General features: G+C 45.8%; 3 protein-coding genes, 2 long non-coding RNA genes and 1 other non-coding gene across 8 annotated transcripts; 2 read left to right on the top strand and 4 right to left on the bottom strand.

Moving 5' to 3' along the window:
• Positions 1-2,884: 2,884 nt before the first annotated feature.
• Positions 2,885-10,490, bottom strand: CMTR2 (cap methyltransferase 2). 2 transcript variants are annotated; one of them, XM_039223627.1, is made up of 2 exons: positions 10,226-10,490; positions 2,885-6,426 (listed from the first exon to the last, which is right to left on the bottom strand). In XM_039223627.1, exon 2 carries the CDS (start codon positions 6,405-6,407, stop codon positions 4,107-4,109), a length of 2,301 nt encoding a protein of 766 aa, XP_039079558.1. In that variant the 5' UTR covers positions 6,408-6,426; positions 10,226-10,490; the 3' UTR covers positions 2,885-4,106. The 2 variants fall into 2 exon arrangements, with proteins under 2 accessions (XP_039079558.1, XP_039079563.1); XM_039223632.1 differs by having other exon boundaries at positions 10,452-10,483.
• A 61,428-nt stretch (positions 10,491-71,918) lies between these two features.
• CALB2 (calbindin 2) lies at positions 71,919-100,526 on the top strand. Its single transcript, XM_039223609.1, has 11 exons — positions 71,919-72,063; positions 82,882-82,958; positions 85,488-85,577; positions 88,899-88,979; positions 92,720-92,776; positions 93,353-93,430; positions 93,918-93,973; positions 94,212-94,251; positions 95,133-95,186; positions 95,766-95,837; positions 99,823-100,526. The coding sequence occupies exons 1-11, from the start codon at positions 71,970-71,972 to the stop codon at positions 99,937-99,939; spliced, it is 816 nt and encodes a 271-aa protein (XP_039079540.1). The 5' UTR covers positions 71,919-71,969; the 3' UTR covers positions 99,940-100,526.
• Positions 83,532-96,794, bottom strand: LOC120225413. The gene is made up of 3 exons (XR_005526799.1): positions 96,664-96,794; positions 84,922-85,001; positions 83,532-84,332 (listed from the first exon to the last, which is right to left on the bottom strand). It is a non-coding gene; the product is annotated as an uncharacterized LOC120225413 (long non-coding RNA).
• LOC120225401 lies at positions 96,841-118,553 on the bottom strand. 2 transcript variants are annotated; one of them, XR_005526796.1, is made up of 5 exons: positions 118,449-118,553; positions 117,702-117,840; positions 114,055-114,205; positions 97,920-98,016; positions 96,841-97,827 (listed from the first exon to the last, which is right to left on the bottom strand). It is a non-coding gene; the product is annotated as an uncharacterized LOC120225401 (long non-coding RNA). The 2 variants fall into 2 exon arrangements; XR_005526798.1 differs by having other exon boundaries at positions 96,841-97,253.
• Positions 118,554-125,383: 6,830 nt separating this feature from the next.
• TRNAM-CAU lies at positions 125,384-125,456 on the top strand. Its single transcript has one exon. It is a non-coding gene; the product is annotated as a tRNA-Met (tRNA).
• Positions 125,457-130,577: 5,121 nt separating this feature from the next.
• Positions 130,578-134,346, bottom strand: TLE7 (TLE family member 7). The gene is made up of 9 exons (XM_039223292.1): positions 133,962-134,346; positions 133,839-133,861; positions 133,627-133,685; positions 132,897-133,109; positions 132,549-132,790; positions 132,208-132,349; positions 131,699-131,852; positions 131,073-131,146; positions 130,578-130,757 (listed from the first exon to the last, which is right to left on the bottom strand). Exons 1-9 carry the CDS (start codon positions 134,267-134,269, stop codon positions 130,653-130,655), a joined length of 1,320 nt encoding a protein of 439 aa, XP_039079223.1. The 5' UTR covers positions 134,270-134,346; the 3' UTR covers positions 130,578-130,652.
• Between the last annotated feature and the right edge of the window lie 9,833 nt (positions 134,347-144,179).

Below are 144,179 nucleotides of genomic sequence, written 5' to 3'. Positions count from 1 at the left end.
TGCTACTTTTTATAAAGAAAGAATTGATTAGAAGCACAAAATAAGAATCCATTATAAATGTTAAGGATTACATACCATTAAACATAGCTATATATTATGACTAGTACTATACGTTGTATCAAGCTTTTAGTTTACTTGCTACATAGCCATTAGGCCAGCTCTAAAAAATGTTTACCATCCAAATAGAAATTCATTAGGGAATATCGAAATGTTTGTTTTATGGTTAGTTCTGCTCCTAAGATCAGCCTGAAGAGTTTTAATCGTTTGAAGGAAGGAAGGAAGGAAGGAAGAAAAAGAAGGTGAGCAGGACTATTCTCAAATAACTGAGTCTCCATTTTCAATAGTAACTATTCAAAAAACAAAGTTTCTGTCAGGCCTTGCATATCTATGTATAATAATTTTCATCATTTTAATAAAAAGAAATAAAATAAAAAAATAAAATAATGTATTAAACAGGTGGGCCGCCTGGGTGACTCAGTTGGTTAAGTGTCGACTTTGGCTCAGGTCATGATCTCACAATTCGAGGGTTCGAGCCCCGTGTCAGGCTCTGTGCAGACAGCTAGCTTGGAGCCTGGAGCCTGTTTCAGATTCTCTATCTCCCCCTCTCTCTGACCCTCCCCTGCTCACGCTGTCTGTCTGTCTCTCTCTCTGAAATAAATAAAAACATTAAAAATAATGTATTAAACAGATAACTAAAGACATTTAAATAAGGACTAATTGTACCAGTTTAATAAATGTTTTTTAGAACATAAAAATTAAAAATCTCTTATGCTTTAAAATCTTTGTATGTACTGCTTTTATAAAATGTGATAACCATTTATTGTTTAAAATAATTTTTAAAATTAAAACTAAAACTGTCCTATTTCTGGGACATCTGGGTGGCTCAGTTGTTAAGCATCCTTGGATTTTGGCTGGGGTCATGATCTCATGGTTCATAGATTTAAGCCCCGTGTCCAGCTCCAGCTCCACGCTGGCAATGCAGATCCTACTTGGGATTCTCCATCTACCTTTCTCTGCCCTTCCCCTATTTGAGCTCTCATACAAAATAAATAAACACTTTTTAAATTAAAAAAATGTCCTGTTTCTTATTTTCATTTTAGAAAGCAAAAGTGCACTAAATATCAGTGTTATCCTTTTGTTTTCAAATCAATTTAAATATGGAAAAGTATTTAAACACAGAAAAAAAGATTTTGGTTGGGTTTATAAACATTTTCATTTCTAAAAGTGTGGAAATATAAGGGATTAACTGATTTCATTTGCCCATCCCACAGCAATACAATTATAATGAGCTCAACTGCAAATGAAAAATAAGGCCTATATATTTTTAAATATCTGGTATATTTTCATCAAAAATAAGTAAAACAACAAGGGGCACCTGGGTGGTTCAGTTGGTTGAGCTTCCAACTTCGGCTCGGGTCATGATCTTGAGCTCCACATCGACTTGCTGCTATCAAGGCAGAGCCTGCTTCAGATCCTGTCCCTTGCTCCCTCTCCCCAACTTGTGCTCTCTCAGAAAAACATAAAACATTTTCTTTAAAAAGTTAAAAGAAAATAAAAAATAAAAAAATTAGTAAAACAAAAGCATCATCAATATTTTTTTTCACCTCTCCCTCATATTTTAAACTTGCTTCTTTCATTCCGCTCCAAGACCTTTGGAGTAGAAAGAAATTTTAATACAAATGTTTTTAAACAAAAGAACAATTTTAAAGATGGAATAAAGTCCACAAATTCAGATTTTCAATTTATTCCAGAAAAGATATTTTCAATGCATTTAAATATTTAAGTAGTATTAGGATAATATATAAAAGCTCTCACTAGAATATAAAACTGACTTTTTTCTTAGGGAGGACAAAAATTAATAGTGAAGAAATTATGTTTTTAAGACCTCTTTCTCATCTAAGTTTTTTAAGAAACACATTTTGTGAAGTTTAAATTTCTGGTTGTTTAGACCTACAAAAAAATTTTTTTAAAGAACAGTAACTACCTTGATATATAAACCATTCCTCACCTCATGACAGTAGTCTTCTTGTCATTCATTTTTTATACAGTATTTTTTCCTCCACTTTTTCTCAAAGAGAAATTCCTCTAAGTCACTGGTACCTGTCACCCACATTCAGTTCAGTTTGAACCTTCGAGCCCTATCTCATCTATATGGAGCAAATCTGAATCTAACAAATCAGATGAACAGCAACTGATTCCAAAAGCCAAGTTAAATACCAAAAAATTTCTAATAAACACCAGTATGCTATATATCCTAACAGAGTGATTAGTGTTAACACACACACTCACACACACACACACACACACACACCCCAACAACAACTAAGCATTTAATACTTATTTGAGATGCTTAAAAGAAAGTTTAATACCAGAACCTGGACCTAGGCTTTCAACTTCATTCAAATGAACTGGTTAAAAAAAACAAAAATAAACTGTCATTAAATTAGACCAAACCAACCAAGCCATAAAGACTATTAGGTACAAAATGGTTTTCCAAGAGTGGCTTTTTAATTCTCTTCTAGTAACCAAGTTTCTGTCAGATTTGTATCATTATACAACTAGAACTGTTTCCATAAAGTCACCCACCATTAAGAAATTACAATTCTTTTGGAAATCTCCCTGCAGACCACCATTCCTCCCTGGCAAAAACTCAATCTACCCCCTTCTCCTCCCTCCCTTAAGTATTGAGTTTCTTTCCCGAAGTAGAATTTCCATAAATATTACAATATTAAGGACTAAATTTTAATGAATACATATCAGAGGAAATGAAGGAACATTAACTCCCATTCAAACCTTCCTTAAAAAAAATGTTTCCAAGTTATATTTTTAACTTCCCCCATGATTCTCTTTAAAAAAGACGAACACAAAATCTCTCTGCTAATGACTTTATTCATGAATCTATAATGTAACTCAAAATAGCAAAGAACATTCTAAAAATTCAGATTAATATTTATCAACCAAATACATCACAGAATACGTCTATTTTTTATATAACTAACAAAAATGTCTAAAATGCACATGTGAGAGTATAAACACTCTCCACTTTGTGGAATTTCAAAGTAATGAAGATTTGCTTAATACAGTTTGGTGGAAAGCTCATTTACACAGTTGAATACATATAATTTAAAAGAAGTCAGACATAACTGATAAAATAACCATCTTATGGTTAACTTTTAGTAAAGTGCTACTTTCACACTGAAAAAAGAAAATTAAACATTTTTAAATGCTGAACCACCATTCTGAAGTGTTAAAATTTTTCTTTAGGATTCACTATGTTCATCATATTCAAACGTCTCCAATATGAGACCATACAATTTTGCAATCTAAAAAACTCCTTTAGTTCACAGATTATTTCCTGGAAATTAAAAATTCCTACACGATTGCTTAAATGAAGCTTTTCATGATACAGGTTGTATATTAGCCACAGTGATTTTTCATTGTTTAAAACATAATCTTTGGTTTGAAGTTGTCCTGGATAGACTAGCTGGATGGCTGTGGTTAGTGAAATATTCATAAAACAGCACACTAGCTTCTTTTAAACCACACCAGTAACTGGGTCAGTGGCCTAAAGGCAGGGAATGGCACATTTTGAACATCTGGCAAAATGAGTTCCCCGAATCCATAACTGACGTGGTCAGGAATAAAGAAAACCGGTGCAGCTGAGGTTTTCACCTCCTTTCATCAAAGACGTCTATCAATTTATTAAGAGCATTCTCCATTTCTTTCTGAGGAAATTATTTGGGAAACAAATCTAATTTGAATGAAGGCACATGGGTACAAATCTTAAATAGATAAGGAAGACCAACAAAACTGCTCAAATAGTATGGCTGTGTCCATCCCAACCACCCACGCACATCTCATGTCTGAGGCTGAATATCATCACTGCATAGACAGCACCACATGGAAAACTCTATGCCTGTGAGCATATATATCCGATCAGAAAAAGCTGGTGGTGGTTTTCCAGAAATAATAATGAGACTTTCAATGATGCAAAAATTGTCCTTTTCCCCAAATGAAAGGTTTTAAATTAACAGCAAAGGACTATAATAACAATGGAAACCGTAAGAAGCCATAAAGTTAAATCTCAAAAAGGACAAGTTTCAATTTCATAGCTGAAGGCTGCTGATGATTTCTTCTCTCTCTCCTTGAATAATCACATGCAAATGCCTTTTAGCAATGGCAGCATTCAAATCCCACAAAAAATCAAGCAGTGTCCCCGTAAGGAGCACCTCCATTGGCACAAACTGTAAAACCTGTTGGGGTGCGTCAGAGTTCAGCAAAGACCTCAACAATTCATTCACATTCTGCAGATACTGGAAAACTGGATTCGGAAGTTCCTGGTAACCCACACACAGCAGGACTGCACAGGTCTTCAGGGTCTCAGAGGAAGTGGGACAAGAAAACGTGATGACTCTAAAACAGTTGTGGAGCACAAAGATCAAACCAGCCATAAATCTTGTAAAACAAGAAAGTACAGGCAAAATCATAGCATCTCCTGTCTGAAGCTGCTGCAATGCGTGTATAAGGCAGTCCAAAAACAGCTGCTGGTAAATGGGGTCTCCATCATGAAGCAATGAACAGCTGAAGGCCATGAGTTCAGCTGATTCCAAGCGCTGAACTTCCAATGGTATATGTGCTTTGATATCGCTGAGGGGTGGAAAGCCCACAAGCAGGCACTTTATTTGGTTGTTGGGTTCTACCACCTGCTCATCCTGAAGGCACTTGGTGAGGCTAAACAACTCAGAAAATATCAGTTCTTCAGTAAAAATGTGACAAGAACAGTAATACTGCTGTTTGGGCCAGAATTTGGAATCCAAATTCATGGCTCCTCCTAATGACTTTTCAATTGCTTCATTAAGAGCCTTTAAAATTTCACCATCACAGAAAGGAGAACACTTTACCTTTGGCAGTTTCTTTCCCTCTAAAATATGCCATAAGTGACACTCAAGATTGAAAGCTGTCCCTTCTAAGAGAGAACTTTGCCCAGAATGATACACAGCATGCTCTTCTGCCCAACTATTAAAGTATCCTTTGGCCACCTTATCTTTCCATGAAAGGGTTTCCAGCATTTTCCTTTCATTATAGGTTTTAAAATATCTGTTCCTCTGCCCAAACCGTTTTGTATTTGTACTACAACCGATATTAGATTTTTTCACTAGCCAATTACTTCTGGAGAGAGGCTTTAACTGAAACTTTTCCATAAAATATTGAACAGCATAGTCCCTTAAATTATTCAGTTTTGTTTGTTCCCCTTTTCCCATGCACTGAAACAGCCGAATGTTCTCAGAAATAGTCTCTAGCTGGTATTTATGAAAGAACATACAACATTCTTCGTGCCTTTTAAGAAAAGATTCGGGAATCACGTGATGGGGAAAGAGAGCTTTTTGGGTCATTTCAGTCCCAAAATTCAGCACCATCTTAGATAATAGAGGATGGATCGCCTCTCTTCCCTTATAGTGGAGACATACCACATAGACTTCTGAGTTTCCTGCCTTGCTAGTAGCAGGTTTGAAAACATGGACTTGGTCAAAGGAACAGTTTAGCAGGTACATCAGATTTATGGAACAATGTTCAAACAAAGTAAACATCTTCAGAACAAAAGAGCCACCATTTCCAAGAGTCGTCAGAGCAGTGACAACTTCACAGTAATGCAAAGAAGAGACTAAAGCTTCTTGTTCACCTGGGTTTCCTTGGCAATCAAAACTCCCATCTGCAGTGATCAAGTGAATGGTAGCCATGTTGCTTATGAAATTCTGAAGTCCAGTCAGATATTTCAAGTTCATGATATCACCGGTGTTATCTGGACCAAAGTACCACCAATGCAAGGTATTTGCAATAAGTCGGTCATCCATAATCATCATAAGATTGTCATTTGCTTCATGGTATGGATTCAAAGTATTAGCTACCCAACTCCATTCACAGGGGAACCGATGGGATTTTAAGTAGTGATTGAGACTAGCTATAAAAGCTCCAGGAGCTTCACAAAGGTGTAGAGAATTCAGTTTTCCATTCTGAAAAGCGTCCTGTGGAATAAGTGGAAAGCTGCACAAAATTTCATGAAACTTACACCATGCTTGAGTACAAAGTTCAGCGTTCACAGATTTTTTCACATGAGAAATTATTTTTCCAGCTTTATTAGTAAAAGCAGTGTGTTCATGCCACTCATCCAATTTCTTGTCACTCAGTAGGTTTTTTACTTCATTTAGGGAGTTCTTCAAATCAAGCAATGCATTAAATTCCATGTGGTCACAAGTGAAAATCTCATTGGGATCTGGTAACTGCCACTCATTATGAAGTGGCTTGCCATAAGAAAAGTTCTTGGCAAAGAGTTCAAAAATGTCAGCAACAACATCTGGGCTGAATGTCTCAGGACTTGAACCCAGTGGTGGTTTTCTGCACTTACTCATTTTCAAATTAAATTAAAATCTAGAAAAAGAAAACACATAATTAAATGAATCAAATTTATTAGTGAGTGAAATCTCATCCACAGCAAATCGGAACACACTCATGACAAACTGCATAAAATGGGAAGGCTAATATCAGCACACGCTGTTACATAATGAGACAATTTGGAATAAAGTAAAAGTCAAGGCTTTCATACCCAACAGAACTGAGCTCAATTTCCAGCTCTGCAACTCACAGCTAAAAAGGAGTCTTGGGAAAATTATATTTTTGAGCCTATTTCTTATTTAAAAATTAGGGTATTAATTTTCTAGATGAGGATAAAACATGCTAACATATAAAAGGTATACACCAAAGAATAATCATCAGTGATGGCACCTCATATGACCATATTAATCCATCTAGCTCCTCCCAAAGTTTCCCTCTACCCATAGCTGAGACACCACCCACACGGCCCCCAAACACTGTCAGACTAAGATTCATCCCTGAACATGACCTTTGGTGAAGCTTTAACAAGTGACTTTTAGGGAGTTTCGTTGTTGTTGTTTTACTTTTTTTTTAAGTTTTTATTTATTTATTTTGAGAGAGAGAGAGAGAGAGAGAGAGCAAGCACACGCAAACTGGGGAAGGGCAGAGAGAGGGAGAGGCAGAATTCCAAGCAGGGTCCACGCCATCAAAACAGACCCCAATATAGGTCTCTAACTCACAAACTGTGAAATCATGACTTGAGCCAAGCTGAAGAGTTGAATGGTTAACCAACTGTGCCATCCAGGCACCTCAAGACTTTCAGCTTTTTTTTTAGTTCCCTCCAAATCTCACCTCCTTCCAGGAGAAGTTTCTACACCTAAACCCAGTACTGATATTGCTACCAGACCTCCCTGCCACCACACACTTATTTACCTACAGGGACTGTCAAGTACATCCTTCATCCAGATCTCACACTCTTGCTAAAACATGCACTTTGGTGGTACCAAATCACTTACATAGGCAACTTCCTAACACTCATCACCATACTGCTTGTTGACTGTGGTGTACTTGACTAGTTAGCCTCCATTCAGCTCAATGCTGAAACTGAACTATATAGTTCAACTTGGCATGTCCGTAAACTAGACTCCTGTTTCATCTGTTCAGACAGCTCCATGCTTCTTCCACTATAAAATATTATTTCTTCTTGCCACTAAAACGTAACACACTTTGGGGGTGCCTGGGTGGCTCAGTTGGTTAAGCGTCCAACTTCAGCTCAGGTCACGATCTCATGGTTCATGAGTTGGAGCCCCACATCAGGCCCTGAACTGAGAGTACAGAGCCTGCTTGGGATTCTCTCCCTCTCTTTTTGCCACTCCTCCACTCATGCTTTCTCACTCAAAATAAATACACTTAAAAAAAAAAAAAAAGAAAGAAAGAAAAGTAACATACTTTGACAGAAAACCTTTAAATGGAAGAAATATTCTCACTGAATATACAAATTACAGTCACCCTGACATTCTGTGTTCTAACACTGACTAAGAAATCAAACCTATCTGTCCACTGGAGAGGGATAAGAGAAAGAAGCATGGCCTAATGGCATAGTGTTGGGTAAGTCCCAAATTCCAGCAGACATAGCTGTAAGTATTACCTAGTACTTGTTAGTTCAATGTTAATCAATAGGTGTTTTAGTTCATAACTTCCTAGTTTATGTAGTATATTCGATTCATTCTACACTAGTTTTTTCAAAAAGAATCTAAATTTGTCAAACAAAAAATTGATAAACACTATCCCACAAAAAGCCAACAGATGATGATTAAATTGGAAAATAAAGATGAGCTAGTGCCACAATAAATACAATAATATCCAGAAGACTGTAATCTATTAGCATTTACTTTGTACTGGTCTTTTGGCAGTTCTTTTATATTTTGTTTATATTATTTACAATCCTGTCTATTCTACTAGCTTGCAAGCTTTGTGAAGTAACAAGTATCTTCTTAGTCATTTGTCTGCCACAGTATATTTAGCATATACATAAGTTATAGCTATTAGCCACATTTGCCCATCAATATCTTTTTCTTATTGTTCACTGTTAGAACCTATATCCAGACAAATTCTGAAAGAAAGCAAAAAGGAGGCATTGACACATTCACTAAAATCCTAAATAAAAGCAAATGAAAGTTTATTACAAGTTGTTCTGCCTTAATTCACACTGTGCTTACTGGAAACTAAAACCATGTTTAGGTCACAACTATACTCTACTTTGGAAAAAGTATGATTTTAGTCATTAACTTCACATACTAATTAACAGCTGTAAGGAAGTTCTGAAATCTTACCTACTACATAATACTTTCACATGAGAAAAGTGAGTCAAACATTCCAATGTTCTTCCTGACTACACCTGTTGTACACAAATCAAGATATATATCTTATATCTTGAATATATATATCAATACATATATCTTCACTATATATATCTTAAATATATATCTATCTTCAATATATATAACTTGAACAAATATATACATATATAGAATGTTCAGGTCTATAATCCAACCTTTGTTTCCTTCTATCGAATTCCCAGAGTCCAACCACTTCTCACCTCCACCTCCAGCTACCAGCCTCCTGATTGCGGACGCTGCCAACTCTCCGCTGTATTACTGCCATAGCCTTCTAACTGGTTTCTTCTCTTTGCCTCCTTTGGTTTCCCATTTCACTCAAAATAAATGCCACAGTCCTTAGAGTAGCCTACAAGGCTCTTGAAGATTTCTGTCCTCCAGCCCCAACCTATCTCTAATCTGTCTTTTATCCCTCTTATTTATTCTGCTCCAGCCACATAAACTTTCTTGCTGTTAACTGAAACACCAGGCCGACTGCAACCTGAACTCCTTTGCACCGGCCAATCCCTCTGCCTGGAATACCTTCAGATTACCTGCACAGCTAACTTCCTCACCTCCTTCAAGTTATTTACTCAAGTGTAATTTCTCTCTGAGACCTACCCTGACATCCTAATAGCATCTTGCACTACCAACGGTAAAGAAAAGGATCTTGCTGTACTTTTTTTCCCATGACACTCTTTTCCTTCTAACATATAATTTGCTTGTTATGTTTATTATTGTCTTCCCCAAACTAGAATCTTAGCTCCACAGGGCAAGGATCTTTGTTGACTCGTGTATCACCCCGAGGTTAGAACAGTGCTTAAGGTACACAGTAAAAACCATTCTGTGATTATCTAATAAACAGACGTGTATTATACTTAGCACAAACAGCCCTCCTCTAATTAGGTTCTTAATATGAGTCAGAACTTCACTCCAGCACTTCAATGCTTAACCAAAAATTTTTAAAAACAGCAAAGCACGTGGTTTACAAACCTTAAGAAAAAAGTTTCCAGCATGTGTTCCTCTGTCCTTTACATTAAGCATTTCTTAGAGCTTTGTGGCATCATGATTCTGCTAAGAGGGTCAGTATTTCCATTCTTATTTTGCAGATTCGATTAGAAAGTCATGTTCTCCCTGCCCAGGTCCACAAACGAAAATACCCGCAAAATTCGTGGGCCTGACACAAACCCCACCAGATCTTATCAACAGTGCTCTCTCCAATTAACGCTTACAAAGGAGCTTTAGAAACGTTTCTGGTGAAACTCCTCCCAGCAACGGTGAAAATAACAGCTAAAGAGTATCCAGCGCTTTACTCTGGGCCAGGGAAACCCAAGACCTCGTTTCACCTGATGGGACTGAGCCTCAGGCTCCATTCGAGCGGCCCGAGCCCTCCTGACGTGGTGGAAGCTCAGTTCCAGCCCTTGCCTCACCCTCTGGAAAAGTCGAAGGACGACCAGGGCTCGGAAGCCGGGTCTGATTACCTTCGCTCACGCCCACTTCGGCTCCTAGAGTCTAGAGAGGCAGAGCGCTTCACTCACTCTCCCCACTCGAGGAAACCATCCTCCACTTCCGCTCCCGGGGCTGCTTCCCGGAACGGTCGCTCCTAGGGATTTACGGCGCCGCCCACCGCAGTGAAGAGAGGTGGCGCAAGAAAGGCGAGGAAGGAGGCCCGGACCCTCCCTAGCGACACCAGGAGCGGTACCCCACCTTCAGGTCGCGCCGCCGCGCAACGCCGGCCGTCCGCGGCCGGAGGGCCCTGAGAGACACACTGCGCACGCGCCTCACAGCCGAGACGGGCTGGCGTCACGCGCCAACGTTACGTGAGCCGGGGACTCTGGCAGCGCAGAGGCCCTCGTTCTCTATAGGTATTTTTTCTTTCCGGGTACTGGTGAGAAGGCTTCTATGGCAACGGAAACCGCTCGCGGAGGCGGGGCATCCTATGGCCCCGCCCCCTCAGGGAGGTGGGCGGGACAAACCTGTCCGGGACACTCCGGCTCCGCCTACCCAGAAGCTGAGCCGGGAAGGTTTTGTAAAGTTGTTAGGCAGAAGATGGTTCATAGTACAGGTTGAGTTAAAACTGAGGCTCAAAAGACAATAGGAAATTAAAAGCCAAACTAGGCAAACTGCGAGATAACATATATATGTTAGTATATATAGTAATATATATGTTATATATATGTGTATATATAGTAATATGTTATATGTGTGTATATATATAGTAATATATGTTATATATGTGTATATATAGTAATATATGTTATATGTATGTATATATATAGTAATATATGTATGTTTTGTATATATGTGTACCTATATAGTAATATATATATATATTTATAAACCAGAAAGGAAAAGACAATCTCAAAGGAAAATTGGGCAAAAATTTGGACAGGCCATCCAAAACTAGTAAAACAGCCAGGAAGGATGTACAAAAACTTTTAACCTATTATAAAAGAAACACTTGGAAATGAAAATAAGTTTCATTTTTACTTGATTTAGCAAAGAATGATAATGTCCACTGTTGGTGAGATTATGGAGAAACCAGTTGATATACTGTGCACGGGGCTAAAAACTGGTATAAACCTCACAGAAGGCAAACTTTAAAATGGCCTTGCACCTCAGCTGGGCAAGTCCCACTCCTAGCAATTTATCCTTAGGAAACGCAACATAACAGGCACTCACTTTGGACAAAATATTCATTTCATCTCCTTAATATCAACAATAACAAAAACTAGAAACTCTAAATGTCAACTTTAAGGGGATTAATAAAATTCTTTGTGATACAGGGGCGCCTAGATGGATCAGTTGGTTATCAGGTCATGATGTCACAGTTTGTGAATTCCAGCAGGCTCCCTCTCCCCAGAGGGCTCTGTGCTGACAGCGCTAAGCCTGGAGCCTGCTTCTGATTCTGTGTCTTCTTCCCTCTCTGACCCTCTCCTGCTTGCATTCTGTCTTTGACTCTCTCTAAAAAAAATAAATGAAAGATTTAAAAAAGTTATTTGTGATACATCCACATAACAGGATACCATTCAGGCAATAATAATGTGTGTCAACAGTATTGCATAAAAATGGAATATAGAACTGTGTGCAGAGTTTGTTCAAAAAAAAATTCTTTGTTCTAAGTCCTCCAGGATGTTCACCAATGAAGAAAAAAAAGTCTTTTCAAAAAATAGGGCTAGGATATTTGGATATTCATATGGAAAAAATTTTTATTTGGATCCTTACATCATAAAAATACATTTTATTTGGGCTACCAAACTATATTTTATAAGTCAAATAACTCTCGGGGCACCTGGGTGGCTCAGTCAGATGTGTCCCACTCTTGATTTTAGCTCAGGTCATGATCTCACACTTCATGAAATCAAGCTCCACATTAGCCTCTGCACTGACAGCACAGAACCAGCTTGAGATCTTCTCTCTCCCATTCAAGTGGCCTGAGCCACTACCCCATGCTCTCTCCCTCTCAAAACAACCAAAAATTAAACTTTAAAAAAAGTAAAAGTAAAACAACTATTTTAGCAGAAAACAGCTTGGTGACCTTGAAGTAGGCAAATGTATACAACAAGGCAGAAAAAGTACTAATCATAAAGGAAAATATATAAATTGAACCATATTAAAATTAAGATACCATTGAGAGTTTAAAGACAACCTACAGAGTGGGAGAAGATATTTACAATATATACGTATGACAAAGGACTTGTACCCAAAATATATAACTATTACAAATTAATAAGAAAAGATGCCCTAATGGAAAAATGGACAGTAAAAATACTTCTAAAAGATGATATGATATCCAAAAGTCTAATAAACATGAAAAGATGCTCAACTTCATTAGTTTTTGGAGAAATGCAAACTAACCCCATAATGAGATATAATTATACCTTACACTGGCTAAGATGAAAAAGATGAAATATTAGTGTTAGAAAATATGAGGGACAACTAATGGAAAGCTGTCTGGAAGGAAAAGATCTTCCAAGATATTCCAAATTCACAGGTTGGTTACCCTTTAGAAAAAAAAAAAAGCTATTTATATATAGTCAACTGCTGAGATCCTATGGGTACTATTCAACCACTTTTGCCAAATGTCTATGAAACATTCCATAAAGCTCTGTTAAGCCCCTTCTCAATCAATCTCCCACTCCCAAGAAGCAACCACTAATCTCTATTATATCATAGTTTAGTTTTGCCTATTTTAGAATTTTATATAAATTCAGTCACCATAGTTGTTTGTTTGCATCCCATTTCTGACTGGAAATCCTGAGGATGGATGGATGGATAGATGGATGGATGGATGGATGGATGGATGGATGGATGGATGGATGGATGGATACATAGATAGATATCAATTGATCAATAGATATAGTAGGGGAGAAAAAATATCTTTTCCTTCTACCCTCCTAGGTTCTTTGCTGGGGCTCTGTAATAAAAGATAGACAAGAGAAAAGCACGTTAAGTTTACTAATATTTTATGTGAGCCGGGAGCCTCCACAAGGAAATGAAGATCTAAAGAAACCATTAAATCTGAGTGTTTTCATACTAAGTTTGATGAGAAGTGGAAAGTTGTGGGGAAATGTGACAAAGGAGCATAAGCTAATGGTAGCACACTGGGGGAAATTTAGGCAAGGCATGTTCATCTAGATTCCTCTTGGAGTCCTTCCATCTTCAGAAATAAGGATATTCCTTTCCTACAAGTATAGGGAGGGCATATCTCACATGAGGATCTTGTGAGCTGCTTCAGGGCAAGGTCAGAGAGTCCTTCCTACACCTGCCATTTCTCAAATTCCTTTAGCTTAAAATATTTAATATGCCAATCACCATATTTTGGGGTAGTATGTTCTGAACCCTGTCAATATTCACCCATGCTGTTTTATGTATCTGTGGTTCATTCCTTTTTATTGCTAAGTAGTATGCCATTGTATGGATGAACCACAATTTAGTTATCTATCCTCTTATTGATGGACATTTGAGTTCTATTTCCAGATTGAGGCTATTGTGAATAAACTTGCTATGAATATTCTAGTACAAGACATTTTTGTAAGTGTATGTTTTCTTTACCCTTAGGTAAATACCTGGGCATGGAATCAATGGCTGGGTCATAGGGTGGATCAGGGTTTCTTAGCTCAGCATTAATGTCATTTTGAGAATCACAGAGGCAGATCTATGTGTAACTTTAAAGTAATCTCCCAACAATTTTCCCAGAGTGCTTGAACAATTTTACATCCCTACCTACAATACCTAAGAATTCTGGGCCTTGCAAACATGGCCCAGCCACGGTCTGAGCTGTTGGCAGACAAAGCTCCATAGACAGCAGAATATTTTCATGCTCTGAGCACTGGGGAGAAAGGATTTGGTTATAAAGTTTCCTGCCTGGACAGTATTATTCTGGGATTTATGTGCCATGGTAGTGCCTTAACACCATAATGGCACTGGCAACAAGTTCATCTATGGGGAGAAATTTGATGAGAATTTCATCCTGGAGCATATCGATCCTGGCATCTTGTCCTTGGCAAATGCTGGACCCAACACAAATGGTTCCCAGTGTTTCATCTATGCTGCCAAAACTGAGTGAGTGGATACCAAGCATGGGGTCTTTGGCAAGGAGAAAGACGGCATGACTATTGTGGAAAACATGTGGAACACCCTGGATCCAAGAATGGCAAGACCAGCAAGAAGACCAACATTGTTGATGAGGACAAATCTAATAAATGTGACTTGTGTCATATCTTAACCACCCTTATTCCTTCTGTAGCTTAGGAGAGTACCCCTTCACCCCTATCTCCTCAAAATATCCCATAATCTTTGTGTTCCTTGGGGCAGTTCAATGGGTCCCATATTTCCCTTATCACCCTCCATATCAAGTTATATTGCAGAGTTAAATCTATGATTATGAAATAAAAACTAAACAACAACAAATTCTTGTTACTTCACATCCTCACCAATTTTTGGTGTTGTGAGTCTTTGTCATTTTAGCTATTGGTGGGAGTTGGTTGCTTTTTACATCTGATTCTTAACAAATATTAATTAAAAATGAAAAGCTGTGGATATTGTTCTTTTATGGGACTAGATACTAGAAGAAGGATATATGATTTCTTAAATACAATTACTATGTTCCCTGAGCTTTATAAATATTATCAGGAATATTCCAAACAACAAAACATACTGAACCAGTCTTTACTAAAGTAATCAGAACATTAACCAACATTTGTTGAGTACATAATATGTGCTAAGCACTGAAAACTTCACCTTTTTTATTCCTTTAATCTTCTCAACAATTCCATGAAGTAGATACATGTATTGTACCTTTTAAACAGAAAAATCAATGACCAAAGTGATTAAGCAATTTGCTAAAGGTCATGGAGTCACAAAGTAGCAGAGTCAGGGTTTGGACCTAGGCCTGCCTAACTCCAAGGCCAATCTGTTCTGCAAAGAATTCCTAGAAATTACCTCCAGTAATTTAAAAACAACTTTATAGCCCACCTTCATGGCCAGAAATGTTTATATGAGGCCAGTGATTTTACTAAAAATGATGAGTTTTAGGGCACCTGGATTGCTCAGTCGATTGAGCGTCTGACTCTTGATTTTGACTCAGGTCATGATCTCACAGTTCATGGGATCAAGCCCCATGTCCCTGCATGGGGTTCTGCACTGACAGTGTGAAGCCTGCTTGGGATATATATATGTATACGTATATATATATATATGTATGTGTGTGTGTGTATATATATATATGCATGAATCTGAGCTACAATTATTCTTTCTAATTTCTGAGCATTCTTTATACTCAACTGGCATGGCAATGAGAATAGAAGTATCATGTAAGAATTAAAACAACCAGCTCTCCATCCTCTGCTCTGATTATGTTTCTCTGCAAAGCAAACAGAAACTAAACTACTTCTGTGGTCATTTATCACCAATCAACTTGCTGAGTCTCTAATTACATCTTTAGACAGATTCTGTGAGGTGACAGTGTATAAATCAATTTTCCAAAATCCCAGAGGGAGTTGTCTGGGATGATGGAAATGTTCTATAGCTTGATAAGGAGGTTTAGGTTAAGAGGTATATGTATCTGTCAAAATTTATCAAGTGGTATAATTAAGATTTGAGCATTTCACAAAACACAAATGTTACCTTTAAAAAAGCCATAAACAAATATTGAATTCTAGTTACCCACTTGGATGCTGAAGTCAAGTCTTTAGAAAGAAGCATACTGACATCTTACTTTGAAGTGCACCACTCATAAGATGGATTGATAAACAGATAGAGGGATGGATCGATGGTGAGGTAAATGTAGTATGATGTTCACAATTGTAGAATCTAGACAGTGGACACATGGATGTGCACTAATTCCTTCAGCTTTTTTCTGTTGAAATTTTTTTCATAATAAAATAGTGGGAGAAATAAACAGATTCACATCATAAAAGGCAAGAATGGCATCTCTTTCTATTAAAAAATACATATATTCATGCATACAGAAGTACCTAGTACTTCCCATTAATACAGGAAACAGAAGTTCTGAATGAACTTTACGTGAACAGCAGTGGATTTGGCCCCAACCAGGCCAGTGTTCTTATGGCTCAGTCATTCAGTCCATTAATCTGATTTGGAGAACACCATTTAGGCTTGGTTTTTGACCAATTTTATGATCTTAAATTGTTCCTATACTTTGTCACATACTGTTCCATTTTAATCTCTTCTTGCCACCTGGAACAGACCATTGTTTAGAGTCAGCACACCAGGGCACCTGGGTGGCTAAGTTGGTTAAGCATTCGACTTTTGATTTCTGCTCAGGTCACAGTTTGTGGGTTGGAGCCCTGCATCTGGCTCCATACTGACAGCATGGAGGCTGCTTGGGATTCTCTGTCTCCCTCTCTCTCTGCCTCTCCCCTGCTCATGCCCTCTTTATCTTTCTCAAAATAAATAAACAAACATTTAAAAAAGTAAAATAAATAAAGGCAGCAAACCAAGGAAGGGAACCCTTGACACTGAAATTCCAGAAGTCAGCAAAGGTTGTAAACCTGATAATTGTCCCAATTTCTCTCATGATGATCTTCACTAAATCTTTAAATTGTAGGGGCGCCTGGGTGGCTTAGTCGGTTAAGCGCCCGACTTTCGCTTAGGTCATGATCTCGCGGTTCGCGGGTTCGCGCCCCACGTCAGGCTCTGTGCTGACTGCCAGCTCGGAGCCCATCCAAATTCTCACACAGCATCTTAAGCTCTGGAAATTCAATGTTAAAAAGAGAAAATATAGTAAAAGTTAAAACCAATTTGTCTATTCAACTATTAAGTAGAGCACCTACATTGTAGTATTTGGGGGAAAGTGCTTGAAAAGAGCCTGAAATCTCTTCTTGCTTACTGTTTCGGAACTAGACAAAAATTATTAAAACAAATCAATTAATTTTTTGGCATAAATGAAAAAACTGTAAACATCAGTTTATGAAAGCAGTTTTTGTCTATTTTTGGTGCTGTAACATGTAGTTAAACCTCATTCTGCATTTTAATAAACATTCAGGACTACAATGCAGTATGAAACACCTTTCTCAAAACTTATTTTTTAGCAATTCATTTATTTCCTTACATAGTTAAAATTAACATACTGAGTCACTTACTAAAATGGGGAAAAGTAAAAATGTGTTTTTACATTATGAAATCATTAAAGATTATATTTTAGATGAACTTTACTATTCATAATACAATCTTTAATAATATGCTGACCTAAAATACTTATTTACTTAAAATCACTTGTTTATTTTCTTCATGAAAAAATGACCAAAATGACTTTTTAAAAAATTCTCAAGGGTTTAAGAAATAACATATATTACTGTGAGATGGGCACAGTTTTAAAGAAAAGTAAACACTAGTATATGGAATAGAACACGAGATGTGGCCCACCCTTGAAGCCTTAATCATTTCACTGCAGATACAACATGTTTAAAAATAAACAACATTATACAACTAAGTGCTCCATTGTATGGTACAGATTAAGTGTTGTGGGAGTCTAAAGCAGGGAGACTTGGCAGGGAAAAGATGGAGAAAAGAGACTCTAATTTTTGTCTTAAAAGATTGCTGTTATTTGGGGACAGGGAATACCAGCCAATCTTAGGAAAATAATGTGGGTTAAAAAAAAACAGACAAGAAGAAGGGTAATTAGAGAAAAGGAATGGTAGGTTAAGATTGAAATGCTGTATAGGTAGTGTCTCAGTCAGTTTAGGCTGCTACAAGAAAGCACTGTAGATGGGGTGACTTAAAGAACAGAAACTTGTTTCTCACAGCTCTAGATGCTGGGAAGTCCAAGATTAAAGTGCTGGAAGATTTGGTTCCAGTGAGGACTCTTAATGGGTTGCAGATCCACTTTCTCACTGTGTTCCCACATGACAGAAAGAGAGCAAGTGCTCTGGTCTCTTCTTACAAGGACACTAACCCTATCATGAGGACCCCACCCTTGTGAGCTCATCTAAACCTAATTACCTCCCAAAGGCAAAGTCTGCATCTCCAAATACCATCACACTGGGGGCTAGAGTTTCAATATATGAATTCTGTGGGGTCACTACTCAGTCCATAGCAAGTAGTGAAGAGCCAGAATATAGAGGACCACGGAAGCCAGACTAAGGTGCCAGAATCTGCTGCAACAGGAAATGGTTAAGAGGGAAAGAAATGACTAAGTTTGGTTCATACAGAGATAAGGATGATAGTGGAACAGTCAAGCAGAAATATCCAGGAGGGAGTTAGAAATCAATGGGTAGCTGAAGTTCAGGTAAGAAAACTAAAGTAACAATCAAGGGTGCCTGGGTGGCTCAGTCCATTAAGCGTCCAACTTCAGCTCAGGTCATGATATTGTACTTCATGAGTTTGAGCCCCATGTTGGGCTCTGTGCTGACAGCTCAGAGCCTAGAGCCTGCTTAGATTCTGTGTCTCCCTCTTTTTCTGTCCTTCCCCAACTTGTGCTCTGTCTTCCTCTCTCTCTCAAAAATAAACACTTACGGGGCCCCTGGGTGGCTTAGTCGGTTAAGCGTCCGACTTTCACTTAGGTCATGATCTCGCAGTTCGTGGGTTCAAGCCCCGCATCGGGCTCTGTGCCGACTGCCAGCTCAGAACCTGGAGCCTGATTCCCAGTCTGTGTCTCCCTCTCTCTCTGACCCTCCCCTGCTCACACTGTCTCTCTCTCTCCTAGAAATAAATTTAAAAATATTAAAAATAAAAAAATTAAAAAAAACACTTGAAGAAATCTAAAGTAACATTCAACTCTGTGAGTTTTTTAAGTACCTGCTTTATTATTATTTATTACTAACAATGATTATACTTAATTTGGAAATGGAATCAATACCAAAAATTGTTAAAGCACTAGCCCTGGGGGACTCTCTACTGTTAATAGCTCACCTAGCATTGTCCCTCCTGGGGATCAATATGGCTTCTCATTTTGAATAGTTAAGCACAACAGTGCTAACTACTGAGTACCTGGGTTAGAACATCCACCTACCAGCTACATGGCCTTGGGCAAGGAACACCTCCAAGGGTCACACTGAGGATTACCAAACGAATGTAAAATGCTTAGCACTGGCTCTTGCACTTAGCCAGCATCTGATAGAGGTTAGTTGTTCCTGAACAATGTCTGTTCTTTCCTGGAAGATGGGGTGCTAAATTCAGACTCTCCTTGCAAGGTTCTCCTTTGGCTGTTTCTTCTTATATTCCAAACCCTTAATTGAGTAGGAGGAAAAAAAAGGGGGTGAGGGGGAAGACTAAGGAGAAGAAAGGGAAAAAAGAGAAGACAATTGAGACCAAATTATTTCATAGCTGTCATTGAGAAGCTGTCAGCTTCTGTTTTCAACAATTTGGGCAGGTTTCAAAGAGCAGAAAGAAGACTGGCTGTAAAATGAATGAACACATGACTCAACACGGATGCATTTCCAAAACATAATGTGGAAAGATAAAGGCACGCCGCAGAACAGTTTTTACATTGCCTACCATTTATGTAATGTTTGAAAACAAATAAAACAATTCTGTTTCATGTTTATTGATACAAACATAGTCAAAATAGAAAAACACAGATGATAAAAACACACTGACTTCCAGAGAATGGTAACCTCTGGGAAGTAAGAGGGGATGGGAAAGAAGCACAAAATGGGCATCAAAGATACCTCTAACATTAATTCTCTTTGCTAATGTCTGAAGCTATGGCAAGATCTTGGCACCTTCAAAATCTAGGTAGTGGCTACATGGGTGTTATGTTATTCTCTTCACTTTTCTGAATGTTTGAAATATTTCCTAAAAATTTTAAACACGGAAAAGAAAACTATTGGCCTCATTTCTAAATCCACTCAAACTCCCATGCACTTTAGAAATCCATCTGTTCAGCTAAATCACACGTATGCATGATTTTCAGGAATGAGTATGCTTCTCAGATTCAATTAGAGAAGAGTATAATGAATCTATTAAAAATGGGTCATGTTTTGTGTTAGGTTCACGTTAGCAAAATATATTCCAAATTCTGATATCTGGGTTGAAATACACATATTATCCTATTATTAGATTTTAATGTCATTAACACCACATTACATCTTGGGGGTGTTTTGTGGTTAACAAATCGCTTATGTATACCTTAAGATACCCTGTGGGTTTCATTGCAGGGACAAACCCCAACTGAGTGATGGTGACTGGCCACAGTGCTCTGATGAGACAGGTAAGAAATTGTATCTGGGCTCCACAGGAAGAGTGACAGTCAGTTAGGGAGCTGTCTCAAGAGTAGGTGTCCCAATAATATTCCTGACACTTTCTTGACTCTCCTTCCACCTCTCACTGCTCTGTCCCCATCTCCCATCACTTACCCATTCTAACTTGGGGCTCCTAGAATTCCCCTCCTTGACTCTCAATGATGTTTACTCATACTGCAATAATCCCTACTGGTTTCATTTCACAGCAATCCTACACACTGATGAGCCCCCCCTCTTCTGTTTTTCTGTGAAGCCTTCCCAGCCCCATCCTGGCCAGGTGAGAAACTTCCCCTTCATCTCCATGGCACACACGCAGTGCAGCGTTTATCTCTAGGTATTCCAGCTATTTGATTACCCATCTATCTCTGTTCTGGGCTTTGAAAGGACAAGACTGGATCTTATTGATCTGCACTCCCAGCTTCTGGCACATAGTAAGCAATCAATAAATGTTTGTTAAATGAAAGAATGATTTAATGAATGGTGTCCTTATTCTGCAGAAAAGGAAAACAGACTCAGAGTTGGGATTTTTCTCAAGGTTATACTTCCTTGGGAACCTTTCCACCTTTCCTTCAGGACAGAGATTGACAAATATTTTCTGTAAAAGGACCAGATAGTATATTTTCAGTTTGTTGTCCAGAAGGTCTCTGTCACAGCCACTCCACTCTGACGCTAGCTAAAAAGCAAATGGAGACATAGCCATGTTGCAATAAAACTTTATTACAGAAAAAGGCAGTGAGCTGGATGTAGTCCATGGGTCAAAGCTTGTGACTTTGCTGTAAAAGATGAAAAGAGACCCTCCTACATATCTAGTTCCACCTTCTTTGACTCAACCCAAATTCCAAGGTCCTGATCCCAATGTTTCCACAGTGTTTGTTGGAGGTAGATCAATATCCCCTCATATCTCCGAGTTAAAGATTTTAGCTAGATTCATGAAAGAACTGGCTACAAAGCTGAGACCAGACAGGACAAGAGGAGTTTGTTGACAATGACCTTTAAGAGACCCAGAGGAATTCAAGCCCAACTTACTCACATCCTCCTTGAGCACCCATTTTGAACACTCAACATTTTAAAAAGAAAAGAGGTCCATTTCTTAGGTTTGCTGGACAAAGGAAAAAGGGGAATAAATAACTCTTTTCCATTCTTCACACTCCCTTTTCTGTGTTTCCAAATAGCAAGTCTCTTTTTCTTTCCCAGAGACTATTTTAAACTTCTTCCACTCTCATGTTTCCTATGCTATTGTCCTCTCATTCATTGTCAGAGATGACCTAACCTCGTCCTTCAGAAAGAAATAGAAGTCATCAAAGGAGAACTCCTTCAGAATTCTGCCACTCACCACTAATTTATCTGCACCTATCCCACTATCTTATCCTAGGTGTCTAAGATCACTCTGTTCTCTGTGTCCCAGGTCTTTCTACTTTCTCAGGGAAACTGATTCCATCAATTCTCTCTCCCTCTCTCTCTCCCCTTCTCTTTCCTCTTCCTTCCCTCTCTCCCTATATCCTGTATTTATCACTCTCTCTTCTGTGTCTTCCCTCCTCAACTTCATCTCAAAGACACAGAGGAGCTTCTCCTCCCACAACCACCCCCCATTGAGAAACTCTCCATCAACATTTAGACATGCATGTCCCCACCATCTTGAAATTAAGTTTCTGAAACGTGTATCTCCCTCCAATCATTACCCTATCTCTCCTACCTCCTTTCTTAAAAGAGTTGTTTGAGATTTCTTAAAAGAGTTGTTTCCACTTCACCATCTCCCAGTAAGTTTTCAACTCATGAAAAATTTGTTTCTCCTTCATTACACTTCTGAAAGTCTTTCATTGAAAGACCCCAAATAACCTCCTTTGGTTGCTACATCCAACCTAGAATTTTTTGCCCTCTCTTTACTGAATCTCTGGCACTATTTAACCTGGTGATTTTCCTTCTTTAAACTTTCTCTTCTCATGACTTTGGTGCCAACACAATCACCTGGTCTTGCTGCTATGGTCATTCTTCCTTAGGCTTCTTTGTAGGATCCAATAACTCTGCCTGATTATTACATAATTTCCAGCCAATCTTAAATATGTTTATGATTCTCAAAGTTACTTCTCCACCCCAGAGCTCACTACTGAGGCTAGAACCAGCCAGTCCACTGCTCTAATAGAATTAGAATAGAATAGAATTGCCCCTCTTCCCATTTATTCACTATATCCAGTCTCTTGTGTTTAGAAAACATTATCTTGACCTATCATCCTAGCCAACTACCACCCCTTTTGTCTCATTCACAGCAAAAGTTCTTTAAAATTGTCATTAAAACCCCCCTCCAATCATGCTCTCAACTATACAACTTCACTGAAACAGCTCTTGTCAAGTAACCCATGATAAAGGCAAATAATAATTCTCAAGTCCCATTTTACTTTGATCTTTCAACAAGCAGCATTTGACACAACTGGTCTCCTACTTCTCATGGATACCCATCCTTCCCTTGGCTTTCCAGATCCCACCCTCTTCTGGTTTACCTCCTATATCACTGAGCTATCTTCTCCATATTTGTTTGTTTCTCCTTTCTTCATGATTCTTAATATTGGGGTAAGCCAAGGCTCACTCCTTGACCTCCCTCCTCTACTTTCATCCTTAAATGATCTCACCAATCTCAAGCCTTAAGTGTCATCTCTACATCTGTGATTCCCAAATGTATATCTTTACCTCAGACCTCTCTTTCAACCTCTAGTCTCTTATATAATACTGCCTACTCAACGTCTCCATTGGGATGCCTCACAGTATCTCAGATTGAACTAACATTGAGTTTCAGTCCCAAAGACTTCTTTTACATAAAGATGTCAATAGATGTCATATCAATAGATGGCAACTTATTCCTTGGTGTCATCATATATAAGTTGATTCATCTGGAATCTTTTTACCACTGTTTCTCCACTTAAATCATTTTTTACCATGGTTTTAAGAATTTATTTTCAAGAGGGCTTATAAGTGTCAAGTTTGAGCAAGTTTTAAATTGTCTCGCACAGCCTTTATCCTCAAAGGACATACTTTCTTTTCCTAATAAGCTGGTAGAATTTATTCCATGATCAACTGGAAATGAGTTTTGCACTAATCTTTCTTTTCTTGACCTCTCCATTCATTTTTTAGTTTATTAAATTTCATCACTATAATGAGGTTTTTGTTTTGTTTTGTCTTTTTGGTCTTGTCTTATCGAATCCATGTTCTTATTAATTTCCTCTGTAGCTCAAAGCAATTGCAGGGAACCTTTCCTACATTCCTTGGTGGTTTTTGTTTTTTTTTTTATTTGGATATTTTTTCTTGCAGTCTCTCATCTGTTTTATGCCTGCTATACTCATTTAAATCTTCTCGTCACTTTACTCACCTGCAGAATGCTTACTTAGTTACCATGTTGCTTCTCTGTATCTTGCTTAGGCTCTAGGGACTGCCCTCCCCAGTTCTTCCTTTTGCTTTGAGAGATGAATTTCGAGGCCACCTGGGTGGCCCAATTGGCTAAGCTTCTTTCTGACTCTTTATTTCCGCTCAGGTCATGATCTCACAGTTAGAGAGACTGAGCCCTGTGTTGAGATCCAGCCCCACATCAGGCTCTGTACTGACAGCGTGGAGCCTGCTTGGGATTCTCTCTTACCCTCCCTCTCTCTGCCCTTCTCCTGCTTGTGCTTGCTCGCTCGCTCTCTCTCTCTCAAAATAAATAAAGATTTTAAAGAAGAAGAAGGTGGATGGATTCTCATTGACAACTTCTGAACCTTATCTGGGACCTTTTTCCCTTCCAGCAACATTTTCAGGCCAGGGGATTGCAATCCATCCATTTTAATATAGTCTGAGGGCAGGAACTTGAAAAGAACTTGGGAAATTTCCTGCAGTCTTTGGTATAGACCTAGACCTACCTTCTCTTCTAAGGTTGTTAATATCCAGATTGAGGTACCCCTTCTTCTCACAGGGTTAGTATCCTTAAGCTTCAACTCAATCCCCTGATTTAGCATGGAATCCTGGAAGATAATGACACCTGGAGGCTTTTCCTGGCTCCACTGTGACACTGAGATCATAGGTGGGAATCTCTACTCATGGAAGAGATTTCCTTGACTTGTCTCTACTCCAACTCTATCAGCTTCTGTCCAAATCAGGGGCTACTGGGGAGAATTCTCATCGTTTTACCAGTCCCTTGTATCACTTCTTCCTCCCTTTGTTTCACTTCTCAGAGACAGAGGGATTTAGGAACTTCATGAAGTCACACCAAAATCTTCTTTTTCATCTTGTCATTTTTCAGTTTATAGGAGAATAACCTCTTTCATTGTTTATTGTTGGTAGTAATTATTTTTAACCAGTTTATTTCATTGAGTGACAGGGGATGGTGATTCTGGAAGCCAAAAGGTGTTGTTGTTTTATAATTGTGAGGAGATTGGCCATTTCACCCTACCATCCTCAAGGACAGGATAGGAATGGGAACAAGACCCAACGGGATGATCCCAGCAGACCCCAGGCTCATGGTGGCGGCAGGCTCCACCCAGGGAGCCCGGTATTTTTTTGTGAAGTCTGTCTGGCTATCACACTTCCCATCTACTCTTTCTGCTACCCTTTGTTTTCTTAGGAAGGAGTGGTGTCACCCTTGACACAAAGGGCTTTTTGTTCTGCTTAACTTTAGTGTATTTTTTTTAACATTTATTTTTATTTTTGAGAGAGAGAGACAGAGTATGAGCTGGGGAAGGACAGATAGAGAGGATGACAGAATGCAAAGCAGGCTCCAGGCTCTGATGTTAGCACAGAGCCCAACGCAGGGCTTGGACCCAGGAACCATGAGATCGTGACCTGAACCGAAGTCCGACTCTTAACTGACTGAGCCACCCAGGTGCCCCAAGGTTTTCAAGGAAAGCAAGAAAAGCTCAGGAAGCTACCCCAACTCCACAGCAAGGCTCAGGAAGGAAGCAGCTCAGCCAAGTGAATGAGTGAAGTGGGGCAGGCAGCCTGAGTGCCTGGTGCTGCAAGAAAGTCACACTCTGGCGGGAGACAAGTAGAAAATCCAGGGCTGGCCAGTGGCCTTGGGATGTAGTGGTGTGAAGGGTGAGGTGAGGGAAGCCTGTGTGACTTAGTCGGTTAAGCACTCGACTCTTGGCTTTGGCTCAGGTCATGGTCTCACTGTTTGTGAGCTGACAATGCAGAGTCTGCTAGGGATTCTCTCTCTCCCATTCTTCCCGGCTTCCCTGCTCTCTCTCTCACACACACACACACACACTCTCTCTCTCTCTCTCTCAATATAAACAAACAAATAAATAAATAAATAAACTTTTAAAAAAGTGAGGTGAGACACATGGGAAATCTACAAATGCAGCAACTCCCACCACCATCCAAGCCCCACAGCTCATAGTGGGAGAAAAACAGCATCCTTGAGGAGAAATGAAAACATGAGAACTGAGCATCCAAGCTTGGAATTAATGAGCAAATCCCATCAAACCTCTGACACCACAGGCTTTAGCCTCAGAAGGCAGAAACCTTTTAAGCACCAATGGTCACCTGTGTGCTCTTCATCTTTGGGTTTTGTCTCTGTGATAAACTGCCACCTGCATAGCGCCCTGGCATTTCCACACACAAAATAATTGGCTGCAGACAGTCATTGGACACCTTTGTGCAAAGGAAACTGCAGAAACAAATTCTATTCCATCAACTCCAATATTTCTTGATATTTTAAATCTAAGACCATGTATTCTGTTTTGACTTCTCCGTGACAGGAAATCATTCTTTACTATAAAAACCAAAATAAGGGAAGTAGAAATAGTTCTTTATATTTAGTAGTTAAATCCTCATTTGCTTCAAAGGGATTTCTGGGTATTTCATGTTCCTCTCTATATCATTTCTGCAAGGGGCATAGAATTCTTTAGGTTTCTCTGAAGAAGAAACTGAGGCACCAATAATCCCAGCGTCTAAGGTTAGCAGAGCTGTGAAAGCTCAGTAACAGTAGCTAAGCTTTATTGATATCACTAATATTGATTAATCATTAATATTAGTATAACTCAACTACATGTAAGCTTTGGGTTTATTCATTTAGTTCCCATATAACAGCCACATTATTACTATTATCTCTATTTTACAGAAGTGAACATGACTTGAGTAGACAAAATAACTTGCACAAAACCCCACAGCTGGTACATGATGCAGTCTGGATAAGACATGGCTCATCTGACCTCAGAGCCTCTTTACTCACGCAGTGCCTGTATTTGTTATCTATTGTTATATAACAAACTACCCCAAAATTTAGTGGCTTGGTGAAGATGGGATGAGGGGCCTTCTGGAATGGTGGAACAAAACTTAGTGCCTTTTTTTTTTTAAGGTTTATTTATTTTTGAGAGAGAGAGCATGAGCACATGTGAGTGGGAGAGGGAAAGAGAGCGAGGGAGACAGAGGATCTGAAGTGGGCTCGGTGCTGACAGCAGAAAGCCCGATGCAAGGCTTGAACTCACAATCTGTGAGATCATGACCTGCGCCAAATTTGGACGCTTAACTGAGCCACCCAGATGCCTCAAAACTTAGTGGCTTAAAACACCACTCATTACCTCACAGTTTCTGTGGGTCAGGAATCCTGACACAACTCAGCTGGGTGCCTCTGGCTCTAGATGTCTTACAAGGTAACATACAGGATGTCAGCCAGGGCCACAGTCACCTCAAGGTTCAACTGGGGAAGGATCCACTTCCAAACTCACTCCCATGATTACTGGCAGGATTTAGTTCCTTGCTGGCACTGCCACCCTCCTTGCCTTATCACATGGACCTCTCCATGGGGCACAATATGGCAGCATGCTTTATCAGAATAAGTAAAAGGAAGAACCAGAAAGAAAGAGTTTGATCAAGGTGCAAGTCCCAGTCTTTTGTAACCTAGTTTCAGCACAGTCTGTTCATCATTATCAAGAGTCACTAGGTCCAGCCTACACGCAAAGGGAGAGAATTACCCAAGAGTGTGAATTCCGGGAAGTAGTGATCACTGGGAGCCATTTCAGAAGCTGCCTACCACAAGGCACTTCTGGGGTAACTATCCCCTGCCTCACCACTCTCCTGGGCAGGCTAAATGGTATTACGTGACTGTGGCCCCGAGCCACAGCTGACTGGAGATCGGTACCTGACCCAAACCTGACCAATGAGATTCTTTCCCCCAACAATCCTGAATTGCAACCCAGAGACTGCTTATTTTCTGCTAGAGGCTTGAAATGAAGGGACGTTAGGAACTATGGGTCAGCTATCTTGTGCTGTGCCCAAAGATAAGTAGACAAAGCCAGATAAGAAGACAGAAAAGTACTATACTTCCTTCCCTGGATTTGGAGAAGTATAATAAAAACCATAAATTTCTTTCACTTACACCCAGGGGTGACATTCATAATATTTAACAATCAGTAAGACCCAAACATAGACTGACCCAGAGGGAACTCACCATAAACATCTGGTGCAGCCCCATTCTGGACACTGGGCACACATCAGCTGTTTGCCACGTGGAAGCATACCACCCTCTCACCTTGACCTCTCTGCTACCCTCAAGGAGTGAAGATGAGGGAAGGTCTGACCCAAGAACCTCAGTTTCTCTTCAGTGGGAGTCGAGTGGCAGCCCAGCACAGAAACCTCAGTGTAATCAAAGATTTCTCCTATAGCCCACTGGGGACTCAGTATCTCTGCCAGATGGTTCACAGATGAATTTTTGTAATCATGTCAAATGCATTCACTGTGATCCCTGGAAGAATATACAGAGATGAAATGCCTCCATCTGATCTGTGTGAGAAGGAGCTGGAAAGATCCATCACTGAGTAATGGGACTTGGGGAATTTGCCATTCTCTTTAAAACATCACCATGGAGCTCCCTGAGGTCCTTGAGGGACTGTGAATCCCTTGATTGTATACAGAGTGCTGTGGGTATTCCTACATATATTGCTAATATCCAGGTACCCCAATGACATGACCAAGACAAAACAAAACAAAAAGGCTAAGAGCCAGTATTTAGGGAAAGGGTCAAGTTTATTATTTTTAAAATTAGATCAACTAAGAGTCAATGAAATCAGTGAATGCTCACCCAGTCTAATTCTGCTCAGGACCAAGAAGTTACCACAGCATTCCTCTCTAGTCTGGGAAGAATTTCCACCCCAACTCCTCATCTCCCTCACAACTGTCCTTCTCTACTAGGAATATCAACTACTGCATCTGAAAGCAGGTGAGAAATTGATCACCGAAGAAAGTTTTGCCCTGAACATTAAACCTACATCTGATCTCCTTTTCAGATCTCCTGTCAAGCTAAACCTTTACATGAGAGCTATGTAGTCAGATTATTTTTCCCACCTTAGATAATTGCTCTGTTTCCTTGTTCGACAAAATAGGAGGTAAGTTGTCGCAACTTGCAACAAAGATTTATGCCCCTGTCTCACAATTGAGCATGGTGTGCACATTTCCTTTCTAAGAAAATAAGGTCTACCACGATGCACTGAAGTAGAGTTCAATATTCATAATTATAAGTTATAACTCACAGTATGAATTTTCTTTGAATCAGGAATTTTTCCCTTGAAGAGATTTTGATTAAGGTATACAATATAGGTTACTTTTATAATTTAAGAAAGGAGGAAAAACATGCATGTAACAGTTCTCCTTTTATCAAAGCTTTAGAAGAATTCACTGCAAAATCCTGCAGCAACCACGTGGTTATATGTAGAGATATCCTTTGGAGGTTAGATTCATCATCAGTAGGAATGTGAATTCTGGAAAGTAGATTCAGCACTTGCTACTTGCCAGCCACCACACTAAATACATACATTATCCCATTTTACCCTCACGACCTTCCCAGTAACTATTATTATCCCCATTTTGCAGAAGAGGAATTGAGTTATAGAGAAATTTGACATTTAGTAAGTGGTAGAGCAGGGATTTGGAACCAGGTCTGTTTTATTCCAGTGTTTACTCTGAATCACCAGGAACTATCTCTGAACTAGAGACTCTAAAATTACCATACTGCTTTAAATATTCAGTAGCATAGTTAGTAAATTTCTAAATAGTCCCACCCCACATTATCTTCCTTCAATTAGCCTACATGAAACTGTTAGTGTATGAGTTAGCTATAGCTGCATAGTAAACTCTCCCCAGAATTAAGCAACATTAAACTATAAACACTTATTATTGCTCATAAATCTATATGGGTGAGCTGAGCAATTCTTCTGGTCCCAGCTGGGCTTATTCCTGTGCCTGAGGTCAGCTGTGGGTCCAGCAGGCAGTCCTGCTGATCTTAGTTGGGCTCTCTCACAAGACTGGGGTCTATGGGCTAATGACGCCCACTAGGACACCTGAGCTGTGTGTGTGGTTCTCATGTTCCAGCAGGCTAGCCCATGGTTTTCATGTAGTAGTGGCAGGGTTTCAACAGCCAGAAAGAGATAGCAAAGGAGTACAAGGCTCCTGGAGGCCCAGGCTTGAAACTAACAGATGCCACACTCCACTGGCCAAAGCAAGACACAGGCCAGCTTGAAGTCAGAGAGGGTAGGGTCTAGAAATTATCATGACAAAGGATGTAGATATATCATTAATTAGGCCTTCGATGTAATCAATCTTCCACAGTGAGTAGCTATGAAAATAGTCAATCCCTATTTGACACCAAGAGAAATGTTAGTTGAATTCAGAGTCTATGCAGACTCTATCACGTCTGCTCTATTACAATCGGCCCTTATATGAGAAGCAGCAAGGTTTAAAGAGATGATGAAATTTGCTTACAATCCGATGTTTCTGCACAAAGAATGTGGCCTTAGCTTTCATTGGCTCAGTCCAACCAACTGGGCCCTGAGCCAGGGGGCCCCAGCAACTTCTTTTCTTTAAAAAGCACAAGGACTAGCTACACCCACCTGGTCCCAAGTGTGTATTCAAAGGGTTTAGCCCTTTGGCTTTTCATCCTTTCAGTGGAGGCCCTCATGAAACTGACAGCTCCCCACAGTCCACAGCTCTGAAGAAGCCCCTTCTTAGTTTATTGCTTTGGCAGCTTTTGCTCAAATCCCAAGATGTATATGGTGCACCAGGGTATAATCGCCTTCTTCCAGAATGATCGACAAGATAAACCTTGACCTGGCTTCCGTGTCCTTTAAGTATACTGGAGGGAAGAACAGGGGCTAGGGACCAGGCACCTCTCTAAGCCTCTGTTTCTTCATCTGTAAATGATAAATATTTAACCTGACTCTGCCTCTCTCAAAGAATATTTGGGAGGATGCCAGAAGACAATGGGTATGAGCATGTTTTACAAAGATAAAAGGTGAGACATGGGGATATAAGGCAGAGAAGAGGATGCAGAATAGAACAGGAGACAAGAGGAAAGAGGAAAGAATGGGATCCTGGAGGATAAAGAAGGTGGTATTCTCTACCCAGAACCTGCCCAGACAGGTGCACTTTCAGGCTGCATAAACTCTTTCCTGGACCCCTGTGCTAAAAGCAGACAACCCCCAACTCATAAGTAATACAGTGGCTACACTGCCCCCTGCTGACCATCATATGGAAGAACACAGACACTGAGCAGTCCTGAAAACCATGAACTTGGGTTTCATAGACCATCAGACCACATATGTACCGGGGAACCTATGAGGACTTTCTGCTCTCCCAGCCCCAAGGCTGCCTATTAGGCCTAATACAGAATCTACACACACACACACACACACACACACACACACACACACACTCCACTTCTCCTTTTTCTCCGGAATCTGGAAAATGGGCATCTGTTCCTTTCCCTGAGGCATGGGTACTATCTACTCACTAAGCCATGGCTATAACATGGGACCCAGTCTTCTCAGCTTCTCTGTCTTCTCTGTAAAGACAAAGCACAAGGGTCATATTTCTTTCCAGAGCTTTATTACTAACCATTATGGGAAGCAGTGGGGACAGGGATGCAATATAGCAAAAATTTCAACCATATAACAAAAGCTGAAGTGACTTAACCAAGGTCACAGAGTTAGTAAGCAAGAGAACTAGACTTTGAACAAAGGCAGTTTGGCTCCAACACCCACCTGCCTAACCACTAGGCTGTCCCTCCTCTTGCTACAAGTAATGATCTTTGTGGCATACGGGCTCTGGGAGTTAGTCTGTGTTTTAATCCTTACTCCACTTGTCTTGTCATTTGCTCTCTGTGTGAACTTGGCCACTAAAATTTTTGAAGCTTTAATTTCTCCATTTGTAAAATAATAGAATGAAACCTCCTTTAGATCATTATGATAACTATTAGATAAAATGCTACAATGAAAGCATTTTGCACAAAGTCTAGCAACATTGAGCAGTTAATGAATGGTAGCTACTCTTTTATTTTTATATTTTTTTCAAATGAACTGAATCCATTTGTAATTGGAAGAAACCTGGTATTTTTATCCCTGGCTCTGCCATTAATTCACTGTGTGATTAAGGAGTTATCATTCATCTGGATCACAGCAGAAGCCTCTTCCCTTTCGTCCATGCTTATCCATCACCAGCTCCGATGGACAATTTTCCTTAAACAGCTAGAATAGTCCTGTGAAAAATAATACTAAGTCACCCTGCTTTCCTACTTAAAGCGTCCACCTTCATTTAATAAAATCACCTTATTGCACCAAAGACTTCTTCAAGAATTCTTTCTTGGTCCTCAACTCTGAATAAATATTGTGCTCTACTCACGGCAGTATGTGGTTTCTGTATCCTAAATGGACCCTGAGTGATACATAACCTGCAGAGTTGTGCCTCTATCAACCCCAGTTGTACTACATGGAAACTGGGCTACCTCAAGAAACAAGCCAAAGTACACATGGTAGAGAGTCCCAAATACCACTATGAGTAGGGAAGTAAAATACCAGTGTCTCAACAAGAGAGACCAAGAGACACCATTCAAAGAACACTTCCTGAACGGACAGGCCCTGGAGAGTCAAAGAGCCCTCTTTAATACAGCAGTACTCACAGGTGCAGAGTGCATGACAAGCTTTTAAAACTAACAAGAGACAGGGGCGCCTGGGTGGCTTTCGCGAAAGCGTCCGACTTTCGCTTAGGTCATGATCTCATGGTTCGTGGGTTCGAGCCCCGCGTCGGGCTCTGTGCTGACTGCCAGCTCAGAGCCTGGAGCCTGTTTCAGTCTGTGACTCCCTCTCTCTCTGACCCTCCCCTGCTCACTCTCTCTCTCTAGAAATATAAATAAAAAAAAACCTTAAAAAAAATTAAAAATAAATAAATAAATAAATAAATAAAACTAACAAGAGACAGAAAGCTAGCCAAAATGACGAAACAGAAGAACTCTCCTCTAAAGAAATTCCAGGAAGAAATGACAGCTAAAGAACTGCTCAAAACAGATATAAGAAACATAGTTGAACAAGAATTTAGAACAACAGGGGCGACTGGGCGGCTCAGTCGGTTGAGCATCCGACTTCGGCTCAGGATCTCACGGTTCATGGGTTCAAGCCCCGGGCCAGGCTCTGTGTTGACAGCTAGCTCAGAGCCTGGAGACTGTTTTGGATTCTGTGTCTCCCTCTCCCTCTGACCCTCCCCTGTTCATGCTGTCTCTATTTCTCTCTCAAAAATAAATTTAAAAAAAAACATTAAAAAAAAGAATTTAAAACAATAGTCATAAAATTAATCTCTGAGCTTAAAAAAGGCATGGAAGATATCAGAGAAACTACTGCTACAAAGACTATGGAGCTTAAAAATAGTTATGATGAATTTTAAAATGCTGTAAATGAGACACATTATAAAATGGAGGCATCCAATGCATGGATTGAATAAGCAGAGAGGAGAATAGGTGAATTAGAAGACACAATTATAGAAAAAGAGGAAACCAAGAAAGAAAGATAAATTGATCCGGAGATAAACACAAAAGGAGACTTCAAGAGCTGAGCAATACAAACAGAACAATATCCGTATCATAGGAACCCCAGAAGAGGAAGAGAGGGGGAAAGGCACTGAAGGAGTCCTTGAACAAATTATAGCAGAGAACTTCCCTGATATGGGGAAGGAAACAGACATTGAAATCCAAGAGGCAAAGAGAACTCCCCTCAGATGTAACTTGAATCAATCTTCTTTCTGACATATCATAGTGAAACTGGCCAAATATAAGGACAAAGGGAGAATTCTGAAAACAGCTAGGGAGAAAAGGGCCCTAACATACAAAGGGAAACCTATCAGAGTGGTTATAGACCTACCTACTGAAACTTGGCAGGTCAGAAGGAATGGCAGGAAATCTTCAATGTGATGAACAGAAAAAATATGCAGCCAAGAATTCTCTATCCAGCAAACCTGTCATTCAGAATAGAAGGAGAGATAAAAGTCTTCCCAAATAAATAAACATTGAAAGAATTTGTCACCACTAAACCAGCCCTACAAGAAATCCTGAGGGGGACTCTATGAGGGAAATGTTGCAGGGAATGCAAGGTATCAGAGACACCACCACAGCATCAATCCTACAAAGAACACAATGACTAAACCCATATTTTTGAGGAAGAAAACCAAAACAGGAGGTATCATCATACCAGACTTTAGCTTCTACTACAAAGCTGTCATCATCAAGACAGTATGGTATTGGCACAAAACAGAAAACCCGAAAGACTCCACCAGAAGCCTACTAGAACTGATTCAGGAATTCAGCCAAGTTGCAGGGTACAAAATCAACATACAGAAATCGGTTGCATTCTTATACACCAATAATGAAGCAACGGAAAGAGAAATCAAGAAGCTGATCCCATTCACAATTGCACAAAAAACCATAAAATACCTAGGAATAAACCTAACCAAGGATACAAAAGATCTGTATGATGAAAACTATAGAAAACTTATGAAAGAGATTGAAGAAGACACAAAGAAATGGAAAAACATTCCATGCTCATGGATAGGAAGAATAAATATAGTTAAGATGTCATTACTACCCAAAGCAATCTACACATTCAATGCAATTCCAATCAAAATTGCACCAGCATCCTTCTCAAAACTAGAACAAACTATCCTAAAATTCGTATGGAACCACAAAAGACCCCAAATAGCCAAAGTAATATTGAGGAAGAAAACAAAAACAGGAGGTATCATCATCCCAGACTTTAGCCTCTACTACAAAGCTGTCATCATCAAGACAGTATGGTATTGGCACAAAAACAGACACATAGACCAATGGAACAGAATTGAGAACTCAGAAGTGGACCCAAAAGTGTACAGCCAACTAATCTTTGACAAAGCAGGAAAGAGTATCCAACAGAAAAAAGACAGCCTCTTTAACAGATGGTGCTGGGAGAACTGGACAGCAACATGCAGAAGAATGAAACTAGATCATTTTCTCACACCGTACACAAAAATAAACTCAAAATGGATAAAGGACCTGAACATGAGACAGGAAACCATCAAAACCCTAGAGGAGAAAGCAGGAAACAACCTCCTTGACCTCCACCGCAGCAACTTCTTACTTGACACATCCCCAAAGGCAAGGGAATCAAGGGCAAAAATGAACTACTGGGACCTCATCAAGATCAAAAGCTTCTGCACGGCAAAGGAAACAACCCACAAAACTAATAGGCAACCAACAGAATGGGGAAAGATAGTTGCAAATGACATATCAGATAAAGGGCTAGTATTCAAAATCTATAAGGAACTCACCAAACTCCACACCCAAAAAACAAACAACCCAGGGAAGAAATGGGTAGAAGATAGGAACAGACACTTCTCCAAAGAGGACATCCAGATGGCCCACAGACACATGAAACGATGCTCAGCATCCCTCCTCATCAGGGAAATACAAATCAAAACCACACTGAGATACCACCTCACACTGGTCAGAGTGGTTAAAATGAACAAATCAGTTTACTCTAGATGCTGGCGAGGATGTGGAGAAACGGGCACCCTCCTACACTGTTGGTGGGAATGTAAGCTGGTACAGCCCCTCTGGAAAACAGTGTGGAGGTTCCTCAGGAAATTAACAGTAGAACTCCCCTATGACCCAGCAATAGCACTGCTAGGAATTTACCCAAGGGATACAGAAATGCTGATGCATAGGAGCACATGTACCCTAATGTTCATAGCAGCACTCTCCACAATAGCTAAAGTATGGGAAGAACCTAAGTGTCCATCAACGAACGAATGGATCAAGAAGATGTGGTTTATCTATACTATGGAATACTACATAGCAATGAGAAAGAATGAAATCTGGCCATGTGTAGCAACATGGATGAATCTTGAGGGTGTTATGCTGAGCGAAATAAGTCAGGCAGAGGACAGATACCATATGTTTGCACGTACAGGTGGATTAGGAGGAACTTAATGGAGGACCATGGGGGAAAAGAAAAGAAGGGGAAAATTGTTGGGGAGAGGGAGGGAGGCAACCATGAGAGACTCTTGAATCCTGAGAACAGGGCTAGTGGGGGGGGGGGGGAGTGGAAGGAGGGTGATGGGCATGGAGGAAGGTACTTGCTGGGATGAGCACTGGGTGTTGTATGGAAACCAATCTGACAATAAACTATTTAAGAAAAAAAAAAAAAAAAGCTTCCCATGGCTTCCCACTGCACAAAGAGTGAAATCCAAACTGCATGCCATGACTTACAAAGCCGGGCATGATATGACTGCTGCCCATTTCTCGCCTCCCCCTCCCTCACTGTGATCCAGTCACACTGGCCTTCTTTCTGTTCTTGAAGATAATGACTTATTCTCATCTTGTGGTATTTGCCAGAGAAGCAGCTGGAAATTCTTCACATGGAACTTTGCAAGGCTGACTCCTTCTTGTCATTTAGATTCCAATTCAACTATTCATTGGAGAGATGTGCTCCCTTATTGTCATTCCCAGACCCTCTCTCAGTCACTGTCTCATCACCTTGTTTTATCTCCCTCGCAGGATTCACCACTATCTGAAACCATCATGCTCATTTATTTCTTCAATTGGTTTTCTCTCTGTCTCATCAGAATGTAAGCTACACAAAAGTGAAGAATGTAGTTAGGACTTTCCTGTTTTGTTTATTATTGTGGCCCTGTAGTAACATGTGCTCCATACCTGGCATCTGGTAGATCTTCAAGACACAGAGGTTGAATCAGGGGTGTCTGGGTGGCTTAGTCGGTTAGGTGTTCGACTTTAGCTCAGCTAAAATATCATGGTTCATGAGTTTGAGCCCCACATCAGGCTCTGTGCTGAAAGCTCAGAGCCTGGAGCCTGCTTCAGGTTCTGTGTCTCCCTCTCTTTCTGCCCCTCCACCACCATCCCCCTCTCAAAAATAAGTAAACATTAAAAATGTTTTTTAAAAGACACAGGGATTGAATCAATGAATAAATGAAGGAATTCAATTAGCCTGAGACAGTTATGAAATAAAGTCAATTTGGATCCAGTGACATGAAATGTTCTTTCTAAAATTCTAAGAACCTTGGGGCATCTTGGGGTCCTGAGCCAGTGTGGAGACAAGTAAGAGAGAGCTCTGTCTGAATTGTGGAATTCTAGGAGATGCTATAGATAATTTTCAACTGTGGAAATAAGGCTTTAACCATCTTTCATGTAACTCAAAAAGACATTTTGTGAAAATGTCCCCAAAACTTCTCTCACTGCAATAATTCATGACCACTCCTAGGTTTAGCTTTCTTGTCTCTCCTATGTCCCCCAAATCACATTCCATGACAATCAAATGGGCACTATCAGAAAAGATGGTGGTTAACACTGGCTCATACAATCCCTTCTTCTAATCCAGAGATGTCTGTTGACTCTCAGAGTTTTCATTTTATAGGTATTTTCTCTTAAGAATGTTCTGTATTATACCAGCCAGAAACAATGAAAACCATTTCTCGATGGACCTGGGCTTTATTCAACATCTTGGCACTAAAACCATCACACGATACTTCCCTGTATTATTTTCTAATTAATTCAGTAAACATGTATTCAGCATCTGCCAAATGCAGTTGAAAGGAGACCCAAAATGATGCCAATACCTATGTTTATGGAGTTTCAATTGATCAAACACCAAAATTATGTATGCGCTACTTGTTAACTATGATAAAAATGATGGCAAAATATTCTCAGGAATCCTGTACAGTAGGCGAGAGAATGCAGGTTAAGAGCAGAACGCTTATTGATGAAGAACAAAGGATAGGAAACACACATTCACAACATAAGCAGAGTCCAGAATAGCTTTCCACACTTAGCCTCTTCGAAGCCACCCCCTTCCGAGTCTTCACTTGTTTGTGGGGTTCAAATTACCATATTTGATTAGAAGTCAGGGAACCTATCATGTCTGCACAGGGAAAACTGGCTTTCTTAAAACTTGATGTCACCCTGTGTGAGTCTCCGATGCACACATTAATTTGCGTTCATGTCTGGGGCGAGGAGGAAGGAGTTGGCAAAAACAGAACTGAGGAACTGAAAGAGACAGTTGATGCCTCAGGCAATGCACAAAGCCCTGTAACAGACAGCTGTGGAAGGAAGGAGACTGCCTCACTTCAACAGCACATGAGCCTTGTCTGCTTTTTCTTTGCTCATCTGACCAGGTACTGCATAAATGTCAGACAGAGGATGAGAAGAAGTAAACACGTTATTATGAAAAAAGAAGCGAGGCATGTGGTCCATGTCAGATGTCTGGGCTGTAAAATACTGCAATGCGCAGGTGACCTTGGAGAAGATTGTGTTGGTATTATATCGGCCATTTACATAGGCATATTAAACTCTCTTGTTTGAGCATATTTATGTTTATTTATGTAGACTGCAAACAGAGGTACCCTTTAAACATGTGTGCTCTCCTCCTGCTCTCTTGAGTTGGTTGTGTTCTCTTGGCTGGACTTGCCATTAAGCCAACATACAGGCATGTGGAAGGTATGTTTTGCTGTAGGAGAGCCTGCTGGGTTTAGCAATTCCTCAAAACATAAAAGAAGCATTTCTCCAGATGGCAGGGTGCTTGGAGCTCAGAGGAATGTGTTTTTGGCCATCAGCAAGGCTTAGTCATCAGTTTGGCCAGTCACCCACACGTGCAGTTATGCACTAGAACAATCCACCACGGCTCTGAGGCCCAGGGTGAGCTCTGGACCTTCTGTAAAAAAGTAAATACTAAGCTGTGGAATTGATCTGAATTATTCAGCTCCCATACCTACACCTCTTAAAGAAAAAATGTATTAAAACTCTTTGAAGTCAGAGAGGTCTAGATTTAAATCTCAACTCCACCTCTACGTACCTGTGTAATCCTGAGTAGGTTATAAAATCTCCTTGGGAATCCATTTATTTACTTGAAAACGGGGATAAGAATTATGTCTACTTTTTATGAATGGGGTTATTACAAGGATTAAGAGAGAGACTGTGTGCAAAGTGCTCAGAACAGTGGCTAACTGCTAGCAAGGGCTGTTTTCATTACACACAGTTCTGCACTAATACATTCTGCCCTGTGGTCAGAGAATGTTTTTCAGGGTAGGAAAGAAGAGAAACCAAGCATAAAAGTGCATCTTCTGTTGGCTAACTCAAGAGGTTTTAGGAAGCTTTTTCTTATATAACAAGTCAATTTAGTAGGCAGAAATCAACAATGTGGACAGCTCTACCAAGAGCAAATGGGGCAGACATTGTTGGCTTTCAACTTGGACCATATATATCAGTGTTTTTAAAATAATGGATTGATACTAGAGGGTTTTGGCCAGCATTTTAGAAAGAAAAGAATGGAATAAAAAATGCACTGTATATTGGCACATAGGGTAAGCACCGTTTGATAAATTTTGTGCTTCTCCATGTGTGTGTATATATACTAAAATTTTAAAAATATATATGTGTATGTCAGAAGTCAGAAAACCACTGATCTATTAGATCACTTGTCTCCAAAAAAGCCTACTCTTGAACTATTTCTGGCTTGACTGACTATTGGTATCTCCCTTTGATTAAGTTATACATTCCATTTCCCCTGGCACAGCCACAATGAATAAGGCAGGCCCAATGGCCCAGCAAGCCCTCCCCTTGGGGAACTTAAGGTAGCTCCCTAACTATCAAAAATATGGACTCAAAAATTCAGCCAGACATTTGGGGTTTGATCTACCTGATGACAAATGATTAACTGAACTATTTCTCCCCACAAGGCTGATAAATTGCAGTTTGATCTTAAAGTTGGTTCCTTTTGAGGCACCAGTTAAAGTGCTCCATAGACTCATCTGCCTTAGAACTCCAATCTGGGTAATTTCAACCCAGGAGAAATACCAGGAGATTTGACTTGGCCTCATCAACCCACGAGAGATACTGGGAGGTTTGACTTGGCCTCAGGCCACAGAAAAGTTTCCTAGGAAGTATCTTGCCAAAGAATTCACAGGTTACTCAGCAAAAGGAGCTGGGGCTCAAAGGCAAATACTCTATTCATATATTCATTAAATCCCACATCTCTGGGGGTTTGTTGTTGTTGTTTTACACATATTAGGCTCTAAGGAATGCCAATTCAGTAAATGAATTAATGAACTAATATCTTTCCAGAGATGCAGGAGAATGGTGTACCTAGCCTGTTACCTATGTATAATCCACAGCTAGGCATTCACTTCTTTCCTCACAGAAGGGCTTAATTAACATGAGGATAAACTTTTACAGAACTGTAGCAGCTACGTAACCTAGCACACCTTATTGTTACCCTCTGTTTATGGCAAGCAATCATGGTTTTGGATGAACAGTGGCGAGATACATTTTCCTTACAGGATAAATTATTTAAGCAAAAATATGGGTCAACTGCTTTAAGCTGTATAAATAAGAGCAGAGGTGGTACAAAGATGTGGTAAGAATCAAAGTGATGAAATAGGAACGTCTAGATATTTAGGAAATGCTCTATCACACACCGTAGGCAAATAACCTAAATTCAAGATCACAACTTGAAGCTTGGCTTCTTCTTGGGCTCTCTAAACATAGCAGCCCATCCCCCCTCTAGCTCAGTCTCTACAGCCACTGAGTAGAGAATCAATGCTGGTGGTGGTCACGTATTTGTTATAAAGAGTGGCACCTAAGTACAGCCACAAAGTGGTAGAGAAAACCCAGACACCATGGCAAATTGAGATCCTGAATCTCTCACACACAGTGCACTAGGCAGCTGTTGATGCTTACATGTTTTAGACAGTTTTGCCTTGGGCTGGATGCAGTTCAGTGACCTAGACAGGAAAAGCTGTCTGCGTCCCAGTTGTAGGTTCTGAGTTGTATTGCCCTGTCCCTCTCCTCTTACAACTCATATCAAAGTGGGCTTTAAAAGACAAAGAGTCTGCCTTAAACCACCTTAAATAAGGTGGCTTTTAAAATCATAATAATACCAGGGCATCGGGGTGTCTCAGTCAGTTGAGCTTCTGACTTCAGCTCAAGTTCATGATCTCACAATCTGTGAGTTTAAGCCCAGTGTCAGGCTCTGTGCTGACAGCTCAGAGCCTGGATCCTGCTTCAAATTCTGTCTCCCTCTCTCTCTGCTCCTCCCCACCCCCCTCATTCACTCGCTCTCTCACTCTCTCAAAAATAAACACTAAAAAAAATTTTTTTAATGAAATAAAATCATAATACCCACATAGCTAACCGCATGTTTATGCATGCATCCCCTAGGTACACCTCACTAATCTTACTAGCCAGAAGGCATATTTCAGAGAAATTATTCCTAAGGGGTGACAGTAGTAGGGCTAGAGTCTCAAGCTTGAATTTTTAAAAAGATAAAACAGTAGCAAAGATGAAATAGTATCTATTAAATGGGGATGTAAATACATGCCACTCTTATGTAATCTACTTGGTTGCTATAAAGCAAAAATTGCAAACCAATGGCTCATAGACTGGATCAGACTCATAGGTGAGGGGGCAGGGAGTGTGTCTGGAGAGGGAATGGGGGGAGACAGGAAAAGATTTATTAGAATGAATTGCCCATATCTTAAAATTGGGAGTGCTCTAATTAAAATGTAAATATCCACCTTCCTGTAACAAAATACAAATATCTAACAACACTGGACCTCGGGACCACATTCAGCTGGAATTCAGGACTGGTTGTCCCTTTTAGGTGGACCCTGAACCTTCCAGCTAACCAGAGTCCCCACTTATCTCTATTGTGCTACATCCAACTCCTTTGCCTTCCTTATATTACCTACCTGAGACCAGAGGACAGTATAGGGTCACTCTCACTGCCCATCATAGAATTGACCTTCTCTGTCCAAAGGTAGTCAGAAAGGAGATGGTAAGTTTCATGAGGGCAGGCATTCCATTTTATTTTCTATTGCACCCCTAGCATCTAACCTCTGTTGAACCCTTAACATATTCAGATCATCAGTATGTTTCTGGGATGGATGGGTGGGTGAATGGATGGATGGATGAATGGATGGATGGATGGATGGATGGTTGGATGGATGGATGGATGGATGGATGGATGGATGGATGGATGGGTGAAAAGCTTGGGCCTCATTTGAAAAGAGAAACATGTGGAGCACCTCAAAGCCATCAGAGACTATTGCCTTGTTAATGTGGTTTATGAGAGGTATGGTGGCTCCATCGTCCAACCACAGAAAAGGTTATCACCCTACACTCTACCCATTATTTGAACGACTATTTCTCTGAAGAGGAAAGAGGCAAATGAAGGAAAGAGAACAGAGAATTCCCCCAAAGATTTCCTTTCTAAATACACTGACTACGGGGCGCCTGGGTGGCTTAGCCGGTTAGGCGTCCGACTTTCACTTAGGTCATGATCTCGTGGTTCGTGGGTTCGAGCCCCGTGTCGGGCTCTGTGCTGACTGCCAGCTCAGAGCCTTGAGCCTGTTTCAGTTTTTGTTTCTCTCTCTCTCTGACCCTCCCCTGCTCACGCTGTCTCTCTCTCTCTCCTAGAAATAAATAAAACATTAAAAAATAAATAAATAAATAAATAAATACACTGACTAAGACCATGGACTTTGGTATCAAGAACTTGGATTTGAATCTTGGATTTCTCACTCACTAGGTTTGACTTTGGCTGAGTTGCCTGACCTCCCTAGCCCTCAGTTTCTTAATATTTAAAAGAAGATAATGTTGACCTTGTAAGGATTTTGTGAGTATTTAAAAAGATAATTCAAGTAATTATTTAGCCAATAGTAAGATCTTAATATAAAATTCTAGTTATTATACCCTCTTTTTACTGAATTATCAGGGTTTTTTTCTTTTCCACTGGACTATTTCCATAAGCATAAAACATACTGTAATAGCTCCTAATTTTTTTAATGATAAATTAAAAATTCTTCTCTTCATGCATATCCCTCTCCAGCTACTGCCCCATTTCTTTGTTCCCCTTTCAAGCAAATTTTTAAAAATCTATTGAAAATGGGATACCTGGGTGGCTCAGTCAGTTAAGTTCGACTTCGTCTCAGGTCATGATTTCCTAGTTCCTGGGTTTGCAATCCCACATAGGGTTCTGTGCTGACAGCTCAGAGCCTGGAGCCTGCTTCAGATTCTTTGTATCTCACTCCCTCTGCCTCTCTCCTGCTCATACTCTGTCTCTCAAAAATGAATAAACATTAAAAAAAAAAAAAAAAAAAAAAGCTATCCAAGCACAATGTCTCCAGGTCTTCTCTTCCCAATCTCTGTTGAGACTGTCAGATTTTTATTTCCACCACTTCCCTATAAGAGCCCTGGTTAAGATTCCACAGCTAAATCCATGGATGAATTCTCAGTTCTCATTTCACTCAAACATTTCATCAACACTTGACACAACTGATCCCCATCCTTTCTTGAAAATCTTTCCTCATTTGGCTTATGAATGCCACTTTCTCTCTCACACTGGCTAGTCTTCACCTTTGTTCACTCCTCGTCTCTCCAGTGTTAGCTGTTTTTTGCTTACTAGGAAGTCTCATCCAGCCTTATAACTTTATTACCACTTCCATTATGATGACTCTTGAATGTGCATCTCCAGCCAAGACCCCTCCCTGAACTCCAGACCCTTATATAAAACTGCCATTTGTGTATACGTCTCTACTTGAACGTCCGGTGAGAGGCTGGAACTCAGTATTACTGAAATTGAGACCCTGAACTAGAAGCAACGGCACTCCAGTAACAACAAGCAGACTCAGCTCCTGGATCTTGATAGTGCCATTCTCCAATAAAAGGAACCAGGGCTCCTTGGAGATATAGCTGACTCTGGAATTGGGGCAGAAAATACACAAGACAAGCCTGGAGCATGTCGTAGTCCCAGGAGCTAAGGAAATGCTCAAATAAAAAACACTAATAATGATGGGGATGTGTAAAAACAAACAAACAAACAAACACAGGAGCCAAATAAAAGAGTTTCCAATGGTCAAATATGGAACAACTTAAGCAACAAAATAAAGTAGCACTGGATTATAGCCCAAGTATAAAATACAGATCCATGAGTCCATAAACAGATATAAATGATTGAATAAATAATAAGTAAATGAAGGAGAGTAGCTAAACATAGAAGAATTTCAAACAATTTCTATAGAGACTCTGCCCTCAAGGAAGTGGATGGAGCACAGCATGCCTTAAATGTCGGCTGTGCAAAATGACTTCCTTTTAAAAGAGTACAGCAGGGAAAGAGGGTAAAAGAGTAACTTCAAAGAAATCTAAAAAAACCCACTATCTTATCCAGACTATCAAGTTCAACATCAACATGGTAAGTCATTTGATATGATATGATGAGAAGAGCACTTTATTTCTGAGGTCTTCCTCCAAAAAAAACAAAAACAAACAAAAACCATAGCCCTAATTATGGGGAGCAGGGAGGAACATGCACATCCTAATGGCAAGATATTCTACAAAATATCTGACTTTAACTCTTCAACACTGTCAAGTTCATCAAAATCAAGGAAAGTCTGAAAAACTGTCACAGCCAAGAGGAGCATGAGGAGACATGACGATTAATGTAATATGGTAACCTGGATGGGATCCCAGAACAGAAAAGAACATTAGGTAACAACTAAGGAAGTCTGAATAATGATGTATGGACTTTCATTAACATAATGTATCAATACTGGTTCATTAACTGTGACAAATGTATACTAACATATGTTAAGAATAGGGGAGACTGGATGTGGGGTGTATGGGAACTCTGTATTATTTTCACAATTTTTCTATATATCTAAAACTATTCTAGCATAAAAAGTTTATTAAAAAATTAAATTTCTCCCATAAAAATAGTATTTCTCATCTTAATAAATGGAAACTTCATTCTTCCAGTTGTACAGGCCAAAACTTCCGGAGTCAACATTTACTTTATTCTCTTTTACACAGGCCATACCCAACGTCAAAACACATTCCCATCTCAGGGTCTTTCACTTGCTAATACCTCTGCCTACCACACACTTTCTTCTGCCCACATAACCTCCTCCTTCATATCCCTCCAGTTTCTGCTCAAATGTCAACTTCGTCAGTGATGCCTTCTCTGAAGAGATCCATAAAATGAGAGTATACCTCACCACACTACACCCTATCCCTGCCCACACCACCCCACCATCCCCACCGACTGTCTTACTTTTCTTCACAGAATTTATCCCCCAGAGAAAGAGAACAGCCGTCCTAACAGCCAAGAACTTGCCATTGGGTCAGATATGGTGTTTTCCTACTGAACATGAAAATTTTCAAGAAACAACATCAGACAAAGCCAATCTCTTTCTGTGATGGATCAAGACAAAAAAAAAAAAAAAAAGACTACTCATTAATCACCCTCAGACAAACCAAAAAATATGAGTATTATCCAAAATGCAAAAATATGGGGCTCAAAATCCCCATATTCTGGCTGTGAGTAATAACTATGGCTTTACCAATTATATACTTGGCCTTGCCCCATTCCTCTTTGCCTTCTACCATGAGAATTATTAAGATACTGTGGAAGACTGAACAGTGCCTCCTACAGATGTTCGCATCCTAGTCCCAAGAACTTGTGAAAATGTCACTTTATATGGCAAAAATGGAATTTGCAAATGTGATGAGAGTGAAGATTTTTAGTTGGGAAGATGATCTTGAATTATCCAGGTGGACCCACTATAATTACAATGGTGCCGACAGGAGCGAGGCAGAGGAGATGTGGTAACGCTACAGTGAAGGTGGAATGCAGGAGTGCAGGCAGCCTCTAGAAGCTGGGAAAGGCAGGAAGACAGATTCTCCCCTGAGGCCTCTCCAAGAAACCAGCCCTGCAGACATCTTGACTTTTAACCCAGTGCAAATGATTTCAGACCTATAAATCTGATCTCCAAAACTGTAACAAATTTTTGTTGTGTTAAGCTTAGTTTATAGTGCTCCATTACAGCAGCAATAGGAAACAAATGCAGAGTTATCCCTATTTCTTTATAGCATCGAATATGATCAAAGCCCCACCTCCTTGAACTCGCCTCCAAATTACCCAACACAACCCTAAGTCCTATACTCAGTCCTTTCTAACATCTTCCTGAGAAACTCCCATGGTCCTCTGGTGTACATTCACCCTCACCACCAACAGCCAATAAACCAACTTCACTTAACTACAGGTCTACCCCTGGTGGTCTTGGCTGTACGGCATCAACAACCATCTGATGTTCCATATATTTAAATGTTTATTGCCTATCTAACCCAACATGGTATCCCTGGAGCCAGGATGATAGCAGGCATGCAATAAATACATAAACAACCCATCCACGAATAATAGATTATTTTTAAGGATCCTCAGACAAATATGATGAAAGAGAAGCATTCTAGAGTTGTACATCAGATAAGCAAAGCCAGCCAAACCAATTTTTCGGTAGGCATACATTTATTTGCTTAATTTTTTAAATTTATTTGCTTAATTTTTTTATTTTTAGTCACTAAAATGGTTAATCAACCCTTCTTTTCTTAGTGAAGTTCCACTAGAAAACTTCTGGCCTTGGAAAAAAGGGACAGGGTAAGGTCCATGCTGAAGCCAGAATTTGGCTGGATTAGGGGTGAGGGTGGGCAAGTGAGAGTGACCCAGAGACCTACCATGGTGGTGATGTCACAGTAACCATTACTAGTTTTTGACCCTCTTATAGGTGCCAGGCACTCTTTGAGAACATTTCTTAGGTGATCCTATAAATAGTCCAAGAGTTAGGTACAACGATTGCCCCATTGTACTGATGAGAAGAGTGAATCTCAAAAAGATGATTTGTCTGAGGTCATGTATCTAACAGGTGACAAAGGCTGGATTTAAACCCAAATCTGTTGGATGCTGAAGCTCATGGTCTTAACTGTCATGCTATAGTCACCAGAGTCTAAGAAACCTGCCTGTGATGAGACAAGGAATCAAGTAACAGGTCACTGCTCAGTGAGGAAAGCTTCAGGCACACACTAAAATGCTGGTTTCTTGAGCTCACACTCCTCTTGAGTCCTGTACAGCTAATGACTAACATAAGTCATCCTCAGCATTCCCTGCAGAATTTCCTAGTTCAAAAGTCATTAGTTACAGAGGCAATTTATTCCTATATTCATTCATTCAGTGTTTATTCACTGAGTGCCTAGGATATGTCAGGCATTGAAGCAGGGCACGAGAACATTTACTGAATTATTTCCACCTGGAAAATATTTCCAGGAGGTCTGGTTGGCTACAGTTTGCCCTGGAGATCCAGGAGTAGACAAGATAACTATAGCAATCCCTTCCAGCTTTGGGTATGCTGGTCCAAGTTGCTTTTGAAACTGTTCAGAGTGATTAACAGGACAAAGCAGCAACCTATTCATCCCAAATGCCTGGCTGGCCACAGTGCTCAGCCCTTGAACAAGGTAGGAAGTCTTGAAACAGCCCCAAAGGTACTCCCTGTGGGATCTCCAGGAAGCTTTGCGAGGGTCTAGTTGGCATTTTCTGTAAGGATTTCTTAAATCCAGGCCTTCTTCCTACAGTTAAGGCTCTGGGACAATGCCTGCCAAACAATGGGGAAGAGATGTGGAAGTCACAGCATGGGCTGGAACCAGCAAAAAAAAAAAAAAGAGAGAGAGAGAGAGAAGAAGGAGGAGGAGGAGGAGGAGGAGGAGGAGGACGACGACGACGACGACGAAGAAGAAGAGGAGGAGGAAAAAAAGAAAAGAAAGAAAGAAAGAAACATCCGTTTCGCGCTGGCAGAAGGATAGCACCATCTGATGCCTGCTTTTCTGCAGGGGGTCCGTCCTGAGGGAATCACAATGCTGGAGGACTAGAGACAACAGCACGTTCAAGAGCTACCGCATGCAGCGCATGGCAGGCAAAGGCTTTGGTGGATCTAACCAATTTACTCCTATTGATTTTTTAGATCAAAGAGGTTCAGCTCACAATTCAAAAGATGCTTATTGCTCTCTCCTGCTATGTCTGCAGCTTCTCCCAGACACCTCACAAATCCCCCTTTGGCCTTGATTTGCCTCTGTTGGAAACAGTGAGGAGGGGGCAGGTTTAATTCTGGGCCACACCAGTCCGTTTGGCCTGGGCAGTGCTCAGAGGTCCTGGGCAATGGGACCATGCAGCTCAACGGTGAGAGGGCTGGGAGCTTGGGTCCTGATGTTGGCATTATCACCCACTTGGTTTATAACCTTTTACAAGCCACTTTAACCCTCTTTGGTTTCTTCTGCTCAACTAGCAAACAAGATAAAGAGTTACCCTAGCCTTATGGTTAAGGAACGGGGGCTTGAGACTCAGACAGAACCGGATTCAAACCCCAACTACATCCTCTGTGATCTCAGACAAGTCAGCTCATCTCTCAGGGCCTCCACTGAAAAATGGGCTTCCAGCAGTTCTGGCCCCTCAGGTCATTGTGAGAACGAAGCATGTAAAAGTGCTTAGCATTTCCATGAGTGGCAAGACCCATAAACACCCCCTATTACTACCAAACAAGGCTTTGGTGAAAATAAAGCAGCAGAGCTGTGTATAAAAGACTTTGAAGAGTATAGAGTACTAAAAAACAAACAAACAGCAAACTCTAAATGTTTCTGGAAATCACGCCAGCACACCTCACAGTTGGGGTTGGGTTGGTGAGGATGTCCTTCAAGGAGGGGTCAAAAGAATGACACAGCAGAGCAAGATGTAGGAGTCCCAAGGGAGCCACTGCTGTGCAGGACAGGTGACTTTCTAGGACCCCAGGGCATTCCTATGTGATTGTGACATTAATGCACCCCACCTCAGCCCACTGTCACCCCCAAAAGTGCCTGTTCTGTTGCCAGCCCCCCTTACAGGTAAGAGCCATTCAGGTAACACTGCCTGTTGGCAGAATCTTCCAGCAGAGCCAGAGGCTGCTTGGTGTTTCTCCCAACAAACCATTCTCTTTCCTTCTTTATAACAGGATGCCAGTTATATTTGGGCAGCAGTATTTCCCAGACTCCGTTGAGTCTAGGTATGGCCAGGTGACCAAGTTCTGGCCAATGGAAATGTTGTATGGGACTCATGGAAAAATTCTTTTATAAGGCGGACATGCCCCCCTTTTATTTCCCTTTACAACCTGGCCCTGTGGCCTGGCCTGGATATCTAATGGCTGACGGTGCAGTGGTAGTCATTTCAGATGTTGTGGTGACTTGTGGATGGCTGTGCCCTGGAGATGGCAAAGCAGAGAGACAAGAGCTGGCCTCATGGCACTGTGGCGACTCCAGGTTGACGCCCAGGCCACCCACCTCTGGATTTTTTTCTACATGAGAAAAAGTCTCTCCTTTGTTTGAGTATGCAATCTTTTCCAGCTTTGATGAGGAGTCATGTTAGCTTGAACTGTTTAAAATTCTGTTCAAGGCCCTAGCATCTGGGTAGATTGTTCCTACCCTAAGGCCTGACCTGAGACTTTAGGTAAACACTTTGTAGGTAAAGACTAAGGTTCCACCTGTGCCTTGAAGGTAGGGAGACAGTGTGGGCCTCCAGAGCACAGAATATTCCCAGGTAGAGGACTCTCTTCTGTCCCAATTGGTAGAGCCAAGGAGGGTTTCATAGAGCACCACTTGTGCTTGGTTCCAAAGGAGGAGTCAAATTTCAACCAGCAAAAAAGGAGAACGGATGCCAGACAAACGGACGCTGGAAGCAAAGGCACGGGCAGGTAATCAGTCTTTGGAGAATGATGGAATAGTGCAGGTTATTGACAGCTCTGGGTGTTATATCAGATTATTCAGGCTTTATTGTATAGAATTGTCCCTCTAAGGGACTTCCAGAAGCGATCACTGATTTTTTTTTCTAATTGTCTCAAGTCACAGCTATTAAGAACTGTGATCATAATTTCAAAAAACATATAGACTATATATATACATGTATATATATATGTGTGTGTGTGTGCATATAATATATAAATTAGATATACATTAATATACTTTTAAACAGATAGGAATGAACTAAAAATAACTAACACTGAAACTTCTGTGTATTCTTTGTGCATTATTTAATTCAATCCCCATGACAACCCTCCTAGACAGGTACTGTTATGATCCCTTACTCTGCAGTTGAGAACTTTTGTCATTTGTCCAAGTTCTCACATCTAGCACGTGGCAAGGCCAAGATGTGAACCCTGCTGGGTCAGTTTAATTCCAAAGTGTACTTCTTAACTACCAAGCTCCACTCCTTCTAAAATGATTCACACCACAATGTCAACTTCTAGGTACAGTGAACATCCGTCACTTTTTCTATTTTGTACTTTTTCCCATTTTCCTAATTTTCTAGAGGCAAAGTGTATAGTTTCTATATTTACACTGTGAAACATAACACGTTTAGAGGGACATGCATAAAATATAAATTTGCACTTCATAAACTGGAAGACAAACACCCACATAACCACCACCCATATCGGACCCCAGAAGCACCACCTTCTTGTATCTTTTATCTTTTCTGATCCTAGCTCCTTCCGTCCCCCTAAAGATAACCATTCTCCTCACCGTTTTGTTCACATCCTTCTGTTTCCTTAAAATCACCACCTAATCTTATATCTGTAAACAATGCAATTTAATTCTGCTCTTTTTGAGTTTTATATAAATGAAATAATATAGTCTGTATTCTTTCCTATCTGGTTCCTTTTACACATTATGGTTTCTTGTAATATGTTACTTAATAACATATGTTATTAAGACTATGTTATTTTCATAATCTGAGAACAAGGCATTAGCATTATTAAAACACTTTGTGGAATCATACAAATGCCTCCAGAGCCTGACTCAGTTGCTGCCTTCTCAGTGATCCCTTCTAAGTAGGACTAAACCACCTTAAAAAGTAGGATTTGGGGTGCCTGGGTGGCTCAGTTGGGTAAAGATTCTGCGTGGCTCAATTGGTTGGGTGTCCACCTCCCACTTCGGCTCATGTCATAATCTTGAGGTTTGTGAGTTCAAGCCCCACCTTGTGCTCTGTACTGGCAGCTCAGAGCCTGGAGCCTGCTATGGATTCTGTGTCTCTGTGTCTCTCCCTCTCTCTCTGTCCCTCGCCTTCTCACACTCTGTGTGTGTATGTGTGTGTGTGTGTGTGTGTGCGCGCGCGCGCACGTCTCAAAAATAAATAAACACTTAAAAATTTTTTAAAAAAAGAAGTAGGATTTGTTCCCTTTACATGCCCAGGTCCCCACAGCTCCCCCGTTCTCTCTGCCTGTGCCAGGCTCCCGGCTGCCCTTCCACCAGGCCAGCTCGGCCAGCTGCCTCTAAATGGATTATCCAATTCACTGCCGTGATTTCCAAATCACTGCCTAGGTTGCCAATCATGTGTCTCTCTGCCCAGTAGGCACTGGGACCTTTAGGGCAGAGAGAAGCGGTCATGCCCCCTGGAGGCCTAGGCTTCTTTCTCTCTTTGAGGATAACCTAAAATTCCTTTAACTTGGGACATCAATGGGATATCCCCTACTCTTTCTCCTCCTCCTCTTCCTGCTTCTTCTTTTCTTTTTCCTCTTACTTCAACAAAACTTTTTAATGGGAATTTTCAAACATATACAAAAGTACATATGCCCCATCTTTTTTCTTCTAACCTCCACCCACTTTTCTCCCTCATTCCTACTGGATTATTTTGAAACAAAACCAAGAGCTATCATCTGCAAAAATTTCAGTCTATATCCTAAAAAGGTAAGACCTCTTCTTAAAAACAGAGCCAAAATACAATTATCATAATTCTTTAGTTCCATCAAATATTTCCCAATCCTCTTCCTGATCATTTTATAAATGTTTCTTTACAGTTATTCTGCTCAAATCAGGATCTAAACAGGTTCTACACACTGCCTTTTTTTTTTAATTTAAATATTTATTTATTTTTGAGAGACTAAGACAGAGGACGAGCTGGGGAGGGGCAGAAAGAGAGGATGACACAGAGTCTGAAGCAGACTCCAGGCTCTATGGTGTCAGCACAACCCCGGGGCTCAAGATCACAAACCATGAGATCGTGACCTGAGCCAAAGTCAGACACTTAACTGACTGAGCCACTTAGGCGCCCCTATATGCCGCCTTTTGATGAAATATCCCCCTTCGAGGGGGGAATGGTTTGGGAGACCATGAACTGGGCCCCGGGCTTCTCACTGCTATTGAGTGGGTGGTCATTGGTCTAGGCTTTTAGGGTTCACAGATGTAGGAAATACAAATGTGTGTGTGTGTTTCCAAAAAGAAAGTATATCACACACTTAACATGATATTTAGAATTCAAATTTTAAATTACAGAAGTTTTCCTGAAGCCCTTAATTTTATGTTTGTATCTCTTCTCTCGTGTTGAAAATCTTAGTTTCTAATTACGTCATTACTTATTTGATTTATGTTACTATATGTGTATGAAATTGTTTTGAATAATATTTGAATAATATAAATATTATTTGTAATGACATTTTAACTGAAAGCACTTTAAGATCTATTTTTCAGTTCTTTTGTCCTCAGGATATATTCTACTAAGTATGTACAGTTAAAATAATGTGTTTTAAAAGTTGCATGAAATCATTTTTCTTTGTGTGCCTCCAACCAGACGCACAATTAGGATCACATGGTTTGTGTTTCTTCCCTTGTTCGAAGACTGTTATTTCCATTTTTGAGTTAACTCTGTTTTGTAATCACAGAAACATTTACACTGTTCCAAAGACAAATCTATAGCAAATGTACATCTTGCTCAGTTCAGTTTTGGTCCCTGTCCCCTTCACCTGTTCCCTCTGCTCCTATAACTACCTACTTTTATTATTATCATTTTATCTGTTAATATTAAAGAATGAATTTCTAAGTGACAAAGACTCCCTTTTTAAACAATAATCATGGAATGTTTCTTTTTTTTTTTTTTTTTAATGTCTTTATTTTGAGAGACAGAGAGTGAGCAGGGGAGGGGCAGAGAGAGAGGGAGACACAGAATCCAAAGCAGGCTCCAGGCTCTGAGCTGTCAGCACAGAGCCCAACGCGGGGCTCAAACCCATGGACTATGAGATCATGAACTAAGCCGAAGTCAGACGCTTAACTGAGCCACCGAGGTGCCCCCATTGAATGTTTCTTAATGACTAACACTGCTATTCTTTTAAGATCTGTCTGAAAATTTCTAAGTTTTTGGAGTCACTCACGAACAGGGAATTGGGTCATTTTTTATAAATAAAGAAGCAGATTAAAAAAAAGAAAAAAGGAAGCTTCTCCAAACCACACAGTAAATTCAGCCAAGAAAGGGTCTCACTGGCTAATTTTTAGGCACCGATCTAGCCACCTGAGTACACAGGCCAGCCCCACCTGAAATATTCTGATTCTCTTAGTGGAAGGCCACATTTGTGTGGTTTCACAAGCTCCCCAGGTGAGGCTAAGAAGCAAGCCTGGTGGGTAACCACTATAGAAACCATGATGGAGAGTCAGACTCTTTTGAGACTATCAGAGCAATGTGTCGTGGGAATAATCCAAGACTCAGGACTGACTGCAAGAAACAGTACCTTATCTGTCTTTAATGCCACCTCTCCATTCTCACCTCCCAACCCACCAGAAAGCAGACACTAAATCTAGGCCAAATTAAAGACACCCCACACACAATCCCATTGCACCTAGGTTCCCAGGACTACTGAGGGGTTGGGGGGGAAGAGGGAGATCTGATCCTTGCAATCCCCATCCACTGGGGCCTCCTGATTCAGCCACCACCACATCCTCCCTGACCCGTGATCCACACAGAAGGCTGTTCAGTCATGGCCCATCCTGGCCATGGGATCACTCATGTTCAGCAGCTCCCGGGCTGGATCTGATGCCCTAGACACTGAAATGATCCTGCTGTTCTTCACCCCTGGAGGCCCTGTCTGCAGCCCTTTCTTTTCTGGGGCCCCACCTGGGAAATGGGGCACAAGTCTCTGTGAGTCTTGGATTCGGCAAACTGACAAGGTTTTTGCCACTCCCCCTGCCCTGACCAGGACTTGGCCCAGGTTGCAGAGTTCAGGTCCCCTTCTCAATTAACCAGGACCCCCCACACCCACACCCCCACCCCGTGATACTTCCAGGAATCCTTCTTTATTTAGACTGGGGCTGAAGAAAACTTTGTTCTTGGTTATGCAACATTCTCTCCTTTTATCTATACTTACAGTTCATTTCATTCCCGCAAGGCCAAGGCTTTTGAATGCAAAATCCGTGAAGCATCTCCCTTTTCTTGTGTTAACTCCCTTCTCAGGGCTTCCACACTACATAATTCAGGGAGCATCACGCACACAGGCTGGATGGATTTAAACAGTGCACCACCTAAACAGCTGTATGCATATGCGCACCTGTATGTGCTGCTAAATACTGACCACAGAAGTATAGTCTGAATGAGAAGAAAAAATGCTGTGGGAGAAACAATATTAGTTAATGTTTCAAAAACATTGTCCTACCACTTGAAAAAGTTCCAGGAAGAGGAGGTGCCCATGAACCTGGATTATTACTTGCAAGTCTGACTCGAAGAGAATATTAAAGGTGAGCATGACCTTCCTCTCCTTGCTTTACTATGTCCCTCCCCAGTCTTATCACCTCAGTGTACCAAGAAAAATTTCAGCCTGCCTCCCCCGACCCCAGCAACCTGGGATCCACGAGGATCCACGGAAGACACTACACATATGGCCAATAAAGCCCCTAGAGATCCCTCCCCAGACAGAGGGAAGCACTGAGTGGTGGTACTGAGGGGCACGTGGGCAGTCAGCTCTCATTGGTGAGCTTCCACACACCAGCACAAAGAGCCTCCTAAGCGCTACCTGGTCGCTGGTCTGTTCCCGGTCCCCAAGTTCTAAGATTCAGCCAGTTACCATGGCAGCTGCTGCCTGATTGAAATGTTCACATTTATAGAAACTGGCTGAAGCATTTGAATCTGACAGGACTGGGACACCAAGCAGAGAATGTCACTCCCCCAGACACATAAAGACGCTTTCTCCAAAAAAAAAAGAAAAGAAAAAAACGTGGGAGTGGCTGGCCCGAGGCAGACCCTGTGACTCCAGGCCCCCTGGCAAAATTCACCACATGATTGTGAGCAGGTGTCCCACCCAGAAGACGCCCCCCACACCCTGACACTTATATTGTGCCTATTTCACCATTATTAATTCATTCACTCAATAATATCGAGCACCTTCTCTGTGTCAGGCAAGGCACTGAGAATAAACACTGAGTGTTGCAGAGTCCCTGTGTTTACCTGGGCCATTTCGTCGGAGAGGTCAGCGATAAAATAGGGAATTACAACACAGTGTGAGAAAAATAACGTGGGGGCTGCGGAGGCACCAGACCGGGGTGGGGGGTCATGGGCACTTCTCAGGTGAAAGCTGAGCTGAGCCCTTGAAGGCTGGGCAAGAGTTAGTAGGATGCAGTGGAGGGGATGCAGTGGGGGAGGGGGTGGAAAGGGACTCCCTGCAGAGAGAACCACAGCATAAGAAAAGGCCTGGACACCCTCCTACACTGTTGGTGGGAATGTAAACTGGTGCAGCCCCTCTGGAAAACAGTGTGGAGGTTCCTCAGGAAACTAACATTAGAACTCCCCTATGACCCAGCAATATCACTGCTAGGAATTTACCCAAGGGATACAGAAATGCTGAGGCATAGGAGCACATGTACCCCAATGTTCATAGCAGCACTCTCAACAATAGCTAAAGTATGGAAAGAGCCTAAGTGTCCATCAACAGATGAATGGATCAAGAAGATGTGGTTTATCTATACCATGGAATACTACATGGCAATGAGAAACAATGAAATCTGGCCATGTGTAGCAACATGGATGGACCTTGAGGGTGTTATGCTGAGCGAAATAAGTCAGGCAGAGAAGGACAAATATCATATGTTTTCACGTATAGGAGGATTAGGAGGAACTTGACGGAGGACCAAGGGGGAGAAGAAGGGGGGAAATGGTGGGGGAAAGGGAGAGAGGCAAACCATGAGAGACTCTTGAATGCTGACAAAAACTGAGGACTGATGGATGTGGGGGGGAGGGGGGGATGGGCATAGAGGAGGACACTCATGGGGATGAGCACTGAGTGTTATGTGGAAACTAATTTGACAATAAACTATTTGTAAAAAAATAAAAAAATAAAAAAAATAAAAGGAAATAAACAGGAAAAAAAAAAAAAAAAAAAAAGAAAAAAAAAAAAAAAAAAAAAAAAAAAAAAGGCCTGGAGTGGGGGAGAGCGGTCCAAGCAATTCCAGGCCATTGCAGCAAAGAAGGAGAGTAAATGAGAAGGGAAATGCAACCTGAGAGCCAGCTCTGTACAAAGAAGAGTTTTCAGTGCCTGGCTCCCCTTCAAAAGCAAGCAGCCCGGGGCTTCTGGGTGGCTAAGTTGCTTAAGCACCCAACTCTTGGTTTCCATTCAGGTCATGACTGCATGGGTTTGCAAGTTCGAGCCCCTCATTAGGGGCTCCGATTGAGAGCACAGAGCCTGCATGGGATTCTCTCTCCCTTTCTCTCTGCTCCTCTCTCTTTCTCTCTCTCAAAATAGGTAAATAAACAAAACAAAAAATCAAACAGCCCAAGGAAAGATAGATTTGTTGAGAGGAGGCCCTGTGTTTGGGGCAGGAAGGGCAATGTCCCTTAGAAGGGAGCTGAGAGTGGAAAGAGGGGGCACTATTGTCACCCCAGCCCCAACCCCCATTCAACCAAGAGCTAGAGGAGCTGTCAAATAGGACACACCTCCCTACTCTCCCCTCTTGTCCCGTCAGTGCCACCACTGCTGGCAGAAAATACAATTTCAACCTCCCAGCCATTCCATTCCACTCTTCTAGTGAGTGAATAACAATTTATTGTGCACCAGCCTGGGTTTGGTACCATGCTCAGTGCTTCACATGCAAAATTCACCCACGCCAAAATTCATGTTCGAGCACCTTCTATACAACAGGCAATATAATTTAGAACCTGGGGACTTTGCCATGAACAAAAATAACAAACTCCCACCCTCAAGGAACTTATCTCTGGACAGGGAGAAATAGACAAAAGGAAACAGACATGTTATACATCAGGAGGTCATGGTGGTCTAAGAAAAAAAGAACCCAGAGAATGATAGTCAGGAAGGGTCTTAATGAGTTAAGACCAGAGGGAAGTAAGGAAGTGAACCATGTGGAAATGTGGAGAAAGAATGTATCATACTGAAAGGACAGTTAAGTGCAAAGGCCCTGTGTTCCCCCGTGGGGCTGGGGAAGCAGGACCAAGGGCAAAAGCAGGAGGGAACCCTACCAGAGCAGCGGCAGGGACTCAGATCATTATCCCAGCAGCATGACAGAGTTGGACATTATTGTTTTTCCAACATTACAGATAAACTGAGGTTAAGTGATACACTCAGGGTCCCAAACCCTTTTTTATTTATTTTTTATTTTTTTTATAGTTTATTTATTTTTGAGACAGAGGGAGACAGAGCATGAGCGGGGGAGGGGCAGAGAGAGAGGAAGACACAGAATCTGAAACAGGCTCCAGGCTCTGAGCCGTCAGCATAGAGCCTGATGCGGGGCTCGAACCCATGAACTATGAGATCTGACCTGAGCCAAAGTCGGACGCTTAACCAACTGAGCCACCCAGGTGCCCCCCAAACCCTTTTTTAGACAGAGCTGGGATTCAAACCCAGCTGCTCAATCTTTAGAATATGTGCCTTAATTGCTCCCTTAGAATGTCTTGTCAATGGGGCGCTTCAGGGGCTCAGTCTGTTAAGCATTGGACTCTCGATTTCAGCTCAGGTCATGATCTCACAGTTTGAAAATTCCAGTCTCACATTGGACTCTGTGCTGACAGCGCAGAGCCTGCTTGGGATTCTCTGTCTCCCTCTCTCCACCCCTTGCTGGCTTGCTCTCTCTCAAAAATAAATAAACATTAAAAAAAAAAAAGAGTATATTATCAAAAAGCTGTAGATAATTTATAACAGATCAATAAGATTCCAGTCTCCCCAAAGATTACCCCAAGCTTCACTGATTCCACACCTAAAAAATCAAGGACTCGAACAAAGACTTAGCTACTTTCTTTAAAACAGTAAAATGATTGGAAATGGTACCTTTACCCTAATAATATGAAGTAAAGACGCTATGTTTCATGCACGCAAAGAATATATCACACATGGCCATTTCAAACGACATCGTAGAAAAGGATACAACAGCACGGAAAGATGGTCTCAATATGTCACTGACACTAAGCCATACACACAGTAGGAACCCATTTTTGTAATAAATAATTAATATATAAATATAGGCATAGACCAAAGACTGGAAGGCATTAAACCAAAATGTTAATAAATCACTCCCCCAGAATGTGAGATCGTTGGGTGTTTAGCAGCATTTACTACAATGAATATAAATGATTTTTGCACTTCCTGGGTTGGTGAGCCCCTGGGTGGGCCTGACCTGGGCTCTCTTGCCTCACTCTATCCCTGAAGCCAGGCAGAAAGCGGGTTCTGCAGCATCCCTGCTAGAATCCCATTCAGGCTGGAGACCCTTAGAATGAAGCAGCTCCCTGGGCTGAGGCAGAAAATTCAGGGCATACCAATAGCCTCACCTCATTTCTCCACAAAGACTTCACGATTCGGGGTGGCGGGGAGGGCTCCAAGCCTACGCTGTGGCAGCACATCGGCCGGGGTGCCTGAGCATCAGGGTAATTAGCCCTCATCTTGTCAAAGGGCTTGGTGCTATTTTTAAAATCTTTCCAACACATAGATTTCACTAAGGATTCCAGGAGTCCTAAGTCCACCCAGCGCCTTAGGAAGGCAAATGGACTGATTGAAAATTTAGTGGGAATCACCTAGAACTTTCAGGGAGATGCATCCCTACAACCCCACCCCAGGCACACACTTGCCAGTCTTCCTACTGGAAGTGGAGGGGAGTTAAGCCAACCGGAACCTTCTCCCCTGCCGCCCCTTTTTTCTCACCTCCCTGGAAGGCACCTGGAGCCATTCCCTTACTGGACCTCTGTTGCAGGGGCCAGTTTAGCACAGAGGCTTCAGAACCAGTCTACAGGCCCTGCCACACACCTGCATGTGCCTTGAGCAGGCTGCTTAACTTCTCTGTACCTCAGTTTCCTCATCTATAAGAACGAGGATGGGACAGAGCACCAAACTTCTAGGGCTGTTGTCTCTAGCCAAAGGGCAGCAAAAAATGCCCCCAGACTACATCCGGCCCACCTCCTTTTTCTGCAAATAAAGTGTTATTGGAACACAGCCATGCATATTCATTCACATATTGTCCAGGGCTGCTTTCCTGCTACAGTGGCAGAGCTGAGTCATTACAACAGAGACTATATGGCCCACAAAGCCTAAAATATTTATTAAATGTTTATTATCTGGCCCTTTGCAGGAAAAGTTTGCCAATCCCATCTTACATCAGACTCTCCCAGAAGCAGAACTTGAGACGAGGATAGGATTTGGGGCAAGTGATTTATCAAGGAAATGCTGCCAGGAGGAACCAGTAAGGGGGTGGAGGTGACGTCTAAAGTCTCAGCCTCTGCCTGGCCCCCTATGAGCACTTCTGGTCACCTTGCAGGTAAAGTGGCTCAGGCAGTCCCTGAAGAAGGGAGGTGACAGGAGCTGCCACATGCCCATGTCATTGTGCCAAGCACTTTAGGTACATTATAATAGTACTTGCGGCAGAATTAGGAGGTGGAAAATGCATGATGCCCACCTTACAGCTGGGAGGGAAATGAGATGATACAGATGAAGTCTCAGCCCAGCACTGGCCTCAGACAAGGCACCCAGCAAGAGAAGCACACATATCACACGTCTGGCTGTGTGCTGAGTGCCAGGGCCGCACGAATCAGTGAGGCACAGGCTCTGTCCTCAGGAGCAACTGGGCTGGTCATTGGGGAATCCAGTGTGTAACATCCACCAGAGCCCTCGCTGGCATTCCCCTTAGGGAAGTCAGAAGAGGAAGACATGCACTGGGAAGGACTCTTGAGGGAGGATGGGAGTTTCCAGTTTAGGGAAAGAACTTTCCAACAAAGGACACAGCATATGCAAAAGCTTGGCGCTGGGGAACAAGTCTGGAGACTGCAAGGGGTCTGCGGTGGGTGGATGAAGTCAGAGAGCGAGGGGTGATGGGAGATGAGGCCAAGGTGCAGAGGAGTCACACCAAGTGCAGATCTAAGGTGATGGAGAGTCAAAGATTTTAGACAGGGAGTTAACCCAGTGTATGTTTTCTAGGGCTGGCATAAGCCGCATGCTTCAACAACGGAAATTTATTTTCGCACACTCCAGAGGCTGGAAGTCCAACATCAAAGTGTCAGCAGACTTGGCTTCACCCTGACGCCTCTCTTCAGCTTGCGGGTAGTCACCCTCTCACCCCCGGTGTCTCTCCGTGTGCCCACATTTCCTCTTCTCAGCACACCAGATTGGACTACAACTCATCCTAACAGCCTCATTCTAAACTTAATGGCCTCTTTAAAGGGCCTGTCCCCAAACACAGTCCTGCCTGAGGTACTGGGAGTTAGGGCTTCAACATATGAATTTGGTGGTCGGCACAATCCAGCCCATAACAGCTGGCATCTCAGAAAGCTCACCTCGGTTCCAGTAGGGAGGGCAGCTTGGAGAACGGACACCAGGGCGGGCAGGCTGAGTAGAACCCCACTGCAGCATGTCAGCCAATGAGAGTTGCAGTCAGGGGGGTCCGAGGCCACAGTCTATGGGATGGCCAAGCAGCAGTGGCCACGCTGAGCAGGGCCCATTCCCCAGCTGTGACTGACCTTCGGATCCAGGCAGCAAGAAGAGAAGGACAAAGGCACACCAAAGGGCCACAGAGCAAGTGTCCAGGTCAACAAAGGCATAAAATCAGCTATCCTGGGCAGAGCCTTGGGAGTGAGAGGTGATACCCTCATTGTCCTGACTTGTTCACAGATTTCATGTCCTCCCAGGGCCTCTGGCCATCAAAGGAGCCAGGTTTAGAACTCACATTAGAAGAGGTGGCACCTTCTCTAACCTGTTCTCTGAGGTTCCAGGAGCCACTAAGGTGAGCTCATTCTGCTCATTCTTAGGTGGCTCATTCCCAAAGAATCTACTTGTTCATTTCCTTTGGTCCAGGACTCTGCAGTTTCCACCCTTGGTGACTATAAATCTCTCTCCCTTTCTGTCTCTCTCATGCACTTACACACACACACACATACACACACACACACACACACACACACATACACACACATACACGGTCCACAGTTCCTAAAATTCCACCAGTCAAAGATCTATTCCTTTAGTCCGATCTGCTAGGAGAAGGAAGGTGCAATACATTAAGTCACCAACACCTTAATGTGAGTTTATTAATCAGATTCTTCCCTCTGCATTAGACAGGTGTTAAGAAAGTACCAAGCACTGGAAGGGAAATGTTACTGAAGAGAGATGAAACAGCAGAGGAAAAACAAATGTAATCAGGGGAGAAGCAACTTGCTTTCTGCTTTTCTTACTTTCGGACCTTTCTTGGTCACCCTGATGCTCTAAGTCAGGGGCTGGAAAACTTTTTCTGGAAAGGGCCAGAAAGCAAACTTTTTGGCTTTGCAAGCCATAGGGTCTATGCTTGAATCACTCAATTCTGCCATTGTAGTATGAAAACAGCCACAGACAGCCAGGCTGTGTCTTTGTAAGACTACTGTGGACAATGAAACATGAATTTCACGTAATTTTCATTAACACATTATTTTTCTCCTCTCTGTTCCCAACCATTTACAAATGGAAACTCCATCCTTAGCTTGTACGCCATGCAGACACAGGAGGTGGCTGGATGCTCCCGAGAGCCACACTTCACTGACCCCTGCTCCTCACGAAGGGCGGAACTTGCACCTTTCCCATCAAACCAAGGACAAGCCCTTGGTCACTCTCTGCTATTCGCCATCCTTACTTCCCCTGCTCCAGCCCTAGAGAAAAAAGCAGCTCCTTGTTCTGCGTGCTTTGCTCATGATCCCCGGGGATTTGCTTTCAAGTGTGGAGGAGATGACAGGGTGACAAATGGCCTGGCATTCAGGCAAGCCAACGGCAGCAGGCTGCTGCAGAACAGTGGCCTCAGGCCGATGCTGGTTGACTGAGAAGCAAGTCAGGATGGTTTTCGTCTGCCTACCCCTCCCCAGCCCATGCACCAGACCACAAGGGTCTCATCTGCCACACTTCTGGACCACCTTTTAGGCACTCCTCCCAAATTACCAAAGGTATTTATTATCATTATTACCAACTAACTTTAGACAGATACTCATTAACGAAAACAACACTCCCTTCGTACTGAGTACTTAAGTCTGTGCAGGTACCATAGCAACTTTCTACAGCTTGCGTCTACTGGTGGGCCAGGCTTTGTATCCAATGCTATACATGTACGTAATAGTGCCCTCAGGAACCTATCCATAGGTCTCATCTTATGGGTGAGAAAACAGAGACTAGAAAAGCTAACAACACACTCAAGGTCACACAGCTGGGTGGGTCTGTGTGACTCCAAGCCAGGTTCATGGTCACTGGCTCCCCTGGCTCTATCTTGCAGCCACCCTGTGAGACTGTATTATGATCCCAATTCCTCAGTTGCAGAAATAGAAACTCTAAGAAGCTAGGTCCAAGTTCAAACAGCTGATAAGTGGTGGTTCTGGAGCGCTGTGTTAGAACTGCTGCCATGCTGGGATACTGGAAGCCACCTTGCCCTTGTGTGAAAACACACACGTTTCTAGATACCATCAGAACCCAGGGTCCTAGACTGCAGAGCTAGGCTTCCCGGCAAGCGGCAAGCGAGATTTTAGTCTGAGACTAGTTCTTACGTCTGATCTGAAAGCAGAGCCTGAGACAGGGATTCTTGTGCAAGTGAGCTATTGAGGGAGGGGGCCAAGGAGAAATCTAAAAGGATCAGGGGAGAGGGATGGGGCAGAGGAAAAAGGTGCAGGTTCAGCTAAGTCTGGCCTCGGCCTGATCCCACAGGGAGTTCTGGAGTATGAACGGTACCACAGGGTTCTTGCATCTTGAGGTAAGGGGCCAGGCCACGATGCTCTGTATGTGTCAGTTATTGGCTACGGGTTGTCCCATGTGGGGCTGTGGAGAGCATCTCTGGACAAAATGGCAATTCTCCAGAGAATGGTGTGGCTTCAAGCCCTAGCAGTCAACACTCAAAGCAGCAGGGGACTGCTGTCACATTGTTAGAAGGATGTTGGCAGGGCACCACTGGCATCCACTATAAGCAGGTGACTCTGGAGGCCCAGACCTTACTAACTGGCTCGGCAACTCGTGGAAAAACACATTCTCTTCCCTTTTCTACCCTTCTCCCTGTCTTCCTCTCTTCCTTCTGGACCTGTCTTCCTCTCCTCCTTTGTCACCCTCCAGCACTGGCTGGGCCGGGCTTGACCTGAGCTTCTGGCTCTTCTATCAGACCGTCGGCAATCGCAGTTGGAGCTGAAGATTCCAGGAAGTATCCCACCCTGGCCTCTTCCGGCCTAGACCTGCTCCCCCCATCCCCCAGCCCCATCCTATGGCCTGCTTCTGAGGGGATTCCCAGTGACGTGATCAGGAAGGCAGGGCAGGGAAAGAGCCATGAGCCAGGCCTGGGGATTCGTGAATGAGGGGAGAGGCTGAGAGCCAAGCAGCTCCTCCCCACCAGCCGGTACCACAACCCCCAGCAGGGCGAGCAGCTGCCCTCCCGGGGGCAACCCAAATGGGCTGGCACCTGATGGCCCGGAGATGAGCTGGCCAGATCAGTGCCTGGGGTCATTTCTAGAGGCTCCAGAGGGCCCTGATTCTTTCTATACACAGAAACATCCTCTTCCACGCTGCTGCCATCCGTTCATTCATTCAACAATGACAGAGTCCATATGAGAGCTGGTTGAACAAAACAGATGGGTCCCTGCTTCCATTCCAGCGGGGATGACAAAGAAATGTGTGCAGCAGGGTCACAGAGCACACGGACAGATGCACAAAGATATGCAGTTTCTTTGTTTCTCATAATTGATGCAATCATCTTCCAGTGCCCCCACCCCGCTAAGAGGCAGGGACAGGAACGGAGGAACACACTCTAAAATTGCCCATTTATGGCACGACCATGCTGTTTCTCTTGAAGGGCACTTTGGGAAGATTTGGTTTCTTTTTTTATAAATGTTGTCTTTTCCATCTCTTCCTTGCTTCTGTTTCCAGAACAGTATCTGAGTGTGTGGGAGGGATTACCAGATAACTGGTGGAGGGTGAAGGTCACTTGGAGAAACACTGAGTCCTCCCCACGGGCCACCCCAGAAGGGCTGGACTTGTCTCTCCCTGCCTGGACTGCGCAGCTGCACCTGGCCCTATCTGCAGCCGCTACTGCTGGGCGGCCCCCATCCCCCTCCCTGGCCAGGGTTCCCACCTGGCAGCTGCTGCAGGGGTCAGCCACTGACTTGTCACACCTGCATCCTTCTCTAGGGGGTTGCTCTTGGCGGAAGGGAGGTGCCCCTCACTTTGGGAGACGGACCCTGGCCAAGGCCTACCTCTCCAGTGTCACCCCACCAAACACCCCGCCCACTTCATGCTCCAGTCCCACTGACCTTCTTACAGTTGCTCCACCACAGAACCCCTCTAGCCTTTGTGCAGTGGGGTTTAAGTTCCAGGAATGCTCCCTACCTCCCTTCACCTAATTCAGTTTCAGGACGGATTTCCCATAAATGCCAGATATTTGAAGGACTTCTGTTACACGCTCAGTATGCACTTCCGTGTTCAACTGTGTGGTTTGATCAATGTCTGCCTCCCCACCTTGACTTGAAACTCCTGAGGAAAGGGACCGTTTCTATTTTGCTCATCATTGAGTCCCCAGGGACTAAGACAGTGCCTGGAACAAAGCAGATGGTTACTCAATCTTTTTTTGATGGCACAAATGAATTAAATTTTAAATGAATCCATTAATAAATGCAAGGCAGCCCCTGTCTTTGAGCATTTCATTCCACCATTTCTGCTGCATCATGGGAAATCCTGGAAGTAGGACACTCCTCCTTCGGGGACCCTTTTCCCAGCCTTGGTGAAAGGTTCCAAATTCCTGGCCATCAGGAAGTCCCATGCTGGCAGGAAACAGAGTAGGTTTGTTTGCAAATTGAGCCCAGGGCTCCCCGCCAGGTCCCTGAGCAGAGGCCAAGGCAGCCTCACATGGAGGCCACAGGGCATGCAAATTTGGATTCATCTGCAGCTATATTTCCCTTTGCCCTCCTAGCCTGAGTTACTGCCTTTCTCCAGCTCCTCCAACCCTTTCTTTAGTAATCCCATTCCAACTTCTGGAAAGAGGGACTACCAGCTCCTAGCTCAGCTCAGAGACTATGAAGGGACTCTTCCAGATTCACAGAGCAAATTGGTGGATACACAATCCAGTTATTCTGAGATCCCACCCAATGATAAAGAGAATAAAAGCACCCAATATCTGTCACTCTGTGCCAGACACTGTGCTAAGTAATTTACATACATTATTTTACTGACACGTTATGACAGTCCTTCTGCATGGGTTCTATCAGGGTCCCTATTTCATAGAAGAAGAGACTGAGGCTTGGAGAGGTCAGAGAGAGCCAAGAACTCATTCTACTAGATCAGGGGTCAGTAAACTATGTCCCATAGGCCAAATCCAGCTCACCACATGTTTTTGTAAATAAAGTTTTATTGAAACAGAGTCACGTTCATTTGTTTGCATATTGTCTGTGGCTGCTTTCGTGCCATAGTGGCAGAGCTGAGCAGTGGAGACAGAGACCCTGTGGCCTGCAAACCCCCCCAGAATTTACTATATGGCCTTAAAAAAACATTTGCAAAAAACAAAAACGTTGCCAACCCCTGTTCTAGGTGACACCCTTCTCCTCACCCATCCTGCTCTTTGTTTTACATTTGGATTCACTGGTCAGAGTGTTTTTCACTCAAGTGAAACATGTCCCAGTGCCTGTTTGAGTTTTCCACCTTGAGCATCCAATATTAATCAATGCCACCATGCCCCCACCTCTAAGAGAAACATCCCCCTCCCTGTCCTGTCCTCACTTCCTATCCCAACTGAACAGCAGGACAGCAACCTATGATCTGAACAGGCCGACACAAAAAGATGAGCTAGACCAAACACATTCTTCTCTTGAGAATCTGACATAGGGAAACAGACGGGCTATCAGGAGAAATGGTAGCTAGGACTCTTGAGGACAAATTCACACTTGGGTGGCTATGACAGGCAAGGAGGAGGCAAGATTGTGAAGATGCTTGGTGTGGAAGAGAAAATGGAGGAACTGTCCAAATGGAGACAGAATCTACGAAAGAGTGGCCCTGCTACCTAAGGAAACAAGAAAAAGAAGAGCCTTGGTGCTTAAAGTTTTCCCAAGTTCAGCTTCTGTTAGAACAATTGCCCTCTTCTTAGATTAGGAGTTAGAACGTTTTGGTTGCAAATGAAACAAAATTCAAAATTCAACACAAGTGGGCTGAAACATTAATGGGAGGATATCGATTCACGTAACTGAGGAAGTCCAAAGATGCTTCAGGCTCAGCCTGATCCAACAGCCCAAATGATGTCACATGGGACCCTGATGTGGAGAACAAAGGCAAGAGGAATGTAAAAAATAAATAAATAAATAGAAATCTCCTTACAACTTGCAACCCAAAGACAGCCACTTGAGGCAAGCAAAGTGACCTTCCTCCAGGAACTCAACTGCCTTAATGCGAATACTTCGCTAGAGGGAAAAAGCAACGGTAGCTTGACATTAGCCCAACCTCCAGGATCCTGTAAGTCTTCTTTAAAAGCCCCTATGGAAATTTCCTTTATGTCTGCCACCCCCAAGATATATGTTAACAATCATCCTTCAAACATATGGCCCACTGATGTACATCTGAAGGGTCTCATGAACCTTATCTTAACAGCAGCCCCTTAAGATCCTGGAAGCCTTGCTCCAAATTCCTTAGAGACTTATGCTCCCCCTAAACCCCACTAACTAAAACGTATATAATCAGTCACTCCTCACAATCCCTGTGCAACTCTTTCTGCACATAGTTCCTGTCGCCGTGCTTTAATAAAACCATCTTTTTTGTACTGAAAATGCCTCAAGAATTCTTTCTTGGCTGTTCACTCCTGGACCCCAAGATCACATCAACCCAATTTCTTACCCAATCTCTGCCCTGCCCTTTTGCAATACGGGCTTCATCCCCAGTCTCCACTCTGTGCCCTTCCCCATCGTAGGCGACTCTAGACTCTTCACTCATGGTATCAAGATGGTTACAATTCCAGACTTTACAGCTTCACACCAAAACATCTGCAAGTGGAGACGGTATCCTTTCCGTAGCTCCTTCACATTCTGAGATACAATCTCTCATTGCCTATCCCTGAACCAATCACTTTGGCCAGGAGGATCGCTACACTGATTGGATTAGACTTCCCAATTGCCTTCTGTTTTCTCATCTATAATAACATCTGAATGCTTATCGTGTCCCAGGCCCTACATCACCCTTTACATGTGTTACCTACTATGTTTAACACTCACAAAAGCTATAGAAGTAAGTTACTAGAATTATCCTCGTTTTACCAATGAGAAAATGAAAGCTCAGAGAGGGTAGACACCTTGCCCAGGGTCACACAGCCATCACTTGGCAGAACTGTTGATGAACAGCAGAACCAAACAAACAAAAAAGCTGGAAGGGACCTATGGGATTCTGGAGCCTGAGCTCTCAGCCACCATATCCTGCCAGTTGAGGGAGGGTGTCACTCGAGAGCCCCCAGCTCTTTTTATTCCACATCCTGTTGCCATTCTGGTGACCCAAATACCCTCCTCGGAGGAAAATATTTTACCCATAGATTCGCAGGCTTCAGACTGAGTTTACTCAAAAGTCCTGCTCCCACCTCTGGGTTCCTCCGGACTCTATTCTCCTCCACCTGATCCGTTTCCATGGAAACTGCTGGGCTCTTGCATCCCTTTTATCCTCCTTTCTGGGAGGCAAGACCAGCTTTCCGGCACCCAGGTAGCCAGGCCTGACCATTATAAAGACCAAAGAAGCAATATCTGGAAGAAATATTTCCAGGCAGAGGGAGGAACCGGATCAAGCTTGTGGTTTTCTCTTTGATGGTCTCCAAACTAACACCAGGTGCTCTGAGGAGCTCAGCCAATTACCTGGGCCCAGTGGGTGCTGGCTGCGAAGCTGTCATCTGTTCCCCAGCATCTCACCACCTCTCAGTCAGCAGGCCTCGCTCCCTTCGGAAGGTGATTCCGGGGTCTGAGCAGAGGGCAAGTCGGGCAAGTCCTCCAGCCAATCCCTGGCGTCAGCTTGCAGTATTCAGGGTGCAGCTGGTGGGCTGGGGGTGCAAAAGGGAGAATGTTACCAGATTTTCCCCTGCTGGAGAAGGGAGGAGCCAGCCATCACCTTGAACCCTGGAAACAGTGCACACGGCATCACTCCTTGCTGCAGGGAGGCACCCTGTGGTCAGGATCAAGGAAGCACATTGCACACACTACCCAGGGGCTTGACATCTGGTCTCCAAAGAATCCATATACCCTGGAAACAGGAAACTGAAGGAGCCAGAGCTTTTCAGGATCCCACCCCCACTGGATCTTGGTTGGGTGTTAATCTCTCTGAGCTTTGGTTTCCTTATCTGTAAAATGGGCCTAATTCTAGCGCTGCACATCTGCAAGGCTAGTTGCAAGGTCCAAACAAGACACACCAAAGCCCTCTATAAAAGTACCTAAAGTAGTAAAACCTCAGACATCTAAAATGAATTACAAGACTCTCAATTCATTGAGATATAAGCATCATCATTTCTTTCAAGTACGCTCCTCGAATCTCTCTCCCCATCCCTTAGCAATTTCCTGTTGTGAGTTCATGGTTTTCTGCTCAAGTTCAGTTACATAAATTTGGTCCAGTTAGCCTAAGACTCCAGTCTTTTCTCTGAGTCAAAGCTTCCCATCTGCCCCACTGCAGACTGGATGAGGGTCTTGGCCCCACCTGGGCTAAGCATACCATGGTGAGGAGGGGTGTTCTGGGACATCTCCTTCCCCAGAGAAGCAGGGGAGGAGCTCTTCTCACCTCTCTGGTCCCCGTGCACTGGAGCAGCTACTGCTGCTGGTGTCTGGGGAGTCAGAGGGTCCAGCACAGCGGAATGCAGCTTTTCCTATTAAGGACTGACCGGCAAGTATATGCCTTCTGCTCCTTCCTTAAACTTTGTGCACCTTTCTCAGGAGGCACAGCAACCTCTAAAAGCTACTCAAAACAGGAATGGGATGCAATCCTTCTAGGCACAGGACAAGACAGTGCAGGGCTTCAGACAACCCTGAGTCAGAAATGGCACCACTTCTGTCTTCACATGGGGCCCAGGCTCCAGAATTCTGCTCCAGGACCATCTGGCCTTGCCAGGGTCCTCTTACATGCAGATGTCCCCCCATGACCTGCAGAGGTCTTCTGAAGACCCCCCAAAAAATACCTGGCTTTAGAGGAGCCACAAATGCTGCACTCCTCAAAGGCTAAATCTCCCCCCATAGGCTCCCCACCCCATAGCCTTCTCTTCGAATAGCCTGTGGCCTTGGGTGGAAGTAAAGGACAGGCTTAATGAGTCAGAAGACAGGAAATGCCTGGATTCTGTGGGGTAACTTTACAAGTGAGGTACTTAGTCCCTTTTCAGAACAACAAGAAAAATTCCTCCTGATACCTGTGTGAATATAATAACTACCTTTTAATTAAGCACCACCAGGATTCTTGCTAACTAATGTCTTGACTACATTATTTTGGTCTTTACACTGACTTTGAGTGACTAGTATCACCTTTATTACCTCTATTTTCCTAAGGTTCAAAGAAGTCAAATGGCCTGCTCAAGGCCCTCAAAGTAGGTTTTGAACCTGCAGCTTTCTGACCCGGAGCAGAGCTTATAAGTCCTATACATGACCTATACTGCTCCTGCAGTACTTGGCTGGGGACAAAAGACAAAGGGACTTGCTTGGGTTTTGCAGCCCTCTCTGTCTGCGATGGGCCCAGGAACAGACCTCTCAGAAAGACTCCAACCGTGCATCTAAAATGAATGATGCAAGCTGTCCCAATGCAGAGCTGGAGGTCACCGTGGCCACACTAAGGAGACACCCAGGACCTCCTCCAGTCAAGCCAACATCTCCCCCTCACACCCAACCCCCATCTCAGCCGCTCTGGAAAGTACAAAGCTGGAGCTCCACTCTCTCTTCCGCATCAGGAAAACCAAAGCAACAAGGAGGTGCTGGCTTTGGTCTTTAGAGAACCAGGGATGGGCTCTCTGACCCCACACGTCTGGGAAAGGGGAGGCGCCCAAGTGACAGTAACAGAGCTGGAAGGAGCTGAGCCTGGACCCTATGGGGCTGTGCAGCACTGTGGTGAAGAGCTGCTGTTTAGCCTTCCCCCTTGGCCTCCCTCTGGGAGCCGTTCAGGAGCCGTTCACCACCCCAGGACAGGGCTGCTGGCCAAGGAATATCTTGCCAAGCTAATCACAGCTGATTCTGGCTCCATGAAGGGCAGTGGGAACACCAAGTCATTTGAATCTCAGAACAATTCTAAGAACTAAATACTCACATTCCCATTTTGTAGAAGAGAAAATTTGAGAACCAGATAGGTTATGCAGCTTATTCTAGGGTTCAAAACCTGGGCACCCAGATTCTAGAGTGTCTGCTCTTAACCACTTAGCTATCCTGCCTCCCAGAGCCAGTACAAAAGAGACCCAGGGGCTTTGGTGAATTTCTCAGCTCTGTACTCTCCTGTGGCACAAAGGCAAGGGGAATGCGTACAGTCCTCAAAAGCTGGCTTTTTAGGATTCCTCTCTCCCAGTCCGTTCTTGCCAGAACTCTGAACAGATTTGCTCTGAGCAAAATCAAGTGGTTTGGGAACCTTCACTCTGTATTTCTCCTTTAGCCTCGCTCTAGGCTTGTCCCTCCCTCCAAGGGACAAGCTTCCCCCTCTGTCTCCTCCTGGCTTCTCTGCCTCAGCGACCTCCTTTTGATTCTCACTTACTTACCTCCTTCCCTTTCCTTCTCCCTTTGGAAGGCAGTTCAGCTCACACTCATTAGCACGTGTTAATGAGCATCAATCCGTTTCTCAGTCGCTCAGCAGGAGAGGGGAGAAACAGGGACTAGCAGCTGCTCCAGGGGTAATGGGTGCACAGGCCTGGAGGCTCCGGGACCCAGGCTACTGGAGAGAGTGGGGAAGGAGCCCAGGGCCCAGCTTGGGAAGTCCTGTCTTCTGTCCTCAGGACTCTGCCCTCAGCAGCTGCTTCGGTTTTCTCTGAGACCAGCACAGAACATTCCTAGGTCAGCATTGGATATTCTCTGCTCACTGGCCTCGGCAAATTCCCATGATGTCCTTAGGTGGGTGTTGTTAAGACCCGGTTCCAGGAGGTAGTTCTGCCACTCCTTTAACAATTGCCTAATGGAGCGCCTGGATGGCTCAGTCACTTAAAGCGTCCGACTTCAGCTCAGGTCATGATCTCACGGTTTGTGGGTTGGAGCCCCGAGTCGGGCTCTGTGCTGACAGCTCAGAGCTTAGAGCCTGTTTCAGATTCTGTGCCTCCCTCTCTCTCTAACCCTCCCCTGCTCACGCGCGCGCGCTCTCTCTCTCTCAAAAATAAATAAAACATTTAAAAAAAAATTTTTTTTAAGCCCCTGGAGCCTGTCCAGGGTGAAGCAGGTAACCAGGGCACGCGGGGGATGGGGGAGGGGGAGGGCAGCAAACAAGACCTCAGGGGACAGTGGAAGCCCCTCCTCCACTTCATCTGGATCTTCCCTGGGTGTCCCTGACCCCTCCCCCCTTACCTCCAAAGCCTTGAGAATTCGCTTCTCCCCAAGTATGGGCCCCATTTAGGGATCATGAGAGTAGGTGAAAGAGCTGGGTTCAAATTCTAGCTCGGCTCCCTCTTTGCTGAACAAGTCATGTAATCATTTGAAGTCTCAAGTCCCCTCATCAAAAAAGTGGTCCCTGTTGTTCCTGCTGTGGAAGGGTCAGACCAGGACAGGCATGATCGACACACAGTGAACCGCAAAGTGCAAACCCTGTTTGTCAAGCTTACGTTATTATTACTACTAGTGGTGTTGCTGTTACTACCGTTATCACTATTGCTACTGCTAGTAACAATACCTGGTAGCTGTACTCAAGGAGGTCAGAGAGAGACAAGAGCAGCGTCTCCCCGCTCCGGGCGCCAAATGGCCCCTGCTTCCCTGGCCTGGCGGCGTGCGGTTTCAGCGCCCGCGTGCGCGCCCCCGGCGCTCCCGCCTCCGCGCGCCCACTGGCCGAGCCCCTGCGCCGCCGCCGCCCGGCCGAGACCCAGGCTGATTCTCTGAGCGCGCGCGCCCCCTGCTGGCGGCCAGGCGCGGGCGCAGCCTCCGGACTGTATATAAAGGCAGCGTGGCGCGCAGGACCTGGCCGAGTGAGGGAGCGGAGCCGGGCGCAGGGACAGCGCTGTGCGCCTGAGGTCTCCGAGCGGCTCGCCATGGCTAGCCCGCAGCAGCAGCCCCCTTACCTGCACCTGGCCGAGCTGACGGCGTCCCAGTTCCTGGAAATCTGGAAGCACTTTGACGCAGACGGTCAGTAGATCTCTCAACTTCTGTGCCCATTCGCCCCCAGGGAGTCTCCGGTGGAGGGGAAGGGGACTTCGCTGCTGCGAGCAGGTGTACGGATGTCCCAGGGGGTGTTTGGGCCGCAAAACCTGCTGAGGTCAGGGTCTGGAGTTTGGGAAACACCTGGCTGCCCTGGTGACAACTGTCAGCAACTTTTCTTCCCTGACACAGACGGCAGAGAGCCCACTAGCTTTTGCAGCCTCATTCTGGGCAAGTTGGAGCTTTCCCAGAGAGGAGGCCTGGGCCAGCAAGGCTCCCCTTGATTCCCCCTGCCATCTTATCTTCCCCTCCTTTCTCTTCAAGGTAATGGTCTGCCTTTAGCGGCTGCAGCCACAGGTCTCAAAAGCCCACTTCTTTCTTTCTTGAGGTTCCCCTTTTGTTTAATACCAGGTTAGCCCCCGTCACTGTCCTGGAAGCTGGGGTGAGCTGGGGGATACTGAAGGGAAACCCCTGGCCTCCCCAGACTGATTGGGAGCGGGAGTGGAAAGTGACATCGGGGCCCGGAACATCCCGTGGGCTTCGGCCGGGGGGCAGATCAGTCCCATACGCAGCAGCAATGGGTGTGGTGGGGGCAGGGTTGAGGTACAAATACAAACCTGACATATTCCCTCATGGTGATAATCCTGGGTACTTTGGGTGGCACCATCTCTGGGTGGGGGGAGGCACATTCTTAAATGCAAACGAGACATCGATATACCCAGAAATCAAGGGCTGGACTGAATGACCTTTGGAGGTGGCTCCCAGTGCTGGCATTCCAAGAGTCTATGAATGATCTGACTCAGGCATAAAGTGAGCCCCACCCCACCCACCCCCCACTTCGGGAGCTTTTGATATCACTAGAGATGATTTCTCCACCACTCCAAAAAAAATTAAGTGATCTGATTCCCTCCTCTGAGTCCAAAAAAAATTAAGTGATCTGATTCCCTCCTCTGAGGTCCTGGCTGGGGTGGGCATCCAAAACGTTCTGGCATCTCAGACCACTGGCAGGGTGGTGGCTCAAGGTGTTTATCCTGGGATTGACAGCGAGGGGGATGGGAACCAGAGGGAGGATCAGTCCGTGGTTCACTTAATTCTTCCCTCCTCCTTTCCTCACCTCCTCAGGGCATGAAAATGGCAAAACAGAGGTCCTCTGCCCAGAGTGCTTGAAGAGGCAAGGGTTAATATCCAGGGACTCTCATTAATAAAGTTCTGTTCCCTTGGAGCAAACTGAGAAAGCTGGGTAGGGAGCCAAGCAGAGGACTGGGTGAGCAATACCCAGGTTAGGACAGTGATCTGCCTGTGAATTCCTGAAGGAGGTGGGCAGACTGTTAAATCTGTAAAATGGGGCTAAGGAGGGGTGTACTTCCAATCCCCAGGGTGTGCCAGAAAACTCCTTTGGTGAAAAGGGGCTGTAAGGTGCAGCCTCTTAGCATTCCAGATGACGTGCACCTTTCCCAAGGATGTTTCTGCCAGTTAATCTGCACCAGAGACTTTCTTGATTCAAGGAAAGTTACCAAGTGGCCAAGGTTACACCACCTGCCTCCTGCCAGATGAGTCAGCTATAATAAACAGAGAACTCCGTAGATCTACTCCCCCCACCCCCACCCGGCCTCAGGGGGATAACTAAAAACACTCTCAATAATCACGCGAATCCTTACATTTATCTGAGACCTTATACTGTTCAATATATAATCACACCTTCTTGAGTCCCACACTGTGAGGTGCTGGGCAGGTTGTGGTTCTCATTGTGCAGATGAGGAACCAGACACAAGGGGTGAGTCCTCTGAGGCTGGATAGCAAGGTAGTAATGGAGCTGGTTCCCGGCCAGTGTTTATTCCCTACTTTTTGGACATGTGTTTGGGATGGAAGAGGGATTTTTCCATGACGATAGGTACAAGTTGCCTATAGAAGAGCCTCCACCACCCCCAGGCTTGGAGGTGATTGGCAGTTCCTTTAGTCTCAGAAAGGGGTCCTTGTCTTGGCTGCAGCATAGCTAAGCTAGCACTGGACATGACAGTCTTTAGAGGCCTCCAAAGCCATTGTGCCTCTGGCTCCCTCCTGCTCCGATATGAAAAGGGGAGCTAAATGCTTGCTTCTCAGTTCCTTGTCTGCCAGGCACCCCGTTGCCCTCTCTGGCCACAGCCTCAGGAAAGTCCCAACGAGCCGCCACATACCTAACAGAAAAAGAAGACAAAACGGCTTAAAATGCCAGAGATGGTTCAGAGGTGCTTAAGGAAAATGAGGATACAGCCAAGTTGGCATTCCACTAAAGTACCCAGAATTAGGCTGTGGACTGCCTTGCTCCATACCTTCCTTATCCTACCCGTTCCGCATACCCAAAGGCCACTGGGGAGCCCCCCACCCTCCCCTGAGGTGCTCCCTGCTATATCTGGGCCCCCCTTACTAACTCTGGCTTCTATTTTCATCTTGGCGTTTCTTCCTGATACAGAGTCCCCCTGCCACTCACAGACTTAAAGAACTCTGGCAGGACTCTCTTTCGCAGCTCGCAGGTCCCTGGAGCCCAGTTAGGCATAGCCACCAGGGGGAGGGAGCCACCGCCCCACTCCTCCCGGACCCCCAAGAAACAAAGACAAGGAGACCCTAGGAGAAGCTGGATGCCAAAGAGAGTGGAGATGGGGTAAGGGGCTCTGACCCTAACTCAGCCCATTCCTAACCAGGAAGAAGAGTCATCCTGGTGACTTTGCTCTCAGAGTTAGATTCTTTTCAAAGTCATCGTTGGTCTCATGGTAGCGGAAAGTAGGAGTGGGTGTTTGAAGAGAGAGAAATTGGGACTCAGAGAGGCAAAGTTCTTTGTACAAGATCACACAGCAAAGTGTGTGTGTGGGGGGGGGGGGACCAGGAATCCTATACCATCCCTGGACCCTTCCTCCTCAGTCACCCAAGTTCATGCATTTAGGGGTGGGATTTAGATGTCATCTCTCAAAGGCAGACATAGGGAAGACAGTGGCCAAGCACATCATATGGCTCACATGCCACCTCCATGCTCTGAGTGACCCTTCCATGGCCCTATATATCTGAGTCCACTGCCCTGTTGTGACCTGGTCACTTCTTTGTCAGGAACATCCTCACAGCTCAGAGCTCACCCTGGCCCATGTGGTTCTGATCAGATGGGCCACCAGGCTCCTGTTCTGCTGACAGCCAGTGGGAATGTCCATGGAGAGTCAAGGTTTGGCCTTAAAGGGAAACACCTTAGCCTTTAGAAGCAACTGAGATCATAGGGATTAGATGGGTTCTCTCCCAGAGGCCAGCAGACATTCCAGATCCAAGTAGGGACCCTGGCCACTGTTTATTCCCACTCGCCCCAGAAATCAATCTGACATAGATATACTCATACACATGCAAAAAGTTATATGAGAAAGAGTATCTTACCAAGTTCTTTGGAATACTGAAAATTTGAGGGGGAATGTGCTTTATTAGGGAGGAGAAAAACAAATTGTGTCAGTCTCTAGAGCAGAATATTATACAACTAAGCAGAGTGAGGTGGGGCTTTTGTACTGACGTGGGAAAACACCCAAGATGTACTATTAAGATGTTTTTAAATGAGAGCAGGGCTATTATAGTATGACCCCATTTTCCTTGTTCATGAGGCAAATATGCTGTAAGATACTTGACAGAATATAACAGAGAATAGAGAATGATGGTTCTCTCTTCTCAGAGTGACTGAGATCAAATTAAAAGGCAGTTGCTTTTACTAAGTTCATTTCTGTAGTGTTTGAAAATTGTATAAGAGCTCGTGCTTCTCCTGTTCAGATGTAAATAAAATGTTATTTATCTCCAGGTGTGGGAATCTGCCCAGACTCTTCTGGGCATTCGTCTGCCCCCAGATGGCCCTGGTGACATGGGGCGGTGTGGGGGGGGGGGTGTCTCTAAGCCTCTTGCAGGGAGGAAGCCGTGTTCCCTATTTGTGTGGGCCTGGAGACCCTTGAAAATTAGGAAGAGGAAGGCCCTGCCCTGTCTTCCCCACTCTGCCCTCCTACACCCTATGGCAGTAACAGAAACATCCCTAAAACCCACGCACCATGAACACTCAGGCTCTGCCAGAGTGTGGGTCACTGCTAAGTTTGTGACCCTGCAGGGAGCTAAGCCATAGGGCCTCTCCCAGGTGGAAAGAGAGGCCTGGGCAGCTTGCACTGAGATATTAAATGAAGGCTCTTGGTCCAGTGAAAAAAGATACTTTCTTTCCCAAACAAGGTTACAGAATATCCGGTATATATTATTTACACAAACACTACAACACTTGCAATACCATAGAACTGTGCTATTCGTAAGGTGACTATAGGACTCATAAAAACGATCACTGCTTGGCACAAAAAAGTCAGAGGGGTCTTGTGCAGGAGGCCGAGGCCAGAGTTGTCTGAGGGAGGCTTGCCCAGGGCAGCCACCAGCCCAGGGAGCCAGGGTCCCTGCCCGCTCGCCCTGTTTATTCCCCTCTAGACTCCTGTGGTTGCACTAGCTGAGCCCCTGATAAGCATATCTGTCAGGTCCGTGTGTCTCACCTGGGAGAGCAGGGCACGGACTTGGGGTTCGTGATGGCAAGATGTGGGGTTCTTTGGGAGTGGCCTCCTGTCCTATCCAGGGTAAGCCCTAGGAATCAGTCCCCTGCTCTGCTTCGCCCCTAAACCCCCTATGGAGTGTCCACAGCGTGCTGGGTGGCCCTGCGCTGGAGGCCTCTGTGTGTGCCCTGGCCCCTCAGCCTGCCTCAGGGGGTGACTGCACCAGCCAGGGAGACCCTGTGTCTGTGAGGAGCTGGGGCTCCCCAGGGAGGCAGCCTTGGGACACAGTTTCACAAACAAGACAGTTGAGCCCGCCTCACCGGGGCAGCCACCAGCCCAGGGAGCCTGGGTCCCTGCCCGCTCGCCCTATTTATTCCCCTCTAGGCTCCCGTGGTTGCACTAGCTGAGCCCCCGAGGGAGGTTTCCAGGGCTGAGAAGACCCCCCCCGGGAAATCCCTTCTCACACCTGGGGAGCCCGAATTACTAGAGCAGACGTGAGGCTCTTCGAAAACAGGGCCTGTCCCCTGATGGCTCTCTGGGCCAATCTTACCCCATGCCCTCCTTTGCCCAGCCAGGCCCATCTGGGGCCTCTGGCCTCGGCCCTCCCCCACTCCTCCCTGGGTCTCTACTGTCCTCCCTCCTCTCTCGCCCAATCTGCCCACCCTTCTGGCCTCCCCCATTCCGGGGAATCGGCCCAGCATTAGGCTGCCAGATGTCCACAGGTTCAGGGGACCCAGCCCAGCTCCAGAACCACTGTTCCAGAAGCAGCACAGCCCAGAAACACAGATTCAAAGTCGTGTCTGAACATTCATCCAGCAGCTATTTGCACTGTGTTTTTCCACCCCTAGAAGTCACTGAGAGAAGTATGTGCATGTGTGTGAGTACATATGTGTGCATATGACTGACAAAGAGAGAAGCCAAGACAAATACCGGGACAGATGTGGTCCCTGGATGAATAGGACACCAGGCTGTTGAATGTGACTGATCTCTTTCCCCCTCCCTCCCCCTGCTTACCTGGCCGGGTCCTGAAGACCAGCTGGGGTGGGGAGTAGGACACTCTTTGCAAATGGTTCACACCAGGAAAACTAATATTAATATCAGAGCAGAATCTCAGGAAGCCAATTTCTAGCCCCAAAGGGTGGTGTTTGACTTTCTCGAAGGGTGCTTAGGCTGGGAAGTACAGGGCTATTTGCCTTTCCATAAATTTGAACTGCAGACAAACAACCAAGTGGCTTGGACTCATGAACTCTTTCTTAATGAGGAAGTCTGAAACTTCATAACTCCTGTACTTCATTTTCGCTAACCTGTGCATCCCAGAAAGACACAAACTGGTGAGTGCGCCCACATCCAGGCCAGTAGTCCTCAAACTTGAGTGTGTTGGAGGGCTTGTTAAAACACAGATGTCTGGGCCTCACTCCCAATGCTTCTGCCTCAGGGGGGCTTGGGTAGGGCCTAGAATTCTGCATTTCTAACAAGCTCCCAGGCAATTCCAATGCTACTATTCCACAAACCATGATTTGAACAGCAGGCCCTTATACTGCAGACCAACTAAATTAGACTCTCCATTTTAATAAGATCCCCAGGTAATTCTTGCACACCTTAACACTTGAGACTCACTGCTCTAAAGCAGTCCTTAACCCAGACTGCACGTTCGAATCACTGAGAGAGCTTTGAAAACATGCCCAGAAGTCCCCACCCCATCAATTAAATCAGAAGCTCTGGGGTGGGGGCGGGGGGGGGGGGCAGGCATGGTGTTATTTTAAATCTTCCCTGATGACTCTAATATACAGCCTGGACTCAGAACCAGCACTCTAAACTCTTTGAGCTGAAGAGTTTACAGCCAAAGACTGGTTCAGAGGACAGTGCTTTCCATTTGTGTGAGATTTTACATTTTCCAGAATCCTCCCACAACATCACCTTGCGTGGCTTTCACAACAGCTCTATAAAATAGAAAGGGCATAAATAGTTATACCAATTTTAGAGATCAAGAAATTGAGGCTCAGAGAGATTGACTTGCTCAACATCCCATGGATAGTCACAGAGCTGTTGGCTCTTACCTCTTACTCTGGTTTCCCTTACCTGTTCAGGTCTTAGAAAATCCGTATACACAAATCTCAGTGAGAAACAGGTCAGCCTCTTTCCAGAGTGGGGCAGAGCAGCCTTTGGTCAAGGCTTCCCAAGTGTCTGTGATCAGCTTAATTGTAAAGAAGTTTTGTCTTTCAATTTGGGGAAATTGAGGTACAGTGGTGGTGAAGAATGGCAGCAAGAGTGCAATAAGGAAAGATGCAGGGTCCCTGACTCCCACCCAGCCCCTTCTTCCTAACGTTCAAGGGATGTGGTTTGATAGGAAGGTGAGGAGTAGCAGTTGCTATGGTAACCGCATTCTTATCAATTCCTATCCACACGAGATTTGCTTGTGTGGAGGCCGGTCACCCCACGCCCTGATAAGAGGGTCATAGATAAAGCAATTCATTTGTCTAGTGCTAAAGTTCTCCCTGGAAGGATGTCGGCCAGCCCATCCTCCACTACAGATGGACAGTACCTGCTGCCTCGGTGATGGACGGAGGTGGCTCTGAGGGGGACCAAGTAGCGAAGGCCTTTCCCCCCAGGAATGGGGGATGCCCCTTTTGGGCCCCACAGCCCCTGCCTCCCTGTCCCACCTCTGCTCCTCTCCCTCCACCTTCAGCTGGTAGATCCTGGCAATTCTTGTTTGGCTACCTCGCCCCACTGGACCATTAAATGCTCCCAGGGAACAAGCCCACGTCTAGAACTGTCTACAGCTCCCTGAGCACCGGGCACAAAGCTGAATTGTTGTTTACTTCAGACAATATATGTTTGTTGAATTGAAGCACCTTTTGTCCCTTTGCTGGGGGCACAGAGAGGAAGCAAGGATGGGATTTCCAGAAGGTGAGAGGGGCTTGCCAGCCTCTGGGAGCATCCTGCTGCCCATGCTGTGCAAGGCGGACCCAGGGAGGGGACTGCTTTCTACCATGGCACTATCCTGGCTCCTCTCCCTATGTCCGATTTTACGCCTCCCTTTGTCCTCCCTGCCCAGTAGCGGGGGCTTCTCAGGGAGGCTTCCCCGCCCACCCAGCAATCCCGGCAGGTCCACCTCTGTTCTGTTACCTCATCATTCCTTCTCTTTGCTGTCTGTCTGCCCCCGCCTCATCCCCACCCATTTAGAACATGAGCCCCATCATGGCAGACCTTGTCTACCTCACATTTCCACCCCTGGTGCCTAGCATATGGCAGGCACAAAGTGGATGCTCAATAATTGTTGAATGAATGAATGAATGAATGAATGAATGAATGAATGAAACTGAAATCAGGAATTAGGATACTCTAGTTCTGGTCCTGCTTTGCTGTGTGTTCCTGAACAGATTGCTTACCTTCTCTGTGCCTCAAGTTTCTTTGTCACAAGAAGAGGATTCTGTTCTGCCCTGTTGTGATCCTGTGTGTCTGAAAGCGTTGTGACAGCTTGGAAGACCGAACTAGATCTTGTACATCACCATGTCCCCCCATGGTAACCTACACAGGGCCTTACACATAGTAAGGCTTCAAATGATCTGCTGAAGCAAAGAAAGAAGCAAATGTGCTTTGAACAATTAAAAGTGTTGTATCTGTGAGGAATTACTGACATTCACAAGTGTCCATGCTGTCTTGCTGAGCAAGGTGCAGGCTGATTGTCCGGTTCTTAAGGTTGTTAAATTACGTTAAAACTTTTCTAGAACAAGAATAAATGCAGATACACGTATTCTTTGTAAATTTCAGAGAAACCTCACAAGTCTGCACCTTTCTGCTTTTTTTATTAAAACAATTTTTTTTAATGTTTTATTTATTTCTGAGAGAGAGAGAGAAAGGCAGCATGGGCAGGGGAGGGTCAGAGAGAGAGGGAGACACAGAATCTGAAGCAGGCTCCAGGCTCTCAGCTGTCAGCACAGAGCCCAATGTGGGGCTCAAACCCACAAACCGTGAGATCATGACCTGAACCGAAGTCGGACGCTTAACCAACTGAGCCACCCAGGCGCCCTGCACCTTTCTGCTTTTCTTCTTCCCATTCAGATTGCTCAATGGGACATGGCTCAGTGCTGATCTCAACTTCTTTGGCCTCCCTCTGCATCCCAAACTTTACTAGCCGAAAGGAAGCAGCCCAAGGCCAAGGTGTTCCCCAGCCTGGGCAGCCGGCAGAAACACCAGCCATGCTGGTAACGACCACTGACATCTTGGAGGCTCATTGTGGGCCACCACGTTCTGTGTGTTATTATCCCATGAGTCTTCACCCTCATTATTCCCATTTTATAGGTGAGGAAACTGAGATTCGGAGAGGCAACATCCCCGAGTGAAGCAGTGAGTGATAGAGGCGGGAGGAGAACGGGGTGTGGGTGCCTCCACAGGAAGTGCGGGTAAGCCCCCACCTCCACCCCTCCTCAGCAGGTGCAGGAGCTAGCAGAGACCTGACACCAGTTCGAGGCTCCCACCATGTAGAGCCGGCAGCGGTGGTGGTGAAGGGCGCTGTTCAGAGCTGGGTGGCAGCTGCTCCTTCAAACCCCTCCTCCTGCACCTGGGGCTGACCCCCCACGTCCGTGTCAGCCTCCTCCTAACACACTCACGAAACAGACTCACACTCCCTCCTTCACGCATCCATCCCACCCCCACCTCGAGGCCCACCTCCGGGACCTCTGTCTCTTTGAACCCCAACATGTGCTCACAGTGCCGGCTCTGAGCCCACCCACTCCAACCCAGCCCTGGGCTTCTGGAACCTGTGCCTGGGCCCAGAACTGACCTCAGCTTTCTGCCACAGAAATGGGAGAATAGCCAGACCATTTGCAAGGAGTACCAAGGAAGAGAAAAATTGCTTGTTCCTTCAACTCAGGGTTCTCATCAACTAGGCTGCCTTCTTGCCTAGAAAGCAAGCAAACCTTCCCTTGCTCCCCCTCTCCAGCTGGCCTCACAGGCCATGAGACACACGCTCACGAGCTTCCAACTCTCCCAAGAACGATGGCCACTCTATGGTGTGGGAAAGAAGGGAATACAGTCTGCAGTCACAGACCTCATGGCCTCTGCTCCTTGCCTTGCCCTGGTCGTCTCCCCTGCACGTAATCCCTGTGCCTGACTCTCTCAGGTGCCCCCTGATCAAAGGACAGATGCCCTGCCTTTTTCTTCCCACTTTTCCTCTCTGTGTTAGTTTCCTGAAGCTGCTCTAACAAAGTACCACAAACTGGGTGGCTTAAAACAACAGAAATTTTTTTCTCTTACATTTCCAGAGGCTGGGAGTCCAAAATTAAGGTGTTGGCAGGATCGCTTCCTTCCGGAGGCTCTAAGGGACAGTCCCTCTGTGTCTGTCTCCTAGCTCCTGGTGGTCGCCAGCAATCCATGGCATTCCTTAGCCTGGAGATACATCACTCCAGTCTTTGTCTCTGTCTTTACGTAGTCTTCTTCCCTGTGTGTCTCTGTGTCTTCACGTGGCCTCCTTATAAGGACACCAGTCACTGGATTAGGGCCTACCCTAATCTAGTATGACCTCATCTTAACTAGACATGGATTTGTGGGGAAAGGGCGGACACTTTTGTTGAGGGGGGGAGGGTGCAAGTGAATAAGGAGTGGAGAGAGAGAGAGAGAATCCCACAAAGGGCAGAGAGAGACAGAGACAGAGGGAGAGAAAGAAGCAGGGCTCACCCAAAGCAGGACTTGTGTTTCACCCAAAGCGGGGCTCCAGCTCACCCGGAAGCAGGACTTGAATTCACAAACCACGAGATCATGCATGACCTGAGCTGAACTCAGATGCTTAACCAATTGAGCCACCCAGGCGCCCATTGTGGGAACACTCTTCAGTACCCCCTCCTACTCCAGAGACCCAAATTCTGCCTCAGACCTTACTCACCCTTGTGACCGGGGGCCTACCCCCTGCTGACAAAGCCAGAGGCTGATGACCCATTGTCCCCTGTTGGATTCTAGCTCCTGCTGCTTGCCCAGCCAGTTACGGACAGTCCCAGCTCTGCTCCCTTCTACCGGCATGGCCCAGATGCTGGTCCCTCCCGGTGTTCTCTCACTACTGAACGTATGCCCCCAAAGACACTCGGCTATTAATCTTGCAGCTGTACGAGTTGCAAACACCCTGAGAGCAGGCACCACGTCCCTAACACTGCACAGTCCAAGGCTAACCCAGACACCTGCTTGTCGACCAGGGAGAAGTTCTCCATGAAGCCCCTGACTTCCCCATCACCCCCACCCTCATCAGCCTCACTATTTAGCTCTGAGGTCAATTGCTCTTTGTCCTTTGCTTTCTTCACAGGAAATGGGTACATTGAAGGTAAAGAGCTAGAAAACTTTTTCCAAGAGCTGGAGAAGGCAAGAAAAGGCTCTGGAATGGTAAGACCAGTACTCTGCCCCATTGTTTGATTTTTCTATCGTCCTGTCCATGGCTTTCAGCATTGTCTGTCCCAAGTTATGCATAAGCCAGCCTGACATCTGCTCTTGACCTTCCAAATGTTTCTTTTATTTGTAAGAATTTTTTTTTTAACTGGAATCATCCCTTAAAAAGAGAAACTTGCTTCAATATCTTTGGGTGTCTGGGATTGAGGGGTGTTCATGAATGGATGCCAGGGGTTAATGAACCCCCCTCAAAAACAAAGCAAAGCTTTGTATATGTGTATATAAAAACTTTTTCCCCCCAAGGAATAATCCAGAGCCTAAGATTCTCAGAGGGGTCGTGACTCAAGATTGGATGCCTCAGGGGTTTCAAGTGCCTTTATTCTAGACCAGAGTTTCTCAGCCTCAGTACTAGTGACAAGGCTAGGTAATTCTTTGTCTTGGGGATGGTGGGGCTGGCCTGTGCATTGTAGGAGATTTAGAAGTATTACCGACTTTCCCTATGAGATGCCAGTAGCATCGCCTCCAAGCTGTGACAATCAAAAATGTCTTCAGACATCCCAAATGCAGAATAATCCCCACTAAAGAACCACTGTTCTAGACCAACAGAGTCTGGAATCCTCAGCAAGAACCTTGAAGAGGATTGCTTCAAACCAGTATCTGAACCAGATAGTACTGACCAGCCTCGTTCATGGAGGTGTCAGACTGCCTTTCTCAGCCTGCCTGAAGCGACTCCAAATCACGTCCCCACCCCTTAATGGCAGGGTCATTATTTCCCATAGTACCAGGCTGGCACTATTAAATTCACTAAGGCCTTTGGAGGACCATCTGAAATACTGAAAAGCTAAGGTAATTGGAGCTGTTCTGCTGTGATTCCCATGTCTGGTTCTCAAATATACATAATCAGATCCATTCCCTACCTCCAGCTCCCGCTAGTCCTTTGAGGGTCTCTACTTTCCCCTGCTGCGTGTCTGTTGGCCAATCCTCTGCTTATTAGCAAGTCTTCATGGTGCAGTTTGGGAGATGAGTCACAAACCCAGTGAAGAGCTCCTGGTCCAGAACTCAGCAGAGCGCCCAGTCAGGAGGAGGTCCAGGCGCTGGGCTTAGGCGATGGAGGTGATTCATGGGTTTGTTTATCAACTGTTCCCCCATCACCCCGTCATTACTAGGATAATGAAGCCTGATCACAGAAAACACAGGCTTCAAAACAGATTCTTGGATCATGGAGTAGGCAGAGGAATGTGTTTTTATGAAGTGCTTCTAGTCTGAAATCTTAGTCATTCCCTTCCTCAGAAGCCATCAGGGGTGATTCTCAAGTCTGTCAACAACAGTCTCAACTGACACCATCCAGGACTGGCATTCAGAGCAGCTGTTCTGTGGTAGAAGTAAGATTGGCTTTAGAAGCAGGAGTCACAAGTTCCAATTCTAGCTATACCAGCTGATGACCTCGGGTCACTTCACCTTAGCCTCCATTTGTGTGTGAAATGCACAGGCCTCCCACCTCACCGAGGCTGTTGTTAAAACTAAATTGGATGACCACATCTACACTAAGGGCCTAGGATCATTCCGTGCACACTTGTAAAGCAAAACATATTGCTGAATAAATAGTGGTAAATTGAAACCAGTTCCAAAGGTAGAAAGCAATTGAAGGGATAGAGAAAAGACTCTAAACTGAAGAATTAGTAGAATTCTCCTGTGCCCAGTTCAAGGAAGCACAGAGCCCACCCAGAGTCATCAGAGAGGCCAAGAAGAGGCATCAGCTGCCCAGGCAGATTCACCACTGGCTAGGGATGAGGATGAACTTGTTAATGCATAGAATTAATTCCTCAGCACCCAAACCAGGGTAAGATTTGAGAATTTCAAAGAGCCTTAGATTTAAGATAGGCAACAATGGGGTAAAGAAGCTTTTGAAGTTCTCTGCCTTTGTAATGGTCACAATAATCTAACGGATGATTTAAATTACCTTGGCTATCTGAAGACTTTTTCCTCACATTCCTCCTGGGATACAATCCGAGTGAAAAATATCGTGGATTGCCATTAGATCTGAAAGGAAAAAATGTGCAATTCACCTTGCTCTGGTGCAGTGCTTAATACCTACTTGGGGGGGGGGGGGGGCTAGAATAAGTTGAGTTATATTAGAAGCTGTCTTGGTAAAATGTTGGGGGCTTAGTCCTCACACCTGAGGGATGGGAATAAGTCCTCACCCTTCTACTAGAGCTGTGGTTTAATCCCACCTCAAAGGCAGAGGGAGGGGCATGTTTAATTACACAAATTACATGGTACAGGGGCATATGTCCTGTTCCTCTTTGAACATCATGTGACTGAACCTCGACTAAGAGACTACATGGATTTGGAGGGACCTTGGCAAGGAGAAGAGTGCAGTCCTGACCACTCAGGGCGCTGGCCCAGCCTGCTTCTGTGCCTGTGTAGTTGGGGTGCAAAATGATTTGCAACGGTGCCACGCCCAGCAGGTGAGAGATCTGATGATTGTGCCCAGCAGCACATTCAGCCCTATTTGTCTTTCCCCAGATGTCAAAGAGTGACAACTTTGGGGAGAAGATGAAGGAGTTCATGCAGAAGTACGATAAGAACTCGGATGGGAAGATCGAGATGTCAGAGGTGAGTCCTACTGTCCAGGCTAATAGCTGTGTGGGAGGGACCATCGGGGGCCTTGGGCAAGCATCCTTCTAGACTTCCCAGGGAGGTGGTGGTCTGGGAGCCCCCACCCCACCTCCAGCACCGACCAAAGAGAACAGGTGAGACTTTTTCTGTGTCTCACAAGGAAAGAAACAACAAACACTGGTTTAAGACAGGGATGGAGACCTTAAATGCTCTCAAGGTCCCCAGAGCTATTGGAAATATGTGATGAGCCCAGCTAAAGAGAGAAAAGAGAGAGATGACTGGAGAACAAGAGAGTTCATGCCCCACCCAAAGGTATCCAAAGGCAAAATTTTTAATTAATTATTGAAACATAATTTGCATATATAGCATGTATAACATATGTTTATGTATACACACATACATTTATACATGCATAGATATATACATATTGTTAAAATATAAACTGAAGCATATTAAAAATTTAAAGAATGGGGCACCTGGATGGCTCAGTCGGTTAAGCGTGCAACTTTGGCTCAGGTCATGAATCTCATGGTTTGTGGGTTCAAGCCCCACGCTGGGCTCTGTGCTGATAGCTCAGAGCCTGGAGCCTGCTTTGGATTCTGTGTCTCCTCTCTCTGCTCCTCCCCTGCCCACACTCCGTCTCTCTCTCTCTCTTAAAAATAAACATTTAAAAATTTTTTTAATTTTTTTAATTAAAAAAAGAGTTTATTTGAGCAAAAATTGATTCGACTGAGGCAGAAATGGTTAGGAACACTCTACCAACAGTAGCTAGGGGAAATACTTTTATAGAGAAGTGGGAGCAAAGCAAGGAATTTATTTGATTGGCTATAGCTTAAGTGGTTGCACTATTTGGGAAAGCTGAGTCGGCTGTTTTGACTGCTTGTTTCAGCTTTGGATTGCTCACATAGGCCACTGAGGCATTAAAGCCACCTCTGTTTAATGGCTTCCTTGTTTAATTAAACAATTTATATGTATGCACCCACATGCACATACACATACAAATATGCATGTGTGTGTGCACCTAACCAAACACCTGTGGTAATCAGGTGGTGACTTGTGTTCTAGAGGTCATCAAGAATAATGATAGCAGCACATGAACCAGGGCATAGCTCCTCCCAGCGTGGACCATTTGGGAAGCTGCCTTAGGTCAGTGCCCAGGAAGTGGAGACTGAGACAGAGATTCAAGCACATGGGATGTATTGAGAGAGCTCTCTCAAAAGAAGGGAAGAGCACAGCAGAACAGGGCAGAGGAAGGAGCTTAGGAAGGATGTGGTCTCAGCTGGATCCTGGTCTTGGCCTGATCTCACAGGGAGCTCTGGAGTGTGGACTGTGCCACACAGTTGGTCTCACCTTGAGGCAAAGCATGGGGTGGCCCTCTGTACCCCCATTTCAGTTGGTCGTTGGTACAGGCAGCTCCCTTCTGGTTGGGGGGGGGGGTGTGGGGAGGGGCCAGCGGTGGTTTGGTAGAGGGCAGCTCTTCTGCCAGGAGTAGCTATGAGCCATTAGCAGTCATCCTTCACAACATGAGGGACGGCCCACCAGCCTAGCTTAAAGGGGATCTGAGAAACATACCAAGGGCACAGATTCCTAAAGCTGCAAGTCTCAGAACATCTGGACTCAAATGGGTTTAAACCAGGGGTCACCAGAGTTTTTTCTGTTAAGATCTAGCTTATGGTAGGGGCACCTGGGTGGCTTAGTTTGTTGAGCGTCCGACTTTCGCTTAGGTCATGATCTCGCGGTTCGTGGGTTTGAGCCCCGCATCGGGCTCTGTGCTGACTGCCAGCTCAGAGCCTGGAGCCTGTTTCAGTCTGTGACTCCCTCTCTCTGACCCTCCCCTGCTCATGCTGTCTCTCTCTCTCCTAGAAATAAATAAAACATTAAAAAAAAAAGTTAAAAAAAAGATCTAGATTATGGTAAATGTTTTAGGGTTTGTGGGCCATACAATCTCTGTTACAAGTGTTTCAACTCAGCCACTGTAGCACAAAAGCAGCCATAGACAATATGTAAATGCATGGGCGTGGCCATGTTCTAGTATAAGTTCATTTACAGAAACAAGAGTTGGGCCAGATTTGGCTCATGGGCCATTGTTTACAGACTCCTGGCTTAAACTATGAGAGGCTCCTAATGAGAAAATCCATGGGAAGGCTTGGCTCCAGATGAAGGAGTCCACGTCCCCAGCCCTGCTTCTCTGCAGTTTTTTTTTTTTTTAAACAACTAGCCTGTCTGCAGGTTTTACTTATTTTTTTAAAATATTTTAAGTTTATTTATTTTGAGAGAAAGAGAGAGAAAGTTGGGGAGGGGCAGCAAGAAGGAGAGACAGAATCTCAAGCAGGCTCTACACCAGCAGCACAGAGCCTGATGCAGGGCTTGAACTCACGAACTGTGAGATCATGACCTGAGATGATATCGTGTTGGATGCTTAACCAACTGCGCCACCCAGATGTCTCTCTGCCCCTCTTGACTCTGTTCTCTGCCTCCAAAACAGCTTCATCCTCAGGCTGGTAACAAGATGGCTGCAGCAGTTCGAGGCATCACATCCACAAACCATCACAAAGGATCCAGATCATTATGTCACTCATAGAGACAGGGAAACCTTCCCCAGAAGTACCCATAGCAGACCTCCCTCACATTTCATTGGCCAGAACCATCACACGCCAATCACTAGATACCCATAAGCCAACCATTGGCAAGAGAAACAAGAGCACATATAGCTGACTCAGCCCAATCAGAATTTGCCTGTGACCCGGGGCCAGAGTGAGGTAAGTGGGGGGCGGCCAGCAGTGTTTGCTGAACAAGGGTATCTGCGTTTTTAGTATAATTTACATACAATAAACTGCATCGATTTGAAGTGTAGAGTTCCATGAGTTTAGGCAGTTGTGTACAACCATGTAATTACCACCACGATCAAGATACAGCATTTCTATCACAGTCAAAATGTTCCTCCACCTGGTGCAGGTCATCCTATTCCAGGCAACCACTAAGCAAGGATTAGTTTGCATTTTTTAGAATTTTATATAGACGGAATGAATGAAAAGATAGTAAGTATTCTTTTCAGACTGGATACTTACATTGTAAAGTGGCACCACTTTACTATCCCTAAAGCTGCTCATCCTCTAAGATCTGGGGTGACCCAGATGCACTTCTCAGAACATCTTTCTTCCCTTTTGAAGGACTAACCTCAGGAAGAAAGCAAAATGCAGCTCCCACGCCGCCTTGCTACTGGCCATTTAACCATCCTCCCCACAAGAATGTCTCCCCACTCCCCACTCCCCCAGCAGAGCCCTCTGTAATGTCTCTGTTGTTCTCTGGCCCCCACAGCTGGCACAGATCCTGCCAACGGAGGAGAACTTCCTTCTGTGCTTCAGGCAGCACGTGGGTTCCAGCACCGAGTTTATGGAGGTGAGGCTAAGCTGCTGCCTTCCCCCTGCACGCCGGGGTCTGCCTTTCTCCCATGTTCAAAGCCAGGCCAACCAGATGCCAGGAAATGGTCCCTTGGGGGATAGGAAAGCCCTTAGATCTCCACTATTCACCAAGTAGGGTCCATGGACCAGCAGCATCAATAAGCATCACTACCCCCTGGGTGCTTGTGAGCAGTGCAGAGTCCCCGACCCACTGAATTAGAAACTACATTTTAACCAAATCCCCAAATGATACGTGCAAGTCAAAGTGTGGAGAATATGGAGAATTAAGTGTGGGTCAAGTACCTTTGGGAAATGCCATGTACACGCTTATCTCCCCTTCAGGAATTGGTCATTTTTCGGCTTCAAGATCTCACATACTTTGTTCTCAGTAACATTAGTGTCCCTTGAAGTCCCTCGAGCTTCCAAGGAGCATGCATGGGGAGCATGGACTTATGTGCCATCATAAAGCTGGGAAAACCCAAGGAGAATTCCAGCTTGCGGTATCTTCCAGTCCTGATTTTTTTTTACTGTAGTCTGTGCTTCACTACCCCCCTTTAAAATGTCTTTGCAACAGAAATTCTTTGAAATCTTCATGTGAAATAGAATATCCATACTCCTGTCTTTTGAGTAATAGTCAACCAATAGATTGAACCATGTGAAATTGTTGCTATTTGACCATTTTTGATTTACAAAAATTCAAAATTTCATATGGTTCAACCAGATGAATTACTAATCCTGATACCAGCAAACTATCAATATTTCTTGCTCTTTTTCTGGGACTCTGCACCCCTGGCCATTCAATGTATGTGTCCCTCACAGTGACACTCAACCCATACCCCACACACACTGCCTGCTATGGTAATGACTGGCCTTAAACTTGACTCAAGTTGCCATCCTCGTGTTAAATCCCTTTCCAGACACCGGTAATCCCTTCTCCGTGACTTACTGCCCAGAACCTCACATGGCATTGAGTTCCCCACATGGATAGAAAGTTGGTTAGAAATAACTGATTCTCAGGGCAGAAAAGTCATTTTGTAAGTGGCACCTTGCCTAAGCATCTGATATGAATTTCATTTTATGGTGTTTTAAAGGATTTTCTCAAGTTTTTTTTTTTTCAAGATGGCAAGATTCCATAAGCTAGTAATTGACATTCTGGATTTTGTTCTTAGTCCTTCTCTTGCCTATGAGAGGGAGGGTGAGGAGTCTGCATATACTTGTAAGAATGCTGCTTTTGTGGGTGTCCATTTTTCTGTCTGTAGGAAAGGGAGCATTATGCCTGATGGCTCCTTCTCTGATAGGGAGGCAGCCAAAGATTGGCCTCTATTCTACTTCTGATCTGGAAAATGGGGATGACGACAGCTTGCTTAAATGCTTACAGAGAAGCAAAAAATATCTTTCTGTCTCTGTGTGTCAAAACCATTAATGGCTTCTCTCTGTGTAGCTGACATGATTCCATATTCTTAACTGTCTTTATCCTTTAATCCACAGTATAACTGCTGAGCCAACACCCCTACCAAGTTTCCTGGGACCCCACCATCCCACAGTACCACCCCCCTGGCGTTGTTCATTTGCTCCATTTTTATCAGCTGGAAACATGAATTGGTCCCTCTGCTGCCCTGAAAGGCTTGTGCTGTCAGATAGCTCTGTCCCACTGCTAAGCACAACATTGTAATTTCTAATTTTAGTGACGCCTCAGGATTTCTTTGAGATTTTACAAAGCCCGGGTCTCTTGAACTCTTTTCCTTGAATGGGAAGGGAATGACCCACTGATGGACCAGCACAAAATGCTGGTGGGGAGAGGAGTGAGCAGAGAACATGGGGGTGGGGGTGGATCCAGAGAGGGAGGGAGGTCAGACCCAGTGGGATGATCTCTTCCAAAAAAGCGAAAAGCAAAGTGATGCTTTGTTCTGAGTGAGGACTGGGGTCCCTTCAGGTTACCCTCCTTTTAGGCAACTTGGGGGGAGTCTGCCTTTTTTTCCAGTCAAGACTCAGATGAACTAAATTCTAATGTACTAAGTACCTGCAGGTGGCTGGTATAGTCATATTTGTAAACCTGCACATATTTCTTAGTACTTTTCTAGGCATGAGTAAGAATATTTTGATGGTACCAAAGAATTTTTTTCTTCAGAGAAAAGACACTCCCCTATTAGATACCATCTATCCAAGTTGTCTCTGATATAAGTCTGCCCTTCTGTTGGGATTTGCTCGTGTCTCATAACTTTTTAAGAAATCAGGATGAAAAGAATTCTACCAAATTTCTTGAGCCACAACTATACCATGGGAATGACACAGACTTGTTTGCTGGTATGGAAGAAAGATCCCAGGATATTCATAAACTCACACTCCTGGCAATAAAAGGGAGAGATGACATGGAAAAGGGAAGGGAGGCAGGAGATCAAAATTTGGCAAAATAATTTAGTGATTGCTTCCTCTCAGAAAACCGAGTGTCACTGGTGGCCAGTGTGCAGTCTGGAGCTGAGGGAGAAATGAGGAAAAGTCAAGGCAAGAACTCTGGAAAGAAAATATAAGACATATGATCAGGCACCAACATAGATCAAAGATTTGGGGAAGTGGGGTTCTCTGGATTGAACAAGGAGAGGGATGGTTTCCTTAAAAACAGGAAAGGGAATGCTTTTTTATCACACAGATGGGGAGTGGCCTTGGGATACTCCAAACAAGCAGACTGTACGACCAGTTCTGCTCCCATGCAGACATGGCTGCCACGTGCACCATGATGGGAGTACAGGAAGTTCTGTTTCTGCCCCTTCCAGAAAGTTCTTACCCTTGTCCCCAGCCCCCACCCAAAGAATGAGAAGCTTCAAGAGCAATAAAAGGACATGCTGTATACCCACAGCAAAAATTGGATCCACCAGATCCTAGTGCTAGAAGTTGCTTGGTTAGCACCTTAGAAAACCATAACCCTATTCACAAAACAAAACAAAACATAACCCTAGTTACAAAATGATCCAAAGAGACCCAGGCTTGTAGCCAGATAGAGTAAGGAGACCTTGTCCGAGCAGTTTTTTTTTTTCCTTCTCTATGTGACCTTGGCCAAGACACTTTCCCCATTTCTTCATCTTTGACTTGGAAGGGACTGGGCTAGACCATCTCCATGTCCCCATCCTACTGTAATATTCTTGAACATCAAGACTGGTCCATGGAGCACATGTACCCCAATGTTCATAGCAGCACTCTCCACAATAGCTAAAACATGGAAAGAGACTAAGTGTCCATCAACGGACGAATGGATCAAAAAGATGTGGTTTATCTAAACCACGGAATACTACATGGCAATGAGAAACCATGAAATCTGGCCATGTGTAGCAATGTGGATGGACCTTGAGGGTGTTATGCTGAGTGAAATAAGTCAGGCAGAGAAGGACAAATATCATATGTTTGCACGTATAGGAGGATTAGGAGGAACTTTACGGAGGATCATGGGTGAGAAGAAGGGGGGAAATGGTGGGGGAAAGGGAGAGAGTCAAACCATGAGAGACTCTTGAATGCTGACAAAAACTGAGGACTGATAGATGTCGGGGGGAGGAGGGATGGGCATGGAGGAGGGCACTTGTGGGGATGAGCACTGGGTGTTATGTGGAAACTAATTTGACAATAAACTATTTGTAAAAAAAAAAAAAAGACTGGTCCATGGACCCAGCATGGTCCATTAAAAGGAACTGAAAGGAGGTTTATAGATGTTGACAGCTCTTTGCAATTGGGTTGGCATTCCCATTACAGGCTTGGCGGAAGTATGACACAGACAGAAGTGGCTACATTGAAGCTAATGAGCTCAAGGTAGGATGGGCCTTGGGGAGGGCATGGAAGGCATAGAGAAAGGGACTGAGACCACAGTGGTGGTAGGTGTAAGGAACCTGGGGAAGGAGTAGATGTTGGGTGAGGAACATGGGTTTGTGTTCTGCCTGGGAATACTTAAGCCTGGCTCTGAATTGATGGACATGGTCAGGACAGCCCTGTGAAATCAGTAACATGGAGCTGCGGGGCCATGGAGTTCAACCCGACTATACTCCTTTGCACGTCAGTGCCCAGGACAGGCACCTCCAGGGCAACCCTAGCAGACTGGCCTTCTGGCTTGTACATCTACCCTTACATTCCTGTGGAACTAGTGATCCCCAGGCACTGTTTAGACCTGTGTCTGAGACTCTCTGATGAGCCTATCTCATGAAGTGAAGTTGCATCCAGGAGCCACCTCCAGGCCTTCCTGGTCATTCCACAAGCATTAGGGATTAGGGAATTATGAAGGATGGAAACCATACAAATGGTAGACCTGAGAAAACAACGTTAACTAGCAAGTAATGAGGGAAGAACTGACTGCATGAGTCAGGAGCTCTGAAGAGATCTTTTGTATTCTAGGGATTTCTTTCTGACCTGCTGAAGAAAGCGAACCGGCCATATGATGAACCCAAGCTCCAAGAATACACCCAAACCATAGTGAGTGGTCAGACGTGTCCCTGGCCCCTCCAGAGGCACAGGACTGGGCCCCCAAGCCAGCGGGATTTGGGGTTTTCAGGCTGCCTCTTCAGGTCCAAGTGAAGGGACTCCAGTGCAACTGACAAAAGGGATGCTAGTTCGTGGCCCCACACACCCTCTCTCTGAGATCCTCACTGAGCCACTGTGAGACTGGGAGCCTTCGTTTCCATGACAACCTCCAAAACTAAGCTCCAGGAGAGGATGGGCTTGGGGAAGGTGGCCTTTGGTGCTGGCCTCCTGTGCTTCTGTGGCACTCGCCCCGAGAAGGGGAGGGAGGAGCAGTGACCAATTTAGACCATGCTGGTCCCTGACCTCCAGGTGACCTCAGAGGAGGCATAAGCACACCCCACTCATCCTCCTTCCTCCCTGGTAGAAGGGGATAGCAGGTCAAAGTCCCACATGAGAGGTCAAAGCAAATAACCCAGGCACCTCTGTCTATCCCGAACAGCTACGGATGTTTGACTTGAACGGGGATGGCAAATTGGGCCTCTCGGAGATGTCCCGGTAAGTGCCTGACCTCACCCCCATGGTCACTTTGACCAGTCAGCAGGGCGAGTGACCAAGCTAGATTGAGGATCAAGACCTCAGTGTGTCCACCTACCTCCTTGTAGAACTTGCCACCAATTCCTAAGTGCTCAGACACGGTTCCAGAACTATAGGCATTGCTTCCGCATCCCCCCACGTGCAAGTTGTTCTCACCTCTGCCCTGTGTCTTAAGCTCTGCTCTAACACTTTCTTCCAGACTGTTGCCTGTACAGGAAAACTTCCTGCTTAAATTTCAGGTAAAAGAGCCACTCTGTGTTTCTTCACTTCCTCCCTTCCCTCATCCCTGTTCGCTTCACTCTGCCACGCTCCTGTCCACCCCCACATGTGTGCATGCACACATACACGTGCACACTCAGACCCATGTGCTCACTCACTTGTACATGCACGCAAGCACACATACAGGTTCACACCTACACATGCACACAGGTGCTTATTCACTTGTGCTTACATGCATGCAAGCACACATACCCATGCACACTTAAACACATCCTTGCTCACTCGTGCACACATACCCATGCACATTCAGACACATGCACTTGCTCATTCATGCACACATATTCATGTGTGCACACACTCATACACGTGCACACTCACATGTGCTCGCTCATTCATGCACATATGCACACAAACACGCATGTGCATAGACACATGCGCTCGCTCACTCATGCACACACGCATGTGCACACAGACACATGCACACACAGACACATGCACTCACTTGTACACACATATATTCAGACACATGCACTCACTTGTACACACATATACATGCAGACACATGCACTCACTTGTGCGCACATGCGTGCACATACATATAAGTGCAAACACAGACACATGTATTCATTCACTCATGTACACATGCATGTGCACATACTCGTGCACACACACACATGAGCTAGCTCACTTGTGCACACATGCACATGAGCGCACTCATACACACGCAAAAGCAGACCCGTGCTCACTCATGCACATGTGCACCCATACACATGCACACACAGACACATGCATTCATTCATGCACGTGTACACACTCACGTGCACACAAACACATTCCTTCACTCGCATGCACACACTCTCCAGGGCTTTTGCTTCTGTCTTTAATACCTCGTGTCTTATAGGGCATGAAGCTGACCTCTGAGGAGTTCAATGCTATCTTCACATTTTACGACAAGGTAAGAGGGAGGACAGTGTGGGATGGAAAAGTAGGGGCCCCCGTCAGCAAGGGAGCTCCCTGCCAAAGGGCTCGGTCCTGTCCTTCAGAATCAGGAGGTGCTCAGTACTGCTCCCTGGGTGCCAGGTCATAATTGTGCACTGGAGCCAATTGTTTCGCTGGGTGGTTGGGAGTGAGAGGGCCTCCGGACCACCCACCAGCAATTCCTCTGCTGCCCCCACCCCTGTGACTCCAGTAGTCTTCCTCATAACTGAAGGGTGGGGGATAAACTAAATAGCCCCTGCATTCATCCTGACATCGCAAGGAGTTAGCTAAATCCTTCTTGAACCTCATTTATATTTTTTATGCAAATGAAAACACCAGAATTCAAATTTGCCCCAAAACATCCCGTTCCTGCCTTGACTGGTAAGTCAGCAAGTTAGGTGTTCTGGCACCACCTGGTGTGAAAACCTTGGGCACAGAGTAAAGGGAAGGCTAGACTCTGCAGGCTGCCGGGATGAGCTGGGGGAAGAGAGGTCAGGTCAGGGATGGCGGGGCCTGAGTTCTAGAGCTCTGTGCTGCCTCTGCTCCCCATCACCAGGACGGGAGCGGCTACATTGACGAGAACGAGCTGGACGCCCTGCTGAAGGACCTATATGAGAAAAACAAGAAGGTAAACAACTGAGCCTGGACAGCTGGGGTGGGGTAGGGGGAGTGGCTCTGGGGCACGAGAGAGGCTTCTGAGGGAGAGCGGGCAAGGAATGTGGGGTGCATTTTGCTCTTCTTTTTTTTTTTTTTAATTTATTTCTGAGAGAGAGACAGCATGAGCTTGGAAGGGTCAGAGAGAGAGGGAGACAGAATCTGAAACAGGCTCTGAGCTAGCTGTTAGCACAGAGCCTGATGCAGGGCTTGAACCCACGAACCATGAGATCATGGCTGAAGTCAGACACTCAACTGACTGATCCACCCAGGTGCCCCTCATTTTGCTCTTCTGATCACCCATAACTAGGCAATGCCAGTTTTGGAGTTGTTTTGTTTTTCTGGTTGGATGATTGGCTGATTGGTTTATGTTTCTTTTAATTGTAATAAAATAGACTTAACACAAAGCTTACCATATTAACTATTCAGCAGTGTTAAATAATCCACATTGTTGGGCAACCATCACTACCACATGCCCAGAGCCCTCTGCATCTTTTTTAAAACTTTTTTAAACATTTATTTATTTTTGAGAGACACAGTGTGAGTGGGGGAGGGGCAGGGAGAGAGGGAGACAGAATCTGAAACAGGCTCCAGGCTCTGAGCTGTCAGCACAGAGCCCGACGGAGGCTCAAACTCATGAGCCGTGAGATCATGACCTGAGCTAAAGTTGGCCGCTTAATCGACAGAGCCACCCAGGCGCCCCCAGAGCTCTCTGCATCTTTCAAAACTAAAACACTATCCCCATTAAACAACTGCTCTCGGCTCCTCCCTCCCCCTCACCAACACCCGCTGGCACTCACCAATCCACTTTGTCTCAAATTTGACTGCTCTTGGTGCCTCCTAGAAATGGACTCATGCGGTATTTGTCTATGACCGGCTTCCCTCAGCATAATGTCCTCCAGATTCACCCATGTTGGAATTTCCTTCCTTTTTAAGGCTGAGTAATATTCCATTGCACGGCGATACCATCTTTTGTTTTTCTGCTCATCTGTCAACAGCCACTTGGGTTGTTTCCACCTTTTGACAGTTTTGAATGATGCTATGATGGGTCACTGGCAGCTGACTGGCACAGCTCATGGAGTGTCAGCCAAATTGCCATCAAAAAAGTCTTTTTGCACAAGGAGAGATTTGAGAGCAAGGGGGCCAGTGGGAGGTGAAGATATTCCAAGTCAATTAGCTGCATAGTCTGGGGCTGAACAAGAGGCTGATAGGAGACACAGAACCATTTTTTGCCCTCAGAGAAAAGGCGGAGAACTAAACTTTGCTTCCAGGGACAGATGCCAGGTGGCCCTCCACAGACTCATCCCAGTGCCTGGGGAGCGGGAGGGGCCAGGGGTGGCAGGTGGACCAGGATCCGGCAGCTGTTTTTGTAGCTGTCTTCCTTCACCTCCTGGAAAATGCCTTTCTCTGAGCAAATAGTTTTGCTCTTTAATTAGATGATGAACACTCTATACTTGGGTCTAACTGCCTCAGCTGCCAGGCAAGAGCTAAATTTACTGCTCAATTTCAAGGGGAGAAAATCATCGCAGCCTCTGAGTCTGTCTCCCCTTCCAATTTGCTTTCTGACCTCTTCCTCTTTGTCCTGAATATCATTTCTTTCATCCTACATTTGTTTTTGTTATCTTCAAGTGGTTTTTGAAAGAGGCAGAAAATAAATTATCAGTAAGCAAATACTTCTTAGGAAGGAGGACATATTCACCAACTGTTTGAACTCAGCAGACTTTTTCCTGGCATCAAATTCTAGGAGAAAATGATTTATGCACCCTTAGGTGTCCAAGGAGTGTTGGGCATCCTAATGGAAAATATCTTTAACTGTATTAATGAGGCATTATTCTTCTCCATATGGCCCTGCTGTACACCTGAGGTTGATCAGCCTGGAGGCCAAGCGTTAAATCTTGGGAGTGATCCACTTAGGCTCTTTCTTAATTACCACAAATTACACCTCATATGGCTGCACAGGTTCACTTGAGGTGTGGAAACAGAAACAGAGTCAGGGTTTGGGTTTAGGAAGAACCCCTGAAGGTTAGAGAACAAAGATATTAATACAGTTGTTTACCTGGGAGCCTGCCATCTGTACGAAGCTCCAGACGTGGCCCCGGGGGCTGGAGAGGATGAGTCGGTAGAGAGAGCCCCAGGCCTGGAAGCCGCAGCACCTGAGCAGGGAAAGGAGCAGCCCTGCTTTGTGAACTCACCTGACAGACCCACATTCCCTTTTGACAGTGCAAGACTGCACTGTGGTTTCTGAGCAGATGCATGTTTGAGGCTCCTGGGGAGACCCAACCTCAGCATTTCTCACCACTCCTGAGACAACTGCCGCTCACTAAAGTGTTCCTCCGCTCCAAGCAGAACTTCTAGACCTAGAAACTGCGTAGCCCTGTCCCGTCATGCTGCTAAGATTTTTTTTTAATTTTTAATGTTTTTTATTTATTTCTGAGAGAGAGAGAGACAGCATGAGCAGGGGAGGGTCAGAGAGAGACGGAGACACAGAATCTGAAGCAGGCTCCAGGTTCTGAGCTGTCAGCACAGAGCCCGACTCAGGGCTCGAACCCACGAACTGTGAGATCATGACCTGAGCTGAAGTCGGACGCTTAACCGACTAAGCCACCCAAGGGCCCCTATGCTGCTAAGATTCTTGATGCCACAGTGAATCGACAGTGAGGTGGGCGGGTGGGGCAGATCTCAAGTTCCAGGTTGATATATGGGGTCCCTACCTTGGCTCCTAATTTGAATGGTAGATAGTATTATGAACTCAGTGATATTTCCAGGGACTTCAAAACTTCAGGGAAGATGCTTCCCAAAGCTAGATATGCTTGCAAAGTGCCCTTGGGGTGGCACAAAACCGGGAACTGACCACGTGAAGGGATGTCCTGAAACCACATGATAAAAGACCTTTGAGCACCAAAAAAAAGAGGTGACTGAGGACAGGTGAGCCAGGCAAATGATTAGAAAGACTTTGGGACTCAGGAGACTAAGGATATTTATGGCTGTAGAGTTGGTCCAGCCCTTTGGCAAATACCTTAATCTTTATACTAAGTCTTCTCATTAGTTGAATAGGGATAAAGACCATCAGCCTGAAAGGGGAGGTATAAAAAATAGATCTGCCAACATTTTCAAGATAAAAAAGGAGGCGGGGGAGGTGGATTAGGAGAGAGGGTACGTCTGAGCCAGAGAGAGGAAGAGAGAGAGAAAGACAGTATAAGCCATTGATGATCTTGCTATATTTCAGACCTATTGGTTGTGTTCAAATCAATTATTGTAAAGCATGTATTCAGCACAAGGCATATCAGGTGTTGATGTCCTATTTAATGCTGGCCTCCCATTTTACCTGAGACAATGGACATACGTCCATGGGTCACCTTAGTGGGCCTTGAAGGTCACAGAAGCTAGTGAACAAGAAGTAGGCAGGTGAGCTTTGCTGCTGGAGGAGACAGGAGTTAGAATTCCCTGTTTAAATGGGTGAGGTTTAGGAAAGGCCATGGGGCCTTGCAGACAAGACCGGGGCGCTTCCTCCGCATTCTCTTCCTCACATGCAGGGAACCAGATGGAGGGACTGGAGGCCCAGTGTGGTAGAGGACCTGATACAAACTATGCAGAAAAAATGGCTGCTGTCACAATAGCTACCAATTTGGGAGTGCATGCCGTGTGTCAGGTGCTGTGCTACGTGTTCACGTCCATTCCCTCCACTAACCATCCTAACACCTCAATGAGGCAGACACTGTAGTTCACGTACCCATCTTACAGATAAGGCAGCTGAGACTCAGAAAGGTTCAATACTCTCCCTCAAAGCAATGCAGGCAGTGAGTGAGAGGGTTTAACCAGAGCTTTCTGACTCCAAAGCCCATGCTTTGCTGGGACAGGATAAGAGAAAGTCTGTGGCCCAAGTGTTTGTGAATTACTAGGTGAGCCGTTCTGGGGGGCCATCCAGTGAGGGGCTCTTACTCATTCCCTCTGTCTCCTAGGAAATGAATATCCAACAGCTCACCAACTACAGAAAGAGCGTCATGTCCTTGGCTGAGGCGGGGAAGCTCTACCGCAAGGACCTGGAGATTGTCCTCTGCAGCGAGCCCCCCATGTAAAGGGGGTGGGGGGCAGGAGCTGCTTCTCCACCTCCCCCAAACCCTGCCCTGGCTGCCCTGTCACTTCTACCCGGACCCAGAGATCGTGAGCGCCCCTCCTCCGCCCCTGCAACCTGCACACACCAGCCTGCTGAGCAGGAAAGGGGAGCTGGAGGGAGGGTGGCTGACGGGCCCCCCTGGAGCCCCCTCCACCCTCCCCCTGCCTGACCCGGGAAACTGCTCCGCCTGCAGTTGGGCCCCAACAGAACGGAGGTGGGCGGGGCATGGGCGGAGCTTCCCTGCCCCTCACCGCTGCGATGCATGAGCTCCTCCCATGTACGATTTAGGCTTCTGTGTCTCTCTCGCAGTGGACCCTTCCTCCCGCTCTGCTCCCTTCCTTCCCATGCCACCACCCACCCAAACTCCCAAGTTCCACCCACACCTTGCTAATGGCATAGCTGTCTTCTCAGAGTCCCTGTTCGTGGAGGGTGCCGGCCCTTTGTCCTCTTGACTCAGCGTGCTCGTTTTCACTGTGGGTCCCTTGTCTCCTTGTTTACCAAAGAAGAGTTTACAGACAATAAAGTGGAAACGTTCTGCGTGGAAACTCACCTAGTTCTGGTCTAGTGGTTGACTTCTGTCTACAGTTAGCAGCTCTTACTGACAAAGAGGGAGCCAGTGCAGGGTAGAGCTAGGGGGTGGATCCCACAGATTGGATCCACATTCTTTCTAGTAGGGACGCCAAGTGGGTGTGGCAATAGTGGGACTAGGTAGTCTTCCCCAGGCAGGGGGCACCTCCAATCAGGAGTTCTGGACCACCACACATTTAACCTCTCCTCCTCAAAGTGTAATTTACCCCAGACTCACCAGATGCCTCACATGAATCTACAGAGCTGAGATCCTAGAATAGAGAACTAATTTTTTCAAATGCTGTCATTCACCGTCTACAGGATGCATTTGGGCATCATCTCATTTAATGCCACAGCAATCCTACGGGATGGATCACATTTTCAGAAGTAGAACCTGGGGCTGAGACATTAACTTGTTCAGGGTGATGTAATTCCTAGGAATTGCTGACTGAAGCACTATACCAGCAAGGTGGGAGCAGGGAGGGGCATACTGGGATCAGAAGAAGCCTCATTTCTCTCCCAGCCACACCCTGCCTGATACAGCCCAGGAGGTCACCTGACCTCCATCCACCTGCTCACAGCTAACTAGGCCAGTTAGAGTCTCCTGGGACCCGAGATGTACATTCAGGGCCATCAGACAGTGTGTGTGGCATTGAAGCTGGGTGGTGATCGAGCTTTGGGGGTGAGAGGTAGCAATTCCTAACCAAGCCAGAACTAATGCTGGAGAGAGCAGAACTCAGCGTCTAGGAGAGGGTGTCGGCCAGAGGGCAGGAGAACACGTGCAGAGAAAAACACAGGGAAGAAGAAGAGAATAAGAAACAGAGAAACAAAGACTGCAGGGCAGGTGGGCCGTCAGGCAGCTCCCATGAGGCCCTGCTACACTTGCGGATTCCGGTTTCCCTGCCCTCCCTACAGATCCTAAAGGGCACCTCCTGCCCACCAGGCACGTCCCCGTCCTCCCTGGCCCCTGGCCCCGCGTGCCCTGGATGCGGTCTCACAGCTGCTCCACCTGCATTTCCTCTCCGTGTGTCCCAGGCAAGACGGCACAGTTTGTGACCCACGAGCTTGTAGCTCTTAGATGGGGTTTGCTGGAGTCGCCTCTCCCAGGCCCACTTTCTGCTCATGTTCTCCAGGAGACCCTGCCTTCTTAACCGAGCCCAGTTAGTTCATTCTGAACACAGATACCTGACTATCAGGACACAGGGTTGGGGGGGAGGGGGCCGAGGCCATGACAGTGGGTGCCATCGTAAATGCAGTTCTGACTCTTCTGTGTTGGGAGCCTGGGCTAAATGAGCCCCAACAGGGAGTGAGGGGTGGCGTCACAATTCTCTCTACGGCTTCTCTCCAGTCAACACTGGGCCCGGTAGCTGCCTAACTGCCAGGTGCATCAGGAGCCAGCGTGCTCCCAACATGACCCCTCCCTCGGAGGAAGACCCTGGCCCAGCCCCACACCAGGTAAGGGGAATCTCCCATTCCAGACAGGGGCTTCCCAGGCCTGCATGAGGCTGATATATACAAAGATTTCAACCTTGAAGGCATTTGTCTCTGGGGCACATTCTGTCATCACCTTGAACGCATGGTGCATAAACCTGGCTGGCAGCAGTAACAAAGTAACTGTCACTGCCCCTGGGAATCCCTGCTTCCCAGTGTTCAGCTTGGGTGCCACACACGTGGGAATCTTGTATTTATTTGCTCCGTTGTCTTCATTCAATAACAAATATTTATTGAGTACTTCCACGGGAGCTTATCCTCTCAGGTGAAAGCCAATAAACATAAAATATCATGATGTAAAGTGGTGATAAGTGCTCTCAAGAAAAGTTCAACAAGGGAAAAGGACAGAAAGGGCAGAGGTGCTAGTATTATAAGTTCTCTGAAAAGGTGGTTTTCAAGCAGAGACTGAAGTGAGGAAGTGAAACTTGCTGCCATCTTAAGAGAGTCCAGACAGAGGAAAAGCCAAGTGCAAAGGCCCTGAGGTAGAAGAGTTTCTGGCATGCTCAGAAAGGAGTTCCCTGAGGCGAGAGCAGAATGAAGGTTGGGGGTGAACAGATGCGGTGGGGGAATAGGCGAGACCAGGTCAGGTGCTGTGTTGGGAGACCATGAAAAAGGAATTTGGATCTCATTGTGTGAAGGGAAGCCATCGGGGGCTACATCAGAGAAGTTACATAATGTATTTTAAAGGCCACTCTGGCTCCTCTCTGATGACTAAACTACAGGAAGCAAGAGGAAAAGCACCATTTAGGAGGAGGATGAGGTAATACAGCTGAGAAATGCTGATGACTCCGATGAATGAAGTGGCTGGGGGGGCGGGGGAGGGAGGGGATTAAATATCAATCCCTGACCTGCCTCTGAGACTAAAGCAAAGGGGCTTACTGAGGACTGGATAAGTACTATAGGTGAGAAACCATCAAGAATGACTCCGAGGCCGCTGGCTTGAGCAACTGGACACGTGGCAGATGCCAGGAACCCAGGTGGGAGAGGAGCAAGTTGGGGGAAGGGTGCAGAGGAATTAGGATTTAGGACACGCGGCCTGGTATTTAGTGTTTCTGGCGAGATCCCAACAGAAAACAGATGGCACGTTCACAGTGCTGGGTGTTCAACAACTCTGAGATGGATGCTGGATGCAGGAGACATAGTAGTGAATAGGACAGTCCCTGGCTGCCCTGCAGAGAGCTTAAAGATGCCTGGGCCTGAGAGGTGAGGAAGCTGCCCACTCAGCCTGGTAGATGTGGATCCAGGGAAGGCAACCAAAGAGGCCCCTAGCTTAGACTAGGGGGTTGGGGGGGTGGGGGATTCCCATGTGAGCATTCCTACCAGAAAAAGAACAAAAACAAAAAAGCATAAATGATGGTCCAAGGCAGCCAGGCTCATCTGGGGGAAGGAAGCACGGAGAGATGAAGCACAGAGGGCTTATTCACATTTATTTCACAAGTGAGAAATAAAGCTCTAGGGCCAGACAGGACCAGCTCCAGAGGGGCCCTGATGCCTCACTTCCCCAGACTCCACCCTTCCTCTTCTCCTTCTAGTCTCGCTCAAACGTCACCTCCTCAGAGAGGCCCACCCTGGTTAACCTGTAGCCCATCGCACCCCAGCACTCCATAGCTCCTCCCCGGCAGTATCTTTCCCCAGGGCACCATGAGCACCTGACCTGGTATGTGTTCGGCTGTTCCCACAGCCAGAGTGGGAGTGCCTGAGGGTGGCAAGCTCACCCTGCACCGGTCCTGCCCAGGTCTGCTCAACCCACACACCTACGGGCACCATTCCTTCCAGGTTCCTCACCTAGGACCCCTCAACTCCCCAGAGTTTTGCCCCCCACAATATGTCAGGATGTAGTTAATACATCTTACCTGGCAAAGGGGAATTAAGGAGGTAGAAGGAATTAGGGTTGCTAATCACCTGACTTTAGGGAGATTGCCCTCGTGGGCCCAAATTAATAAAAGGGTCCTCAGATGTGAAAGAGGGAGGCAGAAATCAGAGTGATGCAATGCGAGAAAGACTTAGCCAGCCATTGCTGGCTTTAAAGATAGAAGCAGGAGACATCTAAAAACTTGGAAAAGCAGGAAAACAGATTCTCCCTTGGAGCCTCCAGAAGCCCACGATACTTTGATTTTAGCCCATTTCAGACTTCTCACCTCCACAGCCATAAGATAATAAATGTGTGTAGTTTCAAGGCACCGAGTCCGCGGTAACTGGTTGCAGCAGTGATTACACAAGCAAAGACACAGTCCACCTCCTAATTAGTATTTGTGTTCCTGTCACATGATGAAATGTGGGCAAGAATGGATCTTCCTCACTGTACTTGTGAGGACTGGGTAATCCTAGTCGCACACACACCGTGCGCAGTGCCTGGAGCCATAATATCTCTACATGGCGGTTGTGGGGTCATATCTACTGTGGCTTAGGGTCCAAGTGCTCCAGGATTCACATATACTCAGTTGGTTCCAAATTTGGGAAGTCCCACTCACCTTTCAGAGAAGGTGCACTAGATGCACTGCCTCCTCCTTCAGAGATGTGAGTCCTCCGAACCTGGCCGGCTCCTCAAGGGGACAGCTCCGTCTGCCATGGCCGAGAAGCTGACCTGACACAGGCAGGCAAGATGCTGAGAAGTGCATATGAGTGGCAAACACACACACACACACACACACACACACACACACAAGACTGACCTCCAACCTCAAGACTGAGAGGCCACTTATGAGAGCAGCAATCCAGTTAAAAGGGACCTAGATGGATGCTCATGGGATAAAAGATCAAACTTTCAATAAATGTTCATAAACCATCAAAAAATAAAAGAGGGACATCATCAGCCATCAGGGAAATCCAAATGAAAACTGCTACTCAGCAGTGGAAACCGAGTGTCATTTTTAAATGCCTTATTTCCGTTTACAAAAGCAGAGTCTACTAAATTGTGGGGGTTACAGGGAGCCAAGGAAGAGAAAAGGCCTCCTCACAGAACCAGAAAATAGAGCAATAAAACATTACCAATCATTTAAGTAACCACAATAAAATCCCCTCATCATTTCATTCTTGCTCCCCTGGATCTTAGATTAGCAGTCTGCTTCTACCAAGCTGTCTTAGAGCTTCTGGAATGGAAAGAGTCCTGGAAATCCTGACTTGGTCCACCGGGACAGTCTTGAGAGTTGCTCAAGTGACATCAGCTCAGAAGCCTACACCCAAGGGTCTATTCTTTAAAGCCTGGAAGGTTCGGAGTACCTAGTACAGTCATTTATCACGAGGCTGTAAGATTGTCCTTTGTCACTGCAAACACAAACTGCAGCCTGCTGCTTAGAGCAGAGCCTTCAGGGCAGCATTAAACTAAACCATCTGTAAGGTGGCACAGACTGCTTACAGTTTAATTTCTTACTCTAACCAATATTTTCAGAACGGAGGAGAGTAGACGTCTCTATCTGGGTATAGTACAGAACTTGTTCCTAAGACTTTAGTCGGGTGCTTCCCCTGAGGGTAAAATCATATGGGCAGTGACAACACTGACAAACCTCCAGGGACTTCCCATAAAACACAGACACACATTTTCTAAAATACTTACATTAACATTGCATCCACGTAAGCTTAACTTCAGGAAGGCGGAATGTGTCTTCTGATCTGACAACCCTCTTGTGTGAATCTTATAACAGTAACACATCACACAAACCGAATTATTTCTAGCAGCTCTCTTTTTAATAAGGAGCAAAAACAAATCTTTTGTGATTTTCCAGGGCTCCTCTGGGGCATCTCAAAGATCACTATAGGTTGGGGGCACCTGGGTGGCTCAGTTGGCTAAGCATACGACTTCGGCTCAGGTCATGATTCACGTTCATGGGTTCCACCCCCGTGTCGGGCTCTGTGCTGACAGCTAGCTCAGAGCCTGGAGCCTGCTTCCGATTCTGTGTCTCTCCCTCTCTGACCCTCCCCTGCTCACACTGCCTCTCTCCCTCTCTCAGAATAAATTTTTAAAAAAAATTTTAAAAAAGATCATTATAGGTTGGAAAGATACCTGAAAGTACCCTTTCATTTTTCTCCCCCGTGTATTTATTAAATTATTCGGCGAGACAAAATCTAAAGAGTTGTCAGAAGAGATTTGGACACTTGATTAACCTATATCACAGGTGCCTGAGAAAAAACCCTTTGGTTATTCAAGTCATTAAGGGGTAACACTTAAAAGTAAACAGGGGCACCTGGGTGGCTTAGTCGGTTAAGCGTCTGACTTTCATTTAGGTCATGATCTCGCGGTTCGTGGGTTCGAGCCCCACGTCGGGCTCTGTGCTGACTGCCAGCTCAGAGCCTGGAGCCTATTTCAGAGTCTGTGTCTCCCTCTCTCTCTGACCCTCCCCTGCTCACGCTGTCTCTCTCTCCCCTAGAAATAAATTAAAAAAATATATATTTAAAAAAAAAGTAAACAGACCCAAGAGTACAAGAAGACACGTGTTCACACAAAAACTTGCACACAGTGTTCATAGCAGCGTTATTCACAATAGTCAAAGAGTGAAAGCAATTCCAATGTCCATCAACTGGATGAACAAAATACGATTATACCCATACAATGGGATATTAATTGCCCATAAAATACAATGAAGTACTGATAAGCAGTACAGTATGGATGAACCTTGAAAACATTAAGTAAAAGAGGCCAAATGAAAAAGACCACATTTGTGTGACTCCATGTATATTAAGTGTTCATGATAGGCAAATCCATTGAGAACAAAAGTAGATTAATGGTGGCCAGGGGGTGGCAGCAGGGGTGAGAGGGAAGGGGCAGTGACTGCTTAAATTAGGAAATGGGGATTCATTAGGGCCTTAACAATTAGAAATTAATTAATTAGGAATTCTACCTAGAATTGGGCAGAATTAGATGGAGGGGATGGCTGCACAACCTAATAATAAAAACCACTGATCAAGGCTCTTTTAAAAGGTGAATAATACCTTAGTTTTCTTTAAAAAAAAAATAAGCGAAATAAACAGGAAAGTATACCTATGGCAATGTTCATAAATGATGAGTTTTTGTTCTTTGTGTTTTAAAATCACCTATTCTAGGACATGAAAAATTAAACATAAAGCACCAAAAAGTATCCTGGTAAGACACAGAATCTCTGCTATCTAGAATAACCTTCCATATTGCAGGCAATGATCAGTAAGTCAAGGAGCAAGCCTATCAAACCTGAGCAAACTTTGCTGAAATACAATATATTTCATAGTTTCTTTTCCAATGCAGATATTTATAAAGTAATATAAATAAAATTCACTTTCCAAACTCTGTCCTTCATAGTGCCCTTTTTCACATTGTGGAACAAACTGACACTTTACTACAGGATAGGAGTCTGCAGGGTCAAAACTATTTTTATAACAATGCTAAAATATTACCTATGTTAATTTGCAATGCGTTCACCATTGCTATTTGCAAATGAATCGATAACTATTTAATGCAAATGTATGTTTCGATGTCTAATGTGTCAAGAATTGATAGTTTTAACCCACATAAACAAAAGCTCTTTGGGTACTCTCAAAAGGTTTTAAGAATGGAGGGAAAGATTGCATCTTAAAACATAGTGTTGAATGAAAAAGGCAACAGAATGAGAAATGGCATAACAATACCATCTTTTATGTGAATTAAAAGAGCTTATGCACAAGATAGCAATGATGTTTTGTCAGAGCATTAAAAAAGAGAAAAGACAAAAGACACCCATTGGGCATTCCAGAAAGACAGTCTCCCTGGAAGAGGGAGGAATGGCCATGGGAAATCTCATCCAAAGGAATAAAACACCAAGAGAAGGACCTTGCACAGACCACGGATAATGATCTGCCAGGAACTGAGGAGTGTTCCCACACCCCCAACCCAAAGGAAAATACCTGTGGGCTCCCCCACCCAGCTGCAGCTGCGCAGGACGGAGTGGACACCACACAGAGAACCTCTCACAGGCTCCCAGCACCATGTCCCTTCCTGAAGATGCCTCACCTGGAGGATTTTCTCCAGCAAATCCAGGCATGGTAAAGGAGCAAAGGGGCATGGGTGGCCTAGGATAGGGAAGGCAGGTGGAGGTCGGCAGATTGCTCAAGAGCAGTGCAAGTATTTTTATTATGTTCAGATCACCAACAGCGACCAAAGAGTTTGTTCAGTTGCAGGGATGAGGGTGGGAGTGCTGGCGGAGGGTGGGGAGCATGTGCAGGAAGCATCTGTCATCCTGTCCAATGGGCATTTTTGAGGTGCATGAGCTTGAGTGCCATGGTGCCCAGTTGGGGAGGCAGTGGAGGTTAGGAAAAAGGAACCTAGCAGAGACACAAAGAATCCTGACCGGACGGCCAAAGGCTGAGAGAACAAAGTTCTTCAGAAGGCACCCAATGATCCACGAGTTCAGGGCCACAGTCATGTATGTACCAAAGGGCGCATGCTCCATCATGTGAAACCAACAACAGAAATATCAGTGATCAACACCAAGTGAGGGGCTGTCTAACCATCGTGCTGACAGGGAGGAAACTTGCCCCTTGCCAAAGAAGCACATCCCACTGTCATTCAGCTCGGTTATGAAGTCTGCCACTGTTCCCACAACTGTTCTTTGGAGCATTCGGTACGGGTGGTGAGTCATGCTACACCCACACTAGGGGTCATCGAGTGAAGAACCGGAGCAGGTCCATCCCTGCCCGCCTGGGTCTCCCAGTCTGATGAGAAAGCAAATAATCACTTGGCTGTTCTTGCCTTCTTGAGTCCCATAGAGAATGCCTAATCTCATCCTATTCATCCCACTGATTTTAAGATGGCTCCTTCCCTTCCCATCTGCACTCTCGCTTTCCTCAACCCCAGCCTCTTCTTCCCAGTGCTAAAAGAAAACACACAGCTTCCTCCTTCCAAAAATTATGAAGAATTTCAAGACAATGACAGCAGAGCAGTAAACAGAGCAGAGATAGCCCACCCACCCTCCTGGGACATGGAGAGAGAAATGAGCTGGAAGCCACCAGCCCAGGGCAGGGTGGGACAGGCTGGCCATCAGTGCCCAGTTCTGGTCAGTGGGGCAGCAGCCCATCAGCTTGTCTTGCCATGGGGAGGGGGTCGGTTCTCACCATCAACAGCTCCAAACAGGACCCAGAATCTCACCAACTCCCCATGAAAGGGACAACTAAAATGTGTTAGAGCAGAAACTGCAAACAGAACTGAAAGGTTAAAGGAAAAGCAAGGTTTCTGAATGGTAGTTTTAAAACCCAAAGTAAAGTTCTGAAGAGTTCTTCCTGAAGACAAAACTAGGCTCTAAATCACAAAATCCCGAGCAGCCCACCTGGCTTGGTGGCAGCTGGGGACAGGGCCACATGTCTCCCAGGGGAGGGGGGTTACTGTCAGCTCACAGAAAGGGGAAGCTGATGGGGTGCCAGCTGCCCCCTGGAGTCACAGACTAGAGGTGACAGTCTCACTCTGAAGGTGGCCTCTGTGAGTCCTGGGAAGGGGCTGCTGCTCATGACTCCTTTTCCAGGGTCACTCTTCTTGGCCTCTGGTTTCGAAAAAATCATTGACTCCTCAGAAGACAGGATATTTCACTGAAGACTCTGCAGCTGAAGCCATAGTTGGCTTAAAGGGTAAGGAAATGAAGAGCTACAGGCAAAAGAAATTGGCCCAAAAAGGTGAGGAGGCTGGGAAAGTTCTGGAGAGTTAACACCCGCCCAGTACCCCTCCACCAAAGAGACTGGACACAGTCTGTGCATAAACACCAATTCCTCATGCCATTTACCACGACTCCCAACAATACCCCAGCATCCAATGTGCCACAAGTCAGAAAGCAGCTGAATCCCAGGATGAGAAAATACAAAGTCAGATGATCATGTCAGATCACAATCATCGCAGGACAAAATACTGTCCACAATGGTTGGAGAGGGGCAACCTTTTCTGTTCGAAAAGGAGAGGGGGGCATCACTATGCCATAGCACAAAGGACAAAAAAGATGTACGGCCCACACGCTACCAAAAAAATTGAGAAGAACATCACACAAGCCTTCAGAAGGCCACCAGCAGCAAGTCAGGGCTCTGCAAAACAGAGTCAGGAAGAAAGAGAGTGCTTTGAAAGAGATGCAGCCTTCCAATCCCCAGTGAGATCATGTGTCCGGCGGGCAAGAACTGGAAGAAAATGTAAAGCAATGAAGGATGTGCTCCCTGCATTCAGTCGGTGCCCACTTGGAACATGAAGACAACACCACACAGGCCCAAATGAAGGCCATGGGCAACAAGTCACATTCAGGCACAGACAGCTGATCAAGAAGGAGAAAGAGCGGAAGCTGCTTGAGGAAGTGAAAATGAATCAGCAGAAAGTCCAACACCTGGAGGAAAAAAAATTTTAAACAAGAAAGATGCTCTAAAATCTACATTTGTATTGTAAACAAGGAAGCCACGAAACCCTCATTCACAACACAGGATGTTAAAAGAGCTTTTGCCACAGAGAAGAGGGGACATGCCAATTGGAGATATGCTGTAGGACAAACACACCAAGAGAGAGAGACAGACTTCAACAAACAGTATCCCTCAAAACAGCTCCAAGAAGTAAGCAGTCACCAGAAACTTCCTGGAAGGGAAGCACCCTCAACCACCACAGCACTGTCTGGCCCAGCCTCCAAAACAGGTGAGACCCGGCTCCCAGCACCAATAATGAGTCAGCCTGTGCGGTCTTTCTCTTCTTGCTGAAGGAGACCACTGTAGACCTGAAAGCCACGATACCAATTCCTAGGGGTCATGTGGGGCCTCAAGTGCATGGCATGGCTCCTAGCAGGCACTGGTGGGGTCCCACCAATAGAGACAAGGAATCCTTCTCCTCTGAAGAGCTGGATGTCATAGGCCACCTGTTGTTTCCACAATTTCCATAATGTCCAAGACTAAGATGCACAGCCCAGTGGGGAGACCACTGTCCCACCCAAAGGACCTCCTGTCCTTCTACCTTTGGTTCTTAGACCTCCTGAGAAATACAATCCCCACTTTCCCCAAGTAAGAACTTCCTTTTGCCCAAGAGGGTACATGCAGACAACAATCTGAGGTTTGGGGTTTTAAAAAACGGTGTGAGCACTATAAAGACCACTGCTCACACTGTTTCTTCCCAGCACCAACAATGAGCCAAACTGTAAGATCCTTCTTGTCCCTTCTGAGAGCAGCTTAGCCTAGACTAGGGTCAAGGCCTGCTAAGCACACTTCACACCTAGTCCTGGGCTCATCTGAGGCCTCAGCTCCCGAGCCCTATCTGTGTTGCGCCCAAACCCTTCACTTCTACAGGGAAGCAAAGGAAAGCCACCGAGTCCGTCACAGTGTCAAAGAGGAACCAGCTCAGGGTACACAAAAAGGGCCAATCCTGGGCCAACCCAGTCAGCATTGCCCCTCCCCTCCCCCAAGCCTCCTGGCTCTTCCAGATGAGAATGAGGAGATTGCAGCCGCACCCTCACAGGTATGGCCGCACCCTCCTCCAACACCAGCTCTATTGTCCACACAGCAAATGGGAGGACTCCACGCTGTTACGACAATTTGCACCGCAGTCTTCAGTGTAGTTTGCCCAGCCTGAAGAGACTCCTTCTCAGCGGGGCCATCCGCAACTAACTTCAAACCAGATACCCCAGCCCCGTGGCTGCCACACCCATCTGGGAAACAGAATCTCCCACAGCTATGACGATCCACAGCATCAACTTGGTCTACACAATGCAGCATCCTAGTGCATCATTGAGAAACTCTAGGATAATAGCCACATTGGCCCTGAAGAACCGGCTCATTGCCTTTAAAACATTTAATATCAATGCTGTGGTGCACAACCCTTACCAACCCTGGAAACCTCTGTGTGTTACCTTTGTCATGGCACTGCCGTGGTGGTGTCACAAGGGGCTAGCTGGAATCCTTATCATTGAACTCACAGGACAAGCTGTGCAGATGACAGTCCAGGTCCACACAAATGCCAAGGGGACTCATACAGCCACACTCAATGTTACAGACACGCATCTCCAAGAGCCAGATTCTGTATGGATTCTTATACTTGGGGTCAGTGACAAGATCCCCAAACCCCACCAGGCGGAGGAGAGACTCAGGGCAAAAAGCAGCCCCTGGCCTCCTCCATCGGTGGCAATCCATCACCCGGAGCTTGCTGCAAATGCAGCATTTCCAAAGCTTGCTTCTGCAGTCTACGACCAGGCATCACTGTCCCAATGATGAGACCAATGTGCCAGCAAACCCACAATGGAAGGAATGCCCAAAAGCAAGCTCCAGGAGCATTCAGAAAAAGAAAAAAAAAAAAAAAAGCTGCCGAAGTCTGAAGGCACATTCCTCACTCCCGGGCAGTAACACAAGAATTCCTGGGGAGGTGTTAGAGCAGACATACAAGGAGCTAAGCAAGAGGAGAGTTGAACCTTACTCACCTATGAAGGAGGATTAATCATTTAAAAGGTGGGAGGTCAAAGACCCTCATCATAGACTGGATGCCTCCCACCACAAGGGCACCCAGTTTAGGGTACCTTGAGACCACCTGCTAAACAGAGGGGACCTCAAGTGCTTCCAATTCTTCTACCATATCTGCTTCCTACTGGGCCTTCTCCCTAAAACCCTTCTCTGGTCCTTCCCCTGAATGAGGAACTACCAGTTTGAGGTTTGTGGTGTTAAAAAAAATGTATTCACCACAAAAGAAGATTACCTCAAGATCTTGTTCTCCACAGAATGAACTGTTTAATTTTCATCGTAACTCAGGTTTAATCATAAACGACTGAGTGATTTAATGTATTTAATGCTCTAAAAACCCTTTAGGTTTAAGTGAAAAGAAATACAATAAAAATCAAGTTCCAATTGATCCAGCTGCCCAGCCAGGTTAAGGAAGCAGTAATTTATGTCAAACAGGGCTGGGGTTTGGGAAGCCTATGGTCCATCAACTTTGAAAAACCCTCTGTCAAGATGTCATTGGACCCTCCAGACAGCTCACAAAAGTAGCCAGACACACTGAGGTTCAGAAAAGTAATCTTGGTGTATGGACTTCAGCACAGCCAGCCACTCACTGTGGGCTCACAACATAGAAAGCTTTGCAAGGCAGGAGTTCTCCTCCGGAGGCAATTTGTCCCCCTCTCCCCTCCCGGAGGACATTTAGCAATATCTGGTGACATTTTTGTTTGTGACAACCAGCCTCTCCTGGGGAAGAGCTCCAGATGCTGCTGATCATCATACAATGCACAGGATGCCTCCTCCCCTTCTCCTGCGACAAAGAGCTATCCGGCCCCAAATGTCAATAGTGCTGAGTCTGAGAGACTCTGGTCAGGAATAAAGATACTTGAACCCAAGGCATCTAATCTTGAGTCATGACCCTTTGAGCATCTTAGTCATAGATTCTGTGCTTGAGGGGGAAAGCTACTTGTGCATACAGACACAGACACAAGGCTTTGCAGCTTGGGATGCGGTGGTTCACCAGTCCCTGACATCATTGAATACTCCCCCAATATCAGTCACCCAAAGATACTGAGGTCAGGGAGTCTTCTTAGGGAGTATTCCTGTTTTTTGTTTTTTGTTTTTTATCCTTCTAAGTAAAAGAAACCCTGCTCTAAAGAACTTCTGCCATGTATTGGCTCATTTAAACATCACAGCCATCCAATCAGATCAGATCACTATGTGACAGAGAAGGACAGGGCTACAGAGAGGTGACACAGCCAGCAAGTGAGAGCCACAGGCATGGCCGGGGCGCTCCAGGTTCAGGATGGCAGCGGATGCCAGGCGCTCTGACACCAGTCAGGCTTTCCATGGGGTTCACACGCCTTGGCCGCCCTCCACTCACTGGGAGAGAAGTCATCAAAGATGCCTGGCCAGATGCCCTATCATACTGGCCTCAGCAGGGACAGCGGCTCCAGAGGACAGCGTGGATGTGGACACCTGGCATAGAGCAGAGGAGGCACCCTCCCTGTGACCACTGAGTTTTCAGGGAGAGGGACTGTGCTCTGATTCTCCCGAGTTGCAGGTCTGGGCAGCTGCTGCCCTGGGATCGGGCAGGACAGGAAGCCGCGGTCTAGGTCAGATCCTTCTCATGTCCAATCGCGCTCACCTGTGAATGTGACCGCCGCACCAGCAGCCGATTCGTGGAGCCAGCACGTCAGCTCCGAGAAACCTGTGCATCTGCAACCACCAAAGCTGCCCACCCAGACTTGTACCAGGCCCGTCTCAGCACTCCTCAGAGGCCCACAGCCAGCCAATATCTGGAAAATAATAAATGATGGTGAGTCCCCAAGGTTTCCTCATTTTCCCTCCATTAAACCTCTCCTTGGTTCCCTGAATCTGCCTCTGCTTTTGTTTCATAGCAAGAGGTTGCTCAGGGGGCAGTCGGGCTAGTTGCTGTGAGGGACCAACTTTACTCTCCTCCAGCTGCGACTGTGCCTCGGGACTCATCCTCCGTCCTCACTTCCTGGCGGTCACTCTTCAGTCTCACCCTCGGCTTCCTTTGAAAACTGCCCAGCATGGCACCTGCGCATCCCTGGAGGCCTGTGACAGGCAGGAAACTGCATGCAACTGCACATTTTCCTCACAGTTTGCAAATACACATATTCAAATCTAAAGTTTCTGTTTCAGGGGCGCCTGGGTGGCTCAGCTGGTTAAGCGTCTGACTTTGGCTCAGGTCGTGATCTCACAGTTCATGGCTTTGAGCCCCGTGTCAGGCTCTGGGCTGACAGCTCAGAGCCTGGAGCCTGTTTCAGATTCTGTGTCTGCCTCTCCCTTGCTCACACTCTGTCCCTTTCTGTCTCACTCTCAAAAATAAAGATTTTAAAAAAATTTTTAATAAAATTCCTGTGTCAGAAAACAACAGCCAACTCCATTTAGACTTAACCCATTTGCCATGTGTGTACAATACTACCCACATCTGGACCCGGTTTGGGCTCATCTCTTCAGAGGCTCCAGCTCCTTCCCTTGACTGGCTATCTTATCACTCCCAGTCGTGCACAGGTGGCTTCTGGGAAGGGGATGGGAAATGCTCAGTTCAGGACCAGTCCCCACAGCAGGGGAAGGTGGCTTTTCTGGACTCTGGTCCCCTAAAGGCACTGTCTGAGGCCACAAAGGATGGATGGTCTACAGAGCACCACCACATCCCGGCATGATTTGGGGGTTTCTGGATCCTGGAATAGGCTGGAAGCTATGGACCCTGCCATGTGGTGGAGAAGAAATAGGCCCAGAGAGGGGAAGTGAATGTGTCAAGATCACATAGACAGTCAAACGTGTCAAAGTCAGGAATAGACTTGCACCCTTGGCCCCGGGGTCTTAGTGTATTTGTGAGCTGGTGGCATCATCAGAACCTTCTTACTTTTCATCCCAGAGAACAGGCCGTGATGATGAGGGTCTCCTTCCCTCACACTCAGCCCAGCTAAGAGGAGCCAGGCCAAGTGCATCAGTGCTGACTTGTGGGCATCCTGCCACTGAAATCAGTATTTCTGCTCAAGATGGGGAGGATTGGAGCACCAGAAGTGGGGACCTAGGTGGGGCCAGAGTGCCCCCTGCTGTCTAATTGCTAAGCGACCCAAGCCTCAGGTCTGCCTCTCAGATTTCTTGGGGTCCCTGCCCAGGAAAGCTGAGGGCTGGGTTCAGGGCACGCTCCATCCTGGGGATTTTCTCATTTCATTCTTGACAACCCAGGGGAAGTCCCCAGGCTCCCCGTGCTCTACTTTTTCTCCCTTGCTGCACCCATGCATGTGTCCAGTCAGCACCACATACTGAGGGCTTTCTGCGGCCCAGCCACTGGGTCTGGTACTTTAAGAACCAGAAATGACAAGCCACTGTTCCGGGCCCCGTGGAGTCTCCAGAATGAGACAGATGACCAAGGAAACAGTGAAGCAAAGATCTGACAGAGGCTGAGAGCCGCGGGATGGAGGACCGATCAGGTACCAAGGAAATGGATCAGAGGGGCTCTAGTGGCAGACGTGGTGAGCTCTGAAGAGGAAACAAAGGCAGACGGACGTGGAGAGAGGGGAGAGGCATTTCTGGGGGCAGGAACAGACACAGCCAATGCCCCCACTCACTTGTTCCTTGTCCCAACTGCTTCCCCTTCCTCCTGTTCTTCCTCCTAACTCACTATGGGTCATGACGGCTCTCCACTTCAAGAATCCCCCCACCTCTCCTGGCTGGCCTCTCTGGCCAGGTTCGTGTCTGGTGGGATTCCTGTGACTCCCCCAGCACTCTTACCTCGGCCCTGCTGAGGAACACATGGCTTCCTGAACCCTGCACAAAAGCCTGTCTGCCTTGTGGACACTAGAGAATTCAATACGTGGGACAAATTTCTTACGCAGGGGATTCAGAAGAATCTAAACCATCCTTTGCCCCTAAGCAAGGGAAATTGTCCCAGGGAACCAGAAAAGATCCAAAGGAGTCATGCTGAGGGAAGTTTCTCTACAAGTTAGGAGGAAGGAGCAAGTTCACTCTGGGCCAGTGCACGACAAGAGGAAGTGGGGAGGGAGGGATAGGATCCCCATGGAGAGAGGGAGTTAAGAAGCAAAGACATGGAGCCGGAAGGCTCAGGAGGGGTCTGGAGGACAGTGCAAGAAGGAGAATTGCCCAGGAGGCAGCTGAAACGTTGGAAGCAGGAAAGGGACATAGTAAAAAGTGTGCCTACAAGGATTCCCAGGACAAATGATACCCAGTTTCTCTGCCCCAGCTCTGATCAACCTGCACTCCAGGGGCAACTAGATGACTCGGCTGGTTAAGCGTCCAGCTCTTGAACCATGGTCTCATGGTTCGTGGGATCGAGCCCCACATCAGGCTCTGCATGGACAGCACAGAGCCTGCTTGGGATTCTCTCTCTACCCCTCTCTCTCTCTCTGCCTCTCTTGCTCTCTCAAACTAAATAAATAAACATTAAAAAAATTTTTTTCAACCTGCACTCCAGCTGGGAAGGGTGGGGACAGCTTAAGGTCACCAGCATTTAGCAGAGCCTCAGCCCTTGAAAGTATCCTGCAAATGACCATCTCCATGGGATGCCAGTCTCTAACCCAAGGGCCATTTAATACCCAAGGTCCAGATCAGATCAGGAAATAGAAGTCCTACTCTTATGACCCTGAGCTTGTTACAGCACAGAATGGGAACGATAATAAAAGTTCCCTCGTACAGAAATGCTGATGCATAGGAGCACATGTACCCCAATGTTCATAGCAGCACTCTCTACAATAGCCAAAACATGGGAAGAGCCTAAGTGTCCATCCACGGATGAATGGATCAAGAAGATGTGGTTTATCTATACCATGGAATACTACATGGCAATGAGAAACAATGAAATCTGGCCATGTGTAGCCACATGGATGGACCTTGAGGGTGTGATGCTTAGTGAAATAAGTCAGGCAGAGAAGGACAAATACCATATGTTTGCACATATAGGAGGATTAGGAGGAACTTAACGGAGGACCGTGGGGGAGAAGAAGGGGGGAAATAGTGGGGGAGGCGGAGAGAGGCAAACCATGAGAGACTCTTGAATGCTGAGAAACAAACTGAGGACTGATGGGTGTGGGAGAGGGAAGGTGATGGGCATGGAGGAGGGCACTTGTGGGGATGAGCACTGGGTGTTATATGGAAACCAATTTGACAATAAACTATCTGTAAAATTAAAAAAAATAAAAAATTAAAATTAAAAAATAAAAATTTTAAAAATAAATAAATAAATAAAAGTTCCCTCGTAAGGTTACAGTGAGAATTGTCTGTGATAATACACGGTCCTACCTGGCATCTAGTGGCTGCGTGAAATCACGACGACTCGTTCTACTTCTTAAAACCTGCTCTTCTCAGGGCTTCGGGGGCTTTACACCGGCTTGGTAGCCTCTGCAGCCCCATGACTTGCTCCTTCAATCTCCTGTTGCTCCTTAAGGAAATGACAACCTTTGTGAGTACTGTACATACATGAAAACACTTTACATATGCGAGCCATTTAATCCTACAATCGTGCTTTGAAAACAGGTTCTATTCCTTCCGGATTCAAAGGCAGGAAGTTCCAGGACAGAGCTCCCATGTGCACACACTACGGGTCTGAATGGACTGGGATTGCTGGATCAAACGCCCCTCCCCTGAGCACGATTTCATACCACACTGAGACTCCACACGGGCTCCTCCGGGACCCTCGAGTCACACTTTCTCCCTCCACAGCCCCTCCTTCTGGCTGCCGTGGGAACCCATCTCAGTCTGCTTTGAGCCTCCATCTCCTCCTTTGATCAACAGACCCACATTTCCAAAGGCGTGGAATAAATGCATGCAGATATCTGTCTTCCCCTAAAACCCACCCAGCTCCAGGCTCCTGACCCTGTCCTCCAGCCTCAGCCTCCGCACCTCCAAGAGAGCACTGGGTTCCCTCTATCCAGAAGTCTAGTTCTGTGTGGCCAGGCTGGCCTCTCGCCCCCAGGAGGGGTCCTGGAGAGCAGCAACATGTTCTCAGGGGCCACTCACCGACCCTACCACAGCGAATGTCGGACTCACCTATCTCAAACCAGTCAGCCCTCCCAGCTCCCCTACGATGGCTCACAGTGCCACCTCTGCACCCATCCTCTGAGACGGAAGCTGTCCCTTGGACCCATCTTCCCTCTCCAGGAGCCTTCTCACTTCCCCAACGGCCCTCTCGCCTCAGAACTGCCTCCCAACTGCCTCTAGGACTGTTCCATTCCCCAACATTCCAACTGACCACACCCACCACAGCCCCTTGAATCTTGACCACACTCTGGCTTCTGTCAGAGTCAGTTCCCAGGGTGCATCTTACCCAGTGAACCATAAACTTGGGGATAGGAACTGACTCTACTTATTTTCCATCCCCACGAAACTGACTGCCCTGGCACACAAGTAAATTAATTTGGGGGTTTAGTTAAATCAGAAAGTGTCTGATTCAGAGGGAGCATTTGATTAAAAAGTATTAGTCTCGGATGCCTGGGTGGCTCAGTCAGCTAAGCGTCCAACTTCAGGTCATGATCTCACAGCTCTTGAGTTCAGTCCCAAATGTTGGGCTCTGTGCTGACAGCTCAGAGTCTGGAGCCTGCTTCCGATTCTGTCTCCCTCTCTTTCTGCCCCTCTCCTGCTCACACGCTCACACGTGTTCTCACTCTCAAAAATAAACATTAAAAAAATTTTTTAAATTAGCCTGGAAGTTCTGTGTACTTCCTGACACAGAACCATGAAATTGCCCACACCACAGCCCGGCCACCATGTTCCTTGTCATGCAGACATCACGCCTGCCCTGTTTTTATTGATTCATGTGTTTATTCTGTTTGAATACTGACTAGTCACTCAAATATTTCTTGAGCACAATGAGTAAAAGAGATGTTTAAGTTCACCTGATCCGGGGGACTCTACACTGGAATACTAGAAACACCAAGGGAGTTTGTTAAAAATACAACCCCTAGCCCCATGTCTAAGATTTACCGAATCAGGGGGCGCCCTGGTGGCATAGTCGGTTAAGCGTCCGACTTTCGTTCAGGTCATGATCTCGCGGTTCGTGGGTTCGAGCCCCACGTCGGGCTCTTTGCTGACTGCCAGCTCAGAGCCTGGAGCCTGTTTCAGTCTGTGACTCCCTCTCTCTCTGACCCTCCCCTGCTCACGCTGTCTCTCTCTCTCTCCTAGAAATAAATAAAAAGCATTAAAAAATTAAAAAAAAAAAAAAAAAGATTTACCGAATCAGAATCTCTGGAGGAAGACCCAAGGGTTTCCACTTTTATTCATTTTTAATTTTTCACTTTTTCTTTTAATTTTCAGACTTACAAAATAGTTTGAAAATAATAAAGTTCCCACATGCCCTTCACCCATCTTCTCCAGATGTTAACATTTATGTAACTGTTAACACAATGATCGAAACCAGGAAATTAACATGGATATGTTTAATCTACAGACTTCATTCAGATTTAGCCAGCTGCTCATTCATGGTGTTTTTACATGTTCCAGGAGCCAATTCAGGTTACCATCCAGCACTCGGTGGTTTTAATTTACATGTCTCTGCTTATGATTTCATGCTTTTATATGTTTTCATATGTTTGAGGACCCTTTTAACTTGTGCACTGTGTGTGAATTGTCTGTTCAAGTCTTTTCTCATTTTTCTTTTGGATCATTCATCCTCTGTGCTTCAACTTTTAAGAGTTCTCTACTATTAGGGATTTTAGCTCTTCGTAGCGAAGCCCTTAGTTGTGAGTGTTGCAAATCATTTCTCCCAATTTCTTTGTTGTCTTTTTACTTTGTATATGGTGCGTTTTGCCATGTTCAAATGACTCGTTTAATTGCCTCTGGATTCAGAGTCATGGTTTGAAATCCCTTCCTAACACTGAGGTCAAGTGGAATTCACCCATACTTTTTGTCCTCCCCACTAGTACTTACTATGGTTTCCTTTTTTACATTTAAATTCATGATCCACTTGAGCATATTCTTCTGCATGATTGTGTTATGGATTTAACTTTATCTATTGAAATGACTCCCCAGTTTTGCAGCACCATTTATTAAAAAGCCTATCGTTGCCTCTGAGATTGGGGATCCACCTTTGCCATACATGAAGTTTCCATTTGTACTTAGGTTTATTTCTGTACTTTCTATTCTCTTCCACTGGTCTGTCTATTCATGTGCCACAGCCTCACTGCTTTCATTACAGGGGCTTTATGATTTGTGTTAATGTCCTGTGAACAAGACATTAAAAGCCCGTCTTTCTTTTCAATGTTTCGGGGTTTCCCTGGATATTCTAGCAGATCTATTTTTCATATGAACTTCACTATCAACAAACCATGTCCCTAAAACAGCTCCAAGAAGTAAGAAGTCACCAAAAACTTCCTAAAAGACACCCTCAGTGACCAGAGAGCTCCTCTGGCCCAACCATCAAAATGGGCGAAATCTGGCTCCCAGCACCAACCTGCAGGGTCTTATTCTTCTCGCTGAAGCAGCTCCACCTGGACTGGAGGCCCCAAAACCAATTCCTAGGGGTCATCCGGGGCCTCAAGTGCATGGCACGCCTCCTAGCAGGCACAGCTGGGGACTCACCAAGGGATGCAAGGAATCCTTCTCCTCTAAAGAGCTGGATGTCACAGACTGCCTGTCATCTCCGTGATTTCCATGATCACGCCAAAACAAATGTGCCCACTCCACTGAGACGCCCACAGACGCTCCCAGGAGGACCTCCTGTACCCCTCACCCCCATGCTTCCACATATAGTTCCCTTAGACCCACTTAGAAGACACAATCTGTGCCTCCCCTGAGTAAGAACTTCCTTTTGCCCAAGAGGGTACATGCAGACAACAATCTGAGGTTTGGGTTTTAAGAAACTATCTGACCACTATAAAGACCATTGCCTAGGGGCACCTAGGGGCACCTAGGGGTGGCTCAGTAGGTTAAGTATCCGACTTCGGCTCAGGTCATGATCTCGCAGTTTGTGGGTTCGAGCCCTGCGTCTGGCTCTGTGCTGACAGCCAGCTCAGAGCCTGGAGCCTGTTTCGCATTCTGAGTCTCCCTCTCTCTCTGACCCTCCCCTGCTCACGCTGTCTCTCACTCAGAAATACATAAAACATTAAAATTTTAAAAATTAAAAAAAAAAAATAAAGACCATTGTCTACACTATTTCCTCCTATAAAATGACCTTTTTAGTTCAGCTCCTCCCAGTTCTAGAAGTAACTTCGAAATTTACAATGAATTGAACACTGTAAAGAAGTGCTTTTCGTAGACGAAGAGCCAGCACTCCACAGTTATTCTGATGCGCAGCCGGGTTTGGGAACCAGGGGAACATAACCAACAGGATCAGGGTGCGGTGGCTCTGGGGCCTGCTGCTACCCTCACAGGGGCGCTCGAGAATTGCTGGACCCTCCACACCAGCAGTGAGGAAGGAAGCTCAGCGAAGCCAGGAAAGGTCCTCCAGCTCACAGTGGTCAAACGAGCAGAGATGAGTAACAGTCCTCACAGCTGCCGCTCCATGCTAGGCGGATACGGCACATTCTAGAACAATGTCTTCCTTCAATCTGCCAGCAGCCCAGCAAGGTAGATTCGGGTATGATCGCCATTTTACGGGAACAGAGAGATTAAGACAATCAACCACGGCAGACCTGGAGATGAACAGAGGCATGTGACTCTGGAAGGCACGCACAGTTGTTTCTAAGACCTGGTCTTCTAAAGGCGTTATGAGAAGTAGAATGGCGCCAGCCCTGGAGATTTATGGCATGTTAGTGTCCCAGAATAAGCTGGAAGGGGATTGATCCTGTTGCTTCACAGAGGAGAAACAAACCCTGAAAGCGAGGAGACTTTCTTCAGCTCACGCAGCCAGTCAATGTCAAAACGGAAACCGGAGTCCAAGTCTCACAGGCAAGATGCTTGGCATCCACTGCAAAGCATTTAGGTGTCAGAGGCAATGCAAGGCTGCCTCCTGGAGGAAGGGCTGGAAAACTGCAGGTGCCCCTTCCCGAGACCCTTGGCAGCTTCACTTTGCATACTGGTAGACTTCATGACTCTGCCCCTCCCAGACGCTTGCGGGGGGGGGGGGGGGGGGGGGGGAGGGTCTCCTTTCTTTACCAGTGCACCCCCGCAGAATCCCAGGACCCGGTCAATGAAGTCCCATCAGGGGTCCAGGACACACAAAGCAGTTTTTTCCTCTCACTCTGCCCCTGAAATCATGGACTCGAGAAACACCTTGAAGGAATGGATTTTATGTAAGAGGCACGGCGGTGGGGACAGTGGGGACAGAATCTGAGAAGATAAACCTGTCAGCCTCCTCAGAGGTTATGACCTGTTGGGTGTCCCAAGCATAACCTGTGATGAGCAGAGCTGGAGTGGAACAGAGGGGAAGATCAAATACCAACTGAAGAATCAAGGGAGGGGGTCGGGGCAGGCATCATGTCTCAACGAAGAGTGAAGAGGCCAAGATTTCAGTAATGAAGAAGACAGTGGGAAGGTCCCGGGGAAACAGAGAAGGCAGGGCCTCGCCACACATTCCCTGGTGCTTGCTTTCCCCCTCAGCCCCTCACTCCCCGCCCGCACCCCCAAGTCCTGGGGCAGCTCCAACACTGACTCCTTCCGGTGCGCCCCCACCCCCTGCTGCACCTGCCTCTGCTCTCAGGCTCTCCCCTCTCAGGCCCCATCAATAAACTAAAATAGTTCTTTTGTACCTGCTGCAGAGGACCCAGAAAAATTCCAAACCAACCTCTGCCCCCAAAGAAAGAAAAATCGCCTCAGGGAAATAGCAAAGGTTGGGGAGAAGTGACGAAGAGACAGAAACATCTTTGTTAGTTCCAGGCCACCGTGCAAGAAAGTCCCGGAATGGGATTAGGATGAGCACACAGAAAGGGAGGAAGGCAGGAAGGACCTGGTTCTGCGGGACAGCCTGTCGCGTCCGGCCAGGCGGCCGAGGGTCAGCCTTATCACTGCAGGGCCCCGACGGCTATTTCCCCCAATGGGCAGTGAGGAACCGCTCAAGCCTCAGTAACAGGATGCCCCGCAAAATGTGTTTAGAGAGACTGCTAGAACAAATCGTGTCCTGCCCTCTGCAGCTACTCACGGCGAAAGCTTGGGCTTCACAGCTCTGACAGTGCCTGAGAATCCCTGCGGCTGGGGGGTTGCCTGTCTTGCAGCCAAGTTTTCACCTCCAATTCTGGGGGCAGAACTTGTGCCACCCCAGGATGAAAGGGAGGAGAAGCCACAAAGCCAAGGTTGGGGAGGGACTGAGAGAAAACCAAAGCGAAGCCGCTGACTCTCCATGCAGTGCTCTTTGCTCAGTGCACACTCTCCCTCCAGCTCAGAGTCTGGGCAGCAGATGGCGGCTGAAGGTGGCTTGGGGTGGGGCCTACGGCCCCCACCAACCATCCTTCTGAATGTGGTGTACTTAGGGTGGCTCAGATCCTGTCCCTGGATCACAGAACACCCAGTCAACGGAGGAGGCAGGACAAACATACAAGGAGCAACTGAGAACAACCTCGAACCCCAGGCTGTGCTACAGGCACTGAGCGCCCTAGGAAATCTGGGCAGTAAGGGAGGGAATCAGTGGGAACTGTGATACCAGAGGCAGCCTGAAACCTGTTTCCAACTGAGCACCAAAACCCTTAAAGACACAAATAGGAGGAAGGGGCTAGTCCTACCAGATACGAAAACATATTATTTATCACTCTGGCGAACGCAAGAATTCCTCAAGAGCTGGGGAACCAATAAGCTGGCAAGTCTAACCCAATGCTCTTACCACGTAATAATCGCTGGGTAAATGGGATGGGAGATGAGTCTTTGGAAGCCATCCCTTCTGGGAATCCACAGCAGAAAGTCCCCTGCAGGAATAAAGAAGTCGGGGCAGGAATAAGGAAGGAAGGCCTTCTTGGAAATGGTTGTATGTTCTGCCCACCCATCCAATCACCCACCCACCCCGCATTTTTATCACAATGGAATGTGAAACCCTGCTTGGTGGAAATGATGCCTCTTCTGCCCTTCACGAGAGATGCCCCGGGGCGCCTGGGTGGCTCAGTCGGTTGAGCCTCCGACTTCCGCTCAGGTCATGATCTCACGGTTTGTGGGTTCGAGCCCCGCATCGGGCTCTGTGCTGACAGCTAGCTCAGAGCCTGGAGCTGTCTTCGGATTCTGTGTCTCCCTCTCTCTTTGACCCTCCCCTGCTCACGCTGCCTCTCTCTCTCTCTCTCTCAAAAATAAATAAAACATTAAAAAGAGAGAGAGAGAGATGCCCCTATTTGATTAAGGAGTATATTATTGTTAAGAGGTTACTAAAACACAGAGTTTAATAAACTGGCAGGTCCAAGGTAACCATAATTTCTTCCCTGTGTTTTCCTACTGAATTCATCTCCCAAGAGTCTTCTAGAATCTTCTCTCGCTTCCACTACGTCACTCCCACCCCATTCCAGAACCTGGGCCAGGAGACCTCACACCCCCAAACACCCTCAGCCCCACTCTCCTCCTCATCCCGCTCAGTCCCCGCCCCCAGGGCACTACCCGCCCCTGGCTCAGGGGCGCCCCCTGCCGCCTACCCGCAGCCGGTTCCAGCCCCTCCGGCCTCGGTTCCCGCCGTCAGCACCGCGAGCCTCAGGTCCGCCCGCCCACGCGCCAGCCGGTCGCTGTCAGGACTGAACACCTCGGCTCGGACAGCCTCTGGCACCTGCCCTCCGCCGGAGCCAGGCGCGTGCCCTCCGAGGGTCCGAGCGCGCCGGCGGGGTCATCCTCGGAGGCTGTGCACCTGACGGGCGCGCGGCTGCTCGGGGCCGGCTCCGCGCAGGGCTGCCGGGGCCCGGGGCGCATTCCGTCCGCCAAGGCCGCTCCTCTCCTGGCAAAGCGACCCTCCAACCCCGTGTGTCCGCACGTAGCGGCGGGGACTCCCGGGTCTCTGCCGGGAGAGATGGACGCGCGTAGGCAGCTCGGGCGGCGGAAGGGGCTGTAGACACTTCTCTTTAGTGATAAAGAAGCCCCTGACTTCAGCGGCCCTCTTGGCGCAGTGGGCAGCGCGTCAGTCTCATAATCTGAAGGTCCTGAGTTCGAGCCTCAGAGAGGGCATAGCAATTTTGCTGTGTCCCAATGGGGGCGTCTGTAGAAAGACTTTAAGCCGAAGGTGCTTAGAAGCACCACAGGAAGAAGTGGGGATAGAGGAACGGATGTCCCTGGCAGCAGCGTACTGCCCCAGGCCCCTGCGGAACTAACTCCTGGGTCCACACTCAGATCACCCAGCTCAGCTTGACTCAAACGAGAGTGCAAGCCGCAGGCCGCAGGAAGGACCGCAGCCCCACTCCGCCAAGAATGAAAAACCTGTAAGTGAGAAAACATGCCTTGTTGACTCGACTGCGGGGAAGTGGACATGGCGGTGCCGAGGTCGTGCGACCCCTTTCGCAACACCTGTGGAAAGCAGTCTCCTAGACCACTTCCGATCTCCCTTTTCCCCGCAGCTTTCTCTACTTGAGGCGAGGCCGTGTCCCTCCACGTTCTTTTTCGACTTGTCTCCAGAGACTGTACCCTGGCTCCATTCCAGAGCGGGCTTCTGAGAGCCGGGGAACCGGGGTAGTCAGCGCTGGTCCTCCGCGTGGCCCGGGTGCGCAAGGTGGGGCGTGGCACTGACCGCCCAGGCGAGGCCAAGCTCCACCCACGGCTCTTGCTGAATCCTTCAACTTTTGATTATGCGGTTTAGCTTCCCGATTACTTTTGATTAATTGGTAGCTTCCTATTTGTGATTTAGTCTCTAGCAATTATTTAGAAGTATATTTATTTTCCAAAATAAGGGAGAGATCTAGGTTTCTTATTACTCATTTCTATCTTAATTGGTTGCGTTGTGGATATAGGATATATACAATGTGATATCATGTATATTTATTTCTTTTTAAAGTAAGTTTTATACCCACTGGGAGGCTTGAACTCACCACCCAGAGATCGAGTCACTTGCTCTACTAACTGAACTAGCCAAGGGCCTGAGTCATAGAATATATTCTTTAAGAATTAAAGCCTCTGAAATTATAAATAGCTCAATGTATGGTCATTTTGTAAATGCATTTTGTATATGTGGGGGAAAATATGTATTCTGTACTGGTTGTATGCATTGTACTAAAATTTCTAATCACATTAATCTTCTATATTATTTTTTTAATTCTGTTATTTTTTGTATGTTTGAACTATTGGTTGATAGATTTTTCGATGTTGTCAATTTGTATATATTTTGAGGCTACATTAATAAATGCATAAAGCATAGATTTCTTATATCTTCCTTGTGAACTGAACCTGAATTGAATACTTAGGAAGTGTTCATCTTTATTGTAAGTATTGCTTTTCATTTTAGACTACATGTGGTCTAATATTAATGTAATATCACCTTGTTTTGATTTCGTGTGTACAAGTAACATCTTTTTCTATTAGTTTCATACTCTGTTATCCTTATGTTTTAATGCCTTTTTTATTTTATTATTATTTTTTAAATTTTTTTTTATTTATTTCTAGGAGAGAGAGAGAGACAGCGTGAGCAGGGGAGGGTCAGAGAGAGAGGGAGTCACAGACTCTGAAATAGGCTCCAGGCTCTGAGCTGGCAGTCAGCACAGAGCCCGACGCGGGGCTCGAACCCACGAACCGCAAGATCATGACCTAAGCGAAAGTCGGACGCTTAACCGACTAAGCCACCCAGGCGCCCCTATTTATTATTTTTTAATGTCTCTCTTGAATGCATACATTTGATGGGGTGCCTGGCTGTTCAGTCAGTTAAGCGTCCAACTCTTAATTTCAGCTCAGGTCATGATCTCTCAGTTTGTGAGATACAGTCCTGTGGCAGGCTCTGTGGTGAGCCTACTTGGGGTTCTCTCTCTCAAAAATCAGTAAACACATACATTTGAGATATTTGTAATCCAGTCAAATAAGCTCTACAGATGCATAGGAATATTTACTCTATTTACTTTTAATATAATTACTGATCTATTTGGATTTAAATCTACCTTTTTAATAAGGTTTCCCTTTTTGTTCTGCCTGTTCTTTGTTGTGCTTCTTCCTTTTCTTTTTGGTTGCTTTATTTTATTCCTACTAATAATAAATAAATATATTAATGAGTTAATAGATTATATTAATTATAAAGATAAATAATAACATTAGTGTTATTATTATATTCTATTATGCCAGTTATTTTCCCTCTATTTGGAAACTGTACGCTTGTTTCATATTCTTTTAGTAACTGACCTTGAAATTCCAATGCTACTACTTGACTAAATGAAGACTGCTATTAATTGGGACTTTTACCTTTTTTTTTTTTTTTTGAGTAATGTCTGCACCCAACATGGGGCTTGAACTCACGACCCCCTGAGATCAAGAGCACCCTCTAGAGACTGAGCCAGCCAGAGGCCCCAGCACTTTTTACCTTTTGTCCCCCCAAAATTTTTTAATTCTTTTCCTTTATCACTATGGTTACGACCCTCTCAACTTACGTACTTTTTCTTTTTCCAATTCTCTTGGACATAGATTCCTAACAGTGGAACTGCTGGTTCATAAGCATTTTGAACTACCAAACTGTTTTTCAAAGCAGCTGCACCTTTTTACAATCCCAACAGCAGTGCATGGGGGCTCCAGTTTCTCCATATCCTTACCAACACTTGCTGTTGTCTGTCTTTTTTATTCTACTCATCCTTGCAGGTGTGAAGTGGTATTTCATTGTGGCCTGAATGTGCATTTCCCTAATGGCCTTGTTGAGCATCTTTTCCCGTGCTTACTGGCCATGTGTATACCTTCTCTGGAGAAATGTCCATTCAAATCCTTTGCCCTTTTTTAAATTGGCTTAGTTGCCTTTTTATGGTTGAGTTATAAGACTTCTTTATATATTTTGGATATGGACATAATTCCCTACCAGAAATTGGATTTGCTAATGTTTTCTCCCCTGCTATGTGTTGCCTGCCTTCTTTCCTGTCTCCCTTGAAGAACTTTTTATTTTGATGAACTTTATATTTGAAGAAACAAACATTGTAGAGAGTTGAAGCTCCTGTCTATGACCTAATTTCTCTGCCTCCCTCCCCAGAGATGACCACTATTCTAAACTTGATCTTTATAATTCTCCAGTTTTGTTTTTTAATTATGTAAAATACATATAGAATTTAACATCTTTACCACTTCGAGGTGTATGGGGCAGTGGCATTAAGTATATTCACACTGTTGTGCCACCATCACCACATCCAGCTCTAGAGTTTTTTTCATCATGCACAATTGAAACTCTGTCCCAATTAAACCCTAACTTTTCATTTCTCTCTCAGGCCCTGTAACCACCATCCTGCTCTCCATGAATGTTTTCAGTACCTCCTATGAATAGAATCACAGTATGTCTTTGTGTGATTGGCTTACGTCAACTTAGCCTAAGGTCTTCAAATTTCGTCCATGTTGTAGCACGTGTCACAATCTCCTGCCTTTTAAGGGCTGAATAACATTCTATTGTGTGTGTACACTACATGTACATCCCATTTGGCTAATCCATTCATCTATCATTGGACACTTATTATTATAAATTCGTGTCTATTTGTCTATAGCCCAGTGGGGCCCAGTAGATCTACTGTTGACCTCTACCCTCTGTAGCCTGTTTAATGGATTTCAGTTATGTATATTATTTAGAGGCACTCTGGCTCTAGCTAGGGGTTGGCAGACTTTGACCAGCAGACTCAATCTGTCCCATTGTATGTTTTTACATATAAAATTCCACTGGAACATAGCCACATGCATTCATTTATCTATTGTCTATGGCCACTTCATGCTACAACAGCAGAATTGAGTGTATGGGGCAAAAAACATATGGCAAAACCTAAAATATTTACTAGCTGGCCCTTAAGTAAAAGTCTGCTGTTTCCAAGGCAATAGTAACAAATTGATTCCGAAATGTGTAACAACCCAAACACCAGCTTACTTCTCTTCCACAGGACAGTCCAAAGCAGGCAGTTTTCTATGTTTAATTCATGGACACAGGATACTTCAACTTCACAGCTCTGCAATCCCCAAGGGCCTCCATGTCTTTGCCAGGAGCAGGTAGAAGGAGATGGAGAATCTGGGGGGAGGGGAGGATGCCCCCTAATGCTTTAGCCTCAGTCCAGGAACGAGACTCATTCCTCACTCATGATCCATCCGCAAGAACTAGGTGCCTGACAGTATCTCGTTCAAAGGATGGCACACTTGGTCCCTGGCTTTGTGCCTCCTCCCAGTGTCAACCCCCAAAGCTACAAACTTTAGTGGGCAGCCAGCTGTCTCAGCCATGCCAACACCCAGCAAGTGAAGAGTCAGAATGAGCAAAGACAAGAAACCAAGAAAGCAGGCCTATATGGCTTGATTTCCAGAGCTGGGCTTTTTCTACCTGGCGAGGGCCAGAGAAAATAGTATAGAAAGCCAGAATGAAGAGCAGGCCTTTGAAAGATTCAGATAAAACCAGGGATCATCAAGCAGGAGCTAAAAGGAGAGAAAGAAAGCTCTTCCTTGGGATATGGTTAGACCAGCTCATGGAGTTGTAACCTGGATCAAGAATTGAGTCTTGGGGACGCCTGGATGGCTTAGTTGAGTGTCTGACTTCTGCTCAGATCATGATCTCGTAGTTCATGAGTTCGAGCTCCACGTTGGACTCTCTGCTGGCATGCAGAGCCGGCTTTGGATCCTCTGTCTCCCTCTCTCTGCCCTTCACTCGCTCACATTCCCTCTCCCTCTCCCTCAAAACAGTATTAAAAAAAAAAAAAAAAGAAATGAGTGTTGTTGGTCTACTGACTCCCCAATACAGTCTAAAAGTTTATACAGATACGTAGGTTTCTTCTTGAGCTTCCGGAAGATTCAGGGATTCTCTAACTCCCCTCCAAAAAGTTACAAACAAAACGAAGTATGGTCTAAAATTCCTTCCACACCCTCGAAATTGCTGAGTGAGGGCATAAGCAATCCATCACGAGTTTGTTATTTGGAAAAACTGACCACATCTTAGGCCATTTTGGTTTTTGCATTTCTATTTTGTTAATTATAAAGACAGGTTTCCCCACCAAAACCCAGACATCAGTGGTAGAAAAAACAACAAAGGAAAAACCTCTAAGCCATCTCATAAAAACCTGAGAGCACCAGCTGGCTATGTGCGAGGGGTGGGATTGGGGGGCGAGGGGAGAGAATGGACAGATGAGGGACCATCGAGGGTAAGGCAGAGGTATCCGAGGCACTGACGTAGTCATCTCTCTGCCTGCTGACCTTCCCTGGGTGTTCACCAGGAGGGTCACAGCACGCGAACTTTCAATACAAGAGCTGATAAACTGTGGCACTCTTCTTGGAGCCCGTGACCAGATACTGGTTGTCAGAGGACACGTCACAACACAGGATATCTGTAGACTCCTCTGCCTACAAGGAAAGAGAAGCCAAGAGTGACTACAGGCAGGTCCCAGGCTTGGGCCAGAGATGAAGGCCTTGCTTAGGGCTGTGTCAAGGCTAAGGACAAATCTAGGGCTCGATCTGGAGACAACAGGGCAGGTCTCGTGGCTCAAGCTGGAGCCCATGAGTTCACTGGACCTTGGGTCCTCATTCCCCTTGATGTATTAATCGGCCCAGATACCACCCTAGAGGTACTTTCCAGCACTGTCCTCGGGACCTTAAGTAACTGGGATCTAAGGCTATGAGCTCGGAGTGCCTGGGTGTGCCCATCCCTCCTCCCAATACCTGAAACAACCTCTGTAGAGAAGGTGCAGTTAAGCAGTAGATGGATTCATCCCGCGTGGTCACGAAATAGCTCCCTGGGGAAAGAAAGGTAGATAGAGAGGCCAGACACCAAGCTTGCATTCCAGTCCCAGCTCTGTTCCCAAGGGAACTAGGGAAAGGGCAAATCTTTCTCTGTCTCAGTTTCCCCATCTATAAAAACCAGAGATAAGACCCAAATCATTCCTTCATCTGGTCCTACCCTCCTGCTACACGTGGGATCATGGTCAATATCACTGAACAAAAGGACTATCAGACGGGATCATGCCTCTTCTGCCTGCTTCTAACTTCCAGTTGCTGTTCTGTGTAGAAAGGCACCATTACAGAGAGAGCCAGAAAGGAGAGGGATGCAGACTGAAGACAGGCAGGGCGCCAGACCACAGCGGGAGAGGAAGCAGTGAGGAAGGGTAGGTGGGTGCAGAGGCGAGAGCGGTAGCAGGAGAGTGGACATCTGGGTCTTGGCTTGGCCGGGCTTGGGGCTGGAGGGGGAGGAACAGAGCCTGCAACAAGGCTGGGCCCAGACTCTGCAGATGGGCAGACACCCTCCGGTGTGACAGGATCCCTAGAGGTATCACCTGGCTTCGACTTACCACAGGAGGCAAACTTGAGGTTGTGGTGATCTATGTATTTGTCAGAGGCGATCTTAAACTTCTCCTTCCGGTGCATGTGTAGGATTATGATGTCACTGTTTCTCAAGCCTACTAACACCCACTCCTCACTGGGATCATGGGTAATGCTGAGGATCTATTTGAGAAAAAGACTGGAGTCAGGAGCGCCTGGGTGGCTCAGTCGATTAAGTGTCCAACTTCAGCTCAGGTCATGATCTACCAGTTCGTGGGTTCGGGCCCTGCATTGGGCTCTGTGCTGACAGCTCAGAGCCTGGAGCCTGCTTCAGATTCTGTGTCTCCCTCTCTCTCTGCCCTTCCCATGCTTCTGTTCATGTTCTCTCTCAAATATTTTTAAACAATTTTTAAATAAAAATGAAAGAAAGAAAAAAGGACTGGAGTCAGTGCTCCAAGCTGCCAACCTCGTCACTTGTGTCTCTTCTTGAAAGCCTGCCCCTGCTCCCGGCCACCGGGACTGCCCTGAGCCCAGATACCTCCTCTTGTAAGTGGTACTGCTGCAGCCTCTGGTAGCTCCTCAGGTCCCAGGAATACAGCCTGGCGTTTTCACCTCCTGTCCAGAACTTATTGCCTGCAATGTCCACGCATCGGGACCCATATTCAGGGACTTCGTGCTTCCTGGTGAGAAAACAACTCAGATTCACGTGCTGGTTAAACACTGGGAAGTTCCGGGCCCAGGAAGCCCCCAGGAGTGCCCCCCCCCATAGTCTCTGCACAGGCTCCCCTGGGCCTACTGCACAGAGCAGGGAAGCTCAGGCCAGAAAGGGACATAGGCTTTCCCAAACACCTTACTGTCAAGCCCTCCCCTAGGTCGTACCTAATCAAGATTTGGTTCCGTAAGTCCCAAATCTCCACAAATCCTTTGAAACAAGCCAAGCAGATCTGGGCGTTGGAGGAGAGAGCCAGGGAATAGCACCTAGGGCCTGTGGAGTCCAGCTGCGCCCTGACACGGGGCGTGGGTGCCAGATCCCAAAGAGTCAGGCTCCGGGACACACCTCCAGTGATCAGGCTCTGCTCTTCAGGCAGCAGCTTACAGGCAAGGACACAGCTCCGACGGTCCTGCAGGGACAGTTCCACCCTCACATCAGCGCCTTAAGGTGCAGGCTCCGAGTCTCATGACAGAGATCCTACCTGGGCTCCCCAGCCCTTCCCGTATACCCCTCACCTGGAAGTCCAGCTGGGCCTGTGGGGCCTTGTTGAAGGCATGCAGAGCGCTCTCTTCCCACACCTTAATGTAGCTATGGCCACACGTGTACACGTGGTGAGTTGAGCCACTGATGGCAATGGCATAGACATTCTTTCCATGGCAGACCTTGCCAACCTTCCAGAACTTCCGTGGGACCCTCTGCCTGACTGCCACTTCATCAGGAACGGGAGGCTGGGGACAGGAGGAGGCGGGTGGCTATCAAAGGGCATAGCCCTGGCCTACTGTCATCCACGGCCTGCCTGTCCTCTGACTAAATTCCTAACTGTTCACCCAACAGTTCTCTCTGACCCCGGGTGAAATCATGTCCTCATCTGGGGACCCCAGACTACGGACATCCTCCTTCACCAGCCACATGGTACCCAGGTTTCCCTCACTGACACATGGAGCCATGTTTTGAGACAATTCTGTACGCCAGCAATAAGAGCAGGGTCCAGTGCAGAGCCCCGCCGCAGACACAGCTCTAGAAGAGGGACACTGTGAGCTGAAGGCCCTACATCTTGGTGACGAGGGCAGGGCAGCCTAGCTCAGAAGAAGCAGGGAGCTCCAGGACCACCCCCCCCACACACACACACACCTATGGGAGAGAGAATGAGGACACACTGCACACTCTCACCTTCTTACTAGCTTCTTGTCTGGGGCCAGGCAGGGGAAGGCAAAAGTCCCAAGTTTGGAAAAATAACACACTTACAATTGTCCTGAGGAATGATGAGACTTCTTCGCTGGGAGCTGACGAGGGGCAAGGCTGGCCTGCAGGGAAATATCAAAACCCACCTGCTCACAGAGACGGGCAACGGACAGCAACAGAACCACAGGATTCAAGGAGAGGGCCGCTGTCCCGACCCCAAGCCTTGAGTCTTGTCCCCCACCTTAACCTGCCCACACATCCCAGGTGGGACTTACCGCACTTGGGTCCTGGCAGGAAGCTATGACACATAGAAAGCAGAGAGGGGACAGGGCATGAAATGCAGAGCTCTGTGCTGGGATCCCCTCTCTCACCACCAGTCTTGTTCAAGGGAGACCTACCTGGGGTCCACTTCTGCTGCGGCTTCTGGCTCCACCTCAGAGAGCCAGCTGGCCTGGAGATCAGATCTGTCTGGAGCCTGGAGGACCCACTGCTGCCGGGTCCCAGAGCTCATCTCCTGATAAACGGGGCCATGTTGCATCTGGGGACCTGGGGACTGCTGGGCCATCCCATACGCCCCCTCTGCTTGAGGCTGCGCTTGGTGCTCATGCTGGGAGGAAACGCCAGAGCTTTCTGCCACATTCCTCCTTTCCTCTGGTTCATCACAAATGTTGACTATACTAAACGAGTCCTTCTCCTCTCTACTCATGTTTTTAGATCAATTAAGTATCTGAGTCACCTGGTTTTGGGCTTCAGAAATGAGTCCAAACAGTTTCTGGGCTTACCAGTTCATTCTGATCACCTGTAGCAAGAGAGAACAGATGCAGAGACACAGATATGTACCGTTTAAGGCCTATTTAGGAGGCTCTAAGAACATGTCTCTTGGTGAGGGGATTCAAAAACTGGTGGCTTGCTAATGTTTAATCCTAAGTCTTGGCAGTGATGGTGTCACGAGTGAACGTTTCTCACAGACATTTTGAGATGTTAGTAGCAGGTGTTAAGTTTTTCCTTCTAGACAGACAGATGGCATTTCCAGTCCTTTGAAATCCCAGTCACCCTTTAATCTGGCAATATACCTTTCAGATGAGGACTCACCCCCAGTGTAAACATGGGGCAACGGGAAACTCCACTCACACCACAGGCTCTTTCCCTGACTTGAGGGGATCCCCAAAGAAGGCATGCAGACATGATGTTCCATTTGGATGGAGCTAGGTCACACAATGATGAGTTTGCTCGTGGGTATATTCAACTCTCCCACCCTATGTGGTCATTCTGAGTTCTGAATGGAATCCCATGTAGAATACTCAGAATTCTGTAAGGCCACTGGCAGACCTTCATTGAATGGCAGTGAGTGCATTTTTTTGTGGACTGTGCCAGGGACCAGAGCTTTGAGGATTTAAGACAGACTACCTGCTTTCCCCCAGACCGCCCAACGGGTGAGCCCCAAGACAGGCCTGGGGAGACCCAGCATCCCAGAACAGAACGAAGCAAAAGCTCAGCCACAAAATGAAAGGTGGGCTGGGGAGGAGGTCTTCCCCTGTGGGTACCATGCCTGGATGACCAAGCTCAGTCCTTGGTTCTCAGACTCCATCCTCCACAAATGCCCCATGGTCACCCCAGAGAGGCCAGCTGCCTGCCCTGAGGAAGGCGCAGTTGTATCCCCAGACTCCACTCCTCTGGACACTTTGAGCTCTCACTATGTGTTTGGCCTTGAACCAAACAGACTCCTCACAACTGTGTGAGCCACATTTCACAGATTTTAAAAACCGAAGCTCAACTCTGGTTAGTGAACCAGAAAGCACAGGGAAAAGGTTCAAATCCCACCCTGTCTGGCTCTAAACAGTCTCCTTTCCTGCCTCCCCACAAGGAGAAGGAAGACAAATATCCACTGTCATTACAAAAGTGGTTACCTGAGTGGCTCAGTGTGTTAAGCATCCAACTTCAGCTCAGGACATGATCTCATAATTCGTGAGTTCAAGCTCCACATCAGGCTCTGTGCTGACAGTTTAGAGCCTGGAGCCTACTGCAGATTCTCCCTCTCTCTGCCCCACCCCTGATCTGTCTCTCTCTCTCTCTCAAAAATAATTTTTTAAAAAAAGCATTAAAAAAACAAATGTGGTGGGGCGCCTGGGTGGCTTAGTCGGTTAAGCGTCCGACTTTCACTTAGGTCATGATCTCGCGGTTCGTGGGTTCGAGCCCCGCGTCGGGCTCTGTGCTGACTGCCAGCTCAGAGCCTGGAGCCTGCTTCAGATTCTGTGTCTCCCTCTCTCTCTGACCCTCCCCTGCTCGCGCTGTCTCTCTCTCTCCTAAAAATAAATAAAACATTAAAAAAAAATTAAAAAAAAAACAAAAAACAAATGTGGTTACCCTCTGACCTAACACTTCCACTGTTAAGGATTTAACCTGAAGGTCCCCTTTAAATATACAGAAAATGTGAGATATGGAGGTCCCTCAGGAAATTAACAATAGAACTCCCCTATGACCCAGCAATAGCACTGCTAGGAATTTACCCAAGGGATACAGGAGTGCTGATGCACAGGGGCACATGTACCCCAGTGTTCATAGCAGCACTCTCAACAATAGCTAAAACATGAAAAGACCCTGAGTGTCCATCAATGGACGAATGGATCAAGAAGATGTGGTTTATCTATACCATGGAATACTACATGGCAATGAGAAACAATGACATCTGGCCACATGTAGCAACATGGATGGACCTTGAGGGTGTTATGCTGAGAGAAATAAGTCAGGCAGAGAAGGACAAATATCATATGTTTGCACGTATAGGAAGATTAGGAGGAACTTAATGGAGGACCAGGGGGGAGAAGAAGGGGGGAAGCTGGCAGCGGGGAGGGAGAGAGGCAAACCATGAGAGACTCTTGAATGCTGAGAACAAACTGAAGACTGATGGATGTGGGGGGGAGGGGGGAGATGGGCATGGAGGAGGGCACTTGTGGGGATGAGCACTGGGTGTTATATGGAAACCAACTTGACAATAAACTATTTGTAAACTGAATAAATAAATAAATAAAAAGAAAAAGAAGAAGAGAAAAGAAAAGAAAAGAAAAAAATCCAAAAAATATACACAAAATGACACCTGTACAAGTGGAAGCACCACAGCACTGTTTGTGACAGCAGATGCCTGGACAATTCCATTGGTCACAGGAAGGGACTGGTGAAATATCACAGTATGTGCATACAATAGAGTAGTACACAACTGTTAAAAATAACAAAGACACATCTGCAAGGACCCGGGGAAAATGCCCAGGTGTGTTAACGAGGGGAGGGGTGGATCTAAGGTTCAGACCAATGTGTATAAAAGCAGCTTTGGTGAAAAAGAAGGATAGAAATTAGAACCTATCTTTGCATATGTTTGTATGCAAGAAGAAATTAGGGAGAGCAGTTGCCTTTGGGAATGCAAATTGACCCAGAGGAAAGAAGAATGGAAGAACGTGGGATAGTCTTTGTGGCTGTGTGGCTCTTGGAATCTAAGTTTAAAATAGACCTTGAATCTTTTTCTCCACCAAATTCTTCTTTCTCACCTTCCCCCAAATGATAATTTAGGGTCCTTGTGATGCTCAGTTACTTGTTATAAATGATTTAACCAATTCACTCTGACACCTTCAGCCTCCTTTCAATGGGCCACCAGGGCTGGCTCACCCTGCTGAGGGTAGAGGCCCAGAGCACACACATTCCCAGCCAGTGTGATGAGGACGGGCAAGCAGGGACTGGCAGCAAGCAGCCCTTGGGTAAAGCTTAAAGGCATGCAGCCATTTAGCCAGGTTTTCACCCTAAAAGTAAGACAAGGCTTTCTAGAAAGAGCAGAAGGAAGAGTCACTATCACTGAACCCAGCTCTGCTCTCTCCCCAGAGCTGGAAATGCAAAGACCCCACCCCATACCAGGCAACTCCTGCCCAAGCTTCCACACAAAATGCTAGTGCTGGGGCTCCATCCTGTCTGCAAGGCAAGCACTCACCAATCCCCCACGGCTGGAAGCTCACCCCCGAAGGCAGAAGTTCAAGCCCCAGAAAAGGGAAGGCAGCAGAACAGACATCTGACAAGTGCTGGAACTCTCCCTCCCACACCCACGCATGACCCCCTCCTTCCAGTCTGGCTATTTTTAAACCTCAGCTTAATTGATAATCAAGCCCTGGGTCAGAACCTGGGTCAGGTGTCCCGTCCCTGAATCGTTCTTCAATTCCCAATTGGGCGTGGCCACACACTGCTGTTTCCAACTAATCCTTGTGCCCTCGGAAGAGAGATAAGATGGAGGTCTGCCAAGTAAAGTCAAGGCAGGAGGCCAGATGGAGCAGGAAACTTTTCGGGGGGAAGCTTCTGGATTGGGTTTGGGATGCCCACCAGAGCCAGCATTTATGCAGAGGGAGAGAGATGGGCAGAGCTGTTCCCAAGAGCTAGTTCAGGTTCCTGCTGAATCCCTTTGGGACTGAAGGCTGGTTTGGGGCTGAGGCCAATAAGGGCTTTGATGGAAGGGGAAGGGAGCCACTAGAAAGGAAGACCAAGGAAGCCTTTCTTTTCAGGTGCCTCTCATCCCGCGGCTCTTAAATGTGACTCCGGGAGCACAGGGCCCACCCAGAGACTCAGATTCTGTAGGTGTGGGGTGGGGACGGACACTCCTTTCTAACAGGTTCCTGGGTGCCACATGTGAGAACCACTGCCAGCCCCTCGGTCTGGTGGTCCCCTCCTCCAGGAGAGAATGGTGGTGAGCCTGGATACCCTCCTTCTCTCCCCATGCACTCTCTGCCTCTTGCTCACCCTTCCCACTGAACACACTCTCTTCCACTCTGGTTCCTTTCTCATTCGCTGGCTTGCTTCTTTTGAAGCAGAAGCCCTGAAATTGCTGCTGCCTACAGAGAAATCTTTGACTACCCCTGACTCCTAATCTCCAAAGATCACTGTCTCTCACTTTTTCTTTCCCCCTCACTCATGCACCCCTTGTCCCCAAAACTTTTATGGCTGCCTGTGGTCTTCCAGATAATGCCTGGCATTATCCTTGGCCCAGTATTTGAGATCTGTTCCCATCCAGGCCATGCCTGTTTATCACTTTTTCCCTGACTGTACCCTAACCTGACCCCCAAGAACTTGACTGTACCTCTCCATCCTCATGCTTCTCTATGCTGTTCCTTCATCCAGGAATGCTGTTCCTTGTCCACTCATGCATCGAATTTATACTCCCATGTACTCTGACCATAGTGCCAGAGGCCAGAGATCAAGCTAAGATCTGGCCCAAGTCCTCAGGGAGCTCTGATTTGAGAGGGCAGGGCAGAGGGGGATTGACTTAATTCCCGAGCTGATGCATGATCCATTTTTGGCGAGTTATCCCTTTTCTGATTCTCACAGGAAACACAGCAGTGAGGCATGGATTTTATCCCTAGTTTGGAAATATGTGAGGTAATCTATGGGGTCAGAACCTCACAGAGACTTATCCAGGATCGCTGAACAGGGTGGAAGAGCAAGGATCCAAAGCTGTACTGAATCATAGTGTTGCGGAATCTGGTCTGGGTCACTGGTGGAAAAACCAAGCAGCACTCAGTGATCTTGGAAAAGAGGAGGTTTATTTTATACTGGTGGTCTCAGAGGAGATCATTCTCCAGAGGTCTGAGCCCAGAGCATCAGCAGAGGGAATAATTTATAGCCTGTTATTTCTGCATTCCTCATTAATGCGTGCAACAAGCAGGGTGGGAAGAATAACCCGCAAGGGGGAGCCTTTGATCAGGGACAGGTATTTCCTTATCAGTCCTGTCGGCCATCTTATAACAGATTTTTCTCTTTCAATAGGAGTTCTTTCTATATTCTGCCTACAAATCCTTTGGCAGAACACATGCACTGCCCATGTCTCTCGCCAAACTGTGGCTGGCCTTTTGGCTCTCTTAATGGTGTCTGTAGATGAACGGAAGTTCTTAATTTTAATTCAGTCCAGCTTATCTATTCTTTTAAGATTGGCCTTTTTTTTTGGTCTTATTTAGTAAATATTTGCTGCCCCCAATACCGTAGTGATACTCTCCTTTGTTTTATTCTAGAAGCTCCTCTATTTTACCCTCTACACATAAATCTATTAAGTGTAGAAACTTGGCAATATCTGGGAAGGGTTTCAGGAAACACAGAGGGTCCAGGACAGAAGTCTGGGCCTCTCTTGAAGGGGGAAGCAGAGAGAAAAATGGTGAGGATCCCAACCCTTTCATCAAACTGTCCTGATTTGAAGCCCAAGCCAGCTGCTTCCAGTTTGCCAGCCTGTGCCTCAGCTTTCACATTTGTAAAATGAAAGTGATAAGATTACATCCTTCTTAAAGCTGAGGTCAGACCTGGGGGTTTAAGAGGGCTTTGAAGAGGCCAGGTTTCAAGTAAATGCTCATTGAAGGTGAGCAATTCTTAGGCGCTTGAGGAAGAGGAAAGAAAAAGAGAAGGGAGAGAGACCAGTGGGAGGTCCCCTGTGCAGCGAGGCAGCCCACAGAGGAGAGAGTTGCCAGCAGGGGCATAGGGTCTGGATCCTAGTAGGCTGCACTGCTGGGTACTGGGCATGCTTCTCTGTGTCATCACTGCCCTCTCTCAGCTGCCCTAGGAGGGAAGTCACATTTAAGGAAAATGAGGTTCAAAGAGTTTAAGTAACTTGCTCAAGATCACACAGCAAGGAAGGGCTGGAGTGAGGGTTGGAGTCCAGGTTCATACAACCCCACAGGGCCCTCTTCCAGGCTGCAAGGAGATGGAGTCTGACAGGAACAGGGGGGCATTTGGTTTCAGCAGCCTGGAGGCGGTGGTTTCTTTGCATTCTTGGGCCAGACGCTAGAATGCTAAGATATGAATTGTCAGACATTAAGAAGAATAGAAGTGGGGGTACAGAGTACTCAACTGAGACATTTGAACAAAAGAAGAAATGGGGCAGCCTGTGTGGGGTACAGTGTCAAGAACAGCGGTTCCCAAGCTCCAAGGCAAGTTACGGTAACCCGGGTGCTTACCCGTGCTGTGCCCTCCCCATTCCCATTAGTAGGGATGTAGCCTGGGCATCAGCATTTTTAAGATCTCCCATTGCATTGTGGTTCCAATACAAGCTAAGGTTGGGAACCATTCAAGTAGAGGGTTTTGCAGAGAAGGGAAACAGGACCACAGAGATTGTGAGAGAGGGTAGAGAGAAGAGGCTGGGAGATATTCCAGAGGCTGGGGATGGAGGGACAAAAATAATATAGGAAGACCCCTGTGGTCTTGAGAACGGTTGAGGTCATGGACACAGGAGGAATTTAGTTTGAGATGGAAAGGAGAAACGACCACAAAAAGAATTTATAACCTAGATGGGCAAAGACAGTTTCACCCTATTGTCCCTCTGCTGAGCCCGTGGATGGACGTGCCCATCCTGAGCCCAGGCTGTACCAGAGTTGGTGGCCAACAGGTAGGACCAAAATTGTGTCAACCAGGGTGTTGGAGCTTCCCGGCAGAGGAAACAAACTGGGTCCAGACCACAATGGAATGCATCTGCACACCCACCCACTCACTCACCACCCTTCCCTCCAAGTAGCCAGTGAGCACCGTTCCATTGTGCCCTGGCTACAATGGTCACAGAGGACACGGGGCCGAGCCTACAAACCTGGCCTTGACCCTTGTGGATTTCATTCTTTGGGGTGCAACTGACTGTTGAACCATCAATTACAAATCAGAGTGGAGAGTGTGACATGATAGAGTTAGGGAGGGTGTGACAGGGGAGCACAAACAAGAAGGACACACCAGATGTGAAAGATCATGAGGGATCAGTGAGGTCTGCGACGTGAAGGATAGGAGGCATCAGTGGAGGAAGTGGGGGGAGAGGAGAGCATGGGAGAATATTCTATGTAGAGAGAATAGCAGGTGCAAAGATTTGGAGAAGCATATTTTATTTTTTAATTTGTTTTAGTATTCATTTTTGAGAAACAGAGAGTGTGAGTAGGGGAGGAGCAGAGAGAGAAAGACACACAGAATCCAAGCATGAGATTATGACCTGAGCCAAAGTTGGACACTCAACTGACTGAGCCACCCAGGTGCCTCTGGAGAAATGTATTCTAACAACTGGGAGAATTTTCTAGGGCCTGGAGCACAGAGAGTGTGTTGTGGGGGCAAGGAGGGCAGGGATGTGTCTTCCAATCTAGGGAGAGTAGGTGGGGAGCACCAAGGCGTTCTGAGCTGGGGGATACAGGATCAGACTTGTGTTTTGAAAGGACTCAACCTTCAGTGGATAGTTTGGGGGAAGGCAACAAGACTGGAGTCTGGAGACCAGTTAAAAGATGCTCCACATTAGCAGTCGTTAGGGAAATATAAACCAAAGCCACAATGAGATACCACTTCCCATCCACTAGGATGGCTATAACACAATAAAAACTACAGAAAATGATAAATGTTGGTGAGGATGTGGAGAGACTAGAATGCCTGGGCACTGTTGGTGGGAACATAAAGTGGTGCTGCTGCCGTGGAAAGCAGTTTGGCAGTTCCTCAAAAAAGTTAAACACAGAATGACCATATAACCTAGCAATTCCACCCCTAGATATATCTGAGAGAACTGAAAATGGAGGCTCAGATTTTTGTACACCAACATTCACAGCGGCATTATTCACAATAGCCAAAAGGTACAAATAACCCAAATGTCCATCAGCAGACAGCTGGATAAATGAAACATGGTCCATCCATACAAGGACTATTAGTCGCCAATAAAAAGAAATGAAGTGCCGGCCATGGTACAACATGGATGAACCTTGAAAACCTTACACTAAGTGAAAGAAACAGATACAAAGGATTCCACTTACATGAAATGTCTGGAATTGGCAAATCCATAGAGACAGAGAGCAGATTAGTGGTCACCAGGCACTGGGGAGGAGGGTGCAATTTCTTACTATGGGGTTCCTTTTGGGGTGATGAAAAAGATTTGAGACTTAGATAGTGGTGATGGGTACACATCACTGTGAATGTACCTAATGCTACTGAAGTACACACTTCGAAATAGTTAAAATGGTAAAGTTCATATTATGTGTATTTTAACACAATAAAATAAAATCAGACATTGTGTCATGAGCTACAGTCCTCGCAAGTTCCCAAAGCATTTTTCCTCTTCCTTCATCCAGCAAACATCTGGCAGTTTAGCTGGTGGTTTTCTTAACCTTTGCTCCCCTAGGAGAAGAGCCAGCTAGCTACAGGTGCCCCTGCCCCCAGACCCCTTGGCTGGCTATAATCAAATGGCAGCGTGGAGGGGGTGGGGTGTGGACGGGGTGGGGAAGTTTGAGGGGTGGAGGACGGTGAGGAGCAGCACTCGGTGGGCAAACAATGAGGCCAAAGTTTGGATCCTCACCGCCTGGGCTCAAAAATCGTCCTTCAGATCTCTATTTGGGGGGGGGAGCGCCCTCTGGCGGGCAATTGGAAAGCAACCAAATTCTAACACGTTTGTGCTCACAGGCCAGTGTGCACACTTGATGGTTGTGCTCACTGACGGCTCCCTAACCCCGGGAGTTTCTCTTCCAGCACTAGTTCCTCCTCGGGAACCCACCTGGACAGCCGTTGTTGATGAAAATGTATAAACCATACAAACACAGGCACAAAACATTTCTTCCCTTATGGATTTACTAACATCATCCACTCAACTGAAATTATTCAACTAGCAAGGTCCTGCCCAGCTCAGTGAGCTGCCCCCACTCCCACCCCCAGTGACTTTGTGGTCCACAGGGTAAGGCAGGAAAACAGCAGCTCCAGGTAGAGGGCTCAGAGAGCTGGTGGAGAACACCGCACAGGAGACCCACTGCTGCCTAAGGAAACCAGGGAGGCCAACAAGGGGGCAGTGGTGTCGGGCAGAGCTCAGTGTGAAGGCAGGACGAGCCCTCTGGGTATTAGGAACACTGCACGGCAAGGCCAGGCCCCTGCCCACTGTTTACCTTCCTCCCTGCATTCCTCCCTCTAACTCCACTGTCATGGGGAGGCCCCAACTCACTGCTCTTTACTATGTGTCCTTCCCGTGGCTGTGGATCCCACCTCCCTTACCTACTGTTCTTCCTACCCTCCTCACACCTGCGGCCCTGCTGTAGAAAGCTTAGGTTCTGTAGAACGCACTGCGATTCCTGTCTTGGATACCTCTCTTTCCAATACATCTTTTTTTTTTTTTTTTGATACCACTATATGCCTTTTATTTTTTTTTTTAATGTTTTATTTATTTCTAGGAGAGAGACAGAGAGAGACAGCGTGAGCAGGGGAGGGTCAGAGAGAGAGGGAGTCACAGACTGAAACAGGCTCCAGGCTCTGAGCCGGCAGTCAGCACAGAGCCCGACGCGGGGCTCGAACCCACGAACCGCGAGATCATGACCTAAGCGAAAGTCGGACGCTTAACCGACTAAGCCACCCCGGCGCCCCTCCAATACATCTTGAAGCAAACCCTGCCCTTTACTCTCAGGCCCACTGGCAGCTTGGGCCCTCCTCACTGTCCCACAGGGGCTCAACTTACGTGAGTTTGCAATATGAGTCTCCGAGTAAGATTTCTCGAGGGAGGGGGCAGTGGGTGTATGCTTCTTAAAGAGTTTGCAGTGTGCTGGCCTAGGCCTTCTGCGTGTCTTCCAACTCTGGCCTGCCAGGCGTCTAAGGCAGTGTCCACCCTACTCCCACGC

The sequence above is a fragment of the Hyaena hyaena genome, unplaced genomic scaffold (assembly GCF_003009895.1).
Source record: "Hyaena hyaena isolate Hyena2069 unplaced genomic scaffold, ASM300989v1 scaffold_18, whole genome shotgun sequence".
Lineage (NCBI taxonomy): Eukaryota > Metazoa > Chordata > Mammalia > Carnivora > Hyaenidae > Hyaena > Hyaena hyaena.
Note: the sequence above shows the minus strand (reverse complement) of the source record. Positions and strands in the feature narration are given on the sequence as shown.

Bases quoted from the DNA above. Each gene is read 5' to 3' on its own strand.
- CMTR2 (XM_039223627.1), bottom strand. From the start codon at position 6,407: ATGAGTAAGTGCAGAAAACCACCACTGGGTTCAAGTCCTGAGACATTC.
- CALB2 (XM_039223609.1), top strand. From the start codon at position 71,970: ATGGCTAGCCCGCAGCAGCAGCCCCCTTACCTGCACCTGGCCGAGCTG. The intron at 72,064-82,881 runs GTCAGTAGATCT...CTTTCTTCACAG, and splicing joins GAAGCACTTTGACGCAGACG to GAAATGGGTACATTGAAGGT. The intron at 85,578-88,898 runs GTGAGTCCTACT...TGGCCCCCACAG, and splicing joins GGAAGATCGAGATGTCAGAG to CTGGCACAGATCCTGCCAAC.
- TLE7 (XM_039223292.1), bottom strand. From the start codon at position 134,269: ATGAGTAGAGAGGAGAAGGACTCGTTTAGTATAGTCAACATTTGTGAT. The intron at 133,862-133,961 runs GTAGGTCTCCCT...TATGTGTCATAG, and splicing joins GCAGCAGAAGTGGACCCCAG to CTTCCTGCCAGGACCCAAGT. The intron at 130,758-131,072 runs GTATTGGGAGGA...CTTTCCTTGTAG, and splicing joins CTCTACAGAGGTTGTTTCAG to GCAGAGGAGTCTACAGATAT.